This window comes from Homo sapiens, chromosome 1 (assembly GCF_000001405.40).
Source record: "Homo sapiens chromosome 1, GRCh38.p14 Primary Assembly".
In the NCBI taxonomy this organism is placed as follows: domain Eukaryota; kingdom Metazoa; phylum Chordata; class Mammalia; order Primates; family Hominidae; genus Homo; species Homo sapiens.
The window spans coordinates 214,224,075-214,345,970 of NC_000001.11; the positions used below are offsets into that span (position 1 = coordinate 214,224,075).

The window sequence follows — 121,896 nt, forward strand, 5'->3', positions numbered from 1 at the left end:
GCCTGGGTGACAAAGCAAGACTCCGTCTCAAAAAAAAAAAAAAGGAAGAAAAAGAAAAAAAGAAACAAATGTAGAGTCTAGGGTCCCACCCCAGACCTACTGCATCAAACTCCGCATTTAACAAGATCTCTATGAGATCTGAATGCACATCAAAATTTGGAAAGCATTGGTCTAAGAGAGAAGTAATGAAGGCCTAAACACGTCTTCAGAAGTGTGGCTTCTTCCAATTTTGCATTTACTAATTACCCCCCCCAGCCGCCCACAAAGAAAAAAAAAAAGGAAGGAGGAAAGAGAGAAACGGAATTTACAGTACCCTGATGAGTAAAACATGCCCTTAGATGTGAATGTTAGGCTTTCACTTCTAGGGATTTGTGGGGTTTAGTTAATTTGCTTTTGCTTTCTCTGCAGATTATTAAAAGATAACTGGTGCTGTCTTCCCAGCTTCAGACTCCGTCTCAAGAATAAGGAAGCAGAGAAGTTACCGTCAGCCAAGTCTCAACTAAACATGGACCCAACTTCATACAAGCAAATGGCATTCCACATTCACCAAGCACCCTCCTTGGGCTAGGCACTGCATCATATGGGAGGCGAGAGAAAGGGACAGCAGCTTGGCCCAAGCTGGCCACGTGGCGCAATGCTGAAGGCTCTTCCCTTCCTCCATCCTTCCTGGTTTCCCACACTGATAGGGAGCAAAATTCGTCTCTCCAGTTCTCCCGTTTCTTCCTCCCTCCTCCTCACCCTCCTCGTTAGTTAGGAGCTGCGACGCCTGGCTCTGGGGAGGTGCTGGCACTGAGTGTTTTACAGCTCTTTAATTCTGCCTTATTATCCTCTGTTCCTACAACCAAGGTCTTTGACTGCTGCTTTCATTGTGTTGTCAGGTTTCTCTTTGATGCCTAAATTAATACTAATGGGAAGCCCTCTCAGCTGTTTGCTTACTTTTCCTTCTGCTCAGTTTCTCCCAGTTGAATATTCCCCAGTCCGTGCTGTGCACTGATCTGTCAGCCCTTTCTCGGATCCACTTTAAAAGAAGCCTGAGTATCTTACACACGGTTAGCCACTCTCGAGCGGGGTAATTCAGACGGTGAGTAGGGAAGAAGATTGTATGGAAATCTGCCTGTTTTCCCATCCGGTCGCCGCCCGCTTGAAACTGCAGAGCATTGGCTCAGCTTCTTCGTCACTTGGGCGGAATGATTCTGCCCCACACACTTGTTAGTGTTTCTTATTCGACGATTCTTCTAGGGGCCAATCCCTGCCATTTGCGGGGCTCACGAAAGGCTCTCCTGCCCCCACTTTCTTTCATGGCCTGTTAATATCTAATATTTCAGCTCTTCAGAAGTTGTTCCTATAGGTTTTTTCAGGGTCGAACCAAAGGAAGAATCACAAACAACTCTGAGAGGTTTTGCATACTAAAGCAATGATTATTAGTACCCATTTGAACTGGGGACAGATAGCTGACAGCAAGACTGAGACAGAGAGTTCTCAGGCTAGGGTGAGTGGGTGAGGAACCACATACCTCTTCCCAACTTTGCCTAGGAGCAGCTGTGATTTTAAGGAAAAAGAAATGTTAGCCACCTTCCCCTCCCAAGATCATTTATCCTGGTTTCTTTCCCACCCTAAGCAGCCAATATTCAACAAATATTTATCAAGAGCATAGGCCAGGTGGGGTGGCTCACGCCTGTAATCCCAGCACTTTGGGAGGCCGAGGCGGGCGGATCACCTGAGGTCGGGAGTTGGAGACCAGCCTGACCAACATGGTCTACTAAAAATACAAAATTAGCTGGGCGTGGTGGTGCATGCCTGTAATCCCAGCTACTCAAGAGGCTGAGGCAGGAGAATGGCTTGAACCCAGGAGGCAGAAGTTGCAGTGAGCCAAGATGGTGCCATTGCACTCCAGCCTGGGCAACAAGAGTGAAACTCCATCTAAACAAACAAAAACAAAACAAAATAAAAAAGCCTAAAGTTCTGGCCAGAGTACAAACAGAAAGAAGTAGAACATAAAGATAAAAGTCAATTGGTCACCAATCTTAAATACCTTCTAGGTTCAGAATACAAGCCACCACAGAGACCTACAAAGAACACAAACATACAGGTCTTGTCTTTAAAAACTTATAGTTTAGGGCCAGGCATGGTGACTCACACCTGTAGTCCCAGTACTTTGGGAGGCTAAGGTAGGAGGATCGCTTGAGCCCAGGAGTTCAAGACCAGCCTGGGCAACATAGTGAGATCCTGTCTCTACCAAAAATTAAAACATTAGCTGGGCATAGTTGCATGTACCTGCAGTCCCAACTACTTGGGAGGCTGAGGCAGGAAGATTTCTTGAGCCTAGAAGTTCAAGGCTACAGTGAGCCATGACTATACCACTACACTCTAGCCTGGGTGACAGAGTGAGACCCTGTCTCTCAAAAAAAAACTTACAATCTAAGGTACAAAGAGACACACACATAGTTGGGGGGGGCGGGATTTGCAAGCAATACCTTCATACGTTATACGTATACACCCATATATAGCAATACAAATTTTATATATCTATTCTCCCCATATGTGTCTCTTCAACCCTTAGACTATAAAATCTTATACATATACATACACATAATGCTCAATTCATAGAAACAAGTAAAGCTGCTCCTCAACTTACAATGCAGTTACATCCTGATAAACCCATCATAGGTTGAAAATCTCATAAGTCAAAAGTGCTTTTTCAATTTATATTTTCAATTTACAATGGATTTATCCAGACGTAGCCCCATCATTAAGCCAAGATTGCATATGGCTTTTGCACCACTGCAAAGTTGAAAAATTGTAAGTTGAACCATGGTAAGTCAAGGACCATGTGTACAAATTAATAACCTCTCATTGCTGAACAGGCAAAGTCTGAATCCCATGGGCTAGAGGAGCTACCCACTACGCCATTCCCCTCTTAGTTTTCTTTAATAGCCTCAACTCAGGAAATTTTTCTCCTTTTCTTCGTTTTGTTATTGCTTCTCCTCCATCTCTTCCATTGTTTCCTCTTATACTCCTCACAGTCTCATATTAGCCATCCAGGATTTATTCACTAATGCTTTTTTCTTTTCCCCACTATTTTCCTCCCTTTGGTTGGTTGGTTGACTTTTTCTTTTTCCTTTAAGAGTATTTTTTTCTACTTGGTCTTCCAAATTATTAACTTGAATTTCTCAAATCATAGCCTTTAATTGCAAAGTCTTCTTTGAACTGTCCTTGAATTCCCTTAAGTCACCTTATTTTCCTTAATTAAAGTTGACAAATATCTCCCAGGCTGCTCCACTTTATTCAGATTGTTCTCTTTGATCTTCACTTACTTGGCTGAAGGGTGTTCTTGTATGTGTTGTTATTGTTACTTGCCTGCTTTTAGGGGCCTCACCCAGTTGTTAGAATCGCCATGGAGCCCAAGTTTTTAATTGCTCTGAGCTGCCTGCCAGCCCCCCAACTGCTGGGCTCAGGACAGACAACAAGTTTAGAGCTGGGAATGGAGGGGGAGTGGGATGGAGTCAGGTTGCCATCTGCCTCAAATCCCTGAGAAACCTTTGGGAATTGAGCATTTAAATCACACTCCACTGTATTTTCAAGAATCCCACATTTAGAGTCAATGACCTGGATTCCAGTGTGGTGTCTTATTCACCATCTGAGTGATCTTGAGCACGTATAATGTGAGGTTCCTCTTCCTCGAGCAAAAATTGAGGATTTGCAATATTGCCCTCCATGCCTCCCCAGGATTTGTTGTGAGGATCAAGTAAAACGATACCTCAGTGCCAAACACTGGTGTGTTTATGGTGGCTATGGTTCCTAATCCTAGCTTCTATTCTTTCTTTGGCTAAAGTAATAGAAATGGAAAAAGAATGCACATGAAAAAAAAATTGTGAAATATATACAGTTGCTAGAGCCCAACAGAGAAATGCCTACAAACAGAACAATTCTAGAAGATTTTCAAGAAAACTATACATTTATTGTTTAACCCAGACTACAGATAGGGAGAAGGAAGAAGGGCCACTGCAAACACACACCAGTGCCTGCTCCCTGGCTAACTACCAAGCAGGAGTGGAGAGAGCAAGAGAGGAAGAGGAGGTAGGGGAGAGGAGAGGAAGTGATTAAGCACAGCAGTTTGAGATCAGAGAGACATGCTGGAGACCCCCTTCACCAGTCTCCAATGACAAAATGAAAACTTTAGTCAAAATCAGTTTAACAAAGTGTATTTGTTAAATTTTATTTGATCAAAGAGCGATTCACGAAGAGGCAGCACTCAGGACCAGAAGAGGTTCAGAGAACTCTACTCCAAACTGTGGGCATTGAGTACTCACAGGCAGGAAAAGGCTGAAGAGAGCAGAAACAAAGAACACCAAGTGGATCTGTCATTTCAAAGTTACTTTCCTGGTAAGGGTTAAAGCAGAGGGACTTACTTATCATACCTGCTAAAACTGACCTCTTGGGATATTTGGCTATTATCTCTTTCTCCTGATTTCTCGGAAGGTTAGATAAACCAGTTAGGTGACATGAAACTTTAGCACAAGTGATTCCATTTTGGTTTGGTTTATGAGAGCCTAGTGCATGGGGCTTAGCCAAATCAGTAGCCTCCTACAAATTGTATTTAACACCATTTATGTGACCTTGAGAATGCTTTTTTATCTCTCTGAACCCATCCCCTCATCTGTAAAATGGGGAAATAATATAAGAGCTTTGCCAGGGAGTTTCTGTCAAGATAAAGTGGGATAATAACATATTATACACAAAATTCCTGACACATAAGAAGTTCTCAATAAATGGGAGTAAATTGTGTATGTATTTCCCTTTTCAGACAACTCACACTACATTTGTTTGACTTTACAGACAGACCTTTTTTCAATTTTCTAATTTAGACCCCCAACCCATTACTTGCAATTCAAGGGAAAGAAAATCCCTTTCTTGAATTATAAAATAACAGCCCTTCTGTGATAGGTTTGAATGATGAGTTTCTCCTCTGCCAAGAATAAAAATAAAGTGAAATTAACATTCTCATCAGCTGAACACAGGCCTCAGAGAGACTGGCAACTGTCACTACGTCATTGTGGAGACACATTGACAAGCAGGAACACAGAGTGCCTGGTGGAACACTGTATGTCTAATTATAGAATATTTAATTCGCTGGCCTATTTTGGCAGGGATGGCCCCAGCACAGATTCATGAAGACAAATAAAGCTTCTGCATCTTAGCGCTTGGCTTGACAGCCAACAAGCACTTACAAACACCTGCTCAGTGCTAAGCACCAAGCATTAGGGGGAATCAAAAGAAATTAAAGAGGTGGTCCCTGCCCTTGAAGAGCTTATGGTCTATGCTTATGGTCTACACAATCAAGTTGTTTCTACATTCTTGCTTTAAAATGGATATATATATAACCACACAGTTGAGATTTGCAGAACCTTATTTTAAATACATTTAATATTATGTTATTTAACTCCCTTTTTTTCATAGTTCAGTTAACTGTGAGGCCTGCAGAGTTTGTGTGACTTATTCATACAAAAATGATATCACTTAAAGAGAAAGAGTATGTGAAAAGTGGTTTCCAAGTACGGATCTAATGAAGTTCTTGAAAATCATTTAAAATTCCTGTGAGTGTATCAGGCAAGCTGCATGGTGTGTGTGACCCAGATTTTTTTTTTAATCGCATCTTTTTCTTCCTTTTCAGAAACACACAGATACATAAGAAAATGGCTTAAATGAAAAAACAGACCACTCCAAGGGAGGAAAAGGATGGAGGTGACACTGTGTAAGTTGGCAGCCAGCCCTGGTGGCGGGGGTGATGCACAGACCAGGGGGTCTCAATCAGCAGCAACCTAGTGGCCACCTCCTTCACCTCTCACAACACAGGAGCCTCCAGGAGTGGCTCCACCTTTGACTCTGAAGGATCATCCCTGAAAGATCCGGCAGAGGGCAAGCTCCCAGAATCGGGGCCTATCTTAGGAACTTTTCCGGCTGAGGAGTTAGAAAAAGATAATTTTCTTGCAGAAACTCATCCAAAGCATCCAAAACATTTTGTTTAATGTAATCCAAATGCCCATACCAACACTGACTTCTACCCCTCAGAACATTCCACACCATCTCTCACTCCAGTTAGACATAAATACAAGATGCAGTGAATGATTCCTGCAGTTGGGTGGACGCAAATTCCCATCCAGGTTCCCACACGAACTGGTTCTGTAAATTAGACGTACAATTGACCCACTGCAAGCCAAAGTTTTCCTGTCTGCAAAGTTGGGATCATGCATCCTCCTTGGGGGATGTGTGGGAGAAAAGGGCCAGGCACCCGGAGGCATTCAGGGAATGGCAGCTCCCCTCATCTGTTCCACCTCACCTGCTTTTCCTGGGTGACCTTATCTGTGTGACCACCTTTCAGCAAAGGGTCTATTCTGGGCTTCTTAATGGAAATGTGCAGAGAAGCTCCAAAAAACGTCTGGAGAGAAAGGGCTACAGAAGCTACGTGAGTAAGACCTTCCACTCTCATAGCTCCAGGTGAGCCTTCGCAATCACCCGAACTTTTCCAGATGTAGAAATTCGGGCAAGTTGTGAACTCAACAATGTGTTAGTTTTCAAATGGGGATAATACTACTAAGCCTACCTAAGGAGACAATTATGAGAGTTTAAAAGAATTAAAACCTATGCAGTGTTTAGGACCGTGCCATGGCATACTGTATACACAATGCAAGTGTTTGCTCTTAGTGCAAACTCAGTTTCTCAGGGTTCACCAAGGGAGCTGGTGGCAGAGCTATGGCTAAACCCACTCTCCAGACTCCTCACCTAGTGCTCTTTCCCAGATCCTGTGTCTTTACTTTCCAAAGCTGCGTATTCCTAGCTTTTTCTCCTAACTTGGAGCAGAATTGGATTTATATTTACTGTTTCATGTACCAAGGTAACATTTCAGGTATACATTTCCCATTGTCCACAAATCTATGGAGAAATGTTAGCCTTGATTACTCTGAATTAGAATGTGATCCAATTACATAATTTTTTTCAAGACATGGTGCTTTAGAACATACATGTAGTAACAAGAATTAAAACAGTATACCGTGGAAGGAAGTGTGCTGGGATAAGCCTGGATTGTCTCTCAGTTTCACACCAATACCTAATTCTTACTTCCTTTCTGCCCAACCCAGTGGAAGAGATGTTCTATTTCCCCTCAAGGACAAGCTCTCAATCCTTGCTTAAGATCCCTCAGCTACTCCCCTTTACCTTCTGGTGAAAATCCATACTGTTCAGCAGGGCACACAGGTTAGGAAGGCACCATGTGGCCCTACCCTGCCTCTCCAGCCTCTCTTTTTTTGCACATCATAACCACTCTGGGCTCCTGCCGTCCTGAACCACTGGTAGTTCCCTAGACATACCAGGCCTTGTCAAGCCACTGTAGCTTTGCACACACTGTTTCCTTTGTCAGACGTGGTCTTTGCCCTGCTCCTTCTCCTAATTAATGTACTCAGGCATCAAAACTCCTATCAGGTAACTCCTCCTCCAGGAAGCCTTCCCGTACCACCCCAGCCTGCCTCCTACATGCTTTCACTGTACCTTAAGACCATCTTCATCTCAGTATGCATAGTAATGCACCATCATGGTCTGTGCTTGGCTGACTCCTCTTCCACACCAAGAGCAAGCTCAATACCTAGCAAGATGCTTGCCAAGAGTAAAAACTCTGAAACTGTTTGACAGATAAATCCAGTCTCACAACTTACTGTGTGACCTTGAGCAATTCATTTGACTCGTTCAGGTCTCAGTTTCCTCATTTAAGACAGGAAGAGTTAGGTCAGCTCATCCCTAAGAATCATGTAAGGCCTATATTTTATAACTTGCAGTAGTTCTTTCATTTTAAAAAAAATAACAGCTTTTCCCACTCCAGTTATTGATAAAATGAGATTAGTAATTTGAAAGTACTTAAAAATGAATTTTTTAAGGGCCACAAATTCACATTATTTTATGTAATTGTAAAAATAAAAAATAAAAATGTTTTTGGTACTACCTAGCACATATTGGTAGATAATATGCATTCATTAAGTGTTCCTTGAGAGCTAGATTCATTTTGTCACATAGTTACAACTACTGCAAGAAGCAGAGATGTTGGCCCGGCACAGTGGCTCACGCCTGTAATCCCAAAACTTTAGGAGGACCAGGCGGGTGGATCATGAGGTCAGGAGATGGAGACCATCCTAGCTAACAAAGCGAAACCCCATCTCTACTAAAAATACAAAAAATTAGCTGAGCATGGTGGCACGCGCCTGTAGTCCCAGCTACTCGGGAGGCTGAGGCAGAAGAATCGCTTGAACCCAGGAGGCAGAGGTTGCAGTGAGCCGAGATGGTGCCACTGCACTCCAGCCTGGGTGACAGAGCGAGACTCCGTTTCAAAAGAAAAAGTAGAGATGTTAATTTTTCAGCAGAGGTAGTTAAGCAAGTCACACAGGTAACTTGGCAAGTGACTAGATGAGATGTAATTCCAATATCCATATTCCTTCCACTGCTTTCATTTTAAGTAAGCTTTTGAAAAAATCACCCTGTATTACATTTTTCCCAATAATAAAAATAAAACCTCCCCTATTCTACCTCATCAAATTGATCACAGACCATAAAATAGTGTACTTTTATTTAAAATAAACCTTTGACATACTTCATATTTTATGCAGGTAGCCAGAAGGGAACAATAATATCAGAAAAGTACAATGAAGTTAATGCCCCGATGCCTTAAAACAGATTGGCTGATCACCATGAGCACCCACTCCCCAAGTCTTAAAGAAAAGATGACTGGGTTCAGCCGAAGTTCTTACACACCAGATGATGGGCGTAAATGCTTTTGCTTCTGCTTTGATTTGCAAGGACTTTGACTGGCTGCCTGGCCCCGGAGGCCCCCATTTCACTGCATGAGGACACTGGTCCTCTCTGACACTTGTTTCGGCAGAAGGGAATTAGCAGTTCTTTAACTTCTGTTTTTCATACATAAAATTCCAAATAACTACTTGCTGTTAGCCACATGTAACTATCATTTTTCTTTCCCTTTTTTTTTCCATCGATGTAAGAACTCTACAAACTTTTTTTGCATAATCATAAGATGCTATCAGAGACCTTGTTGTGGACTGAATTGTGTCTCCCCAGAATTTATATATTATATTTGGAGCTAATTAAGGAGGTAATTAAGGTTAAGGGAGGTCATAAGGGTACGGTCCTAATCCAATAGGATTTATGTCTTCATAATAGGACTTGTGTCTTCATAAGAAAAGGAAGAGATACCAGGATCACAGGCACACAGAAGAAAGGCTATGTGATGACATAGCGAGAAGGTGGTCTTCTGCAAGCCAAGAAGAGAGCCCTCACCAGAAATCAACCCTGCCAGCACCTTGATCTTAGCCTTTTAGGCTCTAGGATTGTGAGAAAAGAAATTTCAGTTGTTTAAGCCACCCAGTACGTGGCATTCTGTTATGGTATCCCCAGCAGATTCATACAGACCCCTACCATGACCTGAACCCCCTCCTCATCTCTGTTGTTGAAAGTGAAAACATGAGTATACATATCTATGGAACATGGAGGGGAAGCCATGAAAACAATCAATACTTCCAGCAAAATGGAAAGTGTTTAAAATCATTCACATTAGCAAAAAGGGAAAAAGGTACTGCAGGGTCTTCCAATTTTTGGGTAAAGAAAAAATTAGTCCCACTGAGTTTATCAGCATTTATTTTTTAAATTACTTAAAATAACAAGTGAAAAAGTTTATCTTGTCATTCCATGGCAAAAAAATAAATAAATTTTTGCATTACAGTTCCTGTTGTATTTTTAGTTAGGAGGTAGAATCTTGGGAATGATGTTTTGATTTTTCCAAGTGTTCATTTCATTCAAAGCAAATTAATCAGAGAATCACAACCGGTATAAATCCATCATCACAAGTGGCCCTGATCTCAGAACACTACTGTGCTGAATCCTGAGATAAATCTTTATGTCAGAAATCCTATTATTCAGAAGTACAATAAAAATAACAATCGGAGATGACATCAGAACAGGGAGAACATTGCATTTTTCTTCTTTGCGTGTCAGAAGAAGTTAACTTCCGCTCATCACCAGCTGAAATGATCGTACAGGATCCTGCAAAATATCTGGGTAGCTCCAACATAAATAATCTTCTGTCCTCTGGGGAAAATTCTTTTTTCACTCTATGGCTTCAGAAAAACTGTTGGCATAGGTACCCAAACACCTTCTGGAGATGGCATGGAAATATCATTCAGTGAGTTGAGAAGAGATAAGGACGTGTTTTTACACTTGTGGATAAGTAGACACTGCTTGGAGAATTACGATCACTCTTGTCAACACGTCCTTTCTCAACTCTTAGTCTGTGGCTTATTTAAAGACATTAAAGGGAGTATTGGTTACTGTGGGGGGGGTGCAATTAGGTAGAAGAAATTGGCAAAAGTGCAATACAGATAAAATTGAAAAGATGAGGCAAGGCAAGAGGAAACATCTGGAGCACCTGGCAGGGGTCATTTTAGGATTCTCGCCTGAAGTGGCTCATTATTGACTCTTCATTGTTAGCCTATAATCTGGTTTTTACTGCCATTGCAGATTTCTCTAAAAACAAATAGGATAAAAGCAAACATTACCATTTGCTTTTAAGGATCACAAGATGTCCTCTCAACTCTCACATGCAGATCCTATTTCAATAATTTCACAACTAATTGGAGTTTTTGCCATGACTGCTCCTCAAAACACCACTTAACTTGAAGAACACATCACAGAGAAACTATAGTCAGAATCTGCCTGAGTCACTCGTGCCTGATCACAAGTCGAAGAGAAAGCCCTGCAACTGTGTTTCTTGGGTCTGACTAGGTCGGTTTCCTTTTACTTTCATGAGACAGTACATTAACCCAGAATGTTCAGAGAAAATAGTTTGCTTTTTTTAAAAAAAATATTGTTTTATTGTGGTAAGAACACTTACCATGAGATTTACCCTGTTAACAAATTAAGTGTATATAATACAGTATTGTTGACTATAGGGACAATGTTGTACAGCAGATCTCTAGAATGTGTTCATTATGCTTAACTGCATTTTTAAGCCCGTTGATTAGTAACTCCCCATTTCCTCCTCTGCCCAGCCCTTGACAACCACCATTCCTCTCTTTGATTCTATGAGTCTATTTTAGATATATCATCTAAGTAGAATCATGCAATATTTACTCATCTGTGACTGTTGTTTCACTAAGCATGATATCCTCAAGGTCCCTCTATGTGACCAAGTAGGATCTATAGGATCAAGTAGGATCCATTTGATCCTGAAGCCCTCTGAACCGAGGCAGCCCTCTTCATCCTCACCTAGAAAATGGTCCTGAGTCTTGCAGAGTCACAGGACTCTGATGCTAACCCTCAGTTACTGTGGAGCACTTCTGAAGAAGCAGGAAGTTCAGCTGACATCCAATAGACATTGCTTTGGGGAACAAATTTTAGACATCTTTTACTTTCTCATTTTGTTACTTTCTCAAAAATGAAAACTCTAGATACTTTTGTGAACCTTATTTTTTCCCTCTAATTCAGCTACGGATTTCTGTGGACATTTCAATCCTAACTTGTCCAAGTGTTAGCTCTTTGGTGACTAAGCAGACACTTTATTGATAGCAAGAATAAGATAAAGAAGATCATAGGGATTTTTATTTAAAATTATATTTCATTTACTTCATTATACATGGAGCCAAGATGAAATTTATATCTATACATTCTTTTCCATTATGTTTTCAGAGCATTTTTCTACAAAATACCCTACCCCATAAACAATTGCTATTCACAAATTATTCGAATCAAATCAGGTCTCAGCAAATTCCCAACTCTGCAATGTCATTGCAATGTTATATATAAAAGAGATCCTGAAATAAGTAAGCTATTATCATATATTTGAAAATTCGGCCAGGCATGATAGCATGCGCCTGTTATCCCAGCTACTCAGGCTGGGAAGGCTGAAGTGAGAGGACCAGTTGAGCCCAGGAGTTGAAATCCAGCGTGGGCAATATAGAAAAGTCCCTGTTTCAAAAAACTAATGATAATAAATCAAAGAATATCTGTTTTGGATATCAGAGATACTAACTTTAGTAATATTTGTTGTGATAGCTCCTCACTGCCTTTTTCCTTTGGACAAATACCATTTTTGTAGAATAGATCATTCTGTAAAAATAGATTTTGTTTTTAAACGAAAATTTAATGATGTGAATAAAATACATAAATGTTCCTCTTTAATAGATCAAAATGCACAGAAGTTATAGAAGTATTCAGTAACTATTACTTTATTTTCTTTCTCTGTCAGTCATATTCATTTTAGAAATAGTTTTACTAATATACTTTACTCAGAAACGGAGGGAAACAGGCTGGGTGAGACCTCATTAGGATTGATGATATAATACTGCCTGGGTACAGACAATCCCTGCTCCCTTACCTAATACTGCTGGTGGGCTAAAATTTCTCAGTTAGATATACAACACATATTAATAACAGCTACTTCTTATTGAGGGCTTACCTGGAACTAGCTATGGTATTTATATACATTATTTTATTGAATGAAGAGACATTACTATACACAACTTAAGATGAGGAAACTGAATCCTAGTGAGATTACGCAACTTGGCTAATTAGTAAGTGACAGAGCCAGAATTTGAACCTAAATTATAGCAGAGGTTCTCATTACAGAAATGGGCATCTCCAAGGCCAAAACTATTTTTATAATACTGAGTTATTTGCCTTTTTTCACTTTTGTTTTTTCATGAGTGTACACTTGAATTTTCCAGAAGCTACGTGATGTGGGCTCACAGCAACACTCTGACAGCTAATAGAAGGTGGGTTTATGTATTCTCATATTTTAAAAATTTATCGATTTTCATTTCCATCATGGTAAATATTTCTAGAAATTACCCACATATCATCTGCCCACTTTTTAATTGAGTTGTTTTTTGCTTGTACATTTGTTTAAGTTCCTTGTAGATTCTGGATATTAGACCTTTGTCAGATGCATAGTTTGCAAATATTTTCTCCCATTCTGTAGGTTGTCTGTTTACTATGATAGTTTATTTTGCTGTGCAGAAGCTCTTCAGTTTAGTTATTATAGGTCTTGTTTGTCAATTTTTGCTTTCGTTGCAATTGCTTTCAGTGTTTTCATCATGAAATCTTTGCCAGTTTCTATGACCAAAATGGTATTTCCTAGCTGATTTTCCAGGACTTTTATAGTTTTAGGTTTTACATTTAGGTCTTTAATCCATTTTGAGTTGATTTTGTATATTGTGTAAGGAAGGGGTCCAGTTTTCAGTCTGGGGAAGACATACATGTGAACAACAAGCATATGAAAAAATGTTCGATATCACTAATCATTAGAGAAATGCAAATGAAAACCGCAATTAGATACTATCTCACAACAGTCAGAATGGCCATTATTAAAATGTCAAAAAATAACAGATGCCAGCAAGGTTGCAGAGAAAAGGGAACGCTTATTCACTGCTGGTGGGAGTGCAAATTAGTTCAACCATTGTGGAAATCACTGTGACAATTCCTCAAAGAACTAAAAACAACTACCATTTGACCCAGCAATCCCACTACTAGGTATATACCCAAACGAATATAAATGATTCTACCATAAAGATACGTGCCTGTGTATGTTTATTGCAGCACTATTCACAATAGCAAAGACAGGAATCAACCTAAATGCCCATCAATGGTAGACTGGATAAAGAAAATGTGGTACATATACACCACAGAATACTATGCAGTCATAAAAAAGAATGAGATCATGTTTTTGCAGGAACATGGATGGAGCTGGAGGCCGTTATCCTTAGCAATCTAATGCATGAAGAGAAAACCAAATACTGCATGTTCTCACTTATAAGTGGGAGCTAAATGATGAGAACACATGGACAGAAAAAGGGGAACAAAAGGCACTGGGGCCTACTCAAGGGTGGAGGGTGGGAGAAGGCAGAAGTTCAGAAAAAAAGAAAAAGAAAACCTATCAGGTACTATGTTTAGTAACTGGGTGATGAAATAACTGTACACCAGACCCTCGAGTTACAAGTTTACTATATAACAAACCTGCACTTGTACCCCTGAACCTAAAATAAAAGTTAAAATATATTTTGTTAAGTTTACCATCACACCGATTTTTTAAAAAAGATGTGCAACATGTATACCTATGTAACGAACCTGCACGTTCTACACATGTAACCCAGAGCTTTAAAAAAATGTGCAAAATAAAATTGTGTTGAGGAAAAAAAAAGTCTAAGGAAAATGTCTTCTTTTCCTTAAAATATATCTAAATTGTCCATGTCTCTATGAAGAAGATAAAAATAGCATGATCTAACCCACTGAGTCATGCTGTGCTTCCTCACATCTGTGTTCTGTTGCTTTATCAATGTGTAAGGAAATAAGCTCTAGTTTATTAAATTTTTTAAACAGAAAAAAGGAAAAAAAAGATAACCCACATAAACAAATGTTTTGTCTTGTTTTTTGAAGTCCTCAATAATTTTTTGTTGTTGTTTTGAGATAGGGTCTCACTCCATCACTCAGGCTGCAGTCCAGTGGTGCAATGTTGATTCACTGCTACCTCTGCCTCCCGAGTTCAAGCGATTCTCCCACTACAGTCTCCCAGGTAGCTGAAACTACAGGCACGCTCCACCACACCCAGCTAATTTTGGTATTTTTTGGTAGAGACAGGGTTTCACCACATTGGCCGGGCTGGTCTCGAACTCCTGGAGAATGATACATTTATGTTGATATTTTGCCTTTTAAATCTACTTGTAATTCTTGTTCTCCTGACCTCAAGTGATCCCCCACCTCAGCCTCCCAAAGTGCTGGGATTACAGGTATGAGCATACCCTGCCAGTCCTCAATAATTTTTAAGAGTGTGTAATGCAGACCTGAGACCAGAGTTTGAGAAACACAGCATTATATTATCCTGGAGAACAATGCTACTCCAACCTCAGATTTCTAGTAGCCCAGTAAAATACATTTATTGAACAAAGAAAACCGGCTGGGCACGTGGCTCACTCCTGTAATCCCAGCACTTCGGGAGGCCAAGGCAGGCGGATCACAAGGTCAGGAGTTCAAGACCAGCCGGCCAATGTGGTGAAACCCCAACTCTATTAAAAACACAAAAATTACCCTGGCATGGTGGCGGGTGCCTGTAGTCCCAGCTACTTGGGAGGCTGAAGCAGGAGAATTGCTTGAACCCAGGAGGTAGAGGTTGCCGTGAGCCAAGATCGCACCACTGCTACTCCAGCCTGGGCAACAAGAGCGAGACTCCATCTCACAAAAAAAAGAAAGAAAGAAAACCTTGTTGATAAAGTATAAAACAAAGCAAGGGTTTTTATTGTATTTTATGCGGTGGGAATTCTTTATTTCAAGGTTGGAGAGAAATGATAGGTTGGTTCCCAGAGCCAGTTTTAAGGGAGATTTCATGTGAATCCTGGAGAAGTCCATCTAAACTGTCCACATCAGCACTCCCACCTGCAACATTCTCTTGAGGTTCAATAGAAATATCCCTCCATTATGGGACATAGTAGAAACCTTACAAGCCTGGTTAAGGATTCAGAGTCAGACTGGTTTCAAATTCTAGCCTCCCAGCTATGAAACCATAGGCAAATTATACTTATCTTCTCTGAACCTAATAATAATGCAACTAATAGCAATTATATTATAGGGTTATTGGGAAGATCAAATGAGACAATGCTTCTCAAAAGTGAATGAAATAAAAATCATTTTGAGTGCTTAGCACACAACCCTTGGGACATAGTAAACACTCAACACATTTTAACTGTTATTTAATGGTAACTAGACCCCTTGATGTGGTCTCATTTTTTTCCCCCTAAACTCCATTCAGATTTCAGGGAACAGTTGATTTTTTCTTTGGCAAGGAATTAATTCTTCCTCTTCTACCACATTTTTAGCCACAGAGTGACTTAAAATAATCACGAAAAATTTCAAGAGGCAGCTCGGCTGGTTGCTTCTCCCTTTTGAGGAACCATCTGTCAAAGATGACAATTCTGGAGAAGATATAAATTGTGGACCTCACTCTTAGACGTGTCTCTCTTGAGAACTATGGGTGTGACCTAGAGCAGATCGTGTCCCTCTGAGCCTTGTTTTTCCCTCGTGAGAAGGGAAAGGCTATCACCTTATAAAGATCTTTGTAGCCGTGTCATCCTATGACTATATATTTTTAGATGTAAGCATTATTTCCTCCCTGAAAAAGCAACAAAATATCCAACATGTCCATGGCATTATTCTATGATATGATATTTAAATAAAATTGAGTAAATTTTGCAAACAAGAATTACAAGTAGATTTAAAAGGCAAAATATCAACATAAATGTATCATTCTTCATATTTTCCAGGTAAAACATAGATTTTAATGTGTGCATAGTGTTTTATCCATTTTCTTGAATATTTCTAATTTATTATAGCAACATAATCTAATCCTAGACTGATTTCCCTAAGGGATTAGTCAACATTTATTTTAATGCCTTTTAAATCTTTGGGTTCATAAAATCTTACATGTCTCAATTTAAATCAAATCTTGATTTCCTGGAAATCCTGGTTAATGTCAACAATCCCTTGAATCCTTAAAGGGTAGCTGATAACTCATGGAAATATTTGAAGCAGATTAATTTTCAGTGATCACAGCTTTCCCACATGGAGAGCAATATATTTTTAACTTTGTTGATTCACACATTTTAATGAGGAAAACAAAACCAAACTTTTCAGTCAGTCATCATAATGAGCACTTTTTGTTTTATGATGCTACAATATTAATAGCTAATTTATTCATTTTGGTTAATCTCTCAAATCTAAATGGTGTTAATCATTCTTTTGTTTTTTCCTCCACATCATTGTTAAAGATTGCATTTATGCTCATTCATTCATAAATGCTCTTCAGCATTTTTATATTCTAGTTTTCTATCATGCTGTCCAAAAATGCAAGGGCAAATAAGGTGTTAAAATATATATGTATTAAAATATATATATTTAGTATGTACATTGAATTATAGTATATATTTTATATATGAATATACGTCGATTTAAATATGTGTGTAGTATACATTCATATGTATGTACCTGCTTACCAGTTGTATTATAAGCCTAAAATCAGCAAGGACTATATTGTCTTACATTATTGTATCACTTCCTGTCTCCCGTCTCTAATAAAATAATGTTCTGCTCGTTGGGAAAGGAATAGCCAATGATGACTCATTGCTACCATTTCAGATAGTAGAGTAGCAGTGCTAAAGAACAAAATCCAACCTATAACATCTAAAGAGAAGTTCCTTTCGCATTAGCTAGGGCACAATGAGGTAGTTAACGTTTAGCACCATCACCATCATCGTCATCAACATTTTCATCAATCAAATATAATAATCTGGGAACTCCTGGGTGGACTGTTCCAAGGTGACCTTCATGTCTGTCTCACTCATTTGTGTTCCTCCATTCAGGGAGGACATGGGAGAAGAAGATCATGGGGAAGAAGATGGCTCCACAGGCTTTTCTCCATGGATTTTAGAAACACCCTCTAAAGCTCCTCCTTTGAGAACTGTTAGAAGCCTGGAAGATGAGGGAAAGGTGAGAAAACATATAAAGACACAGAAAAAAATTGCAAATCAGAATGCAGTCCATTTGAACAAGAGAATCCTAAGAAAGAACAAAGTGGGGGATGGTGAAGAAGAAAAGAGGAAAGGTCTAGAAGGGAATTTGGGACAGAGCCTGCCCTGGAAAGACTGATCAGCAGCTTCTTGGGGGAGACACGTGGATGACATAAGTAACACAGGTAAGCTTGCAGGCTTTCCTATAGTCTGTGAGTCCCCGTGTTGATTGATTTATTCAAAATGAGAATTCTGTGGCATGATGATAACACCACAACTTTAGAAATCTTACTTTAGACCTGTAACACTCCCGTACAGACTTTTAAATAATTTTAAATAGAAGCTGGACCTAAAGTTGTATAAGAAAATGTCTGGAGATTTTGATTTGCTGCTTGTAAAAGTGAAGTCACAGTTATGAAAAGCCCATTTAGTTAGGAATTGTTGATATGGCTAACCAGTTCGGTCAGGCCGTATACCTCTGATAGAGCTTGGATCTGTGTCCCCACCCAAATCTCATGCTGAAATGCAATCCCCAGTGCTAGAGGTAAGGCCTGGTGGGAAGTGATTGGATCAAGGGAGCAGATTTCCCCCTTGGTGCTGTTTTCGTGATAGTGAATGAGTTCTTGTGAGATCTGATTGTTTAAAAGTGTGTGGCTCCTCCCCCACCTTCTTCCTCCTGCTCTTGCTGTGTAAGACACCTGCTCCTGCTTTGCCTTCCGCCATGAGTAAAAGCTCCCTGAGGCCTCCCCAGAAGCAGATGCTGCCATGTTTCCTGTACAGCCTGCAGAACCGTGAGCCAATTAAATCTGTTTTCTTTATAAATTACCCAGTCTCAGATATTCCTTTATATTAGTGCGAGAACAAACTAATACACCTCCCAGCCTAAGTCAGGTGACTGCACAGAGTGGTACAGACAAACTGTCAGGATGAAGACTTTCCTGAGGTTAACATTAGTCTTATTCACCCACAAAGAGTCAGGATGCCTTTGACCTTGAGACACTGCCAACCCTTGCCCCACCACCACCTCACAGATCAAGTTAACTGTGGTTTTCCAGAGGACAACACCATTGACGTCAAGGGCCAGCCAGTTTTAAAGGCAGCATCAGAAGATGTCGTGGTTCTTGGCTGATAAACTACACTTGCTCATTGGAAATAGAGGTATCAAAGCATTCTTGTTGCCTTCTCTAAAGCGCTAGATCACAAAATGCAGTGTGTATCAGAATTTCCCAGGCTGCTTGTTGATATTTACAATTTTGTTTGGAATTCCCACCCTCTCATCTCCCCTTCCCCCCAGCTACTGATTCCTCGGGTCTGGAGTAGGTCCAGGAATCTGCACTTTAATCAGTCCTTCCAGGTGATTTTAATGCAGGTGGTCTAAACACTAGCAGAAATACTGCTGAGATAGACCCAGTGGTTTTTGTTTTGTTTTGTTTTGTTTTTGAGACAGAGTCTCCCTCTGTCATCCAGGCTGGAGTACAGTGGTGCGATCTCGACTGACTGCAACCTCTGCCTCCAGGGTTCAAGCGATTCTCCTGCCTCAGCCTCCCAAGTAGCTGGTGTGTGCTACCTCACCTAGCTAATTTTTGTATTTTTAGTAGAGACGGGGTTTCACCATGTTGGCCAGGCTGCTCTCGAACTCCTGACATCAAGTGATCCCTCCCTCAAGCCTCCCGAAGTGCTGGGATTACAGGCCCAGTGTATTTTTTTTTAATGTTATACTATCTCTTTAATGTTTGCCACATTTTAGGTTTTCCAAGTATTAACCCTAGGAAATAAGAATCTTTACCATCAATACTAAAGCCTCATATCATTTCAAGGAAAGTGTGTGTGTGTGTGTGTGTGTGTGTGTGTGTGTGTGTGTGTGTGTGTGTGTTTGTAGACATTGGTATAGAGGATAACTATTCAGAGGGCCTTGAACTTGGGCCCCCTGTGACCACATAATTTGACTGGTCTCTGTCTACCCTGGTGTTGCTGGATGAGAAGTACACTTGCAGAAGTGATGGCTCTATATGAGGGAAATTAAAGTACTAATGCTGGGGCATGGAACTAGTTGATAGTTCAAAGTGACATCATGACTATTTCTATTTCTATTTCCTGAAGGTGAACAAGTTGATAGTCATTTAAAAGGATGAGTTTTTCTGAGGACACCCAGAAAAAAGAAAGGTATCTATAAAATCAACTTGTTGGTATTCTTTAAATTCATTCAGATTCACTCCTGTATGCTTTCAGGAATAGTGCAGGGAGGAGGCTGCTGACATAGCAGACTGCATTTCCTTGGGCTTCAGCTCCTTGATGCTTTTTGGTGGTCAAGATTGAGGGCTTACCTTTGAGAAGCAGCTGCGGTTGCTACCCAGGTGAACCAAGAACGAGGGATCGGGTCCACTGCTGTCTCCCAGAAGCTCAGACATGCCTGGAGCACAGTAGGTTCTTAATCAGTATTTGTTGAATGAATTAATGTCCTGATACATTGATTGTTAATGTTCTTTTAACATAAAGTATTTAAGCTTTTTAAATCTTTGCACAAAAAAAGAAAATGCGACTTTTTTTTGAGATGGAGTCTCGCTCTGTCGCCAGGCCGGAATGCAGTGGAGCGATCTCGGCTCGCTGCAACCTCCGCCTCCTGAGTTCAAGCGATTCCCCTGCCTCAGCCGCCCAAGTAGCTGGGACTACAGGAGTGCACAACCAAGTCCGGCTAATTTTTCGTATTTTAGTAAAGACGGGGTTTCACCGTGTTGGCCAGGGCGGTCTCCATCTCCTGACCTCGTGATGCGCCCCCATCGGCCTTGCGAAGTACTGGGCTTACAGGCTTGAGCCACCGTGACCAGCCGAAAATTTGACTTTTAAAATAGTATTCTAAATGTTCTCCATATCTTTGTTGGCAAAGACATGGATGTTTTCACATTGTTATAATCGAACTCAAAAGTCGTTTCATGAATCTGAATTTGTTCTCCAAAAATGTTCTGCGTGAGCTCCAGGCAACCCTTCATTTCTCTCTCCGCTCTGTGCTGCCTCTCCGTGCCGCCTCTCCCACCTCCAGCACTGCAAAACATTACTCTCCTTCAGACCTCCAACCGGCTCCTGCCCTCCTGCCCACAGTCTGGCTTTCCCAAGGCTTCTCAATGAAAACCACAGCTCCAGGGAATGAAGAGGAAAGAAATTATTCCAGTTGCCTTAGATCTGTCTGAATGAGAATTTTTCTGGGGTAAATTCAGCTAAAATGATTTTGTAGCCCTTTCCTCTTCCTTTGAAGATACTTGGGTTTTAAGAAAGACTGATAACTCGCACTCCTCAACTCACCTCTTGCCCCTCAAACACACACACACATATGCATACACACACACACACACACACACACACACACCCTACTGTTGTCTAAGACAAAGTCCAATTAATTGTCTATGGGCGTGTCCCCAAATCTTTATCTTCTTCTCAGAAACATTCTTATCTGACTTTGTCATCAGAGACATGAAAAGTAAGTTTCCTATCTTCTTGGCTATGGCTCTTTCTAGTCTTTTTTTTTATTTAATGTGTGTTTTTTTGTTTTTTGTTTTCTGAGACACAGCCTCACTCTGTTTCCCAGGCTGGAGGGCAGTGGTGCAATCTCAGGTCACTGCAACCTCTGCCTCCCGGATTCAAGCGATTCTCATGCCTCAGCCTCCAGAGTAGATGGTGTGTGCTACCATGCCTGGCTAATTTTTGTATTTTTAGTAGAGACGGGGTTTCACTATTTTGGCCAGGCTGGTCCCGAACTCCTGACCTCAAGTGATCTGCCCGCCTTGGCCTCCCAATGTACTGGGAGTACAGGCATGAGACACCGCACCTGGCCTAATGTGGTTTTAAATTCAAAATGATCTACACTATATTTCTTAAAAATGAGAAGAAAAACCAGCAGAGAAACATTTTTAGCCTGTATTTTTTAAATCTTCATTAACAGTTCTTCCATCCCAGGGGGCTTTACCAGCTCTTGTTTTGAATCTTGCCCCAGAGCTGTCCTAACTGCCCAGAAGGTTCAGCAGTGTCCCTTTGCTGAAAACAATCTAATGTGGCTCCAAATTTGCCTATTTAAGAAGGACAGAAGTCACCATCTAATTATCAGCCATGGCAAGAAAGCATCTGGGTAAATGGAGCTCATATAGTTAAGTGAGAAAAGTAGGACTTTCCAAATTGCAATTAGGTAGTTGACTAACAATGTGAACATCCCATAATGACCAGAAGGGTCAAGCATGCTGCCTTCTTTTGTTCTTTGCTGTCTGTGCTTTTATTCTCTCTGTCCTCTCCTCTCCGACCTGTCAGTGTGGGTTTCTGGAGACACATACATAATGGGGGGGAAATTATTGTGGAATAAACACACAAGATAATGAGATGAAGTGGTTGACAACATGCTACACAAACACAAGAGGCTACAACAATAGTCATGGTTTTCTTCTAGAAAGTGTATAAAACAGCATTATAAATCAAGCATTGTATTAGTCAGGGTTCCCTAGAGAGACAGAACTAATAGGAGATAGATCGATATACAGATATTTAGATAATATATATTTCATTAAGTATTAACTTACACAATCACAAGTTCCCACAATAGGTCGTCTGTAAGCTTGAGGAGCAAGGAGAGCCCGTCCGAGTTTCAAAACTGAAGAACTTGGAGTCCGATGTTCAAGGGCAGGAAGCATCCAGCACAGGAGAAAGATGTAGGCTGGGAGGCTAGACCATTCTCTCCTTTGCACATTTTTCTGCCTGCTTTATATTTGCTGGCAGCTGATTAGATTGTGCCCACCAGATTAAGGGTGGGTCTACCTTCCCCAGCCCACTGACTCAAATGTTAATCTCCTTTGGCAACACCCTCACAGACACAACCAGGATCAATACTTTGCATCCTTCGATCCAATTAAGTTGACACTCAGTATTAAACATCACAAGCATGCTTTTCTTCCCTTTTTCTTTTTTTTTCCTTTTCTCTTTCTTTTTCTTTTCCCTTATGTGATAATTTCAAGAAGTATCATCTTCATTTCTAATAGACAAAGGCCTGAATCAAAACTACCCCCCTTTATTTATCTGTCAAGGAGTTAATGAGAAACAAACACTTAAAAGCATTATAGAGCCTTCTTTATTTCAGAGAATCTTAAAGGGGAAAGGGACTTCAGAGCTTATCTATTGCATTGGTTCTTAAATGTGGTTTCACTGGATCCACAACTAGAGATTCTGATTGTGTAGGCTGGGATGGAATCCGGGAATGTATTCATTTAAGGAGCCCCAGAGTTGTCCTGCTGTCCAATATGGGCAAATCTAGTCCAAACATCTTGTTTTTTACAGGAGAAACTAGAGACCACAGAGACTAAGTGAATTATTAAAGAGTCACTTAAGTCTCTTTTGAAATAAAAATATTTTTTTTTATTATTCAGCAATCTCTATCACATGCCTACTATGTGCTATAATCTATATTAGGCAATGATAGTATAAAGATAAATAAGACAAACAGTTTGTCCTCAATTATCTAGTCAAGGCAAATAATCATCAAATTATTAAATGAGTTAATGCATATTAAAAGCACTTGCAAACTATAAAATGTTAGTTTTATATTACGTGTAATTATTGCTTCTTACATTTAAAACCTGGAATTTTATGTGAAGTAAATACTTCTGCATTTTTTTTCTTCTCAGGAAATAGTGGTAAATGTTTTGATATATGATGGAGCAACTCAAGGATTCCACATCATTAATTTGGGAAGACTGAAAAATAACTTCCGTGTTATTTTAGCTGAACCAACCAACCAGAAACCCCCACGGCCCTAGCTCAACTGACCCATGCATATATACCCATGTACTCTCATGTATATCTACACAATCATCAATATGAGAAAAGGGCAAAGTAAGAGCCTCTGGACTTTTCCAGATTGTTCTGCTGCCCCTTTGCAGAAGATATAAGATGACAACAATTATTTTGGGGGTATTGAGATTCTGAACATCTATTTCATTTCCAACAACAAGTCAATGTCTTTGCTGAGTGCTATTCTCTCGATGGCCTCACTTCTACTAACCCTTGTGTCTGCTGTGATGCAGACACCCCTCTGCAAACCCAACAGTGAAAACATATGGCACTGTGGGTATTGAGCTGGACAGGACTTAATTCCTTTTCCATTCCCTTAGCTAGCACCGGTGCATTTACTCCCTGATAGAGTGCTCTAGAAGATTAGCAACGGCATTCATTTTCCGCTAACTGCACACAAACACTGTGAGCCGACTCGGGCTTACTGATGCCTCAGACAATGCTGTTTTCCAAGTTTGCTTTTCATTCTTCTATGTCTTTTCTTGTGCCATTTGACCCAGTATTTCAACTCCGTAGAAAACTAACTTTGGGATTCTTTTCGTTTATATTCAGATTCTCTTGTCTCCCATTTTGGGCAGAATCTTACTAATAAATGCTTAAACAGCAACTCCACAATTATGAGTGGGTTTTCATTACCAGACTAAACACCAACTAACTAGTTATATAAGTAGTCCTTGACTGGCTTAATAAAAATGTATTTTACTGTTAAGAACAAATAATAGAAGGGAAAATCTTTGTGACAGAGCCTTAATGCCAATGAGAAAGGGTTAAGGATATTATATTTTTGAGTGCATCAGTAACTTTTTGAGAACAGCATCCTAAAGGATGATGATCACCTTTTCTACAAATTATCGTTCCGTCCTATTTTCTGGAAAAAAATCCTGAGATGGGTGGATCATAAGTCTCACTTCAAATGGCCTCTGATGTGATTGTTTTTAAGAAAGAACACAGATGTGTATATAGGCTTGATGTCCCCGAAGGAGAATTACTCATAGGTTTATAATGTTAGTTATCCTACAGTTGGCCTTACTCATTTCTTTATTCTCATCTATATCCAGGATGAATTAAATGAAATTACCCTAGACTAGAATGTGCTGGAGACTTTAGTCTCAAGAAAAGGAATCCCTTCGTGGCACTTCAATCATGCATTTCCTCTTGGAGTCTAATTCTGGAGGGAGATGATCCCCCTGGGTGACAAAGCCTCCAACCCACCACTTTCCTCAGAGCCAAAGTTTTATCTCAGGTTTGCTCTCAAACACTATGTATCATGCATCCGTGGCCATCTTTCAAGCTCTTTTCCTGTTGATTGCCTTAAAACTGGGAAATGGTTCACTGAACAAAGGCAGTCCCCCAAGGCCAAGCAGTGTGCAACACGCTAATAAATATTCAAGCCAATGTCTTTCAAATGTTATTGTGAATCATCTTTCCCTCCTTCCTTCCCATGGTTCAGTCATCTTGCTGGCTCCAAATTTTCACCTTTTGTCTCAGGCCTCAGCTGCCTCCAGTTTACTGCATATGACTGCAATTGTCTTTGTCTCCTTTATCCGCTTCACTGTGTCTCATTTTCCTAAAGTATCTGGCACCCACTTTTCCACAACATTGTTCCTTTGTTCCAGGAAAAAAAAAAAATTGGAGGCAGCAGAAACACAGTTCCAAAGGCCACAGGGTGACATCCTCTCTCACCTGATCTTTATTCATATCTGGCTTTTAATTGCATTTTTTTCCCCATTTCTCAAGCACCATACACCTCCCTTCCTCCCTGACAGGAAGGAGCATTTTATTTCTCATTCAAAACGCTTTCCTACTGATCTCTATTCTTCAGAAGCTCCAGAGGTCCCTTGTTACCTGTTGGTTTTTCTCATGTTGGTTGATCTGTTGGCCTTGCTGTAGTTTATTGCCTTTTCAACCTTTTTTTCCCTCCTCTTTCCGAACTTAGACCAGAACTTACAACCTGCTGTCTTTTCTCATCTTCACTATCATTATCTTCAGACTGAATCTTCCCAAAATGGATTTTTTTACCAACCTCGTCCTCTTTCAAGAAACAAAGAGGAGAATTATGTGATGGTTTCCACTGTCGGAGCGTCTGTGGCTTTGTTTGAGCGAGAGCTTCAAATCCAAAGCTAAACCTTGACTGAACACACAAACTCAATTGACGAGAGGAGTACCCATGTTCAAGCCCACCAATTGGCCGAGGACACAATCAGAGGGTTATTGGCAGGTATCTTCTTATCTCCCTGGTGCACTGAAAAAACTCAATTCATTAAAATAATAAAAAAAAGATCTTGGTCCCTCATGTGAGCGGCATGTGATTTTCCATGAACGTTCGGCTCAGAAGGCATCGTGCCTATTATACATTCCATTTATAAATCAAACACCCCTCGTCCTGCGGCTGCACGCTGACATGTCAGCGAGGTTTGGGTCAGCCGCACACACTTCCACGTGAACAGCAGATGAAGGCAAAGAGACAGGGAAGCGGCTCTTTCTTCCCCCCCTTTTCCACCAGTAATAGGCAGCTTGAACGTTAAAATTGGGCTGAGACTCCAAAACCAAAGTCCCATGAACCATAGAAGCAAAGAGACTTGAGATAAAAGACAGGATCTGTCTGTTCTCTTGGATCCTTCACCTTTCTTTCTCTCCCCTTCATCATGTTCATTGGAAAGTAAAGTATGTGCATGTGTGTGTGAATTAAAGAATATATCTAGGAAAAGATGGGATAAAATCTAGCCCAAGACTTTGGTTTCTAAAACCTGTGAAGGTGGTTTGGGCCTGGGACTCTAGGGCTTTGTCCATGCCCAGAAGTGAAAACAGAAAGAGGACTTTCAGGTTCCCAATCAGAAGGCCATGGAGGGTCCCGCTGAGTAGCTCCACCATGAAGGCAACAGGTACCAAGTCAGCCCAGCCACATTTTAAAGGCACATCGCAGCTCCTTGCTGCATGTGGAACTAGTTTGATCTTGTAGCCTCCTATCCATGTCAAAACATGCAATTTACCAAGATCTACTGAGGAGAAGATTTCATTAAAGAAATTAATTTCCTACAGAACAAGGTATGTCAAAATTTTCCAATCTTTTCTCCCTTGCCCCCACTCACATCACTCATAACCCTATTTATCTAGTCATGAATAATAGGAAACAAAATTGAGGTGGGGTGGGGTGGGCAAAGGAGAACTCTGCCTGTAACTTGTATTTCCTTTGGACTTTTCTTTACCTACTGTACTAGATAAGAACCAGAGAGGAAATGAGTTGAGGGGATCGAGAAAGATAAGAACCTACCAACAATGAGAGGTTCTGAAATTATACATTATCAGAAAATGGTCACATGTCATGGGTATTGATCCTATATACAAACAAGGGAAAACTGAAGGGGGAAAGGAGATATTGAAAAGTGGTGGTAACATAATTTTCTACCTACTTTTTTCATATGCCATGTCCTAAGACGTACAGGTCTCCCTGCTCCCCAGGCTTTGAGAATATAGAATAAATAATTCAGTAAAACCTTATAAAAGGAAAAAAAGTAAAGACAAGGCAGAATACAACTAATTATTTCCATTTGAGCAATAAAATATTGTCAAAACAAATAGGCCATAACATGGTAAGCTAAGAGGACTTATCACTAACATTTCCCACCCAAAGTTCAAATCTGAAGTTATGGTCTAGAATTCAAATGAATTGTAGGAGAAATGGATTGTGTCAGATACATCTGTCTCATTGTAGGGTTAGTTGTCATACAGAACAATCTTTTTCAACCTTTGGTTGATGTTTGAATTGGCATTTACTGCAGTTTTTCAAAAAAATAGATTATAGATAGATTGAGCAAAATATTGAGGGTCTAAGCACTTGAATTTGAAAAAAATAAAAATCCTCAGATAGTTCTAGTATGTATCACAAGTTGAAAACCATTGAAATAGTGACTTGGCTCATATTTAAGGGCTTTAAATAACAAGTAATAAATGATTATTTGAACAAAGACTTGTCATTCTGTACTCCCTCTTCTAGTAACAAGAATGAATCTATGTTTACTTGGCTCCCCTTTATGGCACGGCATTTGCCAGAGGTGGTAGAACTGAGAAAGGAAAGCTAATTGTCTTGGAACTGTAGGCCAACACTCCCCTAGCAGCAGAAAGACTATACTGCCTGTACTTATCAGTCACAAAATGAGCACACTGTAGCCTGCCTGGGTTTCGCATAATTATTATTATTAAAGGCAGTGTTTGTTTATTACTGTTTTCATTAAGTACCATAACTAAATTGAAGATATTTTTTCTTAGATGGTACATAATGTACACCTACTGAGCATTTTTATGTTAGAATCTGACATTTTTTAGGATGGTTTCTAATTCTTTAACGAACTGAGTACAGATGACTTATGTCTTCAATGTAGATATTAATCTGATTTTGCAAAGTCAGCTTCTGCCTTGGTTGGCAACATCACAGGATGCATAAAACAAGAAATGGTAGTTGCAGGAGCATAAAATATAATGGATTAATATTTAAGGTAGTTAATTTGCTTAGAAGCAACATTTAGAAAAAATATGTCCCATTTCCTTACAAATGTGCTGCAACCAGTTAAGAAGCATTTATCCCTAGAATATCATGCTATACATAAGTTACTAGCATAGAATGCAACATTAATAATGTTTCTTAAACTTAAAAAATTGTTTGTGCTCTACCTAGATTTATTTTTTTGCCCAGTAACTTAAGTCTATGTAGTTCCTTCTGTTATTTGTCAACCTATTGCACATACCAATATCCAGAGCTTTATCAAAAGGTCTCAATAAATTTACACTGTGATGTAATCTAGTAATAAAGCATTTAAATAAATGCATATGCTTTCATACAATATTGTAACTGTAAAATGCCTTAGAGAGCTCTTATACTAAACCTTTCATTAACAAGTAAGAAAACTAAGGCACAAAGAGGTGAGATACAGATGGCCCAGCTGGGATAAAAATCAAGTTTCCTGACTCATGGTCCGGTACTTTTCTCCTTAAATCACGCTGCCCTGGTAGTCACTAATTAGCAGGGTTCAGATTAATTAAACAACAGGAGATACTGATTCTTGACGAAGAAATCTGACCCACCAGCTTACAACCAACCTAAGATGTGAGCAGAGGAAAGAGAAGCCACAAAAATGTAATAAATTGCAAGGGAAGGAGGTTTATCTGTACACTATATAGAGGAATGTGGGGGCTCCTTCTTTGGGGCTGGTTAGAAGCCCAGCAAGTCATGATTACTAACATGCAAAAACATAAGAATCATTTTAGCTATAAATGCCTTCATTAATAAGATACTCAAAGAGAGAACGTTTTTCGTTTCTATGTATCTCAGGTAAGATTAAATCTGAACCAAAACACAAAAATTTACCTTCAGTAACAATGCAGGAGCTATCTTGCTCAGTTCAATATAACTCCATAAGAGCAAGAGATCTATAATGCCACACTTAGATCACATTTTGTGTATTATGTTTGCCATAAGAAAATTATTCCAGAAATGTTTTGAATGTCAACTAAGACTAGTAAATTTCAATATAGCTTACTAGGAACAGAAAATTATGCTAGCAATCTTTGTGTTGCCACTGCTTTATTTTAAATTTAAACACTGTATCTATCCATGTTATATATGGATAGTCTAAAGTTTCAAGCAATTCAAAGGCTTATTTTTAAAAAAAGTCTCTGACCCCAAAAATACTGTCCAGAGACAATCTCTCTCAATTATTTTAGCTATTTAATTTGTTAATATTATCTTTCAATAACATGATTACTTGTATGAGTATTCAAAATTAGGCATGAACAATGGACTTCCTCACCTTAGAAATTAAAGATTTAGATTTTCTTCACCACCACTGTACTCATCATCACGATATATATATATGATTTTTGCATATAACTGGCCCTCTGCATCTGCGGATTCAACCAACCATGGATTGGAAATATTCAAAAAAAAAAAACAACTAAAAAATAACAAAACAAGAATAAAAATTATACAAATTTTTAAAAATACAATATAACAACTATTTACATAGCATTTACATTGCATTAGGGATTATAAGTAATTTAGAGATTATTTAAATTGTACAGGAGGATGTGGCTCGGTTATATGCAAATACTACACCATTTTATATAACGGACTTCGTGGATTTTTGTATTCACAGGAATCCTGGAACCAATCCCCTGCAGACACCGAGACTAGTGTGTGTGTATAATCATACATATACTTGCTGAGCTCATCACCATCATATATATGTATATTTTCTTTCCCTCTATCCTCCCAATATAATTACATCTTAACTTTCATATTCAGTGTTTATAGTATTATTACTATGTTTATCCTAATAATAGATGAGCAACTTTATTAAGTTGATTCGAAGATTTTTTTCCCCCCTATATTATATCAACTCTGAAAACTGGGTGTGTGGGTGTGTCTTTCAAACTGCTTTTGGCCAGAGAGTCATTGTAATACAGCTGTCATTGCATATGTAAAAGTTTGGTCAAAGCTACTGATAATGTCATTACTTCAGGTGAGTTTGTGCATGGTTGGCATTACACATCAACTGAGTTTAACTACCACATAAAATATCCTCAAGAAGAATTGGCATTAAAACAAAAAGTTATTGTGTACATGGAAAGACAACAAAAAGAATAATAGAGCATAAATTTACTAGTAATAAATGTTTTATATTGGAGGAATGACAGCAGCACAACATTTTCTTGCAAAGCATAATCGAGTACTTTAAAAAATCTAAAACAAGAAGATATCCACAAATAGATGAAACTATATTATGTTAGTTAATGAGAATATGAAAAGATTCCCTATTATAGCAAATGCAACTAAAAACAGGAAAATACACCAAAACCCTCAGTATAGGTGCAATAAATTTCAAAGCAGCAGAGACAGATGTGACTGATTAATACATTACACAGAACTAACATTGTCATTCTGTCATTATTTTATTGCAGAGATTTTTCTTTCTTAGTAGTACATGAAACATTGGTGCATATATAATTGATGGCATCTTAGAGTCAACAAAATATGGAATATAACACAATTGATCTTAGCCAAAAGGCCGAGAAGCCATGGAATATAATATACTATGATTATATTTATTGTTTCAGACATTTTGTTTTCCTAGAGCTATTATTTTACATTTTTCATTTGTGTTGTTTTCTAAATGCTTATCAAACTCATCCACAAATTTTTCTCTAAAAGTACAAATATCTTCTGAAAGAAGGCAAGACCAGGAATATTCCCCCTTTTATCTGATTAGTTCCAATCTGCACTGGGAGCTCTGCAGTTCTACTGTACAACTGTATGTCCTAGGTTCTTCCTTCACTAGCATCCCAGGATACTTTTTTCTCCCAATCATATGCATCCGAGATACCATGTTATTCACCTTGACTTGTTTCCTTGTTTGCTATACCATATTCCCTAGTTGGTTCTGGGAAAAGGAGCCACAGATGCCATATTTTTTGAGAACTTGCATGTCAGAAAATACATTTACTCTGAATAATACTTTTGAAGGATATGAAATTCCAAGTTGGAAGTCATACAGAATTTTTAAGCCATTATTCCATTGTCTTCTAACTTCCAGTGTTGCTGTGGCTAACTCAAATGCCATTCTGATGTTCTATGTATGTGACTTAGTACTCACTCCCTGCTCCCTCTGGAAACTTCATGATTTTCTCTTTCTCTCCAGTATGCTAAAATTCTATGGTGATATCTTGTAATGTGTATCTATTTTCATCCATTATGCTAGGCTCTTGGTGGGCTCATTCAATAAGTAATGAGAAATTTCATAAATTGTTTCTCTGATTATTTCCACCTCCTCTGTTGGTCTATTTTCTTTTTCAGGAACTCCTATTATTTAAATATGGGAAATCCTGGACTGATCCTCTACAATTTTTAATCTTTTCTATCTTCTATTCTTGTCAAATTGTTCTACTTTATTGGAAATTTCCACCATTTCTTCTTCCTCCTTTGTGTTTTCATTTCTGCAATCATATATATTTTTTGAGATGGGAGTCTCACTCTGTCGCCCAGGCTGGAGTCCAGTGGCACAATCACAGCTCACTGCAGCCTTGACCTCCCAGGCTCAAGCGATCCTCCTATCTCAGCCTCCCAAATAACTGGGTCTACAGGTGCATGCCACCATGCTCAGCTAATTTTTTTAATTTTTTGTAGAGATGGGGTCTCACTATGTTGCCCAGTCTGGGGCAATCATAGTTTTAGTTTCAAGGGTTCTTTAATATTCTGTGACTGTTCTTTTTTTACAGCATCATGTTCTTGTTTCATAGATATAATGACTTTTCTTATATTTCTCAGGCTAGTTTTTCCCTCACAAAAAAGTTTTCTCTCCACCTGGTCTCTATTTTCTCCAAATTTCATTTTCTGTTGTTTGGTCTCTGTCTTTCCTGATAGAGGCTTCCCTCAAATGTATGGTAATCTGTTCTTATTTTATTTTATTGAGATGGAGTCTCACTCTGTTGCCCAGGCTGGAGTGCAGTGGTGTGATCTCAGCTCACTGCAACCTCCACCTCCCGGGTTCAAGCGATTCTCCTGCCTCAGCCTCCCAAGTAGCAGGAATTACAGGTGCATGCCACCACACCCGGCTAATTTTTTTGTATTTTTAGTAGAGACAAGGTTTCACCATGTTAGCCAGGATGATATCGATCTCCTGACCTCATGATCTGCCTGCCTTGTCCTCCCAAAGTGCTGCAATTACAGGCATGAGCCACTGCACCCAGCCCTGTTCATATTTTAAAGTGGAGAACTAAAGAGCTGATTGGAAGTTGTGAGGGACTGAGGCTTCATGAGTAATGGACTTCAGTCTAAGGTGATTTTGCTTGGTCTTTTATTTCTTTTTTTTTTTTTTTTTTTTTTTGAGATGGAGTCTCACACTGTCACCTGGGCCAGAGTGCAATGGCACGATCTCAGCTCACTGCGACCTCCGCCTCCGGGGTTCAAGCGATTCTCCTGCCTCAGCTTCCTGAGTAGCTGGGATTACAGGTGCCAGCCACCATGCCCAGCTAATTTTTTGTATTTTTAGTAAAGATGAGGTTTCACTATGTTGGCCAGGCTGGTCTTGAACTCCTGACCTCAGCTGATCCACCCACCTCAGCCTCCCAAATTGCTGGGATTACAGGCATGAGCCACCGCGCCCAGCCTTGCTTGGTCTTCTCATTACTGGATCTTTGGCTTTCAATACTTTTAGGTCCATGCTCTTGGGTTAGTTGGATTCCTCAAAGAAGGGACTTTTCAATCTTCTGCATGGCTCCTGGAATTTTGGGAGTCTGGAGAGGCAATGAAATTGGACTTCACCCCTCTTATTGTATAGAGTTCCACCTGATTACCCAGTTATATCCTCTACCCTCAGCTGTGCTGGTGTACCCCCATCCAGAGATCCTCTGGTTCACCTCTCCAGAAAATAGATCTCCTCTCTTTATATTATGGAGTGGAGGACTGAGAAGGGGAGCAATTGCCCACCTTCAAAGCAGCAGGAGAATACCGATGTGGGGCTTATCTGATTCTTTAACAATCTCATCAACAATTCTGTTTCCACCCTGTATACACCTTCACTTTCAAAGTTACCTCATATTGCCAGTTCCTGAGCCCTTGGTGGTTTAGAGGCTCAAACTGGATTTCTTCTATACTTTTTCCACTGTAAGCTTTCAGTTTTCATGATCTGGAATTTGTCCATTGCCTTTCAACTTCCAACATTTTGTTGTTGTTGTCTCCCCTCAAATTCTCTTTGTCCTTGAGAATGTATGCCCTTAAAAACACCTTTACTTTCATTTTAGTATGGTGTCAGTGAGGAAGCTGTGGTAATCATATATGTTCAGTTCATCAACTTTAGTTGAAAAGCCCCCATTAAACTGTGACGTAAATATAATGACTTTCTTGGAGTCATCCATATAATGGAATTTGAAAGTGTTGGAAATAAGCTTCTATCATAAAAATTCATTCAAACAACATCAGTGACAGAGAAGTGTTCACATAAAAATGATATTTATGTATATGTTGTTCTAAATCTGCTCTAAGTAACAGGAAAAAAGATATTCTCTATAGAGGTAAAAAGGCATTTGTTTATATTGACTAGTAGCTAAGGAAAAAGTGAAGTATCTTCCTTTTGTCCATGTCTACTGAGTTTTAGTTCAGATTTTTTCATAACTAGATATAGCTGGTTTTCTATCACTACCAAATGGAGAAAGCCCCCGAGAGAGAGAAATATCAACCAAAGCTAGGAACCTGAGTCTCCACAATAAATCCAAAGGTAATATTAATTGAGTTTGGATTATGTGGGTGATTAGGCCACATGGAGTGCCATGATGCTCATCTCCCCAACAGCCATGACCCCCGACCCCTGCTGCACAGCAGCCCGTGCTTCAAAGGGCATTGGCGCCACCAACATCTCCGAAAATGCAAGTCAAGGGAATCCCTTTGAACTTGTCACAGGGCTCAGGTGACTGAGGCCATAAGACTGCCAACACATGGCATTATACCGGCCACAAGAATTGGCACTAAACTCAAATCACTTCCCTGATAAATTGAAGAAAGGCATTTCTTCTCCTTGGGCATTTTCAAGAAAGCAAACAGCCCAGCTTACTTTTGGCAGCATCTCTAGACCTGCGAAGAAAGCCAGCACTGGGTGGAAGACAACAATTTGGATGGCAGAGCAGAGAAGCAAGAAAAAAAAACAAAGAAAGAAATAAAACAACTAGATTCTTGATCAAAAATACAGAAGCCTGGTCTACCTCTGTATTTTTCAACATATGACTCAATAAGCCGCTGTGTTTCCAAAGTTAGATTAAATTGGGTTTTTCCTCTACTGATAAATCTCATCATATGTCTGTATTATCTAGCTTGTCTACTACCATTATACAGTGTATTGTGGTGGGAAAATATGTTCTGGAGCTTGCCTACATTTAGTTAACCAGTTATTCAGTTAACCAGCTATAACAGTTACCCAGTTATAAGAGTGTTAAAACGGGTCTGAGACTAAAATTCAAAACTTACTAATACATTCACCACAGGGACTTATTTGCAGTTGAGTAAACTCCTCATTTTCAACAGTTATTTTTATTTTATGAAAATAACAAATATATGTGTGTGTGTGTGTGTGTGTGTGTGTGTGTGTGTGTGTATTCCGCCCAACCCCCCAGAGACAGCATTTCCTTTCCTCTCTGTCCTTGCTGATAGTAGCTATGCTTAGGCATAACCTTTAAAAGCCATTTACTATATCACCAAAATGAGGACTGTCAAGTCATAACCATCAGAAAAAGAGGAAAGAATTCTCATATTCCAACAAAGCACACTTAATTTAAGAAAATAAACACAGATGCAGACTATTCCTCCACCAAGAGAATTGCTTGAAAGCATTTTTGAACATTACTGTCCTAAAGATGAGTATGTTATTGATTAAATAACACTAACAGCTCAAAATGTAGATGTCATAGTATCTGAATAATACAGACATTTGTAGAAAATCAGAGCAGGTAATTAAGGAAAATTAATATACTTTGCAAATTTAATTATTTGATTGACTATCTTCAGTAATTTAAATAATTGTCAACTCTCCTTTTTATTTTACACAGCGTAATAATTTTCCAAACAAAATGAGAAACATAACAAGTATAAATAAACAATAAAAGAGAAGAATTCAAGGGCACATTCCTTAATACTCTTCTCTTCTCTATCCACACTCACTGTCTTGGTCATCCTATCCAGGCTCACGGCTATGAATACCATCAATACACCAATTGTGACCAGTTTTAAATCTCTAGCCCTGACCTCTCTACAATCTCAAAACTTCTATATCCAACTACCTTTATGACATCTCCATCTGGATGTCTGATAGACAGCTGTAACTCAGCATGTCCAAAACTGAACTCTTAATCTTCTCCCTCAAAATCTGCTCTACCTAGTCTTCCCTATCTGTGGGAATGACAGCTTCATTTTTCCAGTTGCTCTGGACAAAAATATTGAGTCACCCTTGTCTTTTTCTCTCAAACATCACATCTAATTTATCAGCAAATCCTTCCTGTTGGCTCTACCAACAAAATATCCAGAATCTGATCACATCTCTCCACCACCAATTCTACCAGCCTGTGCTGAGTCACTCTCCTCTCTTGCTTGGATTGTTGCAATAGGCTCCTAACGGGAGATGTTGCTTCCACCTTTGTCCCCCTACGAGATTGATCCTTTTAAGTGTTAAGTCAGATCACCTCACTCCTCTGCTCAAAATCATCCAGTGGCTTCCTATTTTACTCAGCATGAAAACCAAAGCCTTCATGGTGACCTTTGTGAACTCATCCTCTATTTCCTCTCTGACTTCATATCCTTCTCCTCTTTCCCCCTTGCTCACTCAGCTCTAGCCATACTCTGGGCATGCTGTCACCTTAGGGTTGTTCTTCTCTGTTCTCTTCTACTTTCCTTCCAGGTGCCATGAGGTCATATTTGATGAAACCTACCCTGGGGATCCTCTTTAAAACTGAAACCCTCTTCTCTGCAACTGCCTGTCCCAATTTCCCACTATGCTGCTCTATTTTTCTACTTTTCTTTGGCAATAATCACTTTCTAACATTCTCTGCAGTTTACTGAGCTATAATATTTGTCTCTCTGTCCCATCAGAAGGCGAGCACCATGAGTTCAGAGATCTTGGTTTGCTCACTGGTGTATCCCCAGCACTAAATCAGTACCTGGAACACAGTGCTGAATAAATAGGGCAGGCACTCTCCTACAAATGCCTTATTTGTTGATGATAAAAACAGAATAATCCCAAGACTACAATTAGACCTTATTTAGTTTCATACAAGACTTTGTAATTTGCACTATTTATTTTCTATTGGATGGAAACTTGATCTTTTTTGAAAATACATAATGATGCATGTAATTCCTAGTACTAATGGAAAAACATGAATAAATAAGATGTAATATCTCATACACTTTCATATAACATATGTCTACAGATTTCAAAGCTTGCCTGTGGATTCCCAACTAACACACTTTGCTTATTTGTACCACTTGTGGTGTCCAGGCAGATACCTTGGGTGTAGCCATGGCTACCTCTTATTCTGAAATAAGTAATTATTTTGCCTCTACTTTTTATGCTAAAAATGTCAAACCTAGAAAAAAGTTTTAAAAATAGCATAATGAACACCATATACCCTTTACCTAGTTTCCTAATTATTTTACATTTTGCCACATTTGCTTTCTCTTTCTTTCTCAGGTATATTTTTTTCCTGAATTGTCTGATAGTAATTTGCTGATATCATGATATTTTACCCCTAAATAGTTCAAGTATCACTTAAGAACAAGGACATACTGCTATATAACAGCAATAAGAGGTCATACTCAAGAAATGCAACATTAATATGATTATCCAAAATATAGCCCATATTCATATTTTCCTAATTTCCCAATAATATTGTTTGTAGTTTTGTCTCTTTATATCCAGGGTCTAACCATGGACAATGAATTATATTTAGTTGTCATAGCTCTAAAATACTTCTCCCCTTCCTCCTCCTCCTTCTCCTTCTTTATTTATTACGTCATTGACATTTTTAAAGGGTCTGGGCCAATTGTTTCCTCATTACAAGATTAAGGTTAAAGATTTTTAACAAAACCTTTACCTAAAAATTGGACTTGCAATGCATGCCTCGATAGCTATAAAAGAGGCCGTACAGTAAAGTGATTATAAGCCAAGTTCATGGAGCCAGAACTACCGGGCTTCAAAGCCAGTTCCACCACCCATGAACTGTGAGAAATACTTACAGTCCCTTGCCTCAGTTCCCCTATTTATAAGATAGAGATGCTCATACCACCCACCTCATTAAATAGGTCATCATATGCGAGGCGCTTAGAATAGTACCTGGCATGTGGCAATTGCTTTGTAAGTGTTAGCTCTATTTATAGTTTTAAAACAACCTTGACTCATTTCCCTTTGATGGTTGAGATGTAGGGGCTGAAAAACACAGGACTGAAGTGTTACATCTTCCCCAATATAAACAGCAACTCTCAATGGCTTAGCTTGGAATTCTAATTAAGTCTTATTATTGTTTTGGAAGCTCAGAGTGGTTTTGCCTCAACCCTTTTGACAAATGGTGTTCAGTGGAGATTCAAAAGGGAGACAAAAGGTGGACTGGTGGTGCAATCCGCCGGCAAGGCTCAGAGATGAGCGGCCTTGGCCTGACACGCCTCTAGAGGGCAGCAGAGGCACGAGCGGCTCTCTGGCTCCCTTGCAAGTGAACCCGCCTGTCACTCCTGTCCACAAACCCGTAACCGGGAAAGGAGGTCAGCTTGACTCAATGGGCTAAATAGGTGTGGGACTGTTCACTTGAGGAGCTGAACCGAATAACCAGGAGTAATACCAGCATACACTATCTTTTTGGTAATAAAGCTGATGTTTAACTGTTTCTGAAGACTGAACATATCACACTAATGTGCTCTCCACAAACAAGCCATGGTAACATGAGGCTCACCAGATCTGGTGCCAGCAATTTAATTCTTAGCAAGCAGCTGAGTATGGAGGGTGACTTAGTGATGTAATCGCTGCCAGTGCCGGCTCCCCAGGGCAGGGAGTACCATCAGCTCTGCACAGAACAGAGAGCTCATCTGCCTGGCTGCCACTTCTTCTCTAGAATTTACAAACACATATAAGGGTTTTCGACTTCAAATCAACTTTCAGACCATTTTGTAAATGTTTCTTACTATCAGAACTCAAGTTTTCTCCTATAGTTTAGTTATCACCAAAGGTTAGATACAGGTCTCTTAAAAAAATTGGAGAGTAGTCAGAAATAAACGACAGATGATTATTAGCAATGTTATCAGCACGTTCTCCACATTCCAGATGGGTAGTACAGGGTAATGGGTAAGGGTATGAATCTGAAAGCAGACACCAGAGCTTGAATCCCAGCTCCACAATTGACTATTATAGCTGTGTGATCTTGGTCAAGTTATTTAATCTCTCTGTGTCTCAATTTCCTTCTCTGTGAAATGGAGATGATAATAATAGCACCTACCTCATAGGGTCATTAGAATCGAATCAAAGGAGTTAATATATGCAAAACTCTTACAACAGTTTCTTGCACTTAGTAAACACTGTAGAACTGCTAGCTTTCATCATTTAGGCTCTCAAAATCTTTTGTAAGTATTCAAGCCTTTCCCTCTCTTCTTCCTCCTCCACAACCAACGATCCTGATCCACGGCAGAGATTAGGGCTAAATGCACCCACACAGCGTTACCCTCCACAGGTATGTGCAAAAAAGGGGCCTTTCCCCCTTCACTATGTTCCTTCACATAGGAAGAAAACTGGAAAACTTCAACATTTCCTAAGCCTTTCATAAAAGTGTTCTCACTCTTCTTTGTGCCATCTTCTCTACACCAGCAAGGTTCTACTGAATTTTCTTCATGCAGGTTGGGTTACCACTTGTTTCTCTTCTGGTCACTTGCTGTCCAGCACCGCCAATCTAAGAATCTGGAAGAGGTTACGAAATTAGTCACCCACGGCTATGCACAGACCTTCCCTCTTTTTATCAAGCAAAAGCGATAGACAAGTATTATACATACTCCTGTTTTTAGAACAGAAAAATAAAGAGAATTCTTTTAGTGAAAATAAAGCAAACTCTTCTAAAGTTAAAACAAAGAAATTTTTAAAACTTTCAGAAATCAGATATTGCATTACACCAAAACTAAAAAAACCGTGGGGGTGAGGTTTAAGAGGATGATGCATATATAGAGAATCAACGCGGCATTCTAAACTGTCATCTTAATGTAAAAATAGGCTCTGTATAAATATGTCTCATTAAAAAAGACTTATGGAATCACTTTTTACATAATTCTATAGGAACTGGGCACATTCTGTCAGAGAGGGTTGGGAGTACTACATTTTTCAAAGTATACCATTGTCTAATATTTTGTCTGTTCTCTGAACTTACCTTAGGCTTAGGGGCTTGGGTATCTGAAGCTTAGTTCAACAAAGTATTAATGGATTTCATCGCAGATATACTTTCAGCGTTTTTAAAAATCCAATAAAATCAAAATAGTTTATGTTACATAGTCCATTGAGAAAATTGTAGAAATTTATTGATAATACCATAGCACATGGTAAAGATCAGATCTTATCCAAAATAGCATAGTGGTTAAAAGCACATGGCTTTTGGAACCAAACGGCAGGCTTTCAAATCCCAGTTCTTCCACTTACAAGCTTTGAGATCTTGGGCAAGACTCAGTGGCCTGGCTGTCACATGGTGGGGCAGCGATAGTGTCTACCTGTAGCAGATAAAGTAGGTGTTTCTGTTGCACTCCTCTCGGTGTGCACCTGACACATTCCTCCACAGATCACACATATACACCTTCTGTGCCATCCTTGGAGGTTGTCAACCAATGACTGTGCAGCAGGATGAGCGCCAGTTTCCCTTTCCTAGCCTGCACCCTAGAGTCATGCTATGGGACCAGGCTGAAGCTACCCTCTGAGGGACCCTGGCCTGAGACAGAGCCTTGCTTGGCAGCCTCCTTTCCCTGTCTTACCTTCCCCAATCCATTACAGGTCCCTCCTGGAACCACCTCAGGGATACATCCCATGCATTTAAACCTCTCAGTGTCTGCTCCTGGGAACCTAGGGCTTAACACTTAGCCCTCATACAGTTTTCAAGCGATGGATTCTAATATATCTAAAGCCCCTAAAACAGCACCTGGCATATAAGTGCTGTTTCAATATTAGTTATTGTTAACATCTGCGGCTGGACCTACAGTATCAAGGAGAACCGAGGGAGCTATACAGGGACTTCAAGCAAACACAAAACCACAAACACACAAACTCTTGAGAAATGTTGAGGGAACTGAATAATCCATCTAATTACTTCCTTTCGCATCACTGGTTGCACCCTTGGCCTTAATTACAAGGGAATACATGCTTCTGGCTGAGTTGTAATACAAAGAGGCTGCTGCTGTGTGCTCCCAGGAGACCCACCACAGGCATTCAATTGAGTTAATAAGTATGGATACTGGAAGACTTGAATGTTCTCTCTCCCATGTGCCTTTTTTTTTTTTTTTTTAATAAGTGAAACTCTTTGGTTCGTCCTTTAACTGGGTTTCATAGAGCAGTTTCAAGGTTGCTTGTTTGAAGGTAAGCAGCAGGAGTCTTAAGAACTTAATTTTAAGAAATTCAAAGAGCAAAGAATGCACTTTGTTCTTTGAGTTTCTTAAACCTATATTTCACATCCTTTCATAATAATTTGTCTTTTATGGATAAAATATACACAAATCACTTAGGAAAAAAGGCATGTGAAATGACCTTGGGCGATCAAGTTCTTCTGTTTTTAAATGGCATGCCCAGTGTAGTATTAAGATTTCTATATGGGAGCATTTCTAGCACATAGAACAGCTCAGAAAAAGAATTTATTATTTCTTTATTTTTCAGTTCAAAAATAAGGGCAAAGAAACTTACTCATAGGATTTCTTTTTTTAAGGTTTTCATTTATCAGCGCCTGGGGAAAAAAAAAAAACTGATACAGGCAAAATCCCAACATGATAAAACCAGAACGAAAGTAATAGTGGCTGGGGGGGGAACCACTAAGTGAATTATTATGATCCTAGGTGCTAAAAAAATTATTCTTCCCTGATTCTCTCATCTGACCCCACCACAGGCTGGCTTTTGTCCACCTCACAGCACTTGAGCCATTAATGATCTCCTCCAAGCCAAACTGAATGTTCTCTCTTCTATCCTTGTTCACTTTAATCCATTTGTTGCCTTTGTTCGACTCAACCACTCTCTTCCTCCTCCTCCATAAGCCTCTCTTCTCCTAATTTTGTCTGATCCTTTAGTATTTCTTTTCTTTACAATTTTATTGTATATTTTTAAAATAAAAATGAAAACGGTAATTAGAGAAGAGGGAAAAAAGGACTCAATCCAAACACTATTATTTTATTGTATTTTTCCTCTGATTTTTTTCTTATTGGTTTTTATACACTATGAATAGGATTTTGTATCCTTCATTTTCTACCAGATTTTTAAAAGTTATTTCACATGTTGCTGCAAAAGTCCTCATAACCTCCCTCCTTAATTCCTCTTAATACTTTCCTATCTCTCTGACTTTCTCCTCCTAATCTATTCTGTTTCCCCATGGGAATTCACTTCTCTGCACTCTACCCCCATGCCAACTAATCCACCGATGAGCCAAAAACTTTATATCCCACATTCCCCTTTTACTTTCAAGTATCCCTTTTGTTCTAATGATATGGATATCATTTTAAAAAAGAAAAACAACTCCAGTGTGCTCATCAAAACATTCATACCAAAATACTACTTATCTGGAAGTTAATCTGGAAATTTAGATCAAAGATGTATTCCTCTGAAATGCCTAAAGCATATCTTTCCTCCAAATAATTCTGAAGATTTTTTCAGAGTTCATAGAAAAATAACAGGTAGATACAGGTACTTATCTACCTGTTAGTAGTTTTCAACAAGATTGATTCTAGGTTAGTGTTTTCCAAATTATTTCCAGATAAGACCAGTGAAATATTAGTAGATATTCTATTTTGTAAAGGGGTGGTTCCACGATCAAAAGAAGGTTGGGAAACCTTAAATCACGTAAAACTAAAAAGGTTTCTTTACTATAAGAATTCTCAGAGCGGTCAGGCGTGGTGGCTCTCACCTGTAATCCTAGCACTTTGGGAGGCTGAGGCAGGAGGATCCCTTGAGCCCAGGAGTTCGAGAACAGCCTGGCAATATAGGGAGACCCTGTCTCTATTTTAAAAGAAAGAAAGAAAAAAAGAATTCTCAGAGCCATTAAAATATTAATCTCAGCACCTAGCATAATTGGTAGGTATTTAGTAAATATTTGCTTATGACATGAATGTGAATTGTAAATATCCAGGAAAAAATACTACCTGTAACATTTCCCAAAAGAAAAGCAATTTATTTATTAAAGATATTTAAACAACTATTTAAAAGATTGTTGCAGTATTGTTCAACTAGTTAAAAACCTTCAACAATACTGATGTCTATAAACTGAGGGTTGGTTAAAGAAACTACTACTGTACAATAAAAGAGCATGTAGCCGTTACATTATGATATAGGTCAATATTTATTTTATTTTATTTTATTTTATTTTTGAGACAGAGTCTCACTCTGTCACCAGGCTGGAGTGTAATGGTGCGATCTCGGCTCACTGCAACCTCCGACTCCCTGGTTCAAGTGATTCTCCTGCCTCAACCTCCCAAGTAGCTGGGATTACAGGCACACACCACCATGCCGAGCTAATTTTTGTATTTTTAGTAGAGACGGGGTTTCATCATGTTGGCCAAGATGGTCTTGATCTCCTGACCTCGTGATCCACCCACTTCGGCCTTCCAAAGTGCTGGGATTACAGGCGTGAGCCACCCCGCCCCGCCAGGTCAGTATTTATTAACAATAAGAAATGACAATGACATTTGAGAAAAAGTAGATTATAGAACAGTATGAAATTCTGTATGCTATCTCTCTATATAGAGAGATAGGTCACATAAAGAATATATATGTAAAAGATGGCATGGATATAAACAAAAAGTTAATAGTAATTATCTTTGGTTGGTGGGATTATATATCATTTTTACTCTATATATTTTTATTATTGATCTCACAATGATATGTCTTATTTAGTTAGAAAAAGCAATAAAGCTATTTCTATTTTTAATAAATAGGCTGGGTGCAGTGGCTCACACCTGTAATCCCAGCACTTTGGGAGGCCAAGGCAGGCGGATCACCTGAGGTCAGGAGTTCGAGACCAGCCTGGCCAACATAGTGAAACCCTGTCTCTACTAAAAATACAAAAATTAGCCCGGCATGGTGGCAGACTCCCGTAATTCCAGCTACCTGTGAGGCAGAGGCAGGAGAATTGCTTGAACCCAGAAGGCAGAGGCTGCAGTGAGCTGAGATCATGCCACTGCCCTCGAGCCTGGGCAATAGAGCGAGACTGTCTCAAAAAATAAATAGATAATAAATAGGTAAGAGCAGTCTTGACTAGACTTATACATTTGGTGGCCATTCCTACAAAACTACAGATAATAAATCAACTTTTTAGAAAGCTTTTCTGAGCTAAGCATTTTAATCACAAAATGATTTTTAAATATTCTATCTTGTTAATAACACCAACCACAAAATTAATGGTGAAACTTATATATCAGAGTCTATTTCACTTCTTTGCATTTAATTCTCAAGTGTTACTTGGATATCTAAAGAAGAACAACTTGAACTTCCCTGAGCATCTTGGAGCAAAAAGACAGCACCAGAGTCCACGATTGGATTGGCACTGATCCTTCTTAGCTATATCTGTGAATAGGATATGTAATGACTTCAGCCTCAGTTTCCCTGACTCTAGTAAAGCTTTTGTACTAAATGATAATAGAATCTCTTACTCCACAGTTTGATGATTTCATCTAAAATGTCTCATATAAGCTGTGATGAATTTATTGGAAATTAAATGAAATGCAGGGAGTGATACTCAATGAGTTAAATTATTTTTTCTATCTGTGGGCTGTAAACATTATCATAAGTATGCAAATAAATAAATATATACATTTTACATTGGTTCCATATAATGTACTAGGTCTTATAAATTTGTATACACTTTACCCAGCAATTCTACTTTTGGGATTTAGCCTAACAAATTATTCAGGAATGTAAATAAAGATTTTACTTGACAAAGATGCTGATTTCAACATTATAATAGAAAAAAATGGACATCAACGGTATTGAACAAGGAACTAGTTAAGTAGATGACAGAATATTATAGAACATCACAATATAAAGCCACTAAAATGATATTGAAAACTATTTACTGTCCTGGAAAGAGATTTACAACCAGGTTATAAAACAGCATGTATGATATAATCCTCTTTTTGTTATAAAATATTTATATGTACATAAAGAAATGTATAAAAAGATCTATAACAAAAACTTCACACTAGTAATCACTGGGTTGATCTGTGTTTTCAAAACTTTATATAATTAATATAGAATGCTCATAAAGCAATAAAATCAGTGGCCTTGTGATTTTTCCATAGTTTGTTTCCTAAGTACTCTGGGTAACATAAACAAATCATTTATAGTCAAAGAAAAAATAGGATTCAATAAAACTATATCAGTAAATGCTTAATATAGTAGTGTTAATAACACTGGCCTCAAAGATGCTTAATCTGTCTTCCAAAAACAATGAAATTGTGATGACAGAAATGAATTTTTAAAATGCCTTTAAATAAATGATAGTTTTCTATTCAATTACATGTGGTCTTATGCTTCTTGATCCACAGCAGTCTTGTATATTAAATGGTGCAGACATGTACCAGTGTCCATGACCAAGACCTAAAATAAGTTAAAGTGTCATGATTCTAAGCATTTAGCGTAAATTTATTTGAAGACGCAACAATCTGGGTTAAGAAATAATTCCAGAGTAGTCTCTGCAATGACACTGTAATACTATTCATAATATCCGTGCTTCTACATTTTAGAGACTAGTATAATATTTTTTAAAAGAAGATGGGATCTACAGAGTGTTGACAAATTTTATTTTGCCTAGAACATTAAAAAGAATACAGCCGGGCGCAGTGGCTCACGCCTGTAATCCCAGCAGTCTGGGAGGCAGAGGCAGGTGGATCACCTGAGATCAGGAGTTGGAGACCAGCCTGGCCAACATGGTGAAACCCCATCTCTACTAAAAATAGAAAACTTAGCCAGGCATGGTGGCACATGCCTGCAATCCTAGCTACTCAGGAGGCTGAGGCAGGAGAATCACTTGAACCCTGGAAGCAGAGGTTGCAGTGAGCCGAGATCGCACCACTGCACTCCAGCCTGGGCAACAAGAGCGAAAGTCTGTCTCAAAAAATAAAAATAAAAAGAATACCATCTACAGCCTCCGTTGTTCAAAAGGAAAAGATGTTCTAACCTTGAAAATGTCCTGATCTTAGATATTTTTTAAAGTCCTTAAAAATGAGTCAGTTTAGCCTTAAAAGTAGCACACTGCTTTTCTCATTTTGCTGCAGACAGGCAAAAACCGTAGCAGACGCTGGCACTGCCTCTTAGGAGGCACAATTATCTAGTAAAGAGGTCTCTGTAAGAAAATGCCCCAAGACAGACACTGTGTATATTTAGTCAAACATCCGGAAAGTTGTTGAAAAACAATTCAGAGAATATAAGAAAGTAAGCTGGGTTTATTTAACATTATTTAGGCAAGACAAAGGCAATTTTTTGGTTGGAGTTAATTTAAATAATAAAACATTAAAACTCACATAACCTTAATGATCTTCCTTCCCAGGCTTCCCAAACTTCAGTCATTCATGTTTTATCTTCACAATTTTTGGCATATTTGCATAACACCTCCATTATTATTTATTTAGTTCCTTTAAGTCTCCCTCCAAGGCAATAACATCTATGAAATCAGGGGTTTAGTGAACTAGCTGTCCACATTTAATCACTCTGCCACCTAAAAGGACCCCACAAACACAAATCTACTCTAACTTCCTCATTTCCATGAAGAAATGTGTTAAGCATATTAAGCATTGTGTTTCTGATCTTACATGAAGAGGATGGCAGAGCAGTTGATTGATTTCAAAAACAATAGCAAAACACAGGAGATTTTGTTTATGTCCCGACTGTCAGATTAATTATCTATAAATTACACTTATAACTTCAAAGATGCTGGAACTTACCTGTCCCTCCTATCACTGATTTTTTAATTTGTTTTCAATTCTTAACATGGCTCAATGCTCTGCCTTGTATTATCCATTCATCTAACAAATATTTACTGAGCACCTACTTTGTGTCAGGCTCTGCCTGGGGCTATAGCAGTGTGCAAAATAGACAAACATCCTTGACCTCATGGGGTTTTCATCCTAGTAGATTTTTAGAGCTTTCTAAGTATATGTCATGTTTCTTCTTGTAGAGTCTAAATTCTTGGAGGACAAGATCTGATTCCAATTTAATTTTGGCTCCTCCACAGCACACAAGAAAGCATTCTGCAGTTAAATCAATAAATGACTAAATAAGGAAAGGATGCAAAAGTTCTGCAATTGGTTTATCCTTTGACCCTGAAAGCTATACTTATTAATCATTTTTTAACTTTTATTTTAGGTTCAGGGGTACATGTGAAGGTTTGTTACATAGGTAAACTCGTGTCATGAGGGTTTGTTGTGCAGATTATTTCATCAGCCATGTATTAAGCCCAGTGCCCAACAGTGATCTTTTCTGCTCCTCTCCCTCCTCCTACCCTCCATTCTCAAGTAGACCCCCGTGTCTATTATTTCCTTCTTTGTGTTCATAAGTTCTTATCATTTAGCTCCCACTGACAAGTGAGAACATATGGCATTTAGTTTTCTGCTAATTGTTTTCTTGTTTTTCCACATAATCTATTTTTCTCATCAGTATTCAATGTTTCTGATTTCAATTTACGAAATGTTGAAGATAACAAAAGACAGAGACGTAGCCTCTAGTAAAGGGAAACTAACAACTGATGCAAGAAAAAAATAAAAATGTCATCTGCTGTATTCAAAGTGCTATATTTCAGAAATACAAGCCAGTGAAACAAAAGCCTGAATTTTTAAAACTTCATAAAAAGTAGCATTTGAAGTATATTCAGATATTTGCTTGACTTCTATGTACTTTCCAAAACATTTAAAATAATTATTAATACCTGAGCACTAAATTAGCTGTATTTAAAGTTGTATAAATTAATTTGTTATCAAGAAAAGAAAAAATCCTGGGTTTTTTTTTTTTTTTGGTTTAAGAAAATATGTTATATCTACCTTTAATCTTAATCATTTCCCAAATAACAAACATTTAATGTTACTGATTTTAACCCTTATTAGGAAAAAAACTAAGCCCCCCAATTTTTTTTGCAGTGTTGCAATACCTTCCAAATAAGATGACAGCATGTGACCACATCAGCTTCCTCAGCTCAAAGCTATGAACTTTTTTCCTCCTGTATTTTTCTTCCCTCATATAGAAGAAAAATTAGACTGATATACTCAAACTCTATGTCAAGATTAAACCAATAAAACAGGTAGAATAAGGTTTTAAATATCACCTCTCTCTTCTTTTTGTGGAATTTCCCTGCCCTCACATAAAATCAGTTGGAATTTCACAGAAGCACTGAAAAATCTGGCTTCATGTGAGATGCTGAAAGAGCCTGTGGCAGTGAAGTCAAGTTCTGTGCCCAGCCCCCTCCTTCAGCCACTAGATGACACTGCCTCCCCCCAATAACGAAGTTGTTAGCAGTTCTCAACAAGACAGAAACATGCAAGACTTCTGAAATTTGTTACCTTTGGTACTTTTTGGGGTGGGCGGGGGTGGAGTGGGGAGATGGGGAAAAAAGCGTAATTAGACTTACCAGAGATAAACATTTTAAAAGCTTTCATGTCTAGTTCAGGACCAAACATGTTATAATGTAGTATTTTCTGGGCTCTTTTTTGCCTTTTTATTGAATTTTTAGTAACTGGTCAGAGCTATTACATTACCAGAATCATGAATACAAAGTCAGCTTAAGCTTTTCTCCCCACCAACCCCCCTCAAATACAAGGCATGGCTGGTAGTTTAAGAATTCATCAAATCTGACCTTCAAATAGTTAATTTAAGCATGATTTCTCTGGCTTTCTTACTCCTCCCACTGATAAGAGTTTCTTCTTCTGGGGTAACTGCCTCTAGTAAAAATGCTGCAATGCAGTTAAGATGCTGGTGTGAGGACTGTAAATTATGCGTTAGGGGAATTTTGCTATGCTGCACTTCAGCCTGGAAGCAAAGGTTTTTTTCTGTTCAAGTCCACAACTTTTGCTTGCCAGTGAGATGGCAGAGCATTACGTGGGTGCCTTTTGGCCATCTGGATCCATAGGCACCCGAAGACAACACTAATTCCATGATTAGGAAACTCTCATCACTTCTACTAACATAATTGTTTTTTAACTACTTCAGAATAGATTCTGATGAATAAAGCTACTGATCTCTTTAAACACTTCATAGATTCACTACCTAGAATTATGTATTCATTCTTTGGATATGGTGTCATAAAGTCTAGGTACAAGTTCAAAAACATGCCCCGTGTAACATACTTGTTAAAATCCAGTGTCACCTCCCATCAAAGCCTGATCAGCAATTTCAGTACCTCAATCACTCAGAAAATATTTCCAAATTTAACACATAGCAAGTATCAAGCTCTCCACTAAGAAGACTATGAAATAAATACAATATACAGTATTTCCCTTTGAAGACCTTTTAACTTACATGGGACTACACAAAAGTGTGTGTGTGTGTGTGTGTGTGTGTGTGTGTGTGTTTATGGTTGATGATCATAAGCCAACAAGGTACAGATAAGACTTACTTTAGGAAGTAGGGACTGTTATGGAAGAAATGTTTGGAGAAGGCTTCACAACATAGATAGAACTCAAGATGTGTACGACAGCTAAGGTTTGGGTTTTCAAAGCCAAAAAGAGAGCTTGGCCTTGATGAGGCATCTAATAAAGGGCAACTGGGAGTTTTTCAACGAAATGTCACTATTAATGTAGTTATTTTAAGACTATGTGTTTGACAGCAGTAACAAAGGCATATAGAATAGGGAGACCTGAATGATGACGCTCATCTGTAAACTTGTGTATTTAAGAAACTGTGATAATTTTCATTATGAGTGTTCATTTTCCCTGGGTGGTAGAGATGTCATCTTGGTCAGTTTCCTGGGGTTGCTTCTTGCACTTGGCTGGCACAGTGATGCTAAGGCAGTGAGTGCTTGGCTGGGGTTGGAACACCTGGTCCTTGATCATCAATCCACACAGATCTCTGGGTCATCACAATGGTGCTCTTGGATGGTGTCTTGGTCTGTTCTGGTTGCTGTAACAAAATGCCACAGCTATTTCTCACAGTTTGGGGAAGAGAGATCAAGGCACCAGCAGATTCAGTGTCTGGTGAGGGCCTATTCCTAATACATACTGTCTTTCTGCCTCACAATGTGAGAGGCCAAACAAGCTCCCTTGGCCATTTTAATTTTTATTTTATTTACTTTTTTTGAGATAGAGTCTTGCTCTGTCACGCAGGCTGGAATGCAGTGGCGGGATCTCAGCTCACTGCAACCTCCGCCTCCCAGCTTCAAGTAATTCTCCTGCCTCAGCCTCCTGAATAGCTGGAATTACAAGCACCTGCCACCACGCCCAGCTAATTTTTGTATTTTTAGTAGAGACAGGGTTTCACCATGTTGGCCAGTCTGGTCTTGAACTCCTGACCTCGTGATCCACCCGTCTCGGCCTCCCAAAGTGCTGGGATTACAGGCGTGAGCCACCGCACCCGGCCACCTTGGCCGTTTTTATAAGGGCCCTAATCCCATTCATGAGGCCCATGCCCTCACAGTCTAATCATCTCCCAAAGGCCCCGATTCTTAATATCACCATGTTGGAGGTTAGGATTTCAACATATGAATTTGGTGGGGAAAAGGGGGTGAGCGGGAGTGGCACAAACATTTCAGATCACAGCAGATGGCTAACTTGTCTACTCTAGTGCTCCTCTTGGGTGCATGGGAAATCACTCTCCTATTTCCCATGAAGTATTTCAGTCATTTCTCCCACACACTGAATTTCTATTACACAGGGAGTCTGGGGGTCAATGTAAAACTAGGACATAGGTCAGCCTTGTTCTGAATCCCCTCAAACCCATGGGCGGGGTTGGGTTTAGTTATGTTGTCTCACTCATCCAAGGTTCAGTCTGGAAGGAAACTATGGCACATGCCTCTTTCTCAGAGAAATACCCTCAACTTCTCTCTGGCTTTCCTTCCAATTCTCCTTTATCACAGGTCTGGAGAATCTTTTCTGGCAGAGGGAGTTGTGGCTCCTGCATCATCCTGAATTTGCTAGGACTGGAGCCCTGAGTCCCCCAAGTCCTTAGGCTTTTGCAATCCAAAACCCTAGGCTTTTGAATCTAAATTCAGGGGACTTTTTGCTCCTATTCTGCAATATCATTTCTTCTCTAAGTCAATGCCACTGACTAAGTGGGAAGTTAACGGTAAGGGGTAAGAGGAAACACAGAGTTGGAATGTATGATCCCAGGCTAATATCTCAAAATTTGAACTCACTCTGCTGTTGAGAGTCTACTGCACAAAACCGGACATAAAGACTTAAGGGCTGAGTGGCATTAAGAATGGAAATAAAAGATTAGACAAGAGATATGGCGAATGAAGAAATAACAAAATCTTGTTTGGGGAATAAACACAAGGCTCAAGTGGGGGGCGGGGGGGAATGAACTGGAAGGACTGGATGGAGGTGATGATGTCAGTTGTCCTTGGACATATTTTTTATGGTTCATATTCCCTCTCCTTTCTCTTCACTCGCCCCAATTACCGTGTCCTGTTAATTAAAAGTTCTTCAAATCCATGTCCCTCCTTCCCATTGCCACCGTCACTGCCCTTGTTCATTCCAGTAACATCTCTCCTCTGGACCCTTTATTGCATCAGGCGCCTCAGTTCCCTCTGTCTCCTCAGCCCCTTCTAGTGTATTCTCTATTTAGCTAAAAAATGAACTTTCTACAGCAAAACTCGGATCATGTCAGCCAAAATTCTTCTGACTCACGTGCCTACACAGTGCCGTCTAGCTCCTAGGCTCATGGGTTTCATGATGGGGCCCACTCCTGCCCATCCACCTTCATCCCAAGTACTCTAAGGAAAGCTGTAGCTCTGGCTGAACAGAGAGGCAGCATGGTGGAGTGGTTCTGAGCCTGGACTCACTGCTAGACAGCTTGTTCATACATGTCACTTCTGTGATTCTGTGTCTGGAATTTATTCCTTCCGGTGGGTTCTTGGTCTCGCTGACTTCAAGAATGAAGCTGCAGACCCTCGCCATGAGTGTTACAGTTCTTAAAGATGGTGTGTCCGGAGTTTGTTCCTTCAGATGTTCAGATGTGTCTGGAGTTTCTTCCTGGGGTAGGTGCATGGTCTCGCTGACTTCAGGGGTGAAGCCACAGACCTTCGCAGTCAGTGTTACAGCTCTTAAAGGTGGCGCGTCCGGAGTTGTTTGTTCCTCCTGGTGGGTTCATGGTCTCGCTGACTTCAGGAATGAAGCCGCAGACCCTTGCAGTGAGTGTTACAGCTCATAAAGGTAGTGCACATCCAGAGTCAGGAGCAGCAAGATTTATTGTGAAGCGCAAAAGAACAAAGCTTCCACAGTGTGGAAGGGGACCCGAGCGGGTTGCCACTGCTGGCCTGGGTGGCCAGCTTTTATTCCCTTATTTGGCCCCGCCCACATCCTGCTGATCGGTCCATTTTACAGAAAGCTGATTGGTCCATTTTACAGAGTGCTGACTGGTATACTTACAATCCTTTAGCTAGACACAGAGTGCTGATTGTTGCATTTACAATCCTTTAGCTAGACACAGAGCACTGACTGGTGCGTTTTTACAGAGTGCTGATTGGTGCATTTACAATCCTCTAGCTAGACACAGAGCACTGATTGGTGTGTTTTTACAGAGTCCTGACTGGTGCATTTACAATCCTCTAGCTAGACAGAAAAGTTCTCCAAGCCCCCACTCGACCCAGGAAGTCCAGCTAGCTTCACCTCTCAATTTGGTATTCTCCTCTGTGGAATGTCATTAGAAGGATTATATGAGAATATATTTTAAAGGTACACCTGGTACATAGTGAGAGCTATGGAAACATTCGTTAAGTCCAAGAAAAATTGTCCATTGGACTGTCAAAGTCTCTCCTACCCCAGTGAATTTCAACTGTGGTCTTTATTATTTATTTATTTATTGAGACAGTCTCACTCTGTGGCTAGGCTGGAGTGCAATAGCACAATCTGGGCTCACTGCAACCTCCACCTCCCGGTTTCAAGGTATTCTCCTGCCTCAGCCTCCCAAGTGGCTGGGATTACAGGCACACACCACCACACCTGGCTAATTTTTTGCATTTTTAGTAGTGACGGGATTTCACCGTGTTGGCCAGGATGGTCTCAGTCTCCTGACCTTGTGATCCACCGGCCTCAGCCTCCCCAAGTGCGGAGATTACACGTGTGAGCCACCATTCCCAGCCTATTTTTTTTATTTTTGAGACAAGGCTTAGCTCCATTGCCCAGGCTGGAGTGCAGTGGCATGATCAAAGCTCACTGAAACCTCTGCCTCCCAGGCTCAGGCGATCCTCCTTCCTCAGCCTCCTGATTAGCTGGGACTACAGGTGCATGCCACCACGCCCAGCTAATGTGTTGCTCTTGTTGTAGAGATGGGGTTTCATCACATTGCCAAGGTTGGTCTCAAACTCTTGGGCTCGAGTGATCCACCTACCTCAGCCTCCTAAACTGCTGGGATTACAGGCATGAGCCACCATGCCCAGCTCTGCACTGTTAGTCTTAAGCCCATTTTGGGAACTTTGCTTTCCCTTGGTCAATCTTTCCTCTTCCTTCTAGAAGCTAAAATGTCAGGTTCTCTGTGAAGCCTTCCTACTGCACTTTGTTCAGCTCCCTATTAAAATTTTATTGGATTATTTTATTAGCTCCCTGTGGCTGCTATGACAAATTACCACAAAACAGGTGTCTTAAAACAACAGAAATTTATTCTCTCATAGTTCTAGAGGCCAGAAGTCTGAAATTAGATTAACAGGCTGAAGTGAGGGTATTGGCAAAGCCACACTCCCTCCCGAGGCTCTAGGGGAAAGGTGTTCCTTGCCTCTTCCAGCTCTGGTGGCTGCCAGCATTCCTTAGCCCATCACTGTATCCCTCTCATCACTGCCTCCATAGTCACATTGCTGCCTCCTCTCCTGTCTGTGTCAAATTTCCTTCTGTCCTTCATCAGAAAACTTGCAACTGCACAGAGAACCCACCTGGATGTTCCAGGATACTCTCACTCTCTCAAGATCCTTAAAACACATTTGCAAGACCCTTTGAAGCCATTTATAGATTCCAGGGATTGGAACCTAATATCTATGAGTGCCAACATTCAGCACTTCATAACTGTTTTCATGTATGTTGGTCTTTACACCTTGGTATGACTAGGATCTATCACAGTGTAAGTACATAGTATGTCCTCAATAAGTGACATGTAGACATAGATGCAGAACTATACAGCATCTAGGCCCTTTGCTCACGTTCACTGGGATACCTTCTTTGCTAAGGCTTCATTTCCCTAGGCCAGAGCTATTTCTTTCATGTGCTAATCTGTGGTTGGAAGGATCTTTTACTCATAAATTAGATCAACTTCTAGGTTAGAGAAATTAAGCAAAGGAGTTTTCGTCCTTGTACCACTTCTCCTGAGTTTCAGTGAGGCAAAGTAACCAAAAACACTCCTTTCAAATTCCATACCTCCTACGTTATGGAGCAGAGGGCGTAGGAAAAGTGGATGGGTCCTGGCTGCTCAAAGACTTCACGGAATGTGAGATTACAGAGTGGCAGAGTGACAAGTATGGGCTTCATGAAGAGCGCTGTCATCAGTCTCCCCGGGCTGGTTTATTGCCATTCTTTGGCTGTTTATTTTAAACACAGTTTTCTTAGTAATTTAAGCTCCTAAATTCATGGCTACTGCTTCAGTGACCATTTCCCCATCTCGAGTCATTTAAGTTCATCACAGGGATTTTTCTGAAATGAGGCGGTTTCTTTTCCAGTGTTCTCAAATCACAGTCACCTCCACCCTCAAGAATAAGCCAGCACTCATCTGGAAAGATAATTCGGTAGCTATGTAATTGCTTTTTTCTCAGCTGTGGAAATCTTTCCCAATTAAAGTGGAAAAAGTTACTTGCAATAAAAAAAGTAAACAGGTAGATTACTTTGCACAATTAATCATTGAAACAGTAAACTGTCTACTGTATTGTAATTGTTTACTTCTACGTCAGTCTTTTCATCTTTTTGCTGGTTAGAGCCCCCAGAAATCAGAATGAGATTCCATGACGTTTATTCAACCTTTAAATATTTTTTCCATTCTCTCTGTGTTCCAGGAGTAGTGATAAGAGCTGGTGATGTAAGGGTAACAAAAACAGACTCATTCCCTGCCCTCATGGAGCTTGTACAGTCTGGTGGAGGATGTAAACACTAATCAGGTCATCACACAGACAAATGCAAACTGTCAGTGGTCTCACATGCCAAGGCTGTTTATATACATGTAAACAGTTATGAAGTGCTGAATGTTGGCACCCCAGCCAACCCACAATGCTGCTGGCAGATCAGTCTAAAACACTGGACTCAATGTGCCACCCCTCACTTAAACGCTTTAACTGGCTCTCCCATGGCCTCTGGGGCAGAACTCACCTCTGGAGAAGATGCTCTTCAGCTGTTCCTGCCTCATTTCCTGTCCTCTCTTCCAGATGCTCAGGGGCCCCCAACTACAAGCTCTGTGCTTTCAGGGTCTTCTGTCTTTGTACGCAGTTCTCTCTGCCCAGAAAACTCTTCTCCCCACCTCCACTTGCAAAATCCTGTCCATCCTTCAGGCTCAGCTCTAACGTTACTTGAATGTGATGCCTGTCTTGACTGTTTAGCAGGCTAAAGCTGTCACTCCCTGCCTGTACTACCACAGAACATTTTGTACAAGCCACCATAACTGCACTTATCCCAGTGAACTGTGTTTGTTTGCAGCAAAACACTGTGGTTAGGAACATGGACCTTGAATTCAGACTGACTTGGAAACCAAATTCTGCAATTTATTGTGTGGCCTTGAAAATCATTCCTTCTGGGTCTTAGTTTCCTTCCTAATTTTGGCAATGAGGGGCATAATACCTAACTCATTAGCCTGTTGTAAAGATAAACCAGATAATGTGTTTAATGATGGAGCACGATGCCTGGTCAACAATACTCAATAACTAATGGTATTATCAAACTTGAATGTGCCAAATGCAAGGACCTAGGACTACATTTTGTCCACTTTTTTTTTTTTTTTTTTTTTGAGACAGAGTTTCGCTCTTCTTGCGCAGGCTGGAGTGCAATGGTGCGATTTTGGCTCACAGCAACCTCCACCTCCCAGGTTCAAGCGATTCTCCTGCCTCAGCCTCCCGAGTAGCTGGGATTACAGGCATGCACCACCACACCTGGCTAATTTTGTATTTTTAGTAGAGATGAGGTTTCTCCATGTTGGTCAGGCTGGTCTTGAACTCTCGACCTCAGGTGATCCGCCTACCTCGGCCTCCCAAAGTGCTGGGATTACAGGCGTGAGCCACCACAGCCGGCTGATGTCCATCTTTCTATCCCAGTTGCTGGCCATAGTCAGTCGAAGTTTCTTAAAATGCATAAATGAAAATACTATCATAACTTCCTTTACTTGAAGACGGGTTAGAGGCTTATTTAGTTTGCCACTAATAAGGGCTTTTTTGTTTTCTTTTGAGACAAGGTCCTGCTCTGTCACCCAGGCTGGAGTATAATGGAGTCACCACAGCTCACTGCAACCTTGACTTCCCAGGCTCAAGCTATCCTCCCACCTCAGCACCACTTGAGAGGTGGTTAATTTCCCATAGAGACGGGGTCTTTATGTTGCCCAAGCTGGTCTCCAACTCTCCAATTCCTGGGCTCAAATGATCCTCCCACCTTGGCCTCCCACAGTGTTGGGATTACAGGGCTGAGCCACCACACCCAGCTGATAAAGACATTTTACTGAAATGCCAAAAATTCCACTGATTTTACATCTCCAATCATATTAATCCTTTCCCTTTGCTCAACCAGTCCTGAACTTACACAGGTAACTGTTTGAGGTCCTATTTTGAAGTAGTGGTTTCTGCTAAATGATCTCGTCACAATTTTAGTCTTTACTGCATGTACATCAATTCCAGTCTTTACATAATCATGTGGAACACGGATTATATTTTCCTTTCTCATATGAAAAGTAATAGCGTGCATGTGTATAGGATTTACGTTTCAGGCTTTGTGGGCTTTAAATCCTTTGACTCCTAACCCAAGTGACTTTTCTAAGATCACAGTTCGTGGGTGGTCAAGCATATTAAAACTACTGCAAACTCTAGCGCAGTGTCCTGGACACTGGCCACAGCATCGCATTATCCCCCAACAGCCTAAATTCCTTGAAGGCAAGGTTCTCTCTGGCTTCCTCTGCAACGTTCGCAGCATGCCTCAGAGACTCGGTGAGCTGGGCCGGCCAATGCATTTCCTCTTCCGTCCATGTAATTCCACTAGAGGAGCAGAGGGCAAACTACGTTCCCATTAAAGCCACAAGGTTTAAAAACCTCTAACCTTGGAAAAGCACACTTCAACCCTCTGCACACCAAACTTCTCTACTGTGGTTTCCCCTCTGCCGCTTTCTCCTTGGCGTTCCCCGATCACTGCCTCTAGGGTCTTTACAAGGGACAGCGAACGTAAGGTTTCGGAGCTGGCTTCGCCCCCTTCTATTTACCGGGGGCTGGTCATCCTTCGGGCCAGGCTGACTGTCTAGGGGTGGCCCTCGGATACCTGGTCCCCGCAGGTGACCCCCCTCCCTCCCACCGAGGAGGAGGGCGCGTCCCGCTCGCTCCGTGGAGACGCCGCGGAGGCGCACACGCCTCACGCCTCCTCGCAGAAGCCACAGGGGCTGCGGCTCTTTGTCGCGGCCACACCGGAAACGGCCCGGAGCGCGCGCGGGGCGGCCGCCGAGGGTCGCGGCGCTAGGCGGGGCCGCCGGGCCCGTCCCCCTCCCCGCGGGGGCGCGCGAGGCCCGGGCGGGGCCGCCCTCCCTTCCGGGGAGCGGGGAGCCGCCGCCGCGTCCGCCGGGCGGCTCCCACCCCGCCCCCCGCAGCTCTAGGTGACGCGTCTCCAATAACAGCTCGCCGGGAGCCGCAGCTCGGGCACAGCCGGCGGCCGCGCCCCGCCGCCACCATGAGGGCCGAGGGCCTCGGCGGCCTGGAGCGCTTCTGCAGCCCGGGCAAAGGCCGGGGGCTGCGGGCTCTGCAGCCCTTCCAGGTGGGGGACTTGCTGTTCTCCTGCCCGGCCTATGCCTACGTGCTCACGGTCAACGAGCGGGGCAACCACTGCGAGTACTGCTTCACCAGGTAGGGCGGCGGCGGCGGCGGCGGCGGGCGGGAGCCGGGGGCGCCGAGCGGGAGGCTTGGACGGCGGCGCCAGGAAGTGCGTGCGGCTCGCGGGGTCCTAGCGCCGGCCCTTGGGGCGGGGTGGGGGGCGGGGAGGGGAGGAGGCCCCGCGCTGCGGCCCCGCGCTGCAGCCCCACGCCAGGCGCCACGTGCGAGAGGAAACAGGACCGGTGCCCCGCTGCACGCCCTGCACTGCACGTTTTCAGAGTTGCTCACGCTGGATGCGCAAACCCGGGCGTGCAGGTTCCTGCCCTCAAATGTGGGCTCCGAGCCAGGCTTGTTCCAAGCCTGGGCACTCACTGCCCTCCCGGTGCATTGGCAGCGGAGCCCCAAATTTGGGCAGCCACGGGCTGTCACCTTTAACTTATGCTTCCTGCGGTGTGTTCTGTTACCCACAGTCCAGCCCTGCCTCAGATTGGCCGTTTCTTCCAAGGAATTTAATGACTTAGTATATGTCTTGTAAAGTACGCTTACATGTTAAAGTACGCTTACATGGGTGTTTGGAGGGACGCCAGTGGGCACTGACCACACCCCCTGGATTCTGAGGTGCTGCGACGATGAGTTGCAGTGTCCAGTTTCGGTTTGGGATTAGGAAAACATGGTCGCAGGAAGGGATTGGGCAAGATGTGTGGTTGCTAATGGTATTTAATTGTAAGATACCATATGTATATATGTGTCTGTGTTTGTATATATGATGCATATACATTTGCACACACCAACACATAATTATATCCTCAACTCTTATGAGAGTTTCAGAGCTTAAAGGCACATTAGAAATCACCAATTCAGTCTTGTCTTTCACTTAATGGATGAGAAAACTAAAGCCCAGAGAGAAAGTGGAGTTACCTTTATCCATTCACACCAGTAGTGAAGGGAGTGAAATCTGGCCTTATTCACTTCTGCCTATTTCTCACTGGTTAGGTGCTCAGTAAATTTACTAAGGCAGGAGGCATGGCATTGGGGTTAAGTTTATATCAGGCCTTCCAGTACTCTGAGTAGAGACCATGATTTGCTTTCTTTGAACCTCAGTTTCTTCATCTTTGAAATGGAGATTCCTGGGCTGGATTAAGCTGACCTGCGGTCCTGCAGGGACCTTTTGAGTACAGGTCTCAAGTCCAGCATACTCAATCTCTCAGACCTGTGTGCCTCATTCTACAATAAGACGTAGCAAAAGAAGGGACAAAGGCTAAATATTGTAGTAATCTTGCCCAGACTCCCTGCCAGAACTGTCTTCCGCTTGGGGGGACCTGGAAAGGAACTAGACACGGAATCATGCCGTGGGCAGCTTAAGGGCTGTATGTGATGTGGCTCTTTGAATTGGTGAGCCAAGAGCTAAAGGGTCATGGCACCACTTTGCAACGTTTGAGTGAAGTGAGCATTGGGTTTTCCCAAAGTTAAAAAGGCTGCTGTGACTGGTCCCTTGATCTTCTGAGCCTTGCTGTGGCTCGGAGTCTGCAGCAGCGTGGGTGTCTGCAGTGGCAGGAGCAAAGCAGGTCAGGCAGCACAGAAGGAGCCTCCATCAGGGATCCTGGCAATTCCTGGAAGCCATCGCCTAAGACCATGGATGCCAGGCACATAGTAGGTGCTTACTTTATATGGGTAGTTGCCAGCCCTGGCCCCCAGTGAATGAAAGATCAAATCCCTCTGGATTTAGAAGGGATGAGAAGAACTGAGAGATGCTTCTCTTTAGCTTTAAGTCTCCTAATTGTATCTACTACGCATACCCCCAACCTTAGAACATTAATGGATGGTCAGATGCAAGTTCACAAAGCATTCAGCCTGGATTATTCTGCCATATGTGACAGTTTGCTGCCTCTTTTGTTGTTAAATTTTTCTGATTGACATTTATTAGTGTTACTCACTGTTGCCTTGGGTCCCTCACCAGGGCTGCAACTTGCAATGGGGTGTTATTACAACTTGCAAACCACTTCTCTGTTTGATTTCCCTGACCTTATGTCAATACCCGTAGTTTATTTCCTCTCTCTCCCCAAAGAATTATTTGAAGTCAATTAAAATAATACAAAAGAAATAATATCCATGATACTTATGCAATTAGAAATATCCTTGTACCCTACTTCATGATTTCTATTAAATCTGAATCATTTACTATTAGTGGTTAGGTCATCTGATAGATTCAGCATCAGTTCCTCTGTCAGCAATTTGTATATGACTTAGGACAAATCAGTCTGTCCAGATGTATGAGGGGAACGTGTATTTTCCTCCATAGGGCCTCAAAGTATAGGAGTAGAATTCTGGAAATGTTCATACTTACAGGTCAAAATCTGCTGCCTGCCCCAGCTCCACACACCCAAAAGAAAGCTACCCCTTATCCTTTCTTTTGCCAGAAGTTTAACATAAACAATACTGCTTAAGATAAATGAATGACCCAAGAATTTCCATGTCATACTAATTGTATCAGGATCTAACTTTTTTTGAAGAAAAGAAAAGTGATTTCTTTAGGTAGGAATAAGTATATGCTATAAATTGAGAAATAATGGAAAATGTCTTAAGTCTCAACAGAATGGGATTCTTACGGTCAGGGCAATTCAGACAAAGGTTTGCTTTGGGGAATTTTTAATTTGTATCACATTTCTCAGTCTGGTGGGTGCCATTGGAGAACATGCGTATCTTGCCTGAACTGCTAGAAGGCAGCTCCTAATAATATTATATAAAGTTTTTCCACTTGGAAGCTGTCCCTATCAGACTTCTCAGATACACTTTATACACACATACACACATAAATGCACACATACACATTTTGGCCATTTATCACCATTTTTTGGTGTGGTTTTTTTTTTTTTTTTTTTTTTTGAGACAGAGTTTCGCTCTTGTTGCCCAGGCTGGAGTGCAGTGGCGTGATCTCAGCTCACCACAACCTCCACCTCCCCGGTTCAAGCAATTCCTCTGCCTCAGCCTCCCGAGTAGCTGGGATTACAGGAATGCGTCACCACACCTGGCTAATTTTGTATTTTTAGTAGAGACAGGGTTTCTCCATGTTGGTCAGGCTGGTCTCAAACTCCCGGCCTCCCAAAGTGCTGGGATTACAGGCATGAGCCACTGCGCCGGGCCAAGTATGTTGTATTTTAAACTAAGTTTTAGACTTTTTTTTTTTTTTGAAACAGTCTCGTCTCACTCTGTTGCCCAGGCTGGAGTGCAGTGGCACGATCTTGGCTCACTGCAACCTCCGCCTCCCGGGTTCAAGTGATTTCCGACTAATTTTTGTATTTTTAGTAGAGACAGGGTTTCATCATGTTGGCCAGGCTGGTCTCGAACTCCTGACCTCAAGTGATCCACCCACCTCAGCCTCTCAAAGTGCTAGGATTACAGGCGTGAGCCACCGTGCCTGGCCTAGACATATTTTAACCCCCAATGTGATTTGTCTCAGAAGGAGAGAAATCTGCTTTAACCCAGTGTTCCATCTAAATATTCATTCTATGTGCCATTCTTCAGGTAGGCAGATCTTTTGATCTTTAGTCTCCCTTTTGATCTTTAGTTCTCTTGGCTCATGGGTTATTTAAGGATGAGATTATTGACATTTCTTTGTTTGTTCTGAGTGTAGGGGGAACCAGGAAAGCCCATTTAGCCTCCTTGGAATAGAGCTGTTAGAACCCAGTTTCAGTGAATTTCGGTCATGTCTGGCTTAGATTAGTTGTTTTAAAAATTAAATTGTTTGCCTGAGCCAAACCCTGTGATTAAGGTGTCCTATTTCAGCAGTTATAAAGGCTTTTTTTCCTCATGTCCCCCAGATTTATTCTCTAGCGTATTCATCTTAGCTTTCCTCTTGTTTTATCAAACCGGCAGAATAATTTTTAGTTGATCTTAATCAGTATTAAGGGCCATGAAATCCTGATGCTGTTTTCCTGAAGTTCTCTGAACTAGCCCTGGTTCTGGCTGCCTGAAGCTGTGCATGAGAAGGGGACCTTGTGCCCAGGACTGCTATGACTCTGGCTCTCCTGAGAATGCTTTGAGAGTTGTTTTGGGGGAGAAATGGCTTCAGATGTATTTAAATCATCATGTTTTCTGAATAAAAAAATTGAATACATGCTCTAATAAAGGGGTTCCCCTTCTTTTTTAGATGTATTTTTATAAAATAGGTGGTAAGACTAAAACATACATACAACAGATTTCCTGTAAAAAGTGCCATTAAAGAATGCAAAATTCAGCTATCTGTATGTTAGGTAAGGAAATGGCTGTTTTCACTTTCCACCTTTCAGTATTTCAAGGTTTCCATGTACATTAATGCATAACTTAATGACAGGGATATGTTCCAAGAACTGCCTTAGTAAAGCAGTTTGGTCCTTGTGCCAGCATGCTAGAGTGTACTTACACAAAGCTACGTGAGAGAGTCTACTACTCACCTAGGCTGTATGGTATAGCCTGTTGCTCTTAGGTTACAAACCTGTACAGCATGTTACTGTACTGAATACTGTAGGCAGTTGTAACACAATGGTAAGTATTTGTGTATCCAAACATATCTAAACATAGAAAAGGCACAGTGAGAATATGGTATCACAGTCTTATGACCACCTTTGTTCACGTGGTCTGTCATTGACTAAAATGTTGTTAGTGCATGACCTTATTTCAGTAGAAACCGCAAAGCAGGGACTTTGTGGCAGGTGGACTGGGTTTGAATTCTGGTTTCATTCTTTCCTGATGGTTTGTCTTTAGGCCAGTTATCACTTAACCTCTCTGAACTCCCAGGTTCCCTTATCTGTAAAATGTGCGTACTAATGCCAGTGCCGTTAATCCCAGGACTTGGTAGGCTGAGGTGGGAGGATCGCTTGAAGCCAAGATTTTGAGACCTGCCTGGGCAACATAGCAAGACCCCATTCGCTACAAAAAAAATTTTATTTAGTTTAGCCAGCTGTGGTAGCCTGGGCCTGTAGTCCTAGCTACACTTGGGTAGGCTGAGGTGGGAAGATCCCTTGAGTCAGGAGGTTGATGCTGCAGGAAGCCATATCACTTACTCCAGCCTGGAAGACAAAGTGAGACCCTGTCTCTTAAAAAAAATAAAAAAGTGTGGACTGGGCATGGTGGCTCACACCTGTAATCCCAACACTCTGGGAGGCTGAGGCAGATGGATCACTCGAGGTCAGGAGTTTGAGACCAGCCTGGCCAACACAGTGAAACCCTGTCTCCTCTGAAGATACAAAAATTAGCCAGGTGTAGTATAGTCCCAACTACTTGGGAGGCTGAGGCAGGAGAATGGCTTGAACCTAGGAACCCAGGAGGCAGAGGTTGCAGTGAGCTGAGATCACGCCACTGCACTCTAGCCTCCATCTCAAAAAAAAAAAAAAAAAAAAGCGTATGAATACCCACCCTACCAACCAAGCTAAGTCAGTACAACCCTAGCACATAGTGAGCCATCAAAATCACTCTGATCTCTCTTCTTTTTTTTTTTTGAGATGGAGTCTCACTCTGTCACCCAGGCTAGAGTGCAATGGCACAATCTCCGCTGTTCAAGTGATTCTCCTGCCTCAGCCTGGTGAGTAGCTGGGATTACAGGCATGCACCACCATGCCTGGCTAATTTTTGTATTTTTAGTAGAAACAGTGTTTCACCATGTTGGCCAGGCTGGTCTTGAACTCCTGACCTCAGGTGATCCACCTGCCTTGGCCTCCCAAAGTGCTGGGATTACAGGTATGAGCCACCACGCCTGGCCTGATCTCATACTTGTTTGATGAACTCTGCTGGCTAAATGTTTCTAACTTAATTAAATTGTGTGATAAAATATTATAATTTTAGGGGCGTTTTTATGGAGTTGTGGGGAGGGGTGAACACTGGGAAGGAAATACTGGAAATTGTTGACCAGTGGAGTCACCATTAAGCTGGCCTATTGGCTGGGCGCGGTGGCTCATGCCTGTAATCCCAGCAGTTTGGGAAGCCGAGGCGGGCGGATTACCTGAGGTCAGGAGTTTGAGACCAGCCTGACCAACATGGTGAAACCTCATCTCTACTAAAAATTCAAAAATTAGCTGGGCATAGTGGCGGGCGCCTGTAATCCCAGCTACTTGGGAGGCTGAGGCAGGAGAATCGCTTGAACCCGGGAGGTGGAGGTTGTGGCGAGTTGAGAGTGCGCCACTGTACTCCAGCCTGGGAGACAGAGTTAGACTATGTCTCAAAAAAAAAAAAAAAAAAAAAAGATGGCCTGTTGACCCATAGCCACAACCAGCAGTTCTCAACCTTGGGTTCCCCAGAATTAATGATGGGGTCTGGGATTAGTTTTCAGTATTTTTCAAAACCTAATGGAAATAATATAATATACCTACACAGGTAAACCTTCTTCAAAAAAGAGCCTTTTCTCACTCCAAAGTCTTAGGCACTTTAATATTCTTTTAATAAGAAAAAACAAATATTTATAGAGAGAAATGGAAGAAAACAGAATTTTCCACATTGCAAGGATATCAGGGTTCCTTCTGCCTTTTACTTTCAGCACAATTGTTTCAACAGCAGCAAGGAGCCATCCTTTAAGACTTCAAATGTGCCAGTAACTCACGTTATTTTTCATATGCGGGGAACATAATTTCTGTTATAGCTTATAGGGGCTCAGTGACCAAGCTGCACGTTTGGAACCGATTTCAGATGAAAGAGACAGAATAACAGCAGGATATCCTGAAGTGAAATTCAAACCCTGGTGAGTTAAAACCACCATCTAACACCTTTCCCTCCCGAAGCAATTGCACAGAATCCTCTCAATCAAAAAAAATTCGAAGAACCTGTATAAAATGGCATTTCTTTAAATCATATTGCTCTTTGCAGCCCATAAAGCATTTCCAGATACATTCTTATTTTGATCCTTCCAAGGATGGCTGGTATACACAGGGCCTTATTCCATTTTACATAGAAAGAAACTGAGTGTTAGAGAAGTTAAGTGGTTTCTCTGAATTTCACACCTTTTTTGTCAAATATTTATTGAGTGCCTCTTAAAGGCCGGACTCCATGACCTTCAAGGATGGAGCCAAATCTCCCTGTTCCTCGTGTGATCTTCCTGTGCCCCCCTTTGGCCTGAACCTACTGTGTGGTTCACCCAGGGACTTCACCCTACATTACTACTGTGTGGTTCCCTGGAGACTGGGGGCTTAATCCGTCTCTGATATCTCCTTGATTGAATAGAATTTATAATTGGCCAACAATTTAACAAACGAATGCATTGTTTAAAGAATTATTTAAAGTTTTAAAAAATGTTTGATTCAGCCATCTTAGATCTATATTTTATGCTGATATGGACTTAAACATGTTGTTTTTATTATAATGCTTTGAAATTTGCATAAGAGCTACACATATTCTTTTATATGTATGAATTATTATGTAATAAAACATAAAAAGAACATGAGGCTTTGGTCCTTTTGTAGGCTTGGAATATTTTTAATATTACGCTAGGACTAAACCAGAGTTAGTCATCTCAGCCTTTATACCTACATATAAAGAGTTTGTTTCTGTGCCGTGTGATAGGGCAGCATCAGCCCATAGTCTTTTTTTTTTTTTTTTCCTTAAGCAAATCCATTCTTCAGGATCTCTCTCTGCAGAAGTTAAATCTCTTGAGTTGTGGAAATGGAATTTATGGTGCAGCTATAGGAGGCAGCCCCTGGTTGGTATTCCTGTAGAACAGGCAAGTTGCACACCACCTGTGAGAAGGTTCTTGTAAAAATATGTTAAATTTCTTTGAGAAGATCCAGGGCTCACTGCTATAGTTTGGCAGGAACCTGGTCTTTGGGAGAACTCAGAATTGGTGAGAATTCAGGACAGCAAAATTGTCTCTTTTAGGATTTGATATAGTGAGAGAATTGCAAAGGAAGTTTCTACTGTATTTGGGTGTTTTAGGCTTACTGCTTTGAACTTAGGTTAATATTCCCTCCTCTTTTCCCTGTCAGTATAAAAATATGAAATAATTACTGTTTTATGCCACTTTATTTCTGTCCTCGAAGGAAGCAATCAATAATTAAAAGCATGCTTTGTCTTCCTGGAGTCATGAATAATTAAATTGACTCCCCCCATCCACACACATCTTTTTTTGGACCTCAGATGTAGTTGAGGTAATCATACTTCTGAGTTCAAGGCATGCTTTTATCTGGTATATGCAAGGCAAATTTGATTTTTCAGAATGTTCCCTCTCATTTCCTGCTCTTCTCACAGACAGCTCCTCTATGGGTTTGGTTACGTATCTTTGAATACATGTGTATGTGTGTCCTGATGATCACTAGGGAACTAGACACACCTAGAACAAGGCACCCTGATTTTACTTGGCAGATTCAGACCTTGAGCTCTCTTCTGATCCTCCTGCTCACTCAGCGTTTTTCTGTGGCTGTGTCAGGGCAGGGGCCCCTGCACTGGCCCCTTCCTCCTGATGAGTGGCCTGTTCTGACACTTGAGGGAGGCAGGGCATTTTGAGGTCTCCTTTGCCTCTCAGGAACTTGCATTGTTAGCCCACCCACATCCCCAACCTTCACTTCTTTGGATTTCTAGGAAATCTGCAGTAGTTTAGGGGTGCAGTCCTTTGGCAGGGAATTAACTGAAGTACCTGCCTTTTCAGGGGTTGAACCCATGACCTTGGCCTCATTAGAGCTCTAACCAGTCACAAAGCACACACCTCACTTTGTGTAACTTCTGCTGACTTGTTCCTGCCACCCTCCGCGGCTTCCTATTCAATTGCAAAGGCGTTCACACCAACACAATAGAACAGAAGGAAATCAGATCTCTTCAAGACTTCTCTGAAGGACAGAAATATGCAATTTAGCAGGAAAATAATACAAAAAAGTCTTGAAGGTTCAGGAAACAACTTATCTTTCTAGTCCGTACATTCGCTGAGAATCCAGCTGTGTCTCTCAGATTCTTTTTCAATCAAAAATTTAAAAATAGCGTGGAACTCCTTGTGTTAATTTATTAACATAAAATCTAGCGACTCTTGTACATGAAGTGGAAGGTTTCGGATGACTAAGTGGAAATATTGTATGTATGTTATTAAAATGGATTGGGTTAGCTTTTATAGAAAAAGTGGATCTGAGAATTCATAAGTGCTTATCTTTGGCAAGTTTATAGTCCCTAGAGATAAAAATGAATGCGTGCTATAATAACAAAGACACTGTTGTGTCTTAGTGAGTGCACTGTGATGCTCAGGGTGTGTTGGTGCCCAGGGGACGCGGAGTCACCATGGAGGAGAGGAGAAACAAGGACAACTCCCTAGAGAAGTGAAATTCACACAGGGCTTGAAGACCTGAATGTATCTTGGGGGAGGGACGTGGTAAGATAATCTGGCTGTCCAAAAAGATACAGGTTTTTATTAGAGCCAAATAAAAAGCTCAAGGATTTTATGTCTTGGCACTTGGAAGGAGTTATGTTGAAATCTGTGTTCTGTTTAATCTGAGTACCAAGAAAGACTCTTCAGGGATGTAGGTACTGGCTCATATTTTTGATGAGATGGGGATTTTTCTTACTCTGGTGATGTTTGGATAGGAAACATTTGCTCATTTGCCACCTGAAAAATCTCTTCTCTGTCAATTCCGTGAATCCATGGTACAGTGACAGTTGCTGTTCACAGTGATAGCCTCATATGCTCTTAAAACCTCACCAATAAGACACATTTAATTATGAGCCAATAGTATACTCCCTAAGGGTAGGAATTCTACTTTTTAACTCAATCAAAAACATTTGTATTTGTGGACACTTAGTGGGTTCTATAGTTCTGGAAAACAACTCCAAAGAAAAGGAACAAAAATCCCTACCACCACGGAGCTTATTTTCCAGCTTTTATTCATCTTTATTTTACCTCCAGTTCCTTGAACTTTGTAAGGCTTCAGCAGATGCTGTATAAAAGGCAGGAAGATTTGTTCTTTTTCTTTCTTCTGGTCATCCAGGTATGTCATGAAGAACATTCTGTTAACCAGAATGTTTAACCATGTTGGGACTCAGAAAATGATACCCCGAAGTTTGGCCCTTTGGCATACAGAGCACTTTCCACTGAAGGGGGTTGGAAGGGCCTCAGAAGCGAAGACTCTGTGACCTACCCTGCCCCTCAGTCTATTACCATTATTAGCTCATACCCTTTTGTCCATTCTTCATTGAACCTCAGCATAAAACTAGGCAGTTTTCCTTGAGTTCTTGAGTTATTGGGCTCTCATTTTGAAGGCTCTTGTTTTACGTAAAAACTTTGACTAAATACATTTGTTATGTTTTTATCTTGCTAGTATGTCTTTTCTTCCAGGGGTGTTGGCCACGACCCTTATGATGGATGAGGAAAGACATCACATCTTTCCAGTCCTACAACTACAACACCCTGTCTCATGACTGACACAAACTAAGAGAGAGCTTCGATCAGATACTACTTAGGTCCAATGAATTGGCAACATCCCTATGTTGGTTAAAATAGCAGCAGCTCTGGGTAGATATATTTTAGAAGTTAATGAAATATGGCCTACCCATACACCTGAGTAAATATTTTAAACAGCACTCTAAAAAAACCTTTAGGGTTTTTGTTTGTTTGTTTGTTTGTTTTTTAACTTTAAAACATTCAGGTTAACAAGGAAGTAGGGATTTAGGAACAATCTATTTATTTCATCCAATATTTAATTGATTTCTGCACATGTTCCAGCTTTACAAGGCACTCAGCTACTAAATATTTTCTAGGGTGAGAGAGAGAGAGAGAGAGAGAGAGAGAGAGAAGCCCACCTCTCTTGATCTTCTCTGTCTGTGAATCTGAGGACGCCCCTGATAGAACTCCATGGTAGAGTCGGGGCTTCCTGATGGACACCCTCAGGCCAAGCCTCAGGAGCCATATCTGAGTCTAGCTTGCTCTGCTGTGTTATTTTCACTCTGGTCATCCTAAATTGTTTATAGTAATGAATGCACACATATACACACATGCACACACATATATGCACCTTGCTGATTCTCCTCTCTATGTCCCTCTTTGCCTGGCTCACTCCTTTGGTTCTGAGAAATCTGTCCTGATTTCTGCAGTCTGGATTAGTTCCCTTCGTCTTTGCTCCCACAGCACCTCATACAAACTTCCTTTATCACACTTGCTCCTTGAATGCATGAACTAGGTCTTACTCATCTTTGTAACCCCAGCGTTTAGCAAGAAGACTAGCCTCTGTTACTGCAATAAATATTTGCGAAATATATTAGTCTCATTTCTGCATCTTATCTTACTAGTGGCCCTTTGCATAGGCCTCATCACCTCTCTTAATATGCAACTGTTCATTCTTGGAAATGAATCCTTGTAAATACTCTCAGAACTCTTCATTGACTCCCTGCTTTCTTCAGGACAAGTTCCCTACTAAGTGCCCCTCCCATCGTATCCAGCATTATCCCTCACTGCATTTTGACTTAGACTCCAAGTTCAATTTGGGTGGTCTTTGCAAAGCTGAAGAATGTCATTCTTCATTCTTCCTATTGTCTATTTGTCATCTAGAGTACTTTTCTCTGTAATATTTCCTTCCTTATCCTCTGCCTCCTTCCTAGGTAAGGCCTTAGAGCCTTCAGTTTGTTTATACTCAAGAAAGATCCAGCTCAAATTGCATCTCTTTCCAAAGCTTTATCTTTTTCTGTTTGTGTGTGTGTGTGTGTGTGTGTGTGTGTGTGTGTGTGTGTGTGTGTGTGTGTGTGTTTGAGACAGAGTCTCTCTCTGTCACCCAGGCTGGAGTGCAATAGCACGATCTCTGCTCATTGCAACCTCCGCCTCCCAGGTCCAAGCGATTCTCCCGCTTCAGTCTCCTGAGTAGCTGGGATTACAGTCGCTTGCCACCACGTCTGGCTAATTTTTATATTTTTTCATAGAGATGGGGTTTCACCATGTTGGCCAGGCTGGTCTCGAACTCCCGACCTCAGGTGATCTACCCACCTTGGCCTCTCAAAGTGCTGGGATGATAGGCATGAGCCACCGCACCCGGTCCAAAGCTTTTTCTTAACTACTTCAGCCCACACAGCTTTCATTTTATTTATCGACTTGTTTGTATTTATTTTACAATAATTTAATATTTACATTTTTTGAACATCCTACTATTCCAAGCATTGTGCTCTCACTGTGGAGTTTCAGAGATGAATAAGACAACATGCTCAGTAAGTGCTATTTCCCTAACTTCTGTATCTTCAAAGAGCTCAGTCCTAGGGGTAGCTTTCTGCTCTCAGTTCCAGGTCGTGTGGGCCATTTGGATGCTGAATCATTTTGCCTGATATTTATATTTACCACTCTCATGTAGGCAGGGCAGATTTCCCCAAATAACTCTTTTTTTGAGATGGAGTTTTGCTCTTGTTGCCCAGGCTGGAGTGCAATGGCGCGATCTCGGCTCACTGCAACCTCCGCCTCCCAGGTTCAAGCATTTCTCCTGCCTCCGCCTCCCGAGTAGCTAGGATTACAGGCACCCGCCACCACGCCCAGTTAATTTTGTATTTTTACTAGTGACGGGGTTTCTCCATGTTGGTCTGGCTGGTTTTGAACTCCTGACCTTAGGTGATCCGCCTGCCTCGGCCTCCCAAAGTGCTGGGATTACAGGCATGAGCCACCGTGCCCAGCCACTCATTTTTTTTTTTTTAACAAAAATATTATTTCCCAGTATGGCTGTAGCACAGTACTTTTGTACCTAGCAAATAACACTTTTGAATAGAAATTACTTAGCTATGATAGATTAACATGTCTTCTTACTGCCTCATGTGCAAGGTTTTACAGTATTAAAAATGTTCTCCGTTCAGAGAAATACAAATGGAATCAATAAGGATTGAAAGAAAAATGTCTGCTAAATCTGTTCAAACGGTATCCGATCAGTTTAAGTTTTCAAGGTAAAGTCCACAATTCGGGGTAATTCGCCTAAACAAATTGGTAATTCAATTTTTTATATTTTGTTTGCAGGAAAATAAAACTGAGGGGATGAGAGAATCTCAACTCTTAAAATTCTTCTGTAGGCAATTAAAAAGATAACATTTTCCAGGCCAGGCGCGGTGGCTTACGCCTATATTCCCAACACTTTGGGAGGCCAAGACGGGCGGATGGCTTGAGGACAGGAGTTCAAGCCCAGCCTGGCCAACATGGTGAAACCCCGTCTCTACTAAAAATACAAAAATTAGCTGGGCGTGGTGGTTCATGTCTGTAATTAATCCCAGCTGCTTGGAGGCTGAGGCAGGAGAATCTCTTGAACCCGGGAGGCAGAGGTTGTAGTGATCCAAGATTGTGCCACCGCACTCCAGCCTAGGTGACAGAGCAAGACCCTCTCTCAAACAAACAAACAAAAAACACACATTTTCCTGTAAGTAAGATTCAGAACAGTTCTGTCTGGACAGGTAGTTAACACATGTTTTGCTGCAGCAGACCTGACCATGTTCTGGGAACTCACAATTAGCATTAGACTATAAAGGAATTTTTACCATGGTTTATTTCTGTTTTACGGACAGAACGTTGAAGTGAGGAATACTGTTAGGAGTATTTTAAGTTTTCAAGTAGTTAAATTTATATTACTTTGGTTTTGTCATTTTCTTTGATTTTTAATCACGTGAGTTTTATGCAACAGCAAGCATAGGGGAATCTAATAATATTGGTATTCATTACAAAGTACTAATAGTAACATCTGTCATTTAACTGGAAGAAGCGGTGGATATTATTTTATTGTCAGTTCCTTTATGAGAGAACTGAGTTAGAAAGGCATTCGTTGTTTCTTTGCTTTTGACTTTTCAATCAGAGGGCATTAGAGAAGTAAAGATAAAAGTAGCAAGGAAGTGTTACTCTGACCTTGCACAAAAGTTAAGACAGAGCATTTCCAGAGGAAAACATGAGATTTTAAAAGTGTGTACATTCATTCTTTGGACGAGCTTTAACTGTTAGAGATTGTGCAGGGCCTACAAGAGGAGCTTCGGATATAGGTGTTGTCCAGGGGCTGAAAAGGAAATGTAATGTTCACTGTTTCACAGGCTAAATATTTCTCTCCTATATTCATAAGCTTCATGAATTTTTTTTGCTTTCTAAGGCAAAGGTAAATTTTGTCTGGGCCAGAGCCTGCATGAAAACAAATCTGTGTTATTTTATAACTAGGTCAGCCATTACTCTGACCACCAAGCCCAGCTTCCTCCTTGTAAATTACAGCTCCGGTTCCAATAGTTGGGAAAACCTATTAGTTGCTACCTTACTGCCCTAAATATTTCCTGCCTCCCCAAGAGGATGCGGGCTCTAACTTTTAACAAGCCTCAGAACAAAGCCTGGTGCTGAGCGAAGGTTCAGCACAGCCCTGGGAAGAAGCCCCCCGCTGCACGTGGGTCCCGTTCACTGTTACATTGTGGATTAAAGTGATGTATGGAGCACCTTTCAGTATTACAGAAAAACCTGTAGCCTGAGTATTATCCTTGTCCCCTGACCAGGGTTATAATAGGGTTCTGCCACAATTCCTCCAATTTTTATTTCTCTTAAACAAGATTGGAGGCCTTGCTAGTATAACCACCCTCGCTGGGTGGGAGGCTAACTTTGTTTCTGATTGTCTTATTTCAACCTATGGTGAAGTTATATTGCACTGCTGGGGCTTTTTTCCCATTCTCTTTTTCATTTGGCTGGGGCTGCCTCTGTTCAACAGAGCATACTTGTCACTTCTTCTGTCACCATTAGTTAAAAGTAATTGTTATTGCAAACCCCCTCTATGCCAGTATCATTTTCTTTCATGGTGAAACCCACTAAGCATTCATTTCAGTAGCAGAAAGTAGGGAGCTTACAGAATCAAATCCTTTTGATCTAGACCAACAGCACCTGCGGCAACGCATTAACTAGCAGGAGTTGTTAATTACATTTCTAACTTGTTGATCTTCATGGTTTCCGATTTTTAAAAGCAAGGAAATTAATCACTGTGTGTGTCTCCTCCAGTAGGAAATGACAGGAGCGTGTCTTCTAAGTTCTGTTCCAGTCAGTAATAATCAAATACTTGCATTTTCCTGTAACATTTCTTTTCTTCCTTTGTGGATAGAACTATTTCTTAAGTTCAAAGAGCCCTTCTGTTCACAGTAGGGTAGATATTTGCCCATAAAACAAAGGCTTTAGAAACATAGATCCTCTAGCTATGAGTCTGAGTGAGACTGTGCTGATGGTATTTCAACAGTTGACATCACTTTAAAAAAAAAGCACAAAGACTAATTAAAAGTGTAGTAGTACCCAGCATTTATTGAACGTTTACAGTGTTCTAAGCAATGTATTAAATGTTTTGCTTGCATTTTCTCATTTAACTTTCATAGCAAACCTATGAGGTGGAAACGATATCTTTATTTGACAGTGAAGGAAACTGAGGTTCAGAAAGGACTAGTAACTTGCCCAAGATCACATAGTACATCAAGTACCAGAAAGAAAAAAGGATTTGAGAGAGGGAAGTGGGAAGAGTAACTCATCATATTCATCCTAAATTGTGAGACAGGAATCAAGAAGCAGCAGAACGAAAGCTGAGGTTTTCTTTCTTAAAACTTGCACCTGCTTCTAGGATACTTGATCTTAGGTTAGAAAAAGACAGGGTCAGCTACTTTATTCTTATGTAAATGTTCATCATCAAGGTAGTTAAACAACCTGATCCATCCTGTGATTCATTCTTAAGAATCTCAGAAAAATCTAAACAATCTGCCTTGCAGAGTGCTTCAACTGTATACAGCAATTTCCACACGAAAAAGCCACTCCACCCAAATGTGTTACCATAGGCCTGTGGCTCCGCATTCTAGAAGCACACTGGAATCTCCTGGGAGCTTTCTAAAAGTCCTAGTGCCTGGGCCCAACACATACCAATTGAATGAGAACTGATGATCCCTGCCCCAGACAACCAAGGTTGAGAACCACTGTGAGAGGTTATTAGTGATTCACTCTACACTTCTTTTCGCTCCATTCCTTTGGGGGTTATTTCAGGTTTTTTTTTTTTTAAGGAAATTTTGTTTTCTTTATTTTGCTCAGTCTTTTCCCAGACTTCCTGAACAATTCAGATCAGATTACATTGCAAATGAAAAATTTACGACTGTGTCTTTTGTAGGAACGGAGTTTGTTCCAAATGCTTTGTATAGTCCTACAGCGAAAATGGATAGCCCATATGAAGTTTCTCTCTGGCTGTAACTCCTCAGTCAGCAATAGTCGAACACTCATAGGATCTCTCTCCTCTCTCAAGCACATATACTGCACATACACAGTGCAGGTACCAGCTCAGCAAGTTTTAGTTTGAATTTCAGCCATGAGACTTATGAAGAGTTTAAATCTCTCGCTAGCTCTGGAAAGAACTGCAGCACATATCTGAATAATTTAAACAGGGCTTCATCCCCGCCTCCACCCCACCACCTCATCTAGAATTGCTTAAACCAAAATAGATCAAAGGCGATTCTTATGTTATTCACTATCAGTAACAGTAGCTATCAAAAACTGTTAGCTTTTCTTCTCTGCTCTGAAGGCAAGCTGGCCCAAGAAGACCTATGTTAAGAAAATTCACACTGCTGAAAGAAATTAGAGATGACACAAACAAATGGAAAAACATTCCATTCTCATGGATTGGAAGAACCAATATTGTTAATATGTCCATACTGCCCAAAGCAATCTACAGATTTCAACACTATTCCTACCAAACTACCAAAGTCATTTTTCACAGAATAAGAAAAAAACTTTTCTAAAATTCATGTGGAACCAAAAGAGACCCCAAATAGCCAAAGCAATCCTAAGCAAAAAGAACAAAGCCAGAGGCATCACATTACCCAACTTCAAATAATACTGTAAGGCTATGGTAACCAAAACAGCATGGTATGGTTACAAAACAGAGACATAGACCAGCAGAACGGAATAGAGAACCCAGAAGTAAAGCTGCACACCTACAGTCATCTAATCTTTGACAAAGTCAACAGAAATAAGCAATGGGGAAAGGACTCCCTATTCAATAAATGGTGCTGGGATGACTGGCTAGCCATATGCAGAAGAATGAAACTGGACCCTTACATTTTACCTTATACAAAAATTAACTCAAGATGGATTAAATATTTAAATGTAAGACCTCAAACTGTAAAAATCCTAGAACACCTAGGAAATACCATTCTGGACATTGGCCTTGGCAAAGGACTATGACTAAGTCTTCAAAAGCAGTTGAAACAATACTTGAAAGTGGGACCTAATTAAGCTAAAGAGCTTCTGCACAGCAAAAGAAACTATCAACAGAGCAAACAGACACCCTACAGAGTAGAAGAAAATATTCACAAACTGTGCATCTGACAAAGGTCTAATATCCAGAACCTGTGAAGAAGTTAATTCAACAAGCAAAAAACAAGTAACCCCGTTAAAAAGTGGGCAAAGAAGACATACAAGTGGCCAATAAACATGAAAAAATGTTCAACATCACTAATCATCAGAAAAATCCACATCAAAACCACGATGAGAAACCATCTCACATCAGTTAAAATGGCTATTATTAAACAGTCAAAAAATAACAGATGTGGCTGTGCATACTGGCTCACATCTGTAATCCCAGCACTTTGGGAGGCTGAGGCAGGAGGGTCACTTGAGACTAGGAGTTTGAGACCAGCCTGGGCAACATAGCGAGGCCCTCATCTCTACAAAATAGCAAATTAGCCGGACATGGTAGTGTGTCCCTGTGGTCCCAGCTACTTGGGAGGCTGAGGTGAGAGGATTGCTTGAGCACAAGAGTTTGAGGCTGCAGCCATAATTACAAGCCATGATCATGCCACTGCACTCCAACCTGGGCAACAGATTGAGACCGTGTCTCCAGAAAAATTAAAAAATAACAGATGCTGGTGAGGCTGTGGAGAAAAAGGAACGCTTATACACTGTTGGTGGGAATATAAATTAGTTCAGCCACTGTAGAAAGCAGTTTGGAGATTTCTCAAAGGACTTAAAACAGAACTACCATTCGACCCAGCAATCCCTTTACTGGGTATATACCCAAAGGAAAATAAATTGTTCTACTGAAAAGACACATGCACTCAAATGTTCATTGCAACACTGTTCACACTAGCAAAGACACAGAATCAACCTATGTGCCCATCAACAGTGAACTGGATAAAGAAAACATTATATATATATATATATACACCATAGAATACTATGCAGTCATAAAAAAGAATGAAATTATGTCTTTTGCAGCAACATAGTTGCAGCTGGAGGCCCTTATCCTAAGCAAATGCAGAAAGAGAAAACCAAATACCTCATGTTCTCACTTCTTTGTTGTTGTTGTTGAGACAGACTCTCTGTTGCCCAGGCTGGAGTGCAGTGGCGCTGTCCTGGCTCACTGCAACCTCTGCCTCCCGAGTTCAAGTAATTCTCCTGCCTCAGCCTCCCAAGTAGCTGAGACTACAGGCGCCCGCCACCACGCCCAGCTAATTTTTTGTGTTTTTAGTAGAGACAGGGCTTCACCGTGTTAGCCAGGATGGTCTTGATCTCCTGACCTCGTGATCTCCCCTCCTCGGCCTCCCAAAGTGCTGGGATTACAGGCGTGAGCCACCACACCCAGCCATGTTCTCACTTTGAAGTGGGAGCTAAACATTGGGTATTCATGGATGTAAAGATGGCAACATCAGACCCTGGGATTACTAGGAAGGAGAGAGGGGAGGGAGCAAGGGCTGAAAACCTATGTATTGGGCACTATGCTCACTACCTGGGTGATGGTATCATTTATATTCCAAACCTTAGCATCATGCAAAATCCCTATGCAGCAAACCTGAATCTAAAATAAAAGTTGAAATTATTATTTTAAAAGAAAATTTACATATAACCAGGTATTTGGTTCACTGAGCATACATGTAGTAAAATCTTCCCTAGAGCCAGGCAAAGCTTTTCAGTTTTTAGTGAGGAGTGCGGTGTTCTCTCACCAGGTTCCTAGAGCACATGATCCAGCTTGGACTCTCCCAGGATCTGTTGGAGAAACATGTAGGCTCACGATACTGAATGAGAGGAGGGACCTTCTATGTACACAATAAATACATCAATCCTTGTTTTCTTACAATCTGTTTCAAGTGAAATGGGTTCCTGGAGCACAATGGGTTGAGAGACGCTCTTCTGTGCGGATGTTCCCTCCCCATATCTCATTTTGAAAAATGATCCTGGATCCCCTCCCCATTGCATCTTTAAAGCAAAGTGACATTAATGGGATACCACTGGAGCCGGGGCATTATGCAGACCAGAGTAAAGCATGCCTCTCCTATGCTTTGTTGTTACTATTAGCTTATCCACTCACGTAGAGAGACTATTTTTGCTGCGTGGAGTCTACCCTCCTGAACCATTGTCACAGCACTCAAGGAAGGATGCTTCGGCGTGATGGAAACAAAATGTGTGAATTCCAATTCTGCCACCTAGTTGCAGAATGACCATGTTAGATTAGTTGTTTCATGTCTAAGATCCTCATTATCTTCATTTGAAAAATAGGAATAATAATAGCTTCTTCTTAGACCTGATGAGATTACTAAAATAGATCAGCAGTTTTCAAACTTTCTGGTTTCAGGGTCCCTCTGTACTCTTAAAAATTATTGAGAACCGCAGAGAGCTTTTGTTTATATGAGTTATAGCAATCATTATGTATCATATGTCAAGTTAAACAGAAAATTATGAAGGTTTATTCATTTTAAAATGACAACTATTATGCTAACATTTTTCTGTGAGAAATATCTTCCAAAACAAAAGAATTACTGAGAATAGTGTTTTTGTTTTAAATTTTTGTAAGTCTCTTTAATGTCTGGATTTATAGAAGACAACTGGATTTTCAAATATGCTTCTGAATTCAGTGTGTCATGTTATGTTTTAGTTGGATTATGTAGCAAAAATAAAGCTTCACATAGATACGTAATTGGTAAGAGAAGGGTATTTCGATACCCTTCTCAGTTAAATGCGGATGTTCTTATTTGATTAATCAGTAAACTTTGATAATTGATGTTGTCTTAAAAGTTGTGATGTGCAATCAGAAGCCATATTGTGAACTTTATGTACTCAATGACATAAAATCCATTGGTTTACCTTGCACTTGGAATGACTTTTTTGCTTTTAAAACAGTGTCATTGGCCATTTGGAAAATATTAGTTACCTAGATTGTACAGATCTCCTGAAAATTGACTCATTTTATCAAACCATATCAAAAAATCATAATTCTTAATATTACCACTAGTCTCATCAGATAAGTCTTCAGTATTGAGAAGCTGTCAAGCTTAGGATGGCAGATCTATGTTTTCCAAAATGCTAATTTTTGCTTGAAAACTCAAATTTTATCATTGGCAACAAGTGTTGTTTTCCTGGAAGTGACAGGCTCACTTCATTCATTTCAGTAATATATCTGCCAAATGCTCAAGTCTGAATAACCACAGTTTATCTAAAACTGTTCTTTCAAGTTAAAAAAAAAAAAAAAAAAGCCAGGAATTTTTCCAAGAAGAAAGTGGCTAGTTCAGTTTACAATGCCAGTGATCACACCAGTGCTCTTCCATGAGATACCCACTGGACTTCAATATGAAGCAGAAATACTTTTTGCATTCTTCCCACTTCACTATACAATGCCAAAGACATATATACTTAAGAATCGAGATTTAGTAAAGTTAATATTCATTACTGCGTCGTCAGGGACATTCGTGAGACTGGCTTTCACCCTCTTACTGCCAGTGTGGCAGTAAAGAATACAGTGTTTCCAGCCAGGCGCGGTATCTCACGTCTGTAATCCCAGCACTTTGGAAGGCTGAGGCTGGTGGATCACCTGAGGTCAGGAGTTCGAGACCATCCTGGCCAACATGGTGAAACCCTGTCTCTACTAATACAAAAATTAGCTGGGTGTCATTACACATGCGTGTCATCCCAGCTACTCAGGAGGCTGAGGGAGGAGAATTGCTTAAACCCAGGAGGTGGAGGCTGCAGTGAGCCAAGATCATGCCATTGCACTCAAGCCTGGGCAACAGAGCAAGACTCCGTTTCAAAAAAAAAAAAAAATACAGTGTTTCCTGAGCTTTGATTTACGCTTAGGCATCTGAAGGTTTACTACCCTTCAGGAACCTTTACGCCTTACGCCTCACACCTTCTGCATTGCAAATGTTAAAACAGTGAGAAAAAAAGCAAATAATCTGAATTCTGTCTCTCACCAACTCCCTGAAAGGGTCTCCGGGACCCCAGCAGTCTGTAGACCTTCTTGAGAATCACTGAGATAGGTAGTAGAAATGACATATCATATTGCCAAGACTGAAAAGTTAGCCTTTACTTCCTGCTCTTTATTATTTGTGGTTGTGGACTTGGTGACGAGCTGGTTCAAATGAAGGCCAGCCTTTGGTAGAGGTATTATTTTGATGAACTCTCACTAGAGTTCTTTCTTAGTTCCCTAGAGCCTAGTTGCCTACTTTCTCCTTGGGATGTTACGTGGAGACTGCAAACAAGTGTTGGTTTCAGGTTAACTTTACTACTGGTTTCTGTGCAAGAAAACCTGTATTAATCCTTGCTTTTTTTGTATGTTGTGGAGCTAATAAATGTCTTTTTAACCATGATAATTTTCTAATCTCTTACATCAGGGGGTCTTAACGCTGGTGTCAGAGGCTCTTTGCTGGTCCTACATATGGGCTTTTAGGTGGCCCCTGAGCCTTTAATTTTTTTTGTTGTTGTTCAGCATTTAACAGCTCAGCAAAGCCCTTGAAATTTTACAGACTTCTTTTGTTTCATTAGGGTTGGGGGAGAAGGTGGGTTATTAGAGTAAGTTAAAAGCTTCAGCCAAACTCTCAGAGGTCTCTAACCTGCCCCCCATAAAAACAAATATTAAAGATGACTTTTTGGATAGACATTTTTAAAGGGTAGCATCTCCCACCGTTACCTATTTCCTGACACACCTCTCTGTGGAAAGAAGTTTGCAAGCTTCCTCCCTGGCTCTGCTGTCTTTGCTTTTCCTCCCCTGGGCATTTCTGCACAGTGCACATCACGCAGCGCTTGCTGACGAGTCACTTCACCGTGATTTTTTAGTGCATTTCCCGAGAGAGCAAGGGTCTGTCCATCTTGTTTCTTCTATATTCCAAAATGCAAAGTCAGAGTTCAGTCCCTTCAGATATACCCTAGGGGATAGGGGGAGTATTTTAGGCCAGAGAATACATCAGCTAAATTAGCGGGTTCCTTTTTGAACTATTGAGGTCTGCAAACTTGGAATATTTATTTATGCCTCAACCCCAAGACGCGTTTTTCTCCCACATTCTTCAGTCTGCTTCTTGGAATCCAAGTGCTGTCATGAAAGCTGCAAGGCAGTCTGTTTAGTTCCAACAGCAGAATTTTTGGAAGACTTCCTTAATTCTGTAGGAGGAGTGTGGTGACTACCACTTGCTGACGAGAAGCCGCGGAGGATTCTGCAGCGTGACAATATGTATATCCGTATTATAAGATGTCAGCCCCCACCGCGCACGCCCCCGCCCCCGTCAGCTCTGCTGGGCTGCAGAGGAGGGGGGACGAGGTGGCACAGGGTGGCTCTGCGGCAGTGTAGCCGCTTCGTGCTGTCGGTATCTCCACAAGTCCAGAAGCTGGCTTCACCGGGGTGGGCAAGAGTTCGACAGCAGGTTTTACCGATTGCGCTCTGACTTAGACAATGTAATTGTTCCCCACTTGGGAAAAAAGTAAAGAGTTTTGTAGTATGTGGCTTAATTCAGTGGCTTTTCAGCTTTTGAAAAAGCTTTGGTTCATCTCACACAATACACACGCGAGCACCTAACAGTTGGGAAGCAACAATGTCCCTGTCCTTTATGGGAAGCAGGAAAAATAATATAACAATGAATAAGTTGAATCGACCCCATTATGAAGAGGCAGAAGAATAGCTAAATAGTACACTGACAAAATGGGTATGTATAGCAATCAGATCCCATAATACAGTATTCAAGAATCTATTTCTTGGTGGGGGCACGGCGGCTCATGCCTATAATACCAGCACTTTGGGAGGCTGAGGCAGGTGGATGGCTTGAGCCCAGGAGTTGGGGATCAGCCTGGGCAACATGGTGAAACCCCTTCTCTACAAAAAATACAAAAATTAGCCAGGCATGGTGGCACATGCCCTATAGTCCCAGTTACTTGGGAGCTGATGTGGGAGAACGGCCTACGCCCGGGAAGTCGAAGCTGTAGTGAGCCAGAATCATGCCACTGCACTCCAGCCTGGGTGACAGAGTGAGACCCTATCTCAAAAAAAAAAAAAAAAAAAAAAAAGCATCTATCTCCACTTGCTAGGTTGCACTTTTAAACTTAGCTTTCTGGACAACATTCGAATAGTCCTAGCATACTAAATTCCATCTTTGCATTTCTTGCAATTTCTAAATAATGAGAGTTGTCACTCACATGGGATTTTCACCAGAGTAGGTGCACCCCAACACTCCATCTTCATGGGGTCAAACCTTCAATGTGGTTTTATTTCTGTGCCTCTTTAGCAGATGAGAAAATCGGGACATAAGAACTTGAACTTGCCCTGAGCTACTGACCTGTACAGTAGTTCTGTGCAGATGATGTTCATAGCCTTGGTGTCTTTGGCCAGGTCACCAGTCAGTCAGAGCTGTTGTCCCTCATCTCTTTGGACAGTGCTCTTCATACTGGTGGGTTTGGTAAATGTGAGTGCATGCACTATTTGACTCACTCACTCCTCAAGGGCTGAATCTGGTCAAACTCTTAAGGAACATGCACCTTCTCAGTGGGAGAGTAAGGTAAGGTGAACCTTGGCTCTGCTTTCCAACCAAGTGGCTTTTGTTGTTGCATGATAAAATGTACAGCTTCACGTTTCTGTGTCTGTCACCACTACAGTGCCCTTTCTGTTTTTAAGGAAAGAAGGATTGTCCAAATGTGGAAGATGCAAGCAGGCATTTTACTGCAATGTGGAGTGTCAGGTAGGTGCTGGGCCATTGGCAGGGAGGGCCTAATTTCCTCTGAAGTCCTCCTCTTCCTTGTCATGGCATTCCTCAGCGCCCTCCTGGAGCCAGAGCTGGAAAGCATAGGATGTGGCTGGATATCCTTGGATGTGTGCTGACCCCGACCTCACAGGCGGCCAGTGATAGGCAGTAAACCGTTTGAGGCCGCATGCAGGACCAACATCGAGGTGCAGGAGAAGACCATGTTAGATACAGGCAGGTGTGCTAGCAAGTCTGCCCCAAGGACTGCAGCCACAGACGGAAAATGCAGAGTTGACAAATAAACAATATTAAAATGCTATCTTTAAGTTTTTAACGTTTTTATTGTTGTATTTTTATAAATCCCTCCATAGCAGGCTACATCTTACCCTTGGGCTGTTTGAACCTAACCTGCTTGCAGTGAGACTCAGATGATCCCCTAGTCCAGCCTCTGTATAGCCAGAGGGGGGGCTATTCTGAACTCGTAATTGGGGCCAGTGCCTCAGGAGCAGCCAGGGCTGAGGGGTTCAGCATGGATGAGTCTCAAATGAATCCTGAAATGTAGGGATGGGAAGGTTAATAAGGAGGATGTTGGAGGAATTCTTGGTAGACTCTTTGAGGGCCTAAGAGTGGTATTTCCCAAACTGTTATAGTAAACACTTGTTCCACAAAATGTTCGTAGGTATTCCACAGAAAATGCATTTCATGTTCAAACAATTTAGGGGAATGTAGTCTCTTTACTTCAGAACCTGTTATAGTCTTTAATACACTAGTATGGCATTGTGAATTTCTAAGCCTTCTTGTTTGATCTCTCTGGACACCCCGTGGCATTTATTTTTAAAGGGAACCTATTAATACACCTTGAGAAATGGTGATGCTGTTAAAGGGTGGCTCTACGGGACAGGGAAGATTTTCTCTATAGCTGCATCTCTTTTTGTTGTTCCATACCTGGTGTTGTCCTTCCCCCATCCCCACCCTCCAGCCCCATCCCCGGTCTACTTTGGATTACCCACTATTTCATTTTTTTTTCTTTCTCACCTCCCTACACTGTTGGCTTCTGAAAGGCCTCAAAGAGCATTATTTAGCAGTGGGAGAGATTGCTAAGCCCTGGTGTCTCATCTGACTGTAGCGCCCCAGGGACAGCGGCCCCTCCCCAGAATGAAGCACAGGCTGAGACCTTGGCTTGGGAAGCTCAGACTCTGCCTTAGCTCTGAAGACCATATGCACCGTCCCCTTCCCTGTGTTTCCCACAGCAGGCTCCCGGAGGCTGTCAGCCTGTGTGGCAGTGAGAATATAAATGGAGCTTGTAGTTGAGTTTTCGGGGAGGGTGCCTTCTTTTGAAGAGGAAAGATCATACTTTGCTCCTACCAATTGTAGATAGAGTAGTGCAACGGCATTGTAGAGATCAGCAGCCCCTGCGACATATATGGTTTGATTCCAGGCCTGCCAGATGAGTTAGCTGTTTCTATATGTAAGTTAAACACTTCTAGAAAAATTAACTCATTCCGTTCTGTAGCAAAGCAAGCATAGGGAGTCACATGTAGTTCAGATCATACAGCATGGAGTAGCAGGAGGCCATGGTCCCAGGAGCAGGTCCTGGCTCTGCTACTTACTAGCTCTATGAAACTGGCAAGTTATGGCTGGGCGCGGTGGCTCATGCCTGTAATCCCAGTACTTTGGGGGGCCAAGGCAGACAGATCACCTGAGGTCAGGAGTTCGAGACCAGCCTAACTAACATGGTGAAACCCCGTCTCTACTAAAAATAGAAAAAAATTAGCCAGGCGTGGTGGCGGGTGCCTGTAATCCCAGCTACTCTGGAGGCTGAGGCTGGAGAATCTCTTGAACCTGGGAGGCGGAGGTTGCAGTGAGCCGAGATCGTGCCTTTGCACTCCAGCCTGGGCAACAAGAGTGAAATTCTGTCTCAAAAGAAAGAAAGAAATTGGCAAGTTACAAAACATCCCTGAGGCTCAGTTTCTTTAAATCTGAACTAAGCACAATGGTGCCCACCTTGATGAGTTAGGGACCACATGATGTGATAGATATTAAAGTTTTATATAAGCTGTAACCCTATATACAGGTGTGAGGAGTTAGTATAAACATATTACAGTCCACAGGAAAATCGAATTTGTGTAATTCAGGCTAGACTAAAGCTTAGCTTTATGCAAAGAAATAAACAGCATAGTTTTGATTTAAGGGGCTTGGTTTTTCAGCCTGAGAGAATGACTGGATTCTAAGAACTTGAGGGTGCTGATGGTGTACATTGTGTGAATAAGGCTTATTACAAAATGAGTCTTAACTCCTTTAAGTAGCTGTGAACAGTGTATTAATGAGTACCATCAGAGTGTGTGGCATGTGGAGTTAGCTCCGAGTCTGAGTCTTCTGAGCACGCTGCTAAACTAACTTGTTAGGCCTCATGAGGTGGCAGTATTTTGATGAATCGTCATGGCCCACATTGGGATTTGAGATGCCCTTTATGGTTTCCCTGCCCCCAGGACCTAGAATCCCAGATTCGCAGACCCAGAGACCTCATTTGTAAGCGTGCAATGAGGGGTGTCCTCCCTTGGGGGAGGCTCACATTAACCAATATCCCAACCTGTATGTGCCACAATGCCAGTTTATTACTCTACAACAAGAAGTTGAACAGTCTAGATTTCCTGCCCTTGAAGACAAAACTGTACAGGTGGCCGCCTCATAATGACACAATTACTTGGGGAGCAAGGAACCCCAGGATGGAGGAAACAGTTACGGGATTCTACTCTTGCAAGGCTGCAGGCCAAGAGAGCCTGCTGTGTCCAGCCTCATGATGGAGTTTCCCCTGCTGCTCACTCAATTCCCAGACAGGGGCACCCTGAGCACCGGGGATTACTTCTGTAATTCTGCTTTCCTGTGCTTCTGTTAAGTATCTGGTGACCAAAGTACCCTCCTAGGAGGTGAGTGGTACCGCAGCTCCTGAAGTCTCTTGTTTCTAGAGGTGGCAGGCTGGATCTGACCTGTAAGTTTCATTTTTGTTTCATCTGTCTCCCACTGCTGAAGGAAAAGGCTAATGACCATTAAGGTTTTTCATCCTTTAGTACTGAAGAACTAAATAAGTGTGGGCAGTGTATTATAAAGAGATAGAGCAGGCATAAAGGTTTAATAAAAGTAAGTGCCTAGAAATAAAGGGTAGCACAAGGGCTTCGTAAAGGAAATCATTAGGGAGGAATCTGGGGCATTTGCTCCAGATATAAATGTGTTCAGGGTTCGGCTTAAGGGAGTGCTTGCATGGGATCAAAGTAGAGGCTCTGCTTAAAGGATAAAACGTGGCACAAAACAAGAGCAGCGATGAGGAAGGTAATTGAGTGATTCTCCACCTAAGAAAGCATGGCCTTCAGCTGCTAGTAATTAACTGGTCCTTCCTCAAAGGTAGGCCCTACCCCCCTGGAGTCATCAGGTGGTCAGTGCCACACAGCAGATGGTGGAGTTGGGATGGAGGTTATCGAGTTCAATATGTCAGTAGATAAGAAAACGTAGTCCCAAGTGGTTGGGTGACCCAAGATCACCCAAGGTCAAACAGTGGCAGAACAGAGATGAGACTTTACACACTACTTGGGGAGGGCTTTCACCCCTTTACAGTAGTGTGCTTGGGAGAAGTGAGGGCCCTCTAGGAAAGGAGGTTCTGTGGGAATGTCAGAGAAAGAGAAGTGGCCTTCAGTGGATGTGAAAGGGGAGAGCTGCGTCCATTGTTGCCTTGGCCAGACACCTCTCCAAGAGTGCTAAAGGCTCACATTGCTTCCTGGGGATTTCCTCTTTACATGGAGTAAGGCTTCTTAGGGGATCCTAGCCATGGTGTATGTTCTCCCCAAGCCCTCTTCTGTCTGCAGTGCTTTCGGATTTTGCTTTATTTGATACAATTTGGTTCTATCTTGTCCCGTTACTTTCCTCTTAGTTCACTTGACTCAGTGTGATGGTGCCAGAGGAAAGATTTTAATTGCTAATGCATGAAAGGGTAATGGGAGGAAATACAAAAGAAACAGAAATTCCTTTTTAGTTGGGTGCGTTATTTTGTAACCTGTGTGTTTTAATGAACTGTATTTATTTTTCTAAATACGCCTGGGAAGCAAAGTATATTACTCATTCACCCACTCACCCATAAATTGTACCAGGATATTTTCAAGAGAAGAGTTTTAGAAAGTTGTTATATAGAATAATCATTGTGCAGTAGGACTTTCTAGGGTATATTTCTTAACTCTAATGAATGTAAAGAAGAAAACCTTTGTGTTTTGCTGCTGAGGGGGTTATGAGTAAGCTTTGAAAGTAGGAAGGGATTTTTTAAAGTGTGTATGAGGAGCATGTGAGAAAATAGTAGGCCCTTATCATTGACTAGAAAATAACTGAAGTATAGAACATGTCTAATAAATGCTGCTGTTATGGGTGATTAGTGTAATGGGGCCAGAGTCGTAGGTTCAATCCTGGTTCAGTTCACTCCTGTCAGCCATAGGAAGCATCTTAAATTTGGGCCACTCTTTTTTTCTAAATCTTTAACATCACCAGTAGGAAGAAATGTGTGTGAATGACTGAGTATGTCTCATTGCTTGTATTGGGAAAACACAAAGCATATGTCCTAGTGATGGTAGCTCAGCAGCACGGGCCATCTTTGTATAAGGTGGTCAGGTGTCCACCTGATTGCTTTTGCACACTTCTTCTCAAGGATCATGCTAGTGGAAAGCAGAAATCCTGTGACATTTTCTCCCTGTTCCACATTTTAAGAAATAAGATGTGGATGTGTACAGGTAGGCTGTGTTTGTTGTTAGAAGAATAGAAACACCAAATGCTAGAGGCAGAAAAGGGACTTCATGATGAAAATCCAGTCTCCTTATCGAGGAAGGCAACATATTTGCTCAGCAGAAAACTGGATGCCATAATAATCACTCTTTTCTTCCAGTGCTGGAAATGCTGGTGCACCATGAGACAATTTCGCAACTCTTTATGCATCTTTAAGCATTTTTGACTGTGCACGAAAGTGAAAGTCATGCACAGTAGTTATTATCTTAGTTGAAAATGAATTAGAAGTTTTAAAAGAGGACCATCAGTATGAAAAATTCCATATCTCACCTTTTTTATGGATTTAAGTTACACAGTCTGTCCTCATTATGGGAAAATCAGAAAGTGCAGACTAAAAGAACAGAACAAGTATTCATAATCTTGTTCCTTGAGAGAATACTTTGGTATATATCTTCCTGAATCCCTTCTGTGCTTATATGTGTATTTTATTAATTTTTTTTTTTTTTTTTTGGAAAATGAGATCCTAGTTTACAGAAAATTTTATAAGTATTGCAGTCAGGGCAGGAGCACTAACTCGAATTTTGAAGAATAGTGGGAAAAGTTTTAGAAAAATTGATAACATTTAAAAAAGCATAAAGAGTTGCAAAATCACTCTGTATACAGCAGTACTGCCAGTATTCAAAAATACGGTAATTTATAACATTCATTCCTATTCATCAGGTTAGCCTAATTTGTTTTTCAATTTTGTCCAGTCTGGTTGCTTGTAATTTCTTATGGGCAAAACTAGGGTAGTTGCCGCTGTCAGGTTCTTTAAAATATATGGACCATCTCTATGATAGAAGAGAATGTATCAAAATATGCTTAAAACCTGACATTTTTACTAGATACTATCACATCTTCCTTTTTTAAGAATTAAAGCTGTGCAGTGCCATTGTGTTATATCTCTGCCCTTCCTCCGTTAATCCACCTTCAAAAAAGAAAGTGAAACGTTATTACTGTGGTAAATTTCCTTTGATGAAATTTAACCTGATTCTGCATTTTCTTGAATTTATCCAGCTACCTGATTTTAACTGCTATGAGCGGGACTGTATTTAATTGTAGGTGTACTTTTATCTTGGTTCTGACATTGCCATAAACTGCTTGAAGTCAAAGACTTCATCTCCCATCCCTGCCTCTAGGGTCAGTTGCAGCACTTGTTGAATGAATGAATGAATGAATGAGCAATTACCAATGTTTCAGAGCGCAGCCTGTGCCGGGCACCGTTCTGAGTGCTTCTTGTGGATCTGCTGATGGGATCCTTTGTGCCTGATGAATGCCTGATGATCCCTATTTGGTCCACTTTTGTTGGTAGTCTTCAAGCTTGATATCTGATTATCACTGTTGGAAGGTGTAAACTCACAGACTCAGAATTCTGGACTTGCTAAGTAACTTAGGGATCATGTTATTTACAGCCAGGGAGACAGGCGCAAAGGGATTAAGAAACCTGCGTTGTCACACAGCTGCTTCGCTGCGAGTGGGGATAAAATGCAGGTTTCTTGAGTCCCAGGTCAGCAGCCCTCCTGCTTGACAGCACTCTGCTTTCCTCCCAGAGCTTTCCTTGTGTTTGATTCCCTTCCTTTTGAGGACATTTATATCAATAAATGTCACCATTATGTAGTATTTACAGTACCATTAATTTTAAATCAACTACATTAATAAATTGATATTTTATAAATAATAATTATATTAATAAATGTTCATATTTAACTTCCCAGGAATTCATTGTAGTTGCTAAACACCAAGGCACCACCTGCAGTTCAGAAAACAACAGCTTGCAGGCCCGTTAGGGACAGAGATTATGTCTTGGAGTTTTCTTGGAGTTGCTGGAGTCAGAGTGGGCATTTGTCTATAGTTGTTAATGATCCATCTGTCCCCAGCTGGTAGGTCCCCATATCCTCTCAGGTATCCCGAGGGTCATCTCTGTCTTTTCCTCTTTGCTCTGCAGCTGAGGAGGGAGCTGATTAGTCTGCAGGGAGACAGACCCACCTGTTCCCACCTCTTCGCCTCATCACCATGCTCTCATTTTAGGCTTTGGCTAAAAACAGATTCTCTTCTCCCTTGTGCATATCTTGTCATTTCTTTTCCTCCCTGCTCTTAGTTATATTTGGCGCGGCATTATTTAACTCTGCAGAACATCTTGGCCCAGAACTTGAGCTAAGGGGCTGCACCATAGACTGCATTAAATCATTAAGTGACATTATGTGCTTCCTTCTTGGGGGATCAGTGTGGAGGGAAGCGGGTAGGGAGATATCTTCATTCCTTCAACAACTATATTGAGTGCCTACTAAATGCCAGGCACTGTTGTCAGTTCTGGGGTTACAGCTATGAACAAAACAAAATTTCTTTATTTTCCTGGGGAGAGACAGATACTAAACCAAACAACTAATAAATATATAATATGCTCAGGTGGTGAGAAGTACTAAGAAGCAGCAGAAAGCAAGGAAAGGAAGAATGATGGGGAAGTGCTCTTTCTGACAGGGTGATTGTGGCAGGTATCTTGAGAAGGTGACATTCCAGCAGCGGCTGGAGAGGAGGGAGGGAGTCACATGGATATCCAGGGGAGGAGAGTGCTAGCCACAAAACAGAGCAAGTGCGAAGGGCCTTGAGGCAGGTACATGGCTCCAGGCGCAGCCAGGACACTTCTGTGGCTAAGTGCAGTGAGGCAGGTGAGAGTACGGTGGGGGATGATGGGCTGGGGTGGTGCAGGGACGCTCCCATCACGTGTGGCCTCCTAGGTCACCTTTAGCGCTTGGCCTTTTGCCTGGATGAGAAAAGCCATTAGGTTTTGAGCTGAGGACTGGCCTGATCCGAGTTTTGTCAACAGAATCCCTCAGGCTGCTCTCTGGAACCTAGTCCATGGGAGCAAGGACAGAAGCGGGCATCCAGTTAGAAGGCAGTGGCAGGACATTAGTCATGAGAGATGTTGGGGCTGCAGCCGGGTAGAAAGGTTGTGGAGCTAAGAAGTGATCAGATTCCAGGCAGAGACAGAGGATTTGCCAGAACTGACTGAATGTGGAGTGTGAGTGAGAGAGCAGCGTCAAGGATGACTCTAGCTTTCTGGCCTGAGCATTTATTTTTATTTTTGAGACAGAATCTCACACTGTTGCCCAGGCTGGAGTGTAGCGGTGCACTCTCGGCTCACTGCAACCTCTGCCTCCTGGGTTCAAGCGATTCTCCTGCCTCAGCCTCCTGAGTAGCTGGGACTGCAGGCACATGCCACCACACTTGGCTAATTTTTTTATTTTTAGTAGAGATGGGGTTTTATCACGTTGGCCAGGCCAATCATAAACTCCTGACCTCGGGTGATCCGCCCATGTCAGCCTCCCTGCCCTGAGCATTTATGGCCATTTTCTGAGCTAGGGAAGGCCAAGGACAGAGCAGGACAGTACCCAATTCCATCGTGAAAGAGACAGTGTGTAAGGGCTTCCATCAGTATACAACGTGCTCTGATATTTCCCATCTAAAAAAAAAAAAAAGTCCCCCGCAACTTTTCACTACTCTAAGCTGTGTCTCCTTTCATTTTTTCTTGAATCTGCTCCCTGTCATTTCTTACCCCATCATCCCACCAAAACTTGTTTTTATGAAAATCATCAAGCTTCCATGATTCCAAATCACATTCTCCGTCCTCTCACACTAAGCCTATCTCCAGCACTGGCATCATCATTTACTCCCTAGTCCTCAAAGTACTTGCTTCCCTCAGCCTCCAAAACACCATGGTGTCCTTCTCTCAATGCCTTCCCCATCTCAAGTGATGGCGCCTCCACCCTTCCAGCAGCAAATATCCTTCATCCCTCTACCCGGGGCAGGGAAACTTCAGGGCGTATGATAGAAAGAATACTACTGTTAGGCCAGGCACGGTGGCTCACGCCTGTAATCCCTGCACTTTGGGAGGCCGAAGCAGGTGGATCATGAGGTTAAGAGATCAAGACTATCCTGGCCAACATCTTGAAACCCCGTCTCTACTAAAAATACAAAAATTAGCCGGGCGTAGTGGCACACACCTGTAATCTCAGCTACTCAGGAGGCTGAGGCAGGAGAATCACTTGAACCCGGGAGGCAGAGGTTGCAGTGAGTCGAGATCGCGCCACTGCACTGCAGCCTGGCAACAGAGCGAGACTCTGTCTCAAAAAAAAAAAAGGAAAGAAAGAATACTACTGTTTTATCCAGTGCATCTTTGGGAAGTCCTAACTATTCCTAAATCTTTCCAGTGGTTGCCCTTCATGAAACCCTCATTTGTGCTTTTTAAAAAGTCGCCTGTAAAAGGGACTCATTGCTGTGTAAGTCAACTCTCCATTATTTGCCCTGACGTGAGAACAAAGCCAGAGCGGAACTGTGAGGCAACAAAGCCAAATCAATGGCTGATACTCAAATTGCTCCCTCTGCAATTTGACAGCTTGCACAGATGATGGAAAGATGTATGTGTTGTTTAGAATAATGAGGGGCTGCAGAAAGCCATGAGGTGCTTGAGGAAAAAACACAAAGTAGATCTTCTCATCCCAACAAGCTTGACCCAGGCCTGAGTGAAGGTCATACAATCCTGCCTATCTTAAAGGATGTTTTTATCTCTAGCTTTTGTGAGCATCCTCGTGTTTTCCAAAAGGAAACATATTTTACTTGACCTTAACTAGGGGGACTCACTGCATCCTCTCCTCTCACACTTTATTCCAGTGTATGTGCTATTTTTTAATAATGTTTTTTTCAATCTTCCCAGAAAGAAGATTGGCCCATGCACAAGCTGGAATGTTCTCCCATGGTTGTTTTTGGGGAAAACTGGAATCCCTCGGAGACTGTAAGACTAACAGCAAGGATTCTGGCCAAACAGGTGAGGAAATGGGACAATGTTCAAGTGCATTTTATTTTGTTTTTCTTTTAAAGGTCAGAAAGATGAGTAACTGACCTTTGGTAACCATCTCTCGTTAAACATCCTTAGACTACATTTCCTATCATATCCATATGGACAGGGGTGGGGAAAATACTCCAGGCATAATCTAGTTAGTTGTGTGCCCTGTGCAATTAGGATGTTGCTTACCCTAGACCAGGAGCATAGCCACAGCTCTGAAATTCTGAGCTGTTTTCATGACAGGTTTACATGGAAATACGTGACATGAAAAGCCTGACCTCAAATAATTAGAGCTTCCTAGGGAACCAGATTGGTCTGAGCAGCTTTGAGATTTTCCTCTCTTTCCATTCTGACATAAAGAGTGTACTCTGTTCCCCTTTCCTGTGTAATATTCTGCTCTTTCTTGGCTCCTTTCTTGCCTGTGCATAGGCAGGCAAAGAATTGGATGGAACAGCCTTGACTATGACATGTGCAAAGAAGAGAAAGAGTGGAAAAGTAGAAATAGAGGCAAGGGAGAGGGGAAGAGAGTTAAAAAAAAAAAGTGAAGAAGAAGGAAAGAAAGAGGTGCCCTTGATGGAAACAGATGATAGTCATCAATGGCTTTCTCCAGAAGTGATGCCAACTCTGACTATTCTGTGGTGGGCAGGACTATGCAAACTTACGCTCAAAGAGTGAGGAAGCTGAGAGACAGAAGAAAGAAGCTGACAAATCCAGTTTATTAGAAACATTTACTAGGACTTATGAACTGAAGCCATGTCTATGTCTTGGGCGGCAGCAAGACAAGATGGTGGATCCCTGCACCATTACCCACCAGAGCCAGGGCTTATATACCATAGGGAAGAAATGTGTACAGCAGTTACAAGGAAAGGCAAGGATGCTATGCAAATCTGCCTGAGAGCAAGATTTGTGCTCAAGATTGTATTGACCTAAGGCAGGATTTAAGGTAGCCATAGACAAAGTAGAAATCTTAGAAGCATTCCCAGAGCAGGAGTTAACCAGAAATCAACATGGTATATCAGCATCCAAGATGAAATTGCTTTAGCCACCGTACTGACTGTTCTCCGCCTGGTCTGGTTCATTCTTGCTGATTGCATAATAATTAGACACCTAATCTTCGAAGGGCCAAACTAAAAAGAGGACAGGAAAATGCCATAGAACTTGTCCTTGTGATCCAATGAAATAGGCAGTGTGGGGCTTAGAAGGCATATGTCCAGGCTGTGGAGGTCTTGCTCCTCAGTGCTGTCAGAGAAGTTGGTGGCAGGGCCTCTGGACTATAAATCTTTTAAAGCTGAAATTTTGGCTGGGCATAGTGGCTCATACCTGTAATCTTAGCACTTTGGGAGGCCAAGGCAGAAGGATTGTTTGAATCCAGGAGTTCGAGACCAGCCTTGGCAACAAAGTGAGACCCATTCTCTATAATAAATTTTAAAAATTAAAAAAATTTCCCAGGTGTGGTGGTATACACCTGTGGTCCCAGCTATTCTGGAGGCTGAGGCAGGAGAATTACTGGAACCCGGAACTTCAAGGCTGCAGTGAGCTGTGATTGTGCCACCATACTCCATCCAGCCTGAGCAACAAAGTAAATGAGACTCTGTCTCTAAAAATGAAAAAAAAAAACAAACTGAAATTTCATCCACTTCTCCTGTATACCTACCAGCCCTCCTCCACCCTTAAAATTTTTCTATTTTTTAATCTAAGCCAAATGTGATGGAAATGATTAGCATGTATCTGTCCCCAGACCAAGTTAGGATCCTGGGCTGTGTAAACAGAAGTAGAACATTTCAAAACTCTGAGGTCATCCTTCAGCTATGTTCAGCTTGGGTCAGGTGCTTGCCGAAATGCTACCTCGCCAGCCAGCCGAGAGTAACAAAGGCCATTCATGGGTTGCCTGTAGAGTGAGACCAAAACATCAGAATTGTTTCCCTGCAGGAGGTTAACTTTCGGATCCTTAATAACAGTTATTTTTAAATTTATGCAGAGTATTTGGGCTGAATAAGTCAGAGGGAATAGGATGACTGGGTGTGAGGTATCAGAGTCAGTAAGTCATCAGATGGGATCTCCGCACATCTTGGGAGGATTGGGTGGCCAAGCTGGTGTTTTATTATTTTGTTCCCCTGAATTATTGATGATATTTATAGTGATATGTTAAGAATTCAGAAGAGGCTGGTAGACTTTCCTGAATGAAAAGCTTTCCCAAGCGAGATGACTTATAAATCTTATAAAAATGCATCCCGTGAATGGAAGATTTCTGCTCCAAAAAAGAACTATTGAAATATTTCGGCACCAGGAGGGTAGTCTGAATGCAAAGATGAGTTTATACAAGCTTCATTCAAGTTTTATTATAATTACTACTACTACTAATAGTGTATTAAATGAAAGTTACCTGCCCATCTTTTCATCTCTATAGGACTTGATGATTAAAAAAACAGACCATTTGTATTCTAGTAGCTTGCAAAGGATTAGGGGAGACAGGCTACCAAACTACCAAGGGGAGGCTTAACATGTTAACTAGGGAGGTGAGCGTGCCCTGCTAGACCACCTGTATCCCCAAATTGAATAGCCACATTACAAAGACATGGCCTTGGGCCAGCTCCTGAGCTCTGCCTTTGAACTCTTGTCAACACCAAGTTTATTCATGTTCTCAAAGCCTAGCGGGTTTACTATTGTTAGCTCCTCTTGGGGTGTCTAGAACAAAGCCAGCAACGCGTTTAAAGTGAATCTGGGCTCACAGATACAACCAAAAGTGTTCTTTTTGAAACACAGAATTTGAGATCATTTTAGCCTATGCTTAAAGAAAGTGTAAAATGGATGGGGGGTTTGATTTTGTTCCTTTTTAGAAGGAGAAATAATAAATAGGATGGTTTGTCTGTAGACCCAGTCCTTTTAAGTAAGGACCCTAAAAAGTTGTTTTCCGGCCCTGTTCTTTCCCGTAACAGGTATTTCTGAGCCTACTGTGTGCATAGTATTATCAGGGTGTTAGGTACACGGTAGACATTTAAAAAAGCGCTTTAGAAGAGTCTTTGGATTTGGCTGGTGGAGAGCCCTAGTGGTGGAGTCCTTGAGTAGCTTGTTTTACTTCCTTAAGAATTGTTACTTTTTCTTTATGTTGATGTAAAAGTGAAAGTGCCACTTTATTACACTGGTTGTTAAAAAATCTGTATCTGTGTGATTTCTTCCCCAATTGCTAGAAAATCCACCCAGAGAGAACACCTTCGGAAAAATTGTTAGCTGTGAAGGAGTTTGAATCACGTAAGTCTTTCTGTGACCAGCCGCGCAGTTCTCTCAGCCACAGATTTCACATGGGTTGGGCAGGATTGAAGCGAGGACGGGCTAGTTTGTGCTCAGAGGAGTAGTGATTTCTTTGATTACTAGTTTTTATTTTTACTCTTGTGCTGTTTCGAAAAGCACTTTTAGCTTTTTTCTTCTGAGTTGACAGGATTGTTAGGAAATAATTAAAGGAGGTAGGAGCTCCCAAAATGAATTATTGCACCCTGAGCTACCTCCTGCTGGCCCTCTTGGCATGCTGAATACTTTTGGATCTTTGCTGAATTGCGTCCTCTAAATAGCTGATGTTCTTACTGAAAGCCGTGAAATCAGGGGTTGTCCAGTTGTTTGACCACGGCCCAGATTCCCGGGCCAATTGGGGGGCCCTTGACTAGGCTGAGGCTGGTTATGAGTCATTGCTACCCATCCCTGACCTCATTGCTAACAGTCAGTCGAAATCTCACGTCCCAAGTGACTTCTAGTCATCAGAGGGAGAGAAGGAAGAAATGGCTTGCTTTCTTTCCTTAGGGTTTGTCAGTTAAACCAAGTAATGGGGAAGAATGTTCTCTGGGGGTTCAACATGTTAGTTTTGGGTTTTTTTTTTTTCGCCCGTTCCTTTCCTCTGTATCATTTACAGCAAAAATAGGATGTAGCTAGAAATCCCACGCTTTCTACTGGGTGAATAATGGATTATTTATCCACAGATCTGGATAAGTTAGACAATGAGAAGAAGGATTTGATTCAGAGTGACATAGCTGCTCTCCATCACTTTTACTCCAAGCATCTCGGATTCCCTGACAATGATAGCCTCGTAGTACTCTTTGCACAGGTAAGGACGCTGGCAGCAGGTAACACTCAGTCTGGCCTTTCCCTCTCCAAGGCCCTCTCCCTAGCAAGCACTCAGTGAAGATGAATGCAAATAGAATGATGGCATCTTCCTGACAACGAAGCTCTGAGCCAATTGGACCGTGTGTTGCCATAGCCTTGCTCAGTGACCTTGAGCAGATCAAGGTCCCCTCTGCTGGCCCTCATTGATGGGTGGAGTGTAGGAAATTCGCCTCTGCCTCTGCCTCACAAAGAGTTCATGAAAACAAAGGAGTTGTCAGTGCCCTGGTACTCTGGCATACTTTAAGCTCTTTGCAAAGAAAAGACCATTTGAAGTTCCTACATTAAATTTTACTTTTACTCTCTTAAACCTTCTGTTCTATCTGTAGTGTTTTTTCACTCTAACCAAGGCTGCACTGATAGGAGGGCCCTTTGTGATGGCCCGAGGAAGGACAGTCACTGCCGAGAGGAGCCCAAGTGGGTCTAGATGTGGAAGTCTTTCCTGATGGTGGCTAAGAAATCTTGTTTAGAGAAGTCTAGGTTTACCAAAATCAGATCTAAGGAAATCTTAGGCTTCTAAGCAAGAGCAATTTGAAAGTGATTACAGCTTTGGAAACTAGGCCACTGGCAAGGCAAGCCTTGGGCATTGTTAGGACGAGAGAACAAAGGGTGCAGTGGCCATGCCTCGGGGAACACACAACCTTCCTGTTATCGTGAGGGTGGCTCTTCCTGGCCTGACTTACTAGATTGGATTTCTCTCTCATATGCCTTTGCGATGCCCTCTACAAACTGGGCATCTAGTTTAAAGTGACCTTCCCAGGTAGAGAAATATTAGAATTCTGCTCCATGGGAGCAAGAAGCTACATCAGTCTCCGGATGTGTAAAAGAGATGAAGTGGACACCTCCATGGTTTTGTCTTAGAATAGAATAAGCATTACCTAATGTACCCTTTGCCCAGTAACTCTGTTTGCAGGAATCTGTCCTAAGGATATAATCAGAAATCATGGACAGAGATTTACGTACAAATTGTTTATTGTAGGATTCTTTTAAAAGCCAAAGGCAGAAAAGAAAGAAGGAAGGAGGAAAGGAGAGGAGGAAGGGAAGAAGAAAAGGAAAGAGGAAAAGGAAATACTATAAATGGCCAGTAGTGGGAGTTTGGTTACATAAATTATGGCATCTCCATGTGATGGAAGGTTACATAACCTTTATAAGTTACGTTTCACGACTGTCTAAACTTGGGAAATGCTGATGACATAACATTAAGTATCAAAGCAGTATGAAAAGTATGAAAAAAGGGTATAATACGAAAACACACATACATAACGTAAAGATTAAGTGGAAGTTCACAGTTGTCTTCCGAGTTGTGGAAAAATTTAGGCTTTTTACTGGGTGACTTTCTGGATTTTCTACAGTGAGCATGTATAACTTACAAAAAGCATGCTAAGAAGGAGAAAAAGGCAAAAAGCACACACTTTAAAAATTACACACATAAAGAAAGTGGCCAGGCACCATGGCGTGTGTCTGTAGTCCCAGCTACTCAGGAGGCTGAGGTAGGAGGATCACTTGAGCCCAAGAGTTCGAGGCTGCAGTAAGCTGTGATCAAACCACTGCACTTCAGCCTAGGCAACAGAGAGAGACCCTGTCTATAAAGAAAAAAAGTGAGTCATTCATCACTTCTGCCCACTTCAGCTTCCCCCCAACTGTGAACAACTATTAACAATTTATTGAATTCTTTTATAAACTTTATTTAGATATATTTCAGTTATGTGACTGTCATAATCAGAAAAATATGCGATTCCTTGTAGGTGAAAAGGTGGCTTCAAGTTTTGAGTGTTAAGGTAGAAGGAATAAAAGACCTTTCTAATTTTCATATTATCCTGGGTTTAAATTGTACTTACCTAAGTATCCTGAGACAATAGATTTGGCTGACAATGGGAAGTGAGGAATCAACTTCTCTTACATTTTCTGAAAAAATGAATACATAATTTTTTCTGGATTAGTTTATATATGAGAAAGCAGAGAGATGAAATAAACATAAAGTATCTACTTTTCTGGCTATGGAAAAAGATAGCTTTTCCTCTAACACAGTGATGCATGCTTATAGGACTTCTCAATGTTGATGCCGTAGTTACAGGACCATATTTTCATAACCAAAAATCAAGTGACTCCATCTCACAAGTAGAAGTATATTTGTGGTGAAAGTGACTGACTCTTTGAAATATGGACTGACTCAGAAAATTCAGAACATTTATATACCTTAAAAAATGTATATATATATACACACACATATGCATACACACATACACGTAACTATAGAGAATTAATTCCTTTATTGACTTTATCAAATAAGTATACATTTTGAGATTACATGTGAATACAAATAAGTATACATTTTGAGATTATTTGTGTTCACACAAATACACACACATATAATTTTTTCATATGTAAATTTGAAAGGGGACATTTACTATCCCCAAAGAAAACTCCAAAGCAGAAATGCAAAGTGCTGCTGCAGCCACATGCCACCGGTCCCACCTCTCAGCCAGCAGCTACGTGTCTGCTGTTCCAGCCCCTGAGCCCTTTCCACCGTCTGGTCCATGGGAGGCTGTTGTGGGTTACCTCGAGACCTGGCAGCAGCTGGCAGCAGAAGGTGACCACACATCTTTGACAGCATCGAGGTGTGTTCTAATCACTGGGAACATATGCATGATTGGGAAGTGTATTTTTGGTGTGCAGCCTACATCTAGTCTAAATGCTAATTATGAGAATAGCTTTTGCAAGGTTCTTACACCTGATTTGACTTCAGAAAAAAGACTGTGGACCATGCATGTTTCTTAACATGCAAGTTCACTTTTCTTCTCTAGGGATATTTCAGAAGGGAAGGAAAGCTGGCAGGAAAATTGCTATGTAAGTAGGCTTAAACACCATCACAAAAGGAACAGTAATGACTCTTAGGCTCATGGGAGCCTTAGCTCTTGAAGAAACACAAGCAGTCTTCCACAGTAAGAGGAGCCGGGAAGGGAATAAAGGGACTGATGGTCATAAAGTGATCGAGTCTGACTGGTCTAAGTGGGCTTGCTGCAGAGGAGGGACTGAAAAAGCAGAGAAACAAGAATCTCATCCCCAAAGTAGTCAGAAGCTGTCTGTCCCTAGATCAGTTTTGAAAAGTGTTGCAAATTTTTCTGATTCATTGTTTCATTCTGAAAACATTTGTACCAGAAACTGCTGAGGCGTGGTAGTACTCAGTCTGAGATGATACATAGATCATTTAGAACCCAGTATAATACCGGATACAGGTCATGCTCCGGTAATTTTGTTGAATGAATGAAAACTTTAATTTACTCTTACCTAATGTTGGTTGATGGTCATTGGTTAATGGTTGTTAGTCAATGTCTGTGTGACAGAATTGGTCAGGGTACTTAGAGTTGGCACAAAAAATAATATGCCAAGTCTTCTACTTACACATGCCCAACCCCTCAGGATTTTAAAGCCTATGTATTATTTTACTAATCCACAGTACCCTCCCATTTTCTGCTTTTTGTGTTGAATTGTAAATACTGCAAGTCAAACCCATCATATAGCTCTTATTGCTTTGTATACCAAGATTTTCAAGCCCCTGCGTTTGGCCCTTTAATGTTAAGCAAAATAACCACATTAGCATTTAGTAGATCTGACCAATTTTAGAAGGAACATGGTATAGTGTGAAGAAACCAGAGTTGCTGTTCAGAATGCCTAGTCTGAATTCTGGCTCCTGTTCTGCCACTTATCATTTACATATCCTTGAGCAAGTCACTTAATCATTGAACCTTCCTGAGCCTCAATTTTCACATCTGTAAAATGAGTTGCTGTAGTAATGCTATAGTGATATTGCGGATTTATGGGATGGTAAATCTGAAGTACCTAGCACAGTGCCTGGCCCAGAGTGAGTGCTCAGAGGATGCTAGTTTTACAAAGCCCATCTGTTGGCCTGAATTGTAACAGTGCAGTGTCCCCAAGTGCAGAAGAGAGTGGGGTGGAATCGTTCAGTGTGAGTGCCTCACGGACAGAGACTTCATAGCAGCGTGGGACAAGCAGGGGTCTCAGCCTTTGTCACCAAGTATCTTTGTGACTGTGGACAAATCATTGTTCCTCTCTGACTTCAGTTTCGTCCTCTAAAAAGTAGAGTCTTAGTTTTCTTCCAGTGCTGAAATTTTAGAGACATGAAGATCACCTACCGAATTGTCTCCTAATAGTCTGATTTTCTTTGAGGCCACAAATTTTCAGCCTGTTTGTCTTTCTGTTTGTTTTTCTGTGCATGGTGCCCAGCATGTAAGGGCTCCCAGTACATATCTGTGGAAAGAATGAGTTTATAGAACAGTACATAAGTTAGGCATGTATAGTCCTCATTTTCAGCCTGCTTGTTCTAAGTTAGGCTTCCAGAATGGTGAAAGTTGCCCTTGGTATTTTTCTATGCAACATTTCTTTTTTTTTGAGATGGAGTCTCACACTGTCGTCCAGGCTGGAGTGCAGTGGTGTAATCTCGGCTTACTGCAACCTCCACCTCCCAGGTTCAAGTGATCTTCCTGCCTCAGCCTCCCGAGTAGATGGAACAGCTGGGATTACAGGTGCATGCCACCAGATCCAGCTAATTTTTGTATTTTTAGTAGAGACAGGGTTTTACCATGTTGGCCAGACTGGTCTTGAACTCCTGACCTCAGGTGATCTGCCCACCTTGGACTCCCAAAGTGCTGGGATTACAGGCGTGAGCCAGCGGGCCCGTACAACGTTTCTTTTAAAGGGTGAGAAGGTGGCCTGTAGGTGATTTGGCTGAGACTTGAAAGGCAAGGTCTCAGTGCCTTAGCTTTAAGCCCTCAATCCCTCTGCCTCCCTAACAGAGAGAGGGATAGCAGTTAGATTAGATGAATAAGGGCTTCATATTTACCACCTCACCTTATGAGATGAGCATTGGATTGATTCCTTTTTTTTGAGACAGAGTTTCGCTGTTGTTGCCCAGGCTGGAGTGCAATGGCACAATCTTGGCTTACTGCAGCCTCCGCCTCCTGGGTTCAAATGATTCTCCTGCCTCAGCCTCCCAAGTAGCTGGGATTACAGGCATGCGCCACCACGCCTGGATAATTTTGTATTTGTATTTTTTTTTAGTAGAGATGGGGTTTCTCCATGTTGGTCAGGCTGGTTTCGAACTCCCGACCTCAGGTGATCTGCCCGCCTCAGCTTCCTAAAGTGCTGAGATTACAGGCGTGAGCTACCACGCCCAGCCAGATTGATTCTTTTCTTTAAAGACACAGTGATTCAGTGATAGGCTTAAGATCATACAACAAAGCTGTAGCAGAATTGAGATTAGACTCCAGGTATCTTAACTCCCATGCAAGTGTGCAAACGTCAGTCCTCAGAGTCTTGGGGGTCTTTGGCGTGCCTGGACCACTGTATTTAGATGGTAGGTAGGCTACACTAAGGGATGCATCACAATTCTGCTTGTTTGTTTATGCATGGAACTGATAAGTAAATTTTGTTTGAACGATAACATGGGCAAAAGAAAGGGTTTAAAACCACTACACCAAAACATCTTCCTAATTTGTTAAAAGTCAAAATTTAAAAAAATGATCTCTACCCAGAAAGAAGCTCCAGCTCATTTTTTTCCTTTCTCCCTTTTTCTTGCTGCAGGTTAACTGTAATGGCTTCACAATTGAAGATGAAGAACTTTCTCATTTGGGATCAGCGATATTTCCTGAGTAGGCTGTGTTTGACTTCATTTCTTTCCTTTTTACTTACTTAACACTAATTTGATTTTTTTTTCATTTTTAAATAACCCACCTAACTGCATGTGGCAGACATGAAACTCAAAGTGAATTAAAACAGCTTTTTAATCTGCCAGATTTCAAAATATTTCCCCTACACTTAAGGATCCAAAGGTAGTAGTTAAGAGAACAGTTGCTTGTTAAGTCCTGCTAGGCAGAGAGCTGTTATTAAAGAATATTTTATAGCGCGCATAGAAGGAACAGCTCATGCCCTGCTGAGAAATTTGCTTTCTGCCTATCTGTGGTTCTGGAAATCTTTCCATTTCTTATGCTCAAAGTGAAACATTAATTGCCAACCAAGAATTGGCCACAAGCTTGAGTACAGACTATATGAGCTTCTTCTCCATCTGTCCTTTTTGATAAATACCAGTACAGAAACAGCACAATTTGGAGGGAGAATATGCTGAAGTAGTGGGCCGGATAAAAATTTCAAAGAACTGTAGGATTTTCTCTGGATTTGAAGAATACTTGAGTAATTCAGCAAAGGCTAGCCAGTTGACAAATGGAGATCTTTATAGATCTGACTTTAATGGATTGCCAAGAATGATTTTGCCTTTGTCTGTCTCATGGAGTGAGTATTTCCAAAATGCTTCAGTCCCTGAAATCAAACCCTTGCTTCACAGATAGAGCCAAGGAATTCATCATGCATCCCCCCAGCCTCCAAATTAATCCACATTGTAGATAAGTTCTATCCAGAGGGAGGTTGCTTAACATATACTGCAGGGGCCTTTGCCTGTAGGTTGCCACATAGGTAGGAAACCCTTAATACTCATGCATTTGCCCTGAGTGATGTGCCTGCCCTTAGCTATGTGCGTCTCTGCCAGACGCTGTGCGTTGTGTAGGTCAGAAAGAGAAGAATCCGTACAGTCTGTGTCTCGTGAGCAGCTGTCACAGGTTTACTTGAACCAGAGAGACTAAAAAGTTTGTTCATGTAATATTTGTCCTTGGGGCCAAAATGGCATCATCTGCAGTTGGAATTCTGGAAGTGAGGAAAGAAGCTTTTTTTTTTTTTTTTTTTTTTTAACTTTGGCCCCTGGGAAAAGGCAGGAGAAAAAGAGGGCATTGGACCCACTGAAGAAGGCGTGTATTGACACCTTTATAACTGAAATGAACTATGGAATGTCTCTGTTCTTAATATCTTAAAAGACTAAAAGATTAAGAGTAAGGTGCTGCCGGGCACGCCTTACAGGTGTGGTGGCTCACACCTATAATCCCAGCACTTTGGGAGGCCGAAGCGGGCAGATCACGAGGTCAGGAGTTGGAGACCAGCCTGACCAACATGGTGAAACCCCGTCTCTACTAAAAATACAAAAATTAGCTGGGCATGGTGGCGCACACCTGTAATCCCAGCTACTCAGGAGGCTGAGGCAGCAGAATCACTTGAACCCGGGAGGTGGAGGTTGCAGTGAGCTGAGATCGCGCCACTGCACTCCAGCCTGGACAACAAACCGAGACTCCATCTCAAAAAAAAAAAAAAAAAAAGAGTGAGGTGCTTTGAGGATTCTCACCTGTCAGTGGTTGCCAACAGAATTATGATACCAAGAACATGAATTGTTTTAGGGTCTTTGACTTAGTGCATTTCCCCCACCTTCATTAAAGAGATACCCGAGTCTGCCTTCAGCTATTTAATACTTCCGCAAGATGGTTTTAGAAATGTGCTTTTATTTTAATACAACTACCCTTCGATGCATTTGTTTATTTGATTTCCTAGGACCTGATTCCTTGGGCATCACTTTCCAGGAAGCCAAGTGGGCCTTGGTGCAGTGCAGAGGTGGCCCTCCCCGAGGTCAAGACCAGGAAGCTGCTACCTGTTTATCTCAGGCACCAGGCTAACCACATACTTTGCTTAGGCCTTTAGCAGCCAGGAGGTGGGGGAGTGCACTTGGCCATAGGCCATAGCCAGCCTGGGGCAGTTCATCCTCATCAGGCTTCGAAACCCCTTTCCCTTTTTGTATTCTCGGAGCAAGCAGGAGAGGGGCTGTGGTCTCTGGAGGGTCAGGGAGGTGACATTGGCCACCAGAGCAATGACACACATGGCTGTGAGTGCCCGTAGGAGCATGAGCCCCAGTTTCTGGGCAGTTTTAATTGGGGGAAAAAATCCCTTTGGGCTGAAATCATATCAGCATTGTGATTTCAAAGGCAGCATTTTCAGAGATCAAGCACTTTTTCCCTGTAGTTTAGAAATTTCTGTTCTCAGAACTTTGACCTTCATATAATCAGAAAGCTCAAAGCACCTCGCATAGGCGAATCTCTCTCTCTCCTTCTCGCTGTCCCTGAAAAGCAGACAGTGAGCAGCAGGAGCAGTAATGTCCCAATTTTCCAGATGAGGAAATTGAGGTGCAGAGAAACTCAGACGGGTGTCTCCGGGTCTCTCAGGGGATCACACACCCTTCCTCCCTTAGGAAGCTGGCATTTCTCAACATCTGAAAAAAACGTGAGAAATAATCCACTAATACAAAAAGCTGCTTGAAAGCGACAACGCACCTGTGTTTGACAGTGTATAGTGAAGTAGCAATTAGCTGTGGGTATTGGGTTCTGAGAGCTGCATTCTATCAGGGAGGAATATTTGTGGCATTTGTTGTTTTTGCTGTTGTGTGTTTTTTGGTTTTGGCTTAGATAGTACTTGAATTGTGGATTTCAGTTTTTAATATGGTGAAAGTGTGAGATGGTAGATAGGATTATCAGTGCATGCAGAACAACCTCTTAGAATGTGATAGCCAACTATTAGATTTTTAAAAAATGTCTTGCAAAGATTCAGTTCCTCTGACTTAGCAAGTAAGTAGTGAAGGAAGCTAAACAGTCTGCCTATCTCATTTTAAAAACTGGGTTTTCTCTTCTGACTGACAGTGTTGCATTGATGAATCATAGCTGTTGCCCCAATGTCATTGTGACCTACAAAGGGACCCTGGCAGAAGTCAGAGCTGTACAGGAAATCAAGCCGGGAGAGGAGGTGAGTTCATGGCTATGGGTGGCTGCAGCAGGGGGCTTGAGACTGCTCTTTAAAAGGCAATGTGGACAGATCTGTGCAGTGTCACTTGACAGTATGAGTTGTGAATGCCTCCAGCAGTTTAGCTGAGTCTGCCCTCAGGCTCTCCAGGAGTCAGTGATCAGATTTGTAACCTGTAGTTTAGATTCCCACACTTTGGGGCTTCTGTTTGGTACATACATTTCCATCTCTGGTCAAGAAAAACAGGAAGTAATAAATTTGAGTCAAATTTGTCCCAAAGCTTTATAGAGATTTACAGAGAAAGAAGACATTTACTACCAAAATGACCACAGTCAAACTTTTGATTATCTTTAGAGTCTCTGTATCCCTATTGCCAAACAACTGAGCTTGAGCCTTATTTTATTTTATTTTTTTTGGTGAATTCTTGCTTGTTCCCCACCATCCCTCAAAGGTCCAAAGCAAAAGAAAGCAAGCAACGCAGCAGTAGCTAAAGAGCTGGCACTCCAAGGGACACATCAGAATTTCGTGTTCTATCAGTTCCACATCTGAACTTCAGGTCGCAGTTCACTTTTTAGGAATCTAAATCAAAAGTCCAGGTATATGCAGTAATAGGAGAAGTCAAGGCAGTCTGTGGCCAAGGGGCACCTTAGTTTCCCTCCTCAGCTTCAGGACGTGGAGAGAACCAGTCTTCCCATCACCTGCTCAGCGATTCCCTGTTCCCTTCCCATGTGTGATTCCTGACTACCTCATGAGACGTCTCACCTGGGAAGGGCTGGCCTGATGGATTGCTGTAGTATGCTCTGTGTTCTTAAGTAAATTCCCAGCAAGACACATGAGTTTTTAGGAACTTGTAATCACACTTGGGTTAATTTCAGTTTAGCAATTTGTAATGCTATTTTACGGTGCATGCCTGGGTATTTGAAGTGTGAAGTGTAAAATATAACTGTCAGCGTGCTGAATGACAAGTGCTTTGCTTTCTCTGGAAGGCACTCACTAATCCACAGCTGCACTGGGAGCTGAAGCCCAAGATGCAGGCAGGTTGGCCCTTCTACCTTCAGCTAAATCCATTACGATGAGGGTGTGTCCCCTTTCGGCTGGGGTGTCTGAGTTTCCAAAGGTCTTATGGAGACTGCTCTGAAGCCTTTCTTGAAACAGATAATTGCAGCCAGTCAGAATGCAGTCACCCAGGCTCCAGTGCACCTGTGGGCTGACTGCAGAGATGAGCAGGTTGTCACCTAAGCTGGCTCAGTCTGGCTGGGAGCAGTGGTACTGGAGTGGCCTTTGTCGCCATCTTCTGGAAGCTTCCGCATGTTGCACTGTGAGTCAGTCATTACAGAGATTGTTGGCAGGCTCTTGTGGTGTGAGGCAGGGCAGGGGTGGCTGCAGTTTCCTTTTGCCCTTATGTTCTCCCAGATCTGAAACGCAGTAACCTCATTTTTGGGAAGTCAGTGCTTTGGGGATTACTTACCCTTCAGAGAAGGAGAAACCCCATTCCCCAGGGTTTCGGGGTGAGCTGCAACGTGTCCAGTACCTCCCCATGGGCTGGGGAGAGCTTAGCTGCCCCTGCAGCACCCAGCCCTGTGCGTGTCCTCCCCTGCCTGCCTGGTGGTGCCCGTGGTCACTGGCACGCTAGCGGCTTCATGAGATCCATCTGTTCAGTCAGACATTTGCCTGATTGTGTGGGATGAGTAGCCAGTGCTGTCCCAGTGAGTAGATAATGGACATCTAAATGCTGGTCTCCTCCATATGCTCCAAGCCTTAGTTACAGACCCCATTAGGAAAAGGCAAGGACGGTGGAGCCCCATGAACCAAAGGTAAGGACTTTCCAAGCTCGCTGCCCTGCAGGATCAGGAGCTGCCCGCTGGGCCAGGCCGCAGCATTCTGGTGTCCTAGAAGATGTGTTCACCCTCCGCTGGCCACCCAGAGCTGTGGGTCCCAGCCCACTGAGTGGAGCCTCTTGCTCCATTGCCAGTTGATGTGAGGAGAAGGGGAGCTTAGCTGCATGTGTGTGGTGTGTGCGTGCTCATGCCCTCCCCTGCACGCAGCATCCAGTGATGACGGCAACGAAGCATTTGCGCCGTCTCAGGTGGTGAAACATGAAACTACATGAAGGCCAGGCAGAGGCAGCTGAGGGAGGCAGGGATCCTCTGAACCCTCCAGGACACTGTTTTAAGGACTCCTTGATTCTACAGACTCTTTCCACTAACCTGCACCTTGGCTTCAGCTCCCAGTTCAGCTGTGGATTAGTGAACACCTTCCAGAGAAAGCCAACGTCAGGTGGCTGCTCAGTTCAGGAATTCCGTGCCTTAAAGTAAACAGCGCATTCCTCCGCTGCAGCCCGCCTTATCCTCTGCATGGGCCCTGCAGGTGACTGCAAAGGCACGGGAATGACAAGGATTGAGTTTACCTGTAGCAGACTGAAGCTTTATCTTTTTGGACCCCGTAGGTTTTTACCAGCTATATTGATCTCCTGTACCCAACGGAAGATAGAAATGACCGGTTAAGAGATTCTTATTTCTTTACCTGTGAGTGCCAGGAGTGTACCACCAAGGACAAGGTAAGGTTGTTCATTGGGCAAGAGCGCTGACTGCACTCTGATCTCAGGACCTCTCTGCTGAAGAGCTTGTCTGACTTGGCGGATCTCCTCTAGGATCTTTTTGACCCTTTAAACCCTCCTTACAAAGACAGCCAAAGGGAATCTAGTTAGACCAGGTCTCTGTTCAGACCTGCTCCTAGTAGCTAAAGAAAACATTTCCATTACACTGTACAAACAGGAGAAAGGTCTGCCGAACTGCTCTTTCTTGAAAAGAAACAACTGCTCAAAGGAGGAGGGGGGAAAAGCACATGAGTATAATCTCTAGGCTTTCCAACCTGTTCACCAGAATATGTGGAAGTTTCCCTGGCATTTTCCAAATTGTTCCGTCAATGCCATCCTTCCTTATTCTAGTCTCTTGATTCGTAGATGTGTAAACACATATATCTGCCCATAGCCAACACATTTTAGATAAGGAGTATCTAGAAAATTAATCTTTTTGTTTTGTTTCTGTAAAAAGGTAATGGAGTACTGAATTTCTTCAGATGCATTGCCTGATTTCCTTTCATTCTTTTGTAACCTTGGAATGGGCCAGTGTCGACCGCTGTGTGGGAATGTGTATTATATGAGAGGTTTCCCTATCAGTGTGGTTTCCATGGGCGGTAACGCCTTGCCCTTGTGGACGTTTCCTTCAGGATAAGGCCAAGGTGGAAATCCGGAAGCTCAGCGATCCCCCAAAGGCAGAAGCCATCCGAGACATGGTCAGATATGCACGCAACGTCATTGAAGAGTTCCGGAGGGCCAAGCACTATAAATATATCCTTTACAACTGCCCTGATAGCTTATTATCCCTCGCCAACAAGGCAAGGTGGGAAGTTGGAAAGAGGGAGCAGGAGAAGGATGGATTTAAGATTCTGAAAACCAAAGGAGGAATGTCTCCTAGTAAATGTGTAAAGGCGTACTGACCACCCACAATGTGGTGTCCATCCTGTTGGAGTTGTATGATTTTATTTCCCCTTATTTTGGCTAGTTTGGCTGGGAGCCCCATGTGGTGGAGGACCATGAAGGACAGAGCCTTGATGGCCTTGTGCTTTGGGTATTTTACTTTGGGCAGGGCACAGTGCCAAGGGCCTTGCTTATTTCAGCTCTCCTCACTGGCACACTCTGAGCAGGGACTCTGCTCATTCCCATGCAGCAGATGAGGAAACAGCCTGATAGATATTAAGTAATTTGCCCAAAGGACACAGCTGATGGTGATAGGATCTAGGATTTTGTCCCAGCTCTATCAGAATCCATATTCTTAACCATTGTATTGTAGCATTTTCTTGGGAGTTGAAAAGGGATTCGATTTGTACTCTAAAGGGTAGAATTTAAAACCAGTGAGAGGAAATGAGAGAAAGGCACATTGTTTCTCAGCATAAGAAAGAACTTTGCCACAGTGGGAGTCGTGCTCAGGGTTCCAACTTGGGTGAGGATTTGAATTTGATTAGAATCGTGATTTTAATCAACATTGTTTACATCAGAACTAGGGGTCTGGACCCTGCGGCTAAAATTCTTGAGTTGAGCGGTTCCGACCTTCAGGTTTTCTTCATTTGTTTTTTCTGGAGAAATGTAATTCCTTTCACTTTTGCTTGGCTTTCTGTAAGTTACTTTTTCATGGGGTAAGGGTGAGAGTGGAGTGGACGAAATAACTCCTTGAACCCAGCCTGGGGAAGCCTCCAGGCAGCTTGGGCCCGGTGGCCCTTTCCTTGACTCCACAGCACCCCCTAGTGAGCTGCTGGAGATCTGCGAGCTCAGCCAGGAGAAGATGAGCTCTGTGTTTGAGGACAGTAACGTGTACATGTTGCACATGATGTACCAGGCCATGGGTGTCTGCTTGTACATGCAGGACTGGGAAGGAGCCCTGCAATATGGACAGAAAATCATTAAGCCCTACAGGTGATTGCAGAGGCTGTTCTAATCATCCACGGAGTGGAATTTGGTTGTTTAGAATGTATACGATAGTGTCATCTTCCTGCCCATTGCTGAGACTTGCCTAGCGCAGCTGCCTCTTCTCTGCACCCACATCTGGAGGTGCTGGTGCAGGGCACTGCTCCCGAGTCAGGCCTGTTCTCACCATCATCCCAAGGAGACAGGTTGAGGTTATGCAGCGGATACTGGGGCAAGATCCCTCCCAGGTCCATCCAGGGCCATATCCATAGTAGTTAACTCAGGCTAGTTTTGAGAAGCCACTAGTTTGCTTCTTTTCCCACCCACTGCTTCCAAGTTTAATTACTAAGTGGTGGTCTCAGAAACCCTGGTTTTCATCATTACTCACACCATCCCCTTCTTTTGCTTTTTCAAATTACAGCCCCAGTTTGCAAATGGGGAAGCTCTGGGACCAGTGGGTTGACCGTGGTTATCTAATCTCCCCACCCCAGGTTTGGAAAAAAGAAACAAAAATTGCTTTTTAATTTGTAGTAATAATGAATATTAGCCCTGGAGAGATTTCCTGCCTGAGAGGGTTACTAAACCTAAAAGTGGGTGACAGACGGAAGTTGTGGCTTTGTCCTCTGACTCGGACTAGACACTTCAGGGCTGAGGTGGCCTAGATGGGATCACTGGAGCTCTTTTTAAAGGCACTGATATTATGCATTTACAGGGTACGTCCAACACCAAGTGGGCCAAGTGAATCAGGGTCGCTGGGCATTAGACCCAGAAATCTGTGTTCTGGAAGCATCCCAGGTGTTTCTCAGGAGTTTGAGAAGCCCTCAGTCTCCTTCCACTTCCGAGATTAGGGTCTGTGAAGGTTGTGTCTGGTCTGAATGTCCACTGCCCACTCCACCCTCTACTTACCCCACTGTGCCCTGATTAGCCAGCAGGGGGAGCCCAAAGGAAGCCAGCTCTTAAAATCTGCTCTTGGAAACAGAATTTGTTAAATTGGGGATAAACTCAAACCTTCCTTTTCTCCTAGAGTGTGTGAGGAAGTGCACTGGCCTCATGCGCAGTTCTCTGTGTGAGATCTGTAGGGAGAGAGGAGCAGACAGACAGCATCCCAGCCCTGTGGTTCTCCCAGCAGGGCCTTGCTCTGCTAGACCCATCTTTATCTGCGTGAGCCCCTCCCGGAAGCCCAGCTCTGGTCTTCTGTGGGGCCGTGGGTCCCAGGGCTGCCTCCTACCCAGGAATACAGCTAGAACATGTCTTTTTGGACTGACTTTCAGGAGACACAGGGTGGAACAGCCTAGCCTTTAAATAAACACCTCTTACACACATGTAAACACACACACTGGCTCACCCACCAGCTGCCTCTGGGCCCTGTTCTTAGGGAAATGGCTGTTTCCCAGGCAGACCCCATCAGTCAGTCTTCAGGTACAGCCGGAGAGAACACTTGCTGTATCTAAAGCCCCTGCTGGACAATGGGGAAAGAACATCCAGAAGACACAGGAAGTGTTCTGACTTCAGAGCACTTAACTGTTTTGCTAAACCAACCCATATCATAGTGTGACAGAAAGCTGGGGTCTTAAGACACATTGGGGTGGGTGGGGGTTGGGTGGGTGGCTGTATGTCTGAGTACCTAAGGTGATAGGCCTAATTGCTGCCTTCATAAATGGGACATTTACTTCACAAGCTGTTTTCCCAGGGTCTTCCTCTGGGTATGTCTGAAATATAAAAATCTGGACTGGGATTGAAGATTGTGTTTACAAATGCTTTTGAATAGGATTTCTCCTGCAGTTGTTACGTAGCTTTTCAGAAACACACAAACTACAAATAATGAACAACATCTGCAATGATTCGGCAGGGTGGCAGCATCCACGCTCTCCACCCAAACCCTGGTGGGATTTGGAGAGGCCGCTGGTGGGCAGAGGTTGGCCCTAAGCATGGCAGCCTCCGGCTTACTGCACCCAGCCTGTGGGGCGGCTCAGTAGCCGCTGACATGGTGGCCTGTTGTCTCTTCTCTTGTTCTAGTAAGCACTATCCTTTGTACTCCCTCAACGTGGCCTCCATGTGGTTGAAGCTAGGGAGACTCTACATGGGCCTGGAACACAAAGCCGCAGGGGAGAAAGCCCTGAAGAAGGTATGTCTGTAACTCGGCCTTAGGATTCCCAGTGGCCAGATGGCCTCCTTAGCGCACCTCCTTCATGCCTCACCAGGCTGAATGGCTGAAGCAGTGGAGGGTGAGCAGCTCTCACCCACCCTCTTGCCGTGGGAGCAGCGGGGGTGGGTCCTGCAGGTGAGGGGGGAGTGAGAGAGTGCACCTCTGCTGTGTTTGTGTCCAGGCCTCCCTCAAAGGGAATGGGTGCCCACATCCAGAGGGCTGGCCGTGATCACAGGCCCAGCCTGTGCCTGGAGGAATTCTCCATTTGTTTGACCTTTGGGATTTTCAGAATGATGATCCCCAGTTGTGAAATCAAGGAGGTAGGATATGGAGAGTTAGGGTTAGGATGTTAGAATTGCGCATTTGCTGTTTCTAAAATGCACTTAATCATCCTCTCAGTTCATTGAGGACCAGTTACATACCAAGACCCTCGTGTGCTTTTCCTTTGAATTCTCACAAAACCGAGAGGCTTTCCTGATGAAGAAAGTGAGGTTCAAGCAGGTTTAAGTGAGTAATAGCCTAGGGTACATGGTGGGGCCTTCATTCAAATGAGGGTCTAAATTGAAAGCTTCGGCTCCTCCCACTCAAGCTGTGATGAAACTGGTGGGGAGCCAGAACCCTGGGCAGCATTCGCCTTTGGTTTGATGGCGGCCCTGTGCTGCCCAGGAGCCAGGCCCCGACCCTCACATCATGGGAGGTCAGAGTCATCATCCTGAGTATTGATTCTCATTGTTTGTGATGTGGAATTCACAGTCAATACAGTGTAATTTAGGGGATAGTCCATTTACTCCTGTAAGAAACTTTATAAAATGCTGGGGCCATGGACAGGGCCTGCAGGCCTAATCTTTCACCTTCTCCAAAGTTTCCCAATAGACTATTTGCGAAGATGGAATAAGGCCCACATCCCAAATAGAAGGGTCAGGGCACAGCCAGGCTGGAAGGGAGCACAGAACAAAATTTTCTGTTTTAAACCATGGAATTTGTCTTCTGAGAATTAGCCATTTGGGTCACAACTGCAAAGTGTGTCAGGTGATTAAGTAATAGATCAATGAAAGCTGGAGCAGATCTGAGCAAGGAACATGAGTCTTGAAATGAATGCCTGGGCAGAGTCGGCACCTGGAACAGGTGATTTCCGAAGGCTTGCACTGTTACTTGGCCTGCCTCCTCTTGGCTTGAGATCTAGGAGGAGAATATATAATAGATAGGAATGCCTGTCATAGTCACAGGCCATTAAAAATTCTCTGGGGGAATACTTTTTTCTCTGAGTAATTTGGCTGAATACAAAAGAGCAAATACATTCTTAGAGATGACATTTGATATAAACTTCCTGTATGCCAGGCGCTGTTCGAAACACTGTATCTGAATTAACAACCCTGAGAGGTAGGTATTATTCCAGTTTTACAGTTCAGGAAAATGAGGCACAGAGTGGTTAAGTAAATTACCCAAGGCCACACAGCTAGGAAATGATTAAACCACTGGAAACTTGACCATGTTACATTGCCTCACTATAAAGAAACCTTAAGTACATTCTCTAGCATCCCTCAATGAAACCTGCTACCTTTCTTTTAAGTTTTTAGAATATGTATTAAAAGGAAAGAGTATGCTTTTCGAAAGGGAAAAATAGTTTAGCTACGTCTTGCAGGTTAGTAATGTCAACTAAAAATCAAAATAGCTTTGATATAAAATTCACTATGGACTTTACCAGCATCACCTATTTTCTGGGTTGAACATAATCAAAAAAATTAGTCCTTAAAGCATGTTTTACTGAAAGATCTAGAATCTTGGGGCAAGAGAATGTCATGAAATCAGTTTCATGACATCGTTTCTCCAGCTGGATATTTTTGCAGAATGTTTTACCTAGCAGTAGACACTGGATGAGTTAGCTACCAGATGGTCTTCTCCTTTTTTAAAAAAAAACCAAGGCCAGGCACGGTGGCTCATGCCTGTAATCCCAGCACTTTGAGAGGCCAAGGCGGGCGGATCACGAGGTCAGGAGATCGAGACCATCCTGGCTAACACAGTGAAACCCCGTGTCTACTAAAAATACAAAAAATTAGCCAGGCATGGTGGTGGGCGCCTGTGGTCCCAGCTACTCGGGAAGCTGAGGCAGGAGAATGGCGTGAACCCGGGATGCGGAGCTTGCAGTGAGCGGAGATCGCACCACTGCACTCCAGCCTGGGCGACAGAGCGAGACTCCGTCTCAAAATAAATAAATAAATTAAAATAAAAACAGGTCCTGGTGGAGAACATAGGCTCTAATGGCCAGTTTGCATCCTGTGCCTTAAAGCAGAGAGATCCAACTTAAAGTTACCCTGGGTGGAGGTGTGAGGAGATTGGCTTCTAGGCTCTCATTGTTTGTCTTGCTTTTTCCTAGGCCATTGCAATCATGGAAGTAGCTCACGGCAAAGATCATCCATATATTTCTGAGATCAAACAGGAAATTGAAAGCCACTGAAACTATGCAGCATTTCAGTTTTCATTTAAACACTTAGTTCAGAAACCTTAAAGGATTTGAATATTTCAAATTGCACACGTCACTCCAGCATCTCTGTAAAATAATTGGAATGAAAATACTTCTTGCACTTAAACACTGCACATGCCGTACTTTGAGGTTAGTCTGAATCTTGAACTTTAATACCAAATTAATTTTGAATGCTTTTGTTTCCTAAGAGATAATGGCATGGTTTCATATGTTATACTTTGGACAGACAGAGTTTTAAAAATGGAATTATTTTTTCTTTCATGCCTCTTGTAATGTTCTGAACAAACTTGAATGATGAAAGTATTAAAGAGATATCAGTATTTGAGGTTTGTATTTTCTTCTGTCTCTGGGGAGGATTTCTCAGTGGTGGTGGGAGCCCAGTCTTGGAGTGAAAGTGACACCTGCTGTCCATAATTCAGCAAGCTCAAGTCTTCTCCATGGGACTGGGGTCGGGCAGCCTCTTTATTCTGCAGTTGCTCTTGTGGGGCTGTGCCTGTGGAGGAAGAAAATGGGAAGAAAGAGAAAAAGGTACACGAAGGAAAGAAAACTATCATCTATCTGTGGTGGAGGAACAGTCCAGTGACCCAAGTGCCCTCCAGCAGGCGAGGTTTTGAATCTGTTCTCTGGTGCCTGGTATTCCTTCAGTGTGTAAAGGTGCTTAGTGCGTGCTTTGCTTTCTTGGCTTTTCTGTCCCCATCTGTCTGAAAGCAGACTTGCCATCTCTCATTCTGTTGATTGTTCTGTGCAGTACTCTCCTTTTTGGAAAAACTCCAGGGTATGCTTGGGAAGGAAAAAAATGTTTTTCCTTACCAACCAACGCTGTGTTGTTGAGTAAACACTGATCTCTACCCACACAGACAACAGGAATCCAGCTTTCTGCAGCCCCACAGCCTAGACAGCAGCAACCTGGGGAGTTGTTTGTTAGCAACCATTGCACAGAAGGACGCAGCACACGTTCCTGAGTGCAGGGGTGTTACTCTTAGAAAAGCGTCTTGTAGTCGAAAGAGAGGAACTTCCCCACTGGTTAATAAGTAAAGCCTGTTGAAATTTACATGTCAATTACCTTTCATAGTCATGGTCCGAAAACAGCTAGAACAGCTGTAAATCTGGTACATTTTCCTTCCCTCCTCATCTACACGCACCCACATCTTCACACACACTCATGCCCCTCTTTCACACGCAGTTTGCTGCACACAGTGGGATTTAGCAGATAGAATGCATTCTCTTGTCCTGTGTAGTCCAATAAGACATTTACTGAACACCTGGTACTATCTATGCTAAATGCTCTGAATAGCTCTCTAGGTGCAAAGAGAAGAGTAAGGCATGGTCCCAGATCAGTGGAACTTAGGTTTTAAGAATGTTCATTTACTATACATTCTGTGACGAAGCCTAAAATAAACTTAGCCTACCATCTCTATAGGTTTTATAAAATTTGCAAAAGTAATCCTTTCTCAGTAAATTCAAGTAATGGAAATGTATATGAAAAAAGTAAACTTCTTTGTTCTTCACCAGTCCCACTGCGTGGAGCTAACTGCCATAAACAGTTTGCTTTATATGGTCCCAGGTTTTTCCATTCCTGGATGATGATGTAGCTATATAAATAGATTTAGAAGAACAAAGACAGGATGGTACTGACATAGGATTTTGTAACGTGCTTCTCCAAACGAACAAAATGGATCTCTTTGCATTTCAGCACTTACAGATTTGCCTCATTCTATTTAGAGGCAGAATATTGCATTGGATGCATGTCATCATGGACTCGGTACTTCTATTTATGGACAGGAGGTTTTTTTTCCCAGTTTGCTGCTATTACAAACAATGCCACAATGAATGATCTGAAACATAAAACTTTGCGTTGTGTGGTAGCATTTTGGGGAATAGATTCCTGGAAGTGCAATTTCAAGATCCAATAGTGGGAATATTTTTAAAATTTGAATAAATATAGCCACATTTCCTTTTGTAAAAAAAAAAAAAAACTGCATCAGATACAAATAAGATAGATATAATAGTATTTGCTTTCCTCTCCCTCATAACGTTGTATTATCATTAAAATGTTTTTGGCAATGTAATGTGTGAAATATTTTGTTTTATATGCATTTATTAGTGAGATTGGACTGTTTTTCATATATTCAGGATTTATTTTATTTCTTCGGTGAATTGACATTCATGGCTGAGCTGTTTTTAGCACAACACTTTCTGACACCGAATGTTTGAGGTTTTATCTCACACCAGCTATTCTCTAACTCTTTGGACACCAACTGTGTGTCCTACAATTCAGTTCTATTCTGATACTACCCTGGAGTTAGCGTCAGACTCCATAGGTTTAAAGACTCCATCCCATAAGACTTCCCTCACTTCAGATGCCAGTTGGAAGGATCTCACTCGGTCACCCAGGCTGGAGTGCAGTGGCGTTATTTTTTTTGTTGTTTTTAGAGGTGGGTCTTGCTGTCTTGCCCAGGCTGGTCTCAAACTCCTGGCCTAAAGGGATCCTCCCACCTCGGCTTCCCAAAGTACTGGAATTATAGGCACGAACCACCTTGCCTGGCTCCCAGGTTACCCAGTTTCTATCATCTGACTTGGCCACAAAGTCAGGGGGTTGCCACAATCCCCTCGCCTTCATGTTCGATAATTTGCTAGAATGGCTTATCAGAGTCCGGAAAACATTTTACTTCCTATTACTAGCTTATTATAAAGGATACAAATGAACAGGCAAATGAAGGGTACATAGGGCAAGGTCTGGAAGGGTCCCGGGTACAGGAACTTCCATCCTCATGGAGCTGGGGGTGTGACATCTTCCTGGCACATGGACGTGTACACCAACTCGGAAGCCCTCCAAACCCCATTGTACAGGGTTTAAATCATTGATCATTTGACTTAAATGATCATTAGTCATTTAATAAAATCATTAGCAATTGATGATTAACTCAGTCTGCAGCCCTTCTATCTTCCCCACAGGTTGGGGAGTTGAGGCTGAACATTCCAAGCTTCTAATTAAGGCTTGGTCTTTCTGGAGGTCACCCCTCATCCTGAAGCTACCTAGAGGCACACCAAGAGTTGCTGTATTAGAACAAAAGAGACTCCTATCACTTAGGAAATTCCAAGGGTCTTTTAAGAGGAGCTGTGTCCCAGGAACTGAGGACAATGACCAAATAATCTTTCTATGACACTAAAGGACACCCTTTTGGTCTCTGACCACAGATTACTCATAAAAAAGGATGATATTTACTGGCATATTTCTAGCTTCCCGTGTAGTCACTGGTAATCCAGTCTATCATCCTACTGCATGAAAATGTCTCCCTAGCTGAGGCCACTCAGGCGTACAGGCTTCTATTTGATCTTGTCAGGTTCCACAGGCGAGAGTGATCTTGGCAATATGTCTTTACCCTTTCAGGCCTCTGGTATAATTGAGCTAAGAGACAATATCATCTCTTGTTCTGAGCCTTTTTCAAGATGTCAGCACGATACTGGATTTCCCCTATTACATAACTCATTTAATCATTCCTTTGCCCTCAGCTGCTATTTCTCCTCTCCATTTATCCCCTTTGTTCATTCACCTTTGGAAGAGACATTAGGTTCCACCTCTGTGCTTGTCTAGGTTGCAGACAGCAATACTAGTCTAACAAAAATGCCTCCCCTTCAGTCCACTCCCTTCAGGTACGGTAGGATTCTGTAGGTACAGAACTAATGGGCTATTTCTGACACTAGGCAATAGAGCTGCATTCACTGGTAACCCTGATTTTGCCAGATAGATAGGATGAAGGCCTGACCTGCCCCATCAGACCCTTAAGAATTCTGACATAAAGGTTTAGAAACGTAGTTCAGTTTCTTGCTTAGAAATCATCCCTGTTTCTAGCACTGGTAGTTGCAGCCCTGGTCCTGGGACCACTGCATCAGATAGGAAAAAGAAAGTTGAGATGATGTAGGAAAGGAAAAAAAAAAAAAAAGTATGGTTATACCAGCATCTTTTCCTTGGGAAGAATGGTGGTCATACCAGCACTCTTTCCCAACCCCTCTGCCCCAGTTTCACCAGGAAAACAGGACTCTCTCCAGTGGGGACACTCCCTTAGGCCCCCCCTTATTTTATGTGAGCACACACTTGTGAAGGCATGGAAGCCAGCCCTTCCTGCCTTTATCTCCCCCCATTTTAGACAGTAAATATTTCAACTGCCTGTTCCAATTCTCTATTAAGCCATTTCTCTGAGGATAATATGCAACACAAAGTGCCCATTTGCTGAGCTATCTCTTCCCACTGGAGGACACGGTGGGCTGCAAAGTGTGTCCCTTGGTCTGGAATGGGTGCAGTATCTTCTGGTTCTTTTGTAGCACTCTAAGCATAGTTGCATCTACCACTGGGTAAGCAAATCCCAGTCCAGAGTCAGTGTTGATTTCTCTCAGGACCCAGTTGTAGCCTCCTGGGCCTACTGGCATTAACCTGACTTGTGAGCTATGTTCAGGGCCCCCCACCCCACCCAAAACAGCCCTTACTGGCATTTTGTTTCTCAGAGGGTGCAACAGGAGTATGTCTAGATTGAGCCCATCTCTGCATTATTGCAGCCTGTCCCTGCCATGTCCACTCATTTCATGGACCTAGGTGGCCACCTAGGTGAGCACATGAGGGTATCTGCTGTTGATTCCATTTACCTTCTGATGTCAGAAGGGTTTTCTTTTGATGGGCATTGATAGGTCCTACTTTAATGCACTCTTCAAATTCCTATGGTGGTTCCCATCTGTGTGGCCCGTCCCTTTAATGGCCCAGGTTTCCATTCCCCTTCTGCCTGGCCATATTCACCAGCACCAGTGAGCTGGTAAAAACCAAAACGTGGTGACAAACAGCAAGCAGTTCAGTCCACCAAGCTGACTTTTACCCTTCTCTGATCAGAGTAGTGACCTTCCAAACTAGATGTCCATTCACTTTGGAACTGTAGTCCATAAACCAAGCAGTTCTTTGTTGGTTAGTGAAAGGCTGTTTCTGGGCACTGTCCAAGTGGCAATAGATCCGACAGCTTCTCATGCAGTACCAGTCAGTCCTAGGACAAAACAGCTTCCCTGTTTGTGAATATGTCCTTGCATTCCTCAGGTAACAAGATCCTGTAGAAACCATTTCATTTTATGATGGAACTCTTCTGGGCACTGCCATCCACGTTAGAGTGCTTCTCCAACATCATCTAAGGCATTATGGGTATTTCAGGTTTCAAGATTATTTTATGCCCTTCAGTCATAGGAGTATTTTCAATTAATGTCTGATGAGATGAATTGCTTCTCAAATGGAAATTTTCTAGTCCACAGTCCCAGTAGTCATCGCTGGGAGGTGCTCACAGGCTTTTGCCGTAAGTCCCAGCCAGTGCTCCACAAAGAACTATCCCACAGAGATTTTGTGTATATCAGCACTCCAGCTTTTATTCTACACTGTGTGGGCTTGGGCAATCTTACTGGTTCCCATTTAGCATGTCCAATTAATATTGCTTGAAGATGATTTATACACCTTCTTCTTTGCAGACACAGTTCCTCAGTTAAACCTAATGTCCATCCCCATAATACATTCAGATGCAACTTTTTGTACAAATTTTCACCTTAATCTCATCAACCCCTACAGTCCTAACTGTAGCCACCATCGGACATCATCAACAAGTTTTAGTTTTACAATATTAGGTAAAGAAAGTGTTCCCCAAGATGACATAATATCCATTCCCACAAAACATTCAAGTAAAGGAGACACAATTTTACAAAAAGTCTGTTTAAACATTCTAACTTTCATAATCCTGTCAACTCTTCTGTATTCCCTCAACCTAATTCTAGCTTATGTTAGAGCTTCACCAGTGGGTTTGGATACCACAGTCCATGAAGCCCCCATGTAAAGGAGTTCCAGAAATTTCTCCACCCCCTAAATGGGTGGAGTACATAACCCATTCATGTACATAACCCATTCATGTACATAACCCATTCATTTACATAAAGCTTTGGGTCACCAGCAGGGGGTTGAGGCAAAGAACTCTGACCTTTTTGTCAGTCTTGGTCTTGGTTAATCTTACTATTGTCCTGTGATTCCAGGTCAGGTTTCTCATTGTAATCTTGGCCTTCTGGCTTTTAAAATTTCTCCAAACTGGAGTAAATAGAGTGAACTTGTTTGGGACCCTTTAATGTTGGGTGACTGATATGTTTTTGCTGTGTCCCCACCCAAATCTCATTTTGAATTGTAGCTCCCATAATTCCCATGTGTTGCGGGAGGGACCTGGTGGGACATAATTGAATCATGGGGGTGGTTTCCCCCATACTGTTCTCGTGGTAGTGAATAAGTCTCACGAGATCTGATGGTTTTATAAGGGGAAACCTCTTTCCCTTTGGCTCTCATTCTCTCTTATCTGCTGCCACGTAAGACGTGCCTTTTGCCTTCCACCATGATTGTGAGGCCACCCCAGCCACATGGAAGTGTGAGTCTGTTAAACTTCTTTTTCTTTATACCCAGTCTGATAAAGACATACCCGAGACTGGGTATGTCTTTATCAGCAGTGTGAAAATGGACTAATACCATTAGGAGACACTTTGGTCCACCCAAACTTTAATAGTGCTGTATTAAGACCTTTGTTTTAACCCTATCAATGTCTGTCTTAGTCATACCTTTTTTTTTGTTTGTTTTTTTGAGATGAAGTCTCACTCTGTCACCCAGGCTGGAGTGCAATGGCATGATCTCAGCTCGCTGCAACCTCCTCCTCCCAGGTTCAAGCGATTCTTCTGCCTCAGCCTCCCAAGTAGGTGGGATTACAGGTGTGCACCACCATGCCCGGCTAATTTTTTTATTTTTAGTAGATATGGGGTTTCACCATGTCGGCCAGGCTGGTCTCAAACTCCTAACCTCAGGTGATCCACCCACCTTGTCCTCCCAAAGTGCTGAGATTACAGGCGTGAGCCACCACACCTGGCCTCATCCCATTTTTTAATAACCATTCAAGGTTTTCACCCTGCTGGGACAAGTCTGTTGACTCTTTCCCTTTCTTTTTGCTTTTTGTTTTGCCACTATCAATGTTTTCTTTATTCACTCCATTTCTTAACCATTTAAAAATTTCTACCCTCTTAGGATGAATCCCTGGACTCATCCCTCTACCTTTCATACCTATGCCTAATTCATATTTTCCTGTGAATTAGTCTAGTGTTTTAATTAGCATCAGTAAGAACCATGAGAGGAAGCAGAGAGAGCAAATTTGATAGGGCTTCTAAGACTGTTGCTCAGTTTTGCAGCAGTAAAGTTATATGCGACACCCACGCAAAAGGTGCCCATGCCTCTTAATCATAACATTGACCATGATCTTGGCAATGGGCATATTCAATGGGTGAGTGTCCCAATTACCAAAAAGCCAGTCCCACATGACTTGCATACACAGTTTATCAGGTACTTCATCAGAGTGTTGCTTTTAACATTTATAGGGGGAGTTGGACAGCCTCACTTCTCAGAGTAAACATACCTCATAGTGCCTTTTATCCAGTCCACCAGGCTGGTTGTTTCTTCAGGAATAACCTGCTGTGTGTCTGTGTCAGATATAGCCATCTGTGATTGTTCCACAGTGAGCAGTGAGTCCTCTGTCAACCCAGACATGTTCTTTCATTCTGCAGCATTCAAAACCAAAGATACTGTCTCTAAATCAGTTACTCTCAGAATCCACTTAAGTAAGGGTTTTTCAGGAAGCTGATGATATTGATCTACAAATGCGACAACTCTTCCACACTATCCCCCCTGGTTTCAATAGTTTATTGGTTGTACCTTCCCCCTACACACACCAACTTCTTGGTGACCAGAGGTCTTAGAGGTACCCTTTGTTGTCTCCACATAATTCTACCCTTTGAGGGCAGCTTCAAGGCTAGTGGCCAAAGTTCAGACTGACCAAAATCTGAGTTTGGTTTAGCATCAAAGTCCATCCAGCACTCTTTTAATTTCACTTTAGCTATTACAGATATAACAAAAACCAAGGAGTTATATGTTCTGCACTTTTCCTATTCATTTACATTTCCTTACGCATCCAATGAACCAATTCCTCAGCAGTTAGATCCACCTCCAAATTCCATTTGTAACTAAATTTAGTCACTGATAACAGCACAGCTGTCATGCTGGTCCATATCATGGGTGACTACATGACCACCCAGGAATCAAAAGTTCTGTATCTCCCACCCTTTCATCCTTTCTCTTCCCAAACCACTTTTCCATTAGCTAGGACCATTCTAGTGAATCCTAAATTTTCTGACACTAAATAATCAGGGTCTTTCTAATCCCACTTCTGACACCAATATGAGCTGTTTTGACTCACAACAGTTCTGAAACCAAATGTGTGGTGTTTTTGTTTTTATGCCTCACAACCATTCTCTAACTCTTCAATCACCAACTGTGTGTCCTACAATTCAATTCAACTCTGACACTAATTACCCAGAGTTAGTGTCAGACTACACTGGTTTAAGGGCTCAGTCCCACAAGACTGCCCTCACTTCAGATGCCAGTCACAAGTTATTCAGGTTCCCAGGTTAACCATACTTCTGTCTGACTTGGCTACAAAGTCAAGGGCTTCCCACAACACCTCCTCCCTTATTTTATGTTCATTAATTTGCTAGAATAGCTCACAAAACTCTAAAACACACTTTACTTTCTATTACTGGTTTATTATAAAAAAGACAAATGAATAGGCCAATGAAGAGGGTGAACATAGGGTAAAGTCCGGAAGGATCCTGAGAGAAGCTTCTGTTCCCATGGAGTTGTGGTATGCCACACTCCTGGCATGTGGATGTATTCACCAACTCAGAAGCTCTCTGAATGCTATTGGTCAGGGGGTTTTATGGCAATTCCATTACATAAGCACAATTGATTAATTCACCATTGAAATTGACTCAATCTCTAGGATCTCTTTCTTTCCAGAGGTTGGGGATGGGGCTGAAAGTTCTAAGCTCCTAATCAAGTCTTAGTCTTTCTGAAGACCTGCCCCCATCCTGAAGCTATCTAGGGTACCACTAAGAATTGTCTCACTACAGCCGGGCGCGGTGGCTCACGCCTGTAATGCCAGCACTTTGGGAGGCCGAGGCGGGTAGATCACAAGGTCAGGAGATTGAGACCATCCTGGCTAACATGGTGAAACCCCGTCTCTACTAAAAATACAAAAAATTAGCCAGGCTTGGTGGCGGGCA

General features: G+C 41.9%; 1 protein-coding gene and 1 long non-coding RNA gene across 4 annotated transcripts, besides 14 other annotated features; one reads left to right on the top strand and one right to left on the bottom strand.

Annotated features, from left to right (window-relative positions):
• Positions 1-34,963: 34,963 nt before the first annotated feature.
• Positions 34,964-56,962, bottom strand: LOC124904509 (uncharacterized). The gene is made up of 2 exons (XR_007066876.1): positions 54,640-56,962; positions 34,964-38,890 (listed from the first exon to the last, which is right to left on the bottom strand). It is a non-coding gene; the product is annotated as an uncharacterized LOC124904509 (long non-coding RNA).
• Positions 35,764-35,833: an enhancer, noted in NCBI's record as "active region_2530". NCBI's record gives its function as "activates an Ori minimal core promoter by ATAC-STARR-seq in GM12878 lymphoblastoid cells {active_cell/tissue: GM12878}" and the evidence as "EXISTENCE:reporter gene assay evidence [ECO:0000049][PMID:35858748]".
• Positions 37,543-37,592: a silencer, noted in NCBI's record as "silent region_1811". NCBI's record gives its function as "represses an Ori minimal core promoter by ATAC-STARR-seq in GM12878 lymphoblastoid cells {active_cell/tissue: GM12878}" and the evidence as "EXISTENCE:reporter gene assay evidence [ECO:0000049][PMID:35858748]".
• Positions 56,040-56,605: an enhancer, noted in NCBI's record as "H3K27ac hESC enhancer chr1:214453457-214454022 (GRCh37/hg19 assembly coordinates)". NCBI's record gives its function as "activates a minimal SCP1, AML or CMV promoter by ChIP-STARR-seq in primed H9 embryonic stem cells {active_cell/tissue: H9 hESC(primed)}" and the evidence as "EXISTENCE:reporter gene assay evidence [ECO:0000049][PMID:30033119]".
• Positions 56,885-57,174: a silencer, noted in NCBI's record as "silent region_1812". NCBI's record gives its function as "represses an Ori minimal core promoter by ATAC-STARR-seq in GM12878 lymphoblastoid cells {active_cell/tissue: GM12878}" and the evidence as "EXISTENCE:reporter gene assay evidence [ECO:0000049][PMID:35858748]".
• On the top strand, positions 57,085-113,057 carry SMYD2 (SET and MYND domain containing 2). 3 transcript variants are annotated; one of them, NM_020197.3, is made up of 12 exons: positions 57,085-57,353; positions 81,113-81,176; positions 90,688-90,798; positions 94,005-94,065; positions 94,785-94,909; positions 100,567-100,634; positions 103,548-103,650; positions 106,094-106,204; positions 106,876-106,996; positions 107,944-108,118; positions 110,126-110,234; positions 112,630-113,057. In NM_020197.3, exons 1-12 carry the CDS (start codon positions 57,181-57,183, stop codon positions 112,708-112,710), a joined length of 1,302 nt encoding a protein of 433 aa, NP_064582.2. In that variant the 5' UTR covers positions 57,085-57,180; the 3' UTR covers positions 112,711-113,057. The 3 variants fall into 3 exon arrangements, with proteins under 3 accessions (NP_064582.2, XP_047281656.1, XP_047281658.1); XM_047425700.1 differs by lacking the exon at positions 81,113-81,176; XM_047425702.1 differs by lacking the exons at positions 106,876-106,996; positions 107,944-108,118; positions 112,630-113,057.
• Positions 57,195-57,314: a silencer, noted in NCBI's record as "silent region_1813". NCBI's record gives its function as "represses an Ori minimal core promoter by ATAC-STARR-seq in GM12878 lymphoblastoid cells {active_cell/tissue: GM12878}" and the evidence as "EXISTENCE:reporter gene assay evidence [ECO:0000049][PMID:35858748]".
• Positions 57,345-57,504: a silencer, noted in NCBI's record as "silent region_1814". NCBI's record gives its function as "represses an Ori minimal core promoter by ATAC-STARR-seq in GM12878 lymphoblastoid cells {active_cell/tissue: GM12878}" and the evidence as "EXISTENCE:reporter gene assay evidence [ECO:0000049][PMID:35858748]".
• Positions 78,114-78,249: a silencer, noted in NCBI's record as "fragment chr1:214475531-214475666 (GRCh37/hg19 assembly coordinates)". NCBI's record gives its function as "represses an EF-1alpha promoter that drives an FKBP-Casp9 reporter gene in an ReSE screen in phorbol 12-myristate 13-acetate-treated (for megakaryocytic differentiation) K562 erythroleukemia cells {active_cell/tissue: K562(+PMA)}" and the evidence as "EXISTENCE:reporter gene assay evidence [ECO:0000049][PMID:32094911]".
• Positions 92,428-92,931: an enhancer, noted in NCBI's record as "OCT4-NANOG-H3K27ac hESC enhancer chr1:214489845-214490348 (GRCh37/hg19 assembly coordinates)". NCBI's record gives its function as "activates a minimal SCP1, AML or CMV promoter by ChIP-STARR-seq in naive and primed H9 embryonic stem cells {active_cell/tissue: H9 hESC(naive and primed)}" and the evidence as "EXISTENCE:reporter gene assay evidence [ECO:0000049][PMID:30033119]".
• Positions 92,932-93,435: an enhancer, noted in NCBI's record as "OCT4-NANOG-H3K27ac hESC enhancer chr1:214490349-214490852 (GRCh37/hg19 assembly coordinates)". NCBI's record gives its function as "activates a minimal SCP1, AML or CMV promoter by ChIP-STARR-seq in naive H9 embryonic stem cells {active_cell/tissue: H9 hESC(naive)}" and the evidence as "EXISTENCE:reporter gene assay evidence [ECO:0000049][PMID:30033119]".
• Positions 93,436-93,939: an enhancer, noted in NCBI's record as "OCT4-NANOG-H3K27ac hESC enhancer chr1:214490853-214491356 (GRCh37/hg19 assembly coordinates)". NCBI's record gives its function as "activates a minimal SCP1, AML or CMV promoter by ChIP-STARR-seq in naive H9 embryonic stem cells {active_cell/tissue: H9 hESC(naive)}" and the evidence as "EXISTENCE:reporter gene assay evidence [ECO:0000049][PMID:30033119]".
• Positions 104,772-105,066: a silencer, noted in NCBI's record as "tiled region #1006; HepG2 Repressive DNase unmatched - State 12:CtcfO, and K562 Repressive DNase unmatched - State 12:CtcfO". NCBI's record gives its function as "represses a minimal TATA promoter and a strong SV40 promoter by Sharpr-MPRA in HepG2 and K562 cells {active_cell/tissue: HepG2 | K562}" and the evidence as "EXISTENCE:reporter gene assay evidence [ECO:0000049][PMID:27701403]".
• Positions 104,772-105,082: a biological region, named in NCBI's record as "Sharpr-MPRA regulatory region 1006".
• Positions 104,993-105,082: an enhancer, noted in NCBI's record as "active region_2531". NCBI's record gives its function as "activates an Ori minimal core promoter by ATAC-STARR-seq in GM12878 lymphoblastoid cells {active_cell/tissue: GM12878}" and the evidence as "EXISTENCE:reporter gene assay evidence [ECO:0000049][PMID:35858748]".
• Positions 118,458-118,959: an enhancer, noted in NCBI's record as "NANOG hESC enhancer chr1:214515875-214516376 (GRCh37/hg19 assembly coordinates)". NCBI's record gives its function as "activates a minimal SCP1, AML or CMV promoter by ChIP-STARR-seq in primed H9 embryonic stem cells {active_cell/tissue: H9 hESC(primed)}" and the evidence as "EXISTENCE:reporter gene assay evidence [ECO:0000049][PMID:30033119]".

Bases quoted from the DNA above. Each gene is read 5' to 3' on its own strand.
- SMYD2 (NM_020197.3), top strand. From the start codon at position 57,181: ATGAGGGCCGAGGGCCTCGGCGGCCTGGAGCGCTTCTGCAGCCCGGGC. The intron at 100,635-103,547 runs GTAGGCTGTGTT...TCTGACTGACAG, and splicing joins GGATCAGCGATATTTCCTGA to TGTTGCATTGATGAATCATA. The intron at 103,651-106,093 runs GTGAGTTCATGG...TGGACCCCGTAG, and splicing joins AAATCAAGCCGGGAGAGGAG to GTTTTTACCAGCTATATTGA.